Below are 132,447 nucleotides of genomic sequence, written 5' to 3' on the forward strand. Positions count from 1 at the left end.
ATCCTAAAATAGGGAATGTCACTGGAGGAAGTGATGCTATTTAGACTTATGTTTTGGGAAGATCTCTGGCCCCTCTCTGGAGACGGGTGAGGGAGCCAGAAGGGGCATGAGTAGACCATTTGGGGGCTATGGCACAGTGTGATGGCCAAAGGGCAGCAAGTGTCCCCCTTGAGGTAACAAAACCTGCAGCCAGTTTGCCTGGGATCAACCGTGGCTCCACAAGCTAGGTGTGAGACGCGGACCAAAGTACGTGACCTTGTCTCTCTGCTTTCTCTTCTGGTATATGTCTCTTAGGGTTGATGTGAGGATTAAATTAGTGAATGTCAGTGAAGCACTTAGAACAGAACATAGAACACAGTAAATGTGACTAGAAGAGATGGTGATAACTTAGAGCAGGCAAGTGGGCTGCAGGGGAGAGCTATGGCTAGAGGGATACTAAGGAGGTGAAAACCAACCCCACTGAGTGACAGACTGGAATATGGAGGGTGGGTAGAGTGGGGTGTCAGGTATGCACCAAGTGTCTGACTTCCACATGTGGGTACATGCTGGTGACATTCAGTGATGTAGGGAACACTGATAGCCGATCAGGTTAGAGGAGCTGGTTGGTTTAGCTTTGTTCTCTCGGTGTATACTGTTTTTAAGGAAAGATATTTTATTCAGAGTCTTACTGGGGGCATGACCTGGGAGAGTTTGGGTAAACTGCTTCACAGCTTTGTCTGGAAACAGCTTCTATGCCTTTTTATAACAGGATACACACAGGAAAGAGGTTACATTGATCAGTACCTCAGAGCAGTGTGTCAAGGGTACACCCAGTTAGTGTCTTAAAAGAACAGCTGCTGCTGCTCTCTGTGTGAGGGAGCCAAGCGCGCTTCCAGTGCCAGCAGGGGGAAAGTGCCTTTCTTCCTCTGAACTGGGAGTGAAGGAATGAGCTTGCGTTGGAGGGATCCTCCCTCGCTTCTGTGTACCCTGCACAAAACCAGTACCACACATGCACGAGTAGGTGTCATCAGCGACCAAGAAGGGATGAATTGTCTTTTCCTTAGATCTAGTTTGATACATTTTCTTAGCCCTCTCCCTATTCTTGTATATGAGAACATAAAACAAAGATTGGAACTTTATTTTGAATAACGTATCAAAAGAACAGAAGTTATTTTACATAAAAATAATAGAAGTTAGTTTATGTAATATGTGCCAAATTTCCAATTGAGAGTTCCAGAACATATTTAATAGTTACACAAACGCTGATACTGTTTACTTGAGTGTTCTTTAATAAATCTAAGACTAATTATAAATGAAAAAGTATTACTACTAAAACATCAAGAACCACATCATAGTTTTTTTCATATTCATCTTTTTTTTTGTTATTAATCTAAAATTACATGAACATGTTTACTAGGCTCCCCCCTTCACCAAGTCCCCCCCACAAACCCCATTACAGTCACTGTCCATCAGTGTAGTAAGATGCTGTAGAATCACTACTTGTCTTCTCTGTGTTGTACAGCCCTCTGACTGACCCCCCCATTATATATGCTAATCGTCACATCATACAGTTTTGTAACTTCTACTTCAACCATCAAGCATAATTTAGGAAACTCAAGAGAAAACCTATCGTATTGCCCTATTTTTACTCTTTTCATTGTTCTTCTTTCCTTCCTTCCTGATGTTCAAAGATTCCTTCTTTTATCATATCCTTTCTGTTTGCATAACTTCCTTTAGCCATTCTTTAAGGGTAGGCCTGCTGGCTACAGATTCTCTTAGTTTTTCTCCATCTGAGAATGTCTGCTTCCCCTTCATTCCTGAAGCATATTTTCCCTAGATAGAGAATTCTGGGTGGCTACTACTTTCTTTCAGCACTTGACAAAAACTGTGCCACTTCTTTCTGGCCTTTAGCGTTCTGATGAGAAATCTACTGTCATTGGGATTGATTTTCCCTGTCAGTAAATCTAGGTGTTATTCCTCCCTCACTGCTGTCAAGAGATTCATGTTTAGTTTTTAGAAGTTGATGCTGCCCTTTGGCATGAATTCACTGTGTGGGTGTGCTCAACTTCTTCAACGGTAGGTTTTTGTCTTTTGCCAACTTGGGTGGCATCTCCACCATTGTTTTCTTGAATACTTTCCCAGCTCCAAACTCTCCTCTGGGACTCTCATGGCATGAATGTGAAATCCTTCGTTAAAATCCCAAAAGTTCCTGGAGCTCTGTTCATTCTGTCTTATCTCTTTTATCTGTTATTCAGACTGTGAGGTTTCTGTTTTCCTATCTTCAAGTTCACTGGTTCTCACTCTCTTTTCTATTCTGCAATTGAGTCTATTCAGTGAGGGTGTGTGTGTGTGTATCTTGGTTAATGTATTTTTCTGTTTTAGAAATTCCAACAGGCTCTTTAAATCTTCCATGTCTTTGTTGAGATTCCTTTCTTGAAACATTGTATTTCTTTCTACATTTTAAATTTGCTTTAAGCATGTCCATGGTGCTTATTGAAGCATTTTTAGGAGTCTGGTTTAAAATGCTTGTCAGATAATTCCAACATCTGTCATCTCAGTATCGGTGTCTGTTGATTGTCTTTTCTCATTCAAAGTTGAGATTCTCCTGGTTCTTGGTGTGATGAGTGTTTTTTTATTGTATCCTGGATATTTTGGGTGTTATGGGTCTCTGGATCTTATTTAGCCTCTGTTTTAGCAGACGTCTGGCACGATGATGGCAGGGGAAGGTGAGTGTGGCCTCACTACCCCCGGTGGGAATGGAAGTCCAGGTTTCCCACCTGGCCTCTATTCACAGTCCTGGGGGAAGATATGCTTCCTGACTTTGGGGCCCGATGGAAGTTCAGGCTCCTCACGGGGCCTCCCTTGACGGCACTCACTGTGTCATTCCTCAGGGCCTATGATGGCGAGCCAGTCCATTTCCTCTCTCCATGCTGGAGGTTACATATAGAATAAAAGTAAAGTTTGTAAATTTCATTACATTAAATTTTACATCCAGAAGAACTGTAAGCGCGCAACTCTAGTTAATGACATGCATGCTAATGTATTTAGGGAGAAGTTTGCTAATGTCTGCAAACTGGCAATGCATCAAAAAATAAGGTGAGCTGATAGACAGATGATATATGTGTTAAAGAATGGGTAGTAAAATATTACTAGTAGAATCTAGGTGATCACTGTAAGTTTCTTTTAACCTGTCTGATATGTTTGGCACATTTCATAATTAACCACCATTGTATGTTTCACCCTTTTAAAAAGTAATTGAAAACTCATTAGGAAATGATATATCAACTAATAGCTAATAATAAGAGAAATAGAAGGCAAGCCATATCTCACATTTAGATGCTTTCTTGTCTTGGAACATTACAGTTTCCAACTTTTTTCCTTTTATACCTGTTTTATAGCCCAATCTGATTTTTATTGGAATTAGCAATGTTTTCAAAATTAAGAACTATTTCAAATATACAGAAACATGCAGGGAATAGCATAACAGATACCTATGGCTTTATCACCTAGTTCTATTGAACACTTCTAGTTTGTAATATGTACTTCTGACTTTTTCAAAAATAAAAAATAAGTACTTTCTGCCTAATTTTTCTATAAATCTAAACAATAATTTTAAAAGTTCATAAAAAAGTGTTCTCTTAAAAAATAAATCTATTAATTTAAAAATAAATGCTGCAAATATGATTGAAGCACTTCCTCATCCTATTCCTCTCCTTTTTCCCATATACGTAAATCACTATCCTAAATTTTGATTTATTAATTTTATATAGCCTATTTTTTAATATTCCCATGTTTTATAAAATAGTATAATATCCATGTATCTTTCTGCAATTATCTTTTTCTCCTGAGCATTCTGTTATTGAGATTTATCCAAGTTGATGGATTTTGCTCTTGGTCATTCTTTTTAACTGTTGAATGGTATTCCATTGTATGGATATGTCACAGTGTATTTACCCATTATTCAGTTGAGGAACATTTTTACATAGTCTTTCATTCAATATTCTTGCACATACTTATTTGTATATGTTTATTTATCATGAGACAAATGATCATCTGTGTGTGATCTGGTCTGGTCCCTCTGTTCTGGTCAGTTGGTGTATCTGTTTTTCCCTGGACCAATGCAGTCTAAATCACTATGACTTCATAATATGGAAGGTCCCCTCAGTTTGCTTTCTATATAAATTATTCTTAACTTATCTACATGTTTTTGCTCTTCTACCTGACTTTTAGTATCTGCTTGTTAAATTACATGAAAAACCTTTTGGAACTTTCAGTAGAATTGCATTGAATTTATAGGTTGATTTTACTAGACTCTTTACAGTATTAAGTCTTTATGGCCCTTTAACATATAGTATGATCTATCCATTTATTCTCATCTTCATTTTTATTTTATCATAAGCTTTCATAATTTTCTCCATAAAAGACTTTTGTTCAATTTAAACATACACACCTTGTTTTTTTAAATTAATTTAAAAATAAATGTGCACTCATATTTATTACAAATTGAACCAAACTGAAATGCAGTAGCCACCAGCTACTCTATAGGAGCTACTGTTATTTATAGCAGCTGTTAGTTACTTAAATTAAATTTAAAATAGTATTAAATTACTATTAATTTAAAACTTAATAATTAAGATTAAATAAAATTTAAAATTCAGTTCTTGGATGTCGTTAACTACATTTCAAGTGCTCAGTTGCCATATGTAGCTGACAGCTACCACATCAGACAGCACACAGAGCATCCCATCAGCATAGGAGGTTTTATGGGAGTCCTACTGGACAGCACTGGGTCACTACATCATATTATTAGGTGATGACTTTAAAAGGTAGTAAGACATGAATTCACATTGACAATAGATTAACATGATTATTTCTAGTCTTCCCTTGGCCTTTTTTTATTTCAGAATCAAATTTTGATCATGAAACTTTTCAAACATTCACAAAAGTAGAGAAAAAAAGTATAATTTTCAAGATTTTGCTGAACTGGCTAATATAGCCCCAATGTTTTTCTTTATTTTTCTATATAAGGGTTGTAATGAAAACTGACATTTCATTTCACTCTTCTATATATGCACTGACATTTATACTTTGTATAGAAGTATCGACATTTTCTTACATAGGGACCATTATCCCATCCTGCAGTATTAAGAATGGGTCCGTGTTTTCATCTCATACCCAGTCCATATTCAGCCTTCCCTGTTGCTTCAAGGATTTCTTTTTGTAGTTGTTGTGTTGAAGTCGGGATCCATACATGTTGCATTCGGTTGGCATGTGTCTTACATCTCTTTTAATCTAGAAGTCCCCCTTCTCCTGCCTTTTAATTTCTGTGCCCCTGACTTGTTGGAGAACCTGGGTCAGTTGTCGCATGGGATGTCTCACAGTCTAGAGTAGCACTGTCAGTAGAACTGTCTGGGATAATGGGAATATCCTACCTCTGTGCTGTCCACTATGGTAGCCACTCTCCCCACGTGGCTGTTGAGCACCTGAAGCATGGCTACTATGACTGAAGAACTAAAATTTTACTTAAGTGATTTAAAGTAAAATTTAGATAGCTGCATGTGTCCAGTGACTACTGTATTGGATACTGCAGTTCTGGGGGATATGTCTATTCAGATCTTCATATTATCATTTAATTTCTCTGTGTACTCTCCCCACACCACATTATTTCCTGAAATCAGTTAGCTTTGGTAGCTATAATGCATTGGAATCTTTTTCCTCTTTTATTTTCTAATTGGTAATGGTTGATAAATAGAAAGTTACTCTTTGGAAGTTGATCTTATATCCCAAAACTTTACTGAAATTGCTTATTATTTCTAATACTTCTTGAATGTAGTATTTTTTGTATCCAGACCTTTTATATAAAGCCTCTTAGACTTTTTTATGTATATAGTTGTATTGCCTGCAAAAAATAGTTTCATCTCTCCCATTTCTATACCACATGTCTTTTCCTTGTCTTACTGTTTTGGCAAGCACTGCCAGGAGGGACAGCCTTGTCTTCTTCCTCATTTAAATGTGATTGCTTCTAAAGATTCACCATTGAGATGATAGCTACAAGTTTTGATAGACACTTAGGTTTTCTTCTGCTCCAAATTTATTACAAGTGAATGTTGAATTTTAGCACATTCTTTTCTGTATCTATTGAGATGGTCCTAAGTTTTTTTCCCCTTTAATTTGTTGATGTGGTGTTCCATAATAATTTTCTGAGAGTGAAACAACCTTAATATTTCTGAAATAATCTCTTCTTGATCATATATTTTTATTTTGTTTAAAAGCAAAATATTGCTTAATTAGACTAATACCTATTTGGGATTTTTACATTTCTATTCATAAATGAAATAAGGCTTCACATTTTTTCATATTGTCCATATCTGGATTGAATAAATATTAGATAAGCCTCATTTATTATAATTACCATACATTTGGACTTATTTCCCCCATTTGTATGTGTGAGCATGTTTATTTTATCATTTTTTTTTTGCTGCTTTTGTTTCTCTCAGCTGTTTGTTGAAATACTGTTGTCTGCATTCCACTTTTTTCCTACCGTTGGTTTGGAATCTATAGATTATATTTCCATTATTTGTTACCTTAAAATTTTTAACATACCTTTTTAGGTATAAATTATTCTCATAAATCTAAAATCATTCTATCTTCCTCTTTAATACACCAAAGATGCCAATGTGCTTTAGCAACCAGCTGAATACCTGCTCCCATCTTATTGTTGTTGTCTAGAAGGCTTTATTTTTATGCAAATTAGTTTTTTTAAAAACAATATTTAATTTCATTACACATATTTTATTAATTTCTATGCTCAGGTTTGTTTCTTCTGTTATTAGGATTTGATTTCTTCTTCAATCTTTAAAGACACATTACATGTGGTTGATAGCATTACTCTCTTCCCCCTACTATCTAATAGTGTTGTGGCTGCTACCCAGTACCATCTCCCACCAAACATTGTCTAGAGCTAGACTTTACAGAGTTTAGAGGTTTGATCCAAGGTGATGTCAGGAATGTCACTGATTCACTACAAGGCCCATCTGTTTGTTGACTTGGCTCCGATCTGGTGTCATGGCTCCATCTTTGTCCTACCTGCTTCAGCTCACCACTTACAATGAGGAGGAAGGTTGGACACCATTATTTTTCACCCTCCTGTCTTCAAGCAGCAAGGCTGTTTCTGTTCCTCTAACATGTATTGGGTACCATTAGCCTCTAACATACAAATCCAACTCTGCCACCACATCCTACTACTAGATTCAGAGCTCAGGAGACACCTGGTTTTACTCTAATCCTCTTCTTTGCTTTCCTGTTCTATTTATAGTCCATTAAAATATTCATCTTACTTTTGAATCCTACTCTGTGTTTTTCACTAACCTGCTTTATGTTAGGAGCAGCAGCTTTGTTGAAATGTAAATCTAGTGTGCCATATTGAGCAGATGTCCTCATGCATTCTTAATGTGGTCTGGTAAGTGGAAAGATCTCTAAACTTTTCGAATCCTTGATTACTTTACCCCTTGTGTCCTGGTTATGTGCAGAAGACAGAATGATTCTGAGCCCGTCATTCATCTCCATAGGTGCAGTTTTCTCATATGTATAATGAGATGTTTAGATTAAATCCTTTTTAGCCCTCAGAGTCTATAAATCAAGAAAGATGTAAAATTATCAAGCAGAAGTTACTTGTCAAAGCCAAGATTCTCCAAGCTGAAAAGATAAAAGCAGAGATGAGATCTCAATTTTGATGATTGCCAAGAACTCCTGGGACATTAAGAGCAGTTACCACTTCTTGAAAAACCAAGAAGGACTTTCAAATAAATAAAAAGCAGTCTTAGACTAAATACCAGGTAATAATCAAAAGGAGTTTGTACCCCAAGAGTCCAGGCTGAGAGTATTATTATCTTAGAAAGAGTTTAAATAAATTCAAATGTACTAGTTGTTAAAGGGAATGAGGTTTTTCATGTGAAAAACAGCGCGGCTGCCCAGAAGGTACTCCTAGTTGCCTACCACTAGGGACCCAGAGGGCAGCGAAGGCAATTTGACCTAACATGACAGGTTTGGGTTAATTTCTACATATTCTCAAAGCTTAGTTCTAGAAGTGCTGTATGGACATATTTGTGTCTAAAGTAAAAATGGTTTCTTACCTCTTCCTTTGGATAATGCTGGTTTGGCCATAACTTCACAGAATCTGAACTCCTCGTCACAGTTCTGCTCCTTGTGTATTTCACTGCTTTACGTGTGTTGTGGGACTAGAGATCTTAAAGAAAACTGTAAGCGTGTGTCTGCGCTACTAATATTGTCTGCATGTCTGTCTTAGTGGCAGGGTACCGGACTACACACAAGCGCTCTTACGGGGCCCATTTCTTAAAAGGTCATTTGTGCCCGAAATTTCACTTACTTGTCTGGTAAACCTATCTCAGAAATGACGTATTTCATTTAAAATAATGTGCTACAAGCACCAAGGTCTGATTCTGAGTTCATTTTATCAGTGCTTTCATTGTTTTGTAGAACTTGTTTGTTAATCATTTTGAAATTATGTATGTACTTGATATAAAAAGAAAAAATGTTACAGAGCAGCACAGAGTAAGACGTGAAAGCTCCCCCTCTCCCTCTGCTCCTCACTTAACTGCTAACTTGCTGGGGCCTGGAAGTGCTGATGGCTCAGGGAGCTTTCCACAACATGATTTCAAATGGGAGAATCTCATTTCAGGTTCTGAGCAACGTTCATACAGTCAGAGCCACATGGCAACCTAAACAACCCAAAACATGGGCCTTTTCTCCCCAGGTAAGGAAGCTGCTGAATGAAGGAATGAAACATGAAGTTCTTTACCTGTCAAGTGTTACAAAATTAAGTTCTAAGGCGAGGCTGTCCAAGTGTATCTCTGAAATAATATATGTAGGTTTAGCACAGACTATATCGGGTCAGATTTGAATCTTTAGATTATTTAATGTTCTTGTAGGACTTATAAAAATTACTCATGTTTCTGACTCACCAAAGTTGTAATTCCTATGAATCATCTCAGTCAATGGATTTCAGCATTCAATTCTAGGAAATGCCCTCTGATGAAAAATGAAAACAAAAAGATTAATTTAGGAAGTGTTTTTCAAAAATGAAATCTCTAACTGTGCTAATAAGAGCTGTGCTTTCTTCAGATATAATGAAGGGTGACACCTAGGGAACGGGTACATTAATAGCCTGGTGCTGTCAAGATCAGAACAGAAAGACTGGCATGAGGTCCAGTGGTTTCAGACCCCTGAGTGATGTTACCTAGATGCCGGTGAAGAGGAAGATGGCTTTATGTTCTCTTCATGACTTTAATCGTCTATAGCTGATTCTACTTTACTTTTTCTCCACCTCCAGAATGACATGACTTTAGCACTTACTTGCCCCACAGCTGACTCCTGTGTCACTGCACCCTAGGGCCCTTCAGGAGCCATCCTCTTACTGCACCAAAAGACCTTCAAGCAAGATAGAGGGTCAGTGAGAGCACGTGGAGTGTGCAGTGGACCAGCCACCTCGTGTGTGTGCACGCCTCCACCCATGTCGAGAGCACAGTTCCCTCAGGTCCATTTTGGTGTCCTGAGCACTACTGCTTCTCTTGTGACACAACACTGAACAATTCTGACATTGCATCTAGGTGCATGGGAAGTGTTTAGGGTAGAATTTGCTAATGTCTCCCCAGATATAAAGATGAACTGCTTGGAAGGATGAATAATAAGAAAATATCATCTTGTTGGGTGAAATTAAGCCTCTGTGTCAGGTGTGAGGCGTTCTTCCTAGGTATTGTGGGAACTACAGGTTAGTAGAGAAGAAACATATACATGTATAGCCATAGCCTCTCTTTATGGAGCTCTAACCGTGCACCGGACTATGGTGTGGGCCCTTGTGCGTGACCTCTTCTGTCCTTGGTGGCCCAGTCGATTGTGTACTGTTGATTACTGTCACCAAGGTAGGATGTAATGTGTATGGGGCCCTAAGTGCTATAGAAGCACAGAGCAAGGTGAAGTTAATCCTTGTCTTTAGGCTCAGGGAAGGTTTTACAGAAGAGAAAATAGACCTTGAAGGATGGGTAGGATTTTACAGGCAAAAATGAGGGATATGGATGTCAGGGAGAGGGAAGGGGAAATTTAGCAGGCAAGCTTCAGGAAAGCCAAGCCAATGTGCGCATGAAGTCTTTCATCTTAGTTCTGTTTACAAAGAGCAATGGTTAATATAAATATGTTACTGTATATGCAAACTGTTTTTGTTACACCTCTGGGACCAGGTACAGTGCTTTCTCACATTAGCCTCTACTCTAAGCAAAGCGTAACTGAGGGGAAAGGTTATTTCTCTGTCACACAAAAGTTGAAGTGTTATATTCAGAATTATTGGTATAGACGAGTCCAACCCATCTTATGTTCCTTTAAAAGACCTTACTTATGATGCAAAGGCATAAACCATTTACAGATGAAGAGAGCTGAAACTTCCCTCCCGTTTTTTACTTTTCTTAGTAACTTTAGTTCTTTTTTATTGTTTCAGGTTACTGGCATCTTGCCATGCTTGCTTGATGGTGATTGTTTTATCAGGTCTAATTCTTAATCTCCAGATCTTGGAATATTATTTGAACTTGGAATTTCTTACATTCACAATGTATGTCAAACGAAAGATAAAACTTTCTAATGTTTCAGTTCAAAGGGAAGTTGTTTTTGTAAAAGTCTGTACTTGAGTAAAATGATTGAGGTTTTTCTTTGTAATGAATTTTAATCTCTTGAATGAGAATGGCAGTGATTCTAAATTTATATACACTGCTGCTTTTTTAGTAGCATTAAAAATAAAAGTGTATTGGTTTATATTCAAAGGCTTGATTGAACTCCAGTGCTTTGAAAGAATGAGGATTTGAAAGGAGTCACAAAATAGGGTTGTTTAGATAAGAAATGGAGGCTTAAGAATATTTATAGCACCCTAGTAGTCCATGGGAGAATTTAAAGTAACAATGTAAAAATCAAAAATGATGAAGGAAAAAAATTGAAAAGGGAGATGGATTGGGGTGTTGTGTAAGTAAACTGAACTCTCACAGCAGAGGTGTAGAAATTTCTAGAGTTGTAAATCAGGAGAGTTATAACACACAAATATTCCACTAACCATCATTTTGTTTCATTTCCTAGAGCTTATAAAGGGTTTGTAGAGACAAACTTAAATGGCCCAGTTCACTTTTTAAATTTATCTAAGGAAGTGTGAATATTTTTTTGGCTTATTAAATTTCACTGTAGGAAGTAAAAGTACTGAAAAATCATTCCATTGGACTGAGCTCAAAGTTGTACAAACTCAGTAAATGTTCATTACAAACAGCCCTTTCCCTGTAAAAGGACATTCAATGTAAAGACCAGACAGCCGGTCTCCCCTCTCACTTTCTGCTCCCAGCACACAGGTGCCCAGGACCACAGTAACACAAAGCTATCGGGCAAGGTGGCAGGGCCACTAAAAAGTATATCAGATCCCAGGTCACAAAGGAGAAGGAAGCCTGGATTCTGGCCCAGCTACTAACCATTTGGCATCTGCCAAAGCCCATTTTGGGTGGATTCTCCACATTTTCAAATGCAGACAAAAAATTTTTTTACGTTTTTGGTTTGGTTTGGTTTATCAAAGCAAACACAACTGTGTGCCAACATGGTCCAGGAATGCCAGTGAGCAGGATCTATGTCTGACTCCAACCTCTGGCTTGAGGATTACAAAAGCTATTCCAGGGTATGTAATGGCAGGATCCCCATGCCTGACTGCCACAGCATGAGGCCCAGAAAAGTCTGGGCATGCTGTTACATCTCTCTGTGTCTCAGTTTTCTTATCTGGAAAATGGGAATCATGACAGCACCCAGCTCCCAGGGCTGCCATGATGACTAAATGAGCAACTACGCACAAAATGCTCAAAACATATCCCTCCTACAGAGAAGCACTCAGTACATATGAGCTGTTATATGGCTGTGACGTAAAGGATGGATTCATCTGCAAAGACAAAGGAATGCAGTAATGAAAGGTGGAAAGGGGGAAAGGTGAGGAAAGGGGGAAAATGTGCTTATAGCACATTACAAGCATCTGTGGTACACGGACCATCAAGTTTCTGGTAGACACGCTCCTAAGGACAGCAAGCCAGCCATCAGCCATCCATGTCTGACCTCCAGGGAGCACAGATGATGCTCCCTGGAGGTGTGGGGACATGAAGCTCCTCATGGCCGCAGCCCATGTCCTAAGTAAGCAGGCTGTCAGAGCTGAGGAAGGCAAGCTGCCCAAGCAGGACCCAGAACCAGAGCAACCTGGAGGCTGTCTAGACTGGCAACATCATCACTGCTTCCCTCACAGCTGCCACAGCCATAACTCAGGGTTTGAGGAGACTGGGGTTTCCTACAGGGCTTGTTCAGCCTCTGATGGCTTAGTTGAAGGAAGCTCTATTCCTTGAAACATCGTCACAGTCACAAACATCTAATATTCCTGTTATGTTATGCCACATCACATGGGGAGGGATGCCCGAACTTTCCTCTCTTACAGCACAGAAAACCTCCACACAACCCCATGTGCTCCCAGGCAGCCTCTGGATACATTGCTCAGTGGGGAGAAGCTGGATGCCAGCTCCCAGATCTTTGTGCCAGGGAGACCCAGGGGCCTCACTTAGAAATGTTTCCATAACAGATTTGCGTTTGAACTCTGATCTCTGTTCTGGGGTCTCTTCCAACCACAAAAATCTTAGGACTCTCTCTTTTTAAGTGTTATTCTCACTACAATCCCACCACCACCTTCTCCCTCGTGCCAGAGAAACCCCTGGAGGCTTCCTCACAGTGGAGCCCCTCACAGTGCTGTAGAATCTCAGATACCTGGACATACCAGGCACCCCTGGTGGGCACACCTCTGTTCCAGAGCATCTCTGCTCACTGCCCCAGTGCCTCGTTTAAGGAAAGCATACAACATGTATTCAAGGAATTGAAGTGAATTCAAACTGGCAATTCTTTCAAATATCCATTTTAAATATTCATGTCCTGTGCTGTTTATCTACGGTTGTATCAGATGTCCAGCTCTTTTGGTCTTCGGAGAATACGGCAGCAGATGTATCTTTTTAAAAAGTAAGTGTTTGAATTTCAACTGTTAAAAATGGAAACACCACAAAAAATTCTTTAAATCATTTTCCACCCATATGAAATGCTGCAAACTTATTTTTAAGACATTTGTGAGTCAAATTATATCCTTTTAGAGTCATCAAGATAATTCCACACCCTTTTTACAGTGTTGGTCCTGAGCCAGACAATTACTCATTTTGTGCAACCCCATTCTCCTTATATTGACCACTTTGCAGAAATCAACACTTACAGCCAATGAGAACTGAGAACAAAATCCCAGCCAAGTCTTACATGCAAAAGTCAATAAATGTAAAGGAAAGATCATCTGCAAGCCATCACTGGTATTTGCTACCCTCTGGTGGTCAACCTCAGGAAGTTTCTAGACCATAAAATGAAACAGTACACATGTCACAGACGGCCCCTCTGAGGATCACCTAGGCCAAAGCCTTCATTCATCCCATGGGACTTGCCAGACATCCAACTTGCCACTCTACCCCCAACATCTGGGGATATGTGTGGGGACACTAATAAAGAATAATGTTCGCATCAGTAGGACAAGAGCAGCAGCGTTAACCTGCCTCCTCAAAGCACACACAATGCATCTATACAGACATACAACCGACCCAGGGGGAGCTGTTGATTTCAACTCCCCAACTCTCTGTGAGAACAGATGACTGGCCACATTACACAAGTGTCAACAGAATCAGTATCAGTCAACACTGCCTGGTCAGTTTCAATTAGACACACCCTTGTAAGTGCCATACATTTTCAAGGCATTACTCTAGGGAACCCTTATCCTCCCCTCACTCCACTCTCCATTATGTGACACCGTTTGAGGACGCAGAGGTCTCACCATGCTCCTTATCAGCATATTTTCCATTTCTGTCCAATCCCATTCAGCTTAGTCCCCAGACCAAGTCCTCACATGTGCAAGGGTATAGAGATGCTCCTTACTCAAGAGGACCAGGCTCTGGAGGATTTTCTAGAACATTCCACAGATCACCATTAACTACTAAATAATACATAACCTGATCATCCTTGTGTTCAGAGTCTTCATTGTGGGATGGGTGGGTGGGTAGATGGATGGGTGAGATGAGTGGATAGATTGATGGACAAACTGATGAATGGATAGGTGGGTGTATGAGTGTGTAGGTGGAGAGGTAGATGGATGAGTATGTGGATGGAAGGGAGGGAGGAGGGAAGAGAGGGAGGGGGGGAAGGATGGGGGAGGAAAAGCCTTCCCTGACATTTACTGCTCTACTAGGCCCTATATTGAGACTGAATAACAAGCCATGATCTCTCCCCACTAAATGTTCTGTTAATAATAAAAATGAGATCAATCTCGATGACAAGAAGAGATGAACATAAAATGACTCCAGAAGAAAATAAAAAGTAGGTAAGCACCTAGTAAGAATTAAAAAGACAAAATAGATGTATAGTGGTAGGCATAGAAATTGAGGTTATTAATTTGAGGGGACTGAGTAAGCTTCAACTCAGGGAAAAGTGTCATAGTGTCTGGCTCTGGGTCCTCAGAGAAGGGAGAAGATCTCATTCTGACGCTGGCTGACCAGCCCCAGCCCCAGCCAGTGACCGAAGCGCACGGGCTCAGCCCTGCAAAGCCAGGCCCCCGAGGGAGCATCGGGGACATCTGTGGGGATGTGCCAGAGCTGGGAAGAGTGACACTGCAAAGCCAGCCAGCACAGGCGGCTCCTGACACTGCCCCACTACGCCCCCGTGGTTTAAAGAGCCACCCGTGACTCAGGACACCCAGGTACCCCACCTCATCTTCTTTGTTGTTCTAATTTTCCACAAACCTTACAGTCAGAAGGTCTTGGGAAGGTCATTCAAGGACACACTATCCCCAAACCCGTCAACAGCGGGAGAGAGCCTCTTGAGACACTGACAGAGACACGAAAACCACCTACCACATCATTATTTGGTCATAACTGGAACCAGTGCCACAAGGGGGACTGCAGTCCCTCGGGAATGTGATAGAGGGACCGCAGGCAGGCTGTGACCCTGCTGAAGAAGGGACACCTGCCTGAGCTCTAAACTGGACATGAAAACTAACATGCGGAAGGTGGGATTAGGAGAAGGCGTGGCTGAGAGGCCAGTTGTGCCCTGGAGCTGGAAGGGAACTTGAGCCGTGACCCTGGAGGCACCAGGGGCTGTGGAGGGTGCTGAGGTGGCTGGGATGGGCTAGGAATTCACAACCATATCCATCTGTTCTGGGCAGAGGCTCTTGGTGAACCATGCCAACCAGTCCCACCAGGATCACCTGGGAATTCAGAAATGCAGATTCGCCAGCCCCACCCCAGAGCTGCTGAATCAGGAATTCTGCAGGTGGGACCCAGTGGCTGTAGACCAGGGAGACTGCTTTGAGAGCAGGGACCAGCTTGTCTTACACTAAAATATTTACTTCCATGCAAAATCAACTCAACACATGGCCTAGCAGTCTTTACGTGCCACACTCCCTCTGCTCCAAACCAACTCTTGGTCACTTTCCGTTTCCTTCCTCCCAAAAAGGCCTCCCAGCCTCCAGGCTTCAGCTCCTGCCGAGTTCTCAAGCCCCCACCTCCCACCCTCTGCCAGACATCTTAGTTTCCTTTCCTTTTGCTCCTGTTAATCATTTAGCCTGGTGTGGCATTTTGGACACAAATCAGAGGATGGCTATGACGGTAAGGCTTTAAGAGAAAATCTGTAAGTACAGAAAAACACTATGGAAATGAGAGATAGCCATGAAAAATAAGACATCTGAGCAAAGTTTAAAAGGACTGGGCATGCTCAGCCTTGAACAAATGTCACCATGGGGACCCGTGGTGACAGCTCATGATTCATAAGGAATGCACGCAGGAGGGTCTGTCTCTGTGCTCACCAGCAAGAGAAGAAGCAGGGCCCATCTTAGGGTTCAGCCAAGAAAACATCTGTCATGTGACTGAACTCTGGGAGAGAAGGAGCTGCCAGGAGGGTGAAGAGATCACCTTCACGATGAGAATGCAGTGGCCAGGGGCACTGCCCACCAGGGCCCACCACGCTGGCGGAAGCCAGACCACGCAGAGCCCGAGGCCCATCGGCTCCAGGAGCGGTCCCCCACCCCCTGGCAAATCTGCCTCCTGGGCTGAGCAGGTGCCAGCTCACAGTCACAACGTTTAGTTTCGGGTACCTAGGAATCCAAAGAACGCTGTGGACCTGTGCAGAGCGTCTCTGACCACCCTCTTACCGGGAGGCCAGGAGGCCAGGTGTGTGCTTCACGGGAAAGCCTTTTCGTTCCTCTCCCACAGCCAGCTCCTGCCTCCCCAGTCACAGCAGTGGCGGCAGCTACCATCTCAGCAACGGCTCCGAGCCAGGGAGCATCTGCTCTGTGCCAGCGCGGCCCATGCACTCCCCCTCTCAGGCTCACCATTATCATGAGGCCCATCTCACAGGTAGAGAAACTGAGGGTCCTGACTTGCCCACAGCCCCCCTGCTGGTCATGTTTGGCTTGAGGTTTGGGTCCAGGGTTCTCTGACTTCAGAGCCCACGATGATGATGTCACTCCACTGCCAGGAACCAAGTATTCAGTTCAGATGATGGGCAAGGAAGGAATGGACCTAAATTGACCCCCAAGGCCCTCTGGAGTTGGTGGGGATGGAGAACAGGCATGTTTTAACACGCATGCACTCTGCCTCCTCTCCCTGACCCCTCACTACTGCAGGTCTGGTGACACTTAAAATCAATTCTCTCCCTAAAGACCCCCATGGCCTTGTCTACACTGCTGTACACCTGCCACGCAGACCTGGAGGCTAATGGGGCTGCTGGCAGCATGGCCGTCCTTCACACACCCTCATCCACTCTAAAACCTAGCAGTGTAGCTTGTCTACACTGCCTTTATAGCCAGACGCCAGCCAGTGTACAACCACCCAGCACTCTCATCAAAGGAACCCTGGGGCCACTGGGACCAAAGGGGCAATTGTGCAGATGCTGCTATGAAGGATCCAGAGAAGCCTGGGCCCAGTTTCTGCCCCATCTTCTCTGTGGTGCAGTTCTAGGCTCTTCTGACTTACCCCCTCTTCCCTCTTTCCAGAGCCCTGCAAATGGCTGAAGTGGTTTCTCTTACAGACTTGAAGAAGGTGTCCTCAGCACCGTGACCCCGGCCTAGCGCCTTGGCCTCTCCCCTGAGCCTTCATCACTAGGCCTCATTCGTTTGTTGCACAGTCCAGCTCAGGGGACCAGCTGAGCCCCCCGAGGTGGGACTTCACAACTGAGCACCCTCCCCGGCCCTCTAAAGAACCACCGAGTTACAGGCACAGGAAGCAGCTCCCGTGGCAGGTGCAGGGACACTGACTCCGCTCAGAGCATGGGTGTGTGCAGCGTCACAGCTGTGCCAACGGTGCGAAGGGCACCACTCGGGGAAGCTCATGTCAGGCAGGCTTCCTGTGAGGCGGGACAGACCCAGCAGAAGTGAGTAAAGGATTTTCCTGCTATTCAGACAACTGTGTGTTGATGTCAGGCCAGGAGTCAGGTGAATGAAATTTATTCCTCCTTGATGGAAAAGCTGGATTCTGGCCACAAATATATACTTATGGGTATCTTAATTTTTCTTCCAGCTTCACCAAGCTCAGTGGAGCTTAAAGCAGGCCTTTCTCCCAGGCAGAGACAGAGAGGGTCCAGAGGGCAGACAGAGCTAGGTTCTGAAGAGGAGGAGGGGGGCCTTCCAGAATTTTCTTTTCTGGCTTCTCTTTGCAAACCAACATTTGGGAGGAGGAAGAGGGAAGGGACGTGCAGAGCTGGCCTCTGGAGATCCGGCCTCCTGGACTCCAACCTGTGATGCTGAATGCCTCACCCCACACAGCCACGTGAGCATCAGCGTTCCCCAGTGAACTCCACCGAGGCAGGCCGATCTGCACCCACATGAGGCAGCTCTTAGCTGCTCTCCCAGCAGATGTATTTGTTCTGAATGACCCATTCTCCCAGGGTCACCTTTTGTGGGGCTTCTGCCACAATCCCTATGTTCCACTCACCATCATCCACAGCACACTGGGGATGCAGATGGATGAGATCCTGCAGTAGGAAGGGTGCAGAAATGTTCCCTGGGTATGGCCAAGTGGCCACCTTTATCTCAACAGTACGCCCAGCCACACTACACCAATTGTGGCTCAGGAAGCTCAGCTCCTGAAATTGTTACCCACGCCTGGAAGAGAATAAACAGTGAGGTAAATTAAAATCAGAGTCAAGTACCTTTATGGGATCCATAGCTTGGAAAGTCACAGCTAATCTTGAAGGGGTGAGCGCTGCCAGCATTGCATTGAACCATACACTCTTGTTCTTAATAGGGGAGTGGTACTGGCCATCTGGAGCCATAGAACCAAACCTGAGTGTCAGGGGAGGTGGAGGAAAAGAGAGGTGGGGTTAGCAAAACAAAAGAACATGGCACCACTTGAAATAAAGCCAGGGAGCTCCCGGCGGCACACACAGGGAGGTCTCATGGGTCTCCATATCCTGGAACCATCCTCAGGAGACATCAGAGTGGGGATGTGGGGAAAGGGCCTCCCCAGGAGATGCTGACAAAGGCATAACTCATGGAAAGTAAAAGCAGGTTTTTCACCACTACCAACCTGCAACTTGGCAATGGCCCTTGACAAAGGAAGACATGAGGACCACCAGCCTTAAGCCAACACTAGAGCTTGAGGGTGAAGAGCACACATCAATCCACTTTTTTGTTGAGATGTAATTCACATACCATGAAATCCCCCATTTAAAAGTATACAGTTCAATGGTTTTCTGTACATTCACAAAGTTTTACAACCATTACAAATATCCAATTCCAAAACATGTCATCAGCCCTAAAATAAACCCACGACATTAGCAGTCACTCCCATATGCCCCACCTTCCAGGCTCCCTGGAACCATTAATCTACTTTCTATTTCTGTGGATTGTCTATTCTGGACATTTCATAAAAATGGAGCCATATAATATGCTGCTTTTGTGTCTGGCTTCTTTAACTTAGCACATTGTTTTCAAGGTTCATGCAAGTTGTAGCATGTGTCAGTATTTCATTCCTTTCCACAGCCAACTGACATTCCATTGAATGGATATACCACTTGTGTTTATCCATTCATCAGTTGATGGGTAGTTGAGTTGTTTCCCTTTCAGCTATTATGAATAATAATGCTATGAACATTTGTGTACAAGTTTTGTGTGGACATGTGTCCAATTCTCATGTGGACCATGTTTTCATACATACCTAGAAGTTGAATTGCTGGGTCATAGGAAAAGTCTAAATTTTGGAGGAAGTACCAAACTCTTTTCCAAGTCAACCACACCATTTTCCATCCCCACCAGCAATGTATGAGGGTTCCAGTTCCTCCACATCCTCATCAACACTTGATATTGTCTGTATTTTTTATTATAACCACCCAAATGAGTGCAAAATGGCATTTCATTATGGTTTTGATTGGCATTTCCCTAACAATGATGTTGAGCATCTTTTCATATGTTTATTAGCCATTTTTATATCTTCTTTGAGAAATGTCTATTCAGATTTTTGCCTATTTTTTTAAATTGGGCCATTTTGGCTTTTTATTGTTGAGCTATAATTGTTCCTTTTATATTCTGGATACTGGACCCTTATGACATTTATGATTTGCAAATAACTTCTCCCAATCTGTGGACTGTCTTTTTCACTTTCTTTAATGTGTTCCTTCAAGCACAAAAGTTTATTTTGATAATTTATCTTTTTCTTTGGTTGCCTGTGCTTTGGTGTTACATCTAATAATAAATCATTAGTTAAACCAAGGTCACCAAGATTTATACTTGTTCTCTTCTAAGAGTTTTATAGGTATAGCCCTTACATTTAGATCTTTGATCCATTTTGAGTTAATTTTTATATATGAGATGAGCCAACTTAGTGCATTTGCATATGGATATCTAGTTTTTCCAGCACCATTTGTTGAAAAAACTATTCTTTCCCCACTAAATTGTTTTGTCACCCTTGTTAAATATCAACTGACCATAAATGTAAGGATTTATTTCTAGACTCTCCATTCTAACCCACTGTCCACACATTTATTCTTAGGCCAATACCACACTGTATTTGGGTTGTTGTATTTTCTTTTGTTTTGCTTCCTACCTGCTGTCAAAGAGATCCAGTGTAATACCATTGTCTTGATTACTGTACATTTGTAGTCAATTTTCAAATCAGTACAGATCAATCTTAGTGATAATATTTCAGTGAAGAAAGTAAATCACAAGTAATATATTATTTTTATAAAAATAAAACAAAAATAAATGATTGATAGAAATGAACTAAAACAAAACAAAAAAGAAAAACAAAGAGAAAACAAATACAGAATTGAATATAATGGTCAAAGAGGCGGTCAGGGGGGTGGGTTGTAAGGTGTACCATTTTACAAACATCTATCCCAGTAAAGAGACTGACGGCTGCAGAGTTATTTTTACGCCTTTACATTCAAAGCTAAGCATCCGTTTCTGAAGGGCAGGGGGTCCCAGAGCATCTCACCTGGACTCCTGTGGCCATGTCCACTGTGGAGAGGACTTTTCCCACAACAAGACTTCAGCTGACAAAATTCTTTGTTTTCTCTGCCTGAAAACACAACAGACCCAATGTCAAGGTTTCCCTATGGTTTTCTGACCTTTCAGATTAATGTTTTTTCATAATAAGTGTATATTAGTTTTAAAATTAAAAATCAGAACAATAAAAGCAATTTTTAAATTAAAAACAATCCCAACACCCTACTGACACAGCCTAAATGTTTTCATCCTTGTTGAATCTGACCACAAGTGAAGCCTTCACAGACTATTCTGACACAGTAAAGTCGGCTACACCAGCTTGGAGGCCAGGCCCCAGGCAGACTCCCGCCTGGCCTCACGTGGCCCTAACCAAGTTTATTCCTCCCTCCCTGGAACACGATGCTCCCACGAGTCTGGGTTCTGCTGTGCGACAGCAGCGCACACCTGGCCCCAGAACAGGTGACCACCTTAATGTGAAGACGGGATTCGGAAAGTGTGGGAACACTTTGGATATAGGAAAAGCAATATTCTTTCCTTTCCTTTCTAACCACAGGCCATCTCAGTGCCATGATCATTTAAAAAACATGACGTCCGGCTGCCCTTCGTTGCCCTCTTCTCTCACCGTCCGCAGCAGCCACAAATCCCAAAGCTCCGTGAGCATACTCTTCTCCACCAGAGAAATGAGACGGGGCAAAACACTGTCACTGCTCTATTTTAAAAATTCAGAGGCAGGTGGCATTTCCTTAAGAGGTGGTGGGCCCTAGGTACACAAATTGTAATTATCCATTTGTTGGAATCAATGCTTATCTTTCTTGTTCACCATTCTCTTCTGAGACCCAGCCAACAAAGCCGGTGCCTGCTGCCTGTGTGCATGTGTGCAAGTGTGCATGTAAACTGACCCACCAGTGGTGGGATGATAACCACCCTTCCTGGATGACTCTGTTTCCACCCTGGCTTAAGCTCTCTCCTAGAACACACTGTTTTCCCCTCCCGTAGGCTTCTGAAGTGTTTCTCTCAAGCATTAATTTTATCAAACAGTGGACTGTCAAGATTTATGACTGTTACTGTGGCTCCAACCCAATGCATCTTGTATTGATTATTTCCTAAAATATCTCCAGGCCTGAGCATAAGCCATTGCATGGCTCCAGCTTTGTTTTACACTGAAGAGTTAGTTACCAGCAAATAATAAAAAACAACTGTAGCAGATATTTGTGGACTTTTTTGGAGGGCCCCGTGTCCTCTGTACTGCAGATCCTCTCAACAACCCTCCACGAGAGGCTAAATAGGACGGGTTATAACACAGGGAAAAGTCTAGGTTCAGGGAGGTCCAATCAGGGCCATCTTTAAGTGTAGAGCAAAGGCAGAAATCACATATTCAGATTCCGCATATAGAGGTCTCACCCCCACCCCTTGCTGCCCTTCATTGTAATTCTAGAGGAAGCCCCAGGACTCTGGACAGCCCAGCCTTTATCACTGGGTCCACCCCTATTTTGTAACATAAGCCTCATCCCCAGAGAGCACCTGACATCAATATGTCCTGGTACCCAAGTGACGTTCCTGAGAATAACCCCACCCCACATCATCACAACAACCCTTCCTCACTGTCAGTCATCGGCTCTGCCGCAGGCACACCTAAACCACCAGAAGTCAGTCCCTCAGAATCTCCAACTGCTCTTAGTTTTTGTCATAGTTCATTTTCTCCATTTACACTCTTGAGGTAGGAGTATGACTTTATAATTAGTGATATCCAACTGTGGTCATTTTTACTCACCAGTTTGAAGTAAATCACAATCATGTTTGCTAAAGACTCAACCCCAAATCTGGCAGTCTTGGAGCATTATAAATTGTCCATGATTATTTTCCCTCCCCAGTGTCTGCACAAGACATTGATCTTGGCTACTGGATCCAACAGGCAATGCCAACAGGAGTGAGCCATTAACCCTCTGATGATGATTTAAGCATTTATTCGGACTGGTCCATGTCGAGGAGTCAAGCAAATGTTCCAGAACTAAGACTAGGCTTAGTTTAATTGACTGCCTTACTATCATGTATTTTTAACATCTTCTCCACACATTAATTCTCTTTTTTCTTCCATTCTTTCACTTCTGATTCGTTTGTTGTTCTTAATCTAATAATTTGTAATATTGACAAGGTTCCCTCTCATTCCATTGGCAACATAATGAATTGTCTATATGATAATGATCAGTCAGTAATCGATGTGTTTTTTGGCATACATTTTTACAGTATTTCTAGGGTATCGATAGCTGCCATCTTTTAGACTTGGTATATTTAAACCAAACTCAATTCCCATATCAGAAGGTTGGTTTGTAGTCGCTTTACATGATAATGCTCCCATAAATGTGTGGAGAATATACCCAGCCTTGCATTTGGTCCTAAACTATACGCCCTGCTATTCATATCTCTGCTTGATAAATTCAATCTTAAACAGAAGGAAGGTAGTTTTCCCTAAAATAGCCCCCATTTCTTTGTGGAGCACTTAATACATCAGACCTTTGTGATGCAGCATTCTGTTACAGAGTCAAATTCTATTTGATTTTTGGTTTCATAAGCCCAGAGAGTCTCTAAAAAGTCTATCTTGTTCAACTAAACTCAACTTGATTCAGCACTGCTGAAGTGTCTATAATCTGAGCTGCCTTCCCTCTAATATTAAAAGACCACTCCCCTGGCATCCCTTTGGCAGCCCCCATTAGGTGCCCAGCCAAGGGAACTGGGCAGAAAGAGGTCCCCAATCATACTTTCCTAGTATCAGTCCTCAAACTGCTTCTTCTATCTTCTGGTTTCAATTTTCTATTTTAGTTATGTCTTCTCAGTCTTACTGAATACATGCCCTCTGTTATAATAGCCTCAAATTATTTCAGAAAGAGGAATCGGAGTGAAATGTACAAATAAAATTAACAAACGGGCTTTGAGGATTCAGCCATCTGAGGCCTGCTCTCAATGAGACTCTTGCCAGTGGGCCAACCAGTCCTGACCCTCCCTCCAAAAGAGAACCCAAGTCTGACCACTTCTTACATCTCCCACCACCATCGTGTACCTGGACTAGCGCAACAGCCTCTCAGCTGGCCTCCCTGCTTCCACTCTGTCCCAACATCAGACATTGTCTTTATTATTATTATTATTAAACCTGACATACAGTGAAATGCACAGAGCTTAAATGCATGAGCTCTGGTCAATTATCTATCTGTGAAAATATCATGCCAATTAAGGTTATAGAATGTTCCCATTCCCCACAGAAAATGCCCTCCTGCCCCCTTTCAGAGAATCCTCCCCCCTCCAGAAGAAACCACATTCTTTTCCTCACCACCCATTAGCTTCGCTTTGCCTCTTCGTGAACTTGCATAAATGGAATCGTACAGTACGTTCTCTTGTGTCCACCTTCTTTCATGCAAATAAGGCATCCATGTCATTTTATATACGAGTGCTTCATTATTTTTTATGACTGACTAGTTTTCCACCTACAAATATTCCACAATTTGTCCAGTCTCTTGCTGATGAACATTTGGGTTGTTTCCAGTTTGGGTTAATTATGAATATACCTGATCCAAGCATTCACATACAAGTCTTCTTGGGGATGTGTTTCCATTTTTCTTTTGTAATCCCCAGGAATGCAATTGCTGGCTTGAAGGTAGGTTTATGTTTAATATTATAAGGAACTGACAATTTGTCAAAATGGATGGGCCCCTCCTGCCAACAATATATGAGAGTTCCAGTTTCTCCACATCCTTGTCAGTATTCTCAGTCTTTTCCATTGTTAGCTATTTTGGGATGTAATGTCATCTCATTATGGTTTTAATATAAATTTCTCAGATGACTGAAGATGCTGAGCATATTTTTATATGCTAATTTGCCATTTATATACTTTTAAAGTGTCTAAGTTTTTTGCCTATTTTTTAAATTGGGTTGTCTTTTTACCATTGAGCTCTAGGAATTCTGAATATATTCTGGGTACAAATCCTTTGTACCCAGACATACATTTTTCCAGATATATGCACTGCAGATATTTTTCCTAGTTTGTGGATTTTCCTCTTATTCTCTCAATTACATCTTTCAATGAAAAACAGTGTTTAATTTTGATAAAGACCAATTTGTCAATATTTTGTTTTACAAATTTATTGTTTGAGGGGGAGCCTTAAGAAAACTCTACCTATCCTAAAGTCAAAAGGACATTTTCCTGTAACTTTAGAATTTGTAACTAAACTTTGTAACTTTAGAATTTGTTTAAATGTATATCTAAAATTATGCCTGTGTGAATGCATATAGAAAAAGGGTTAACTTTTTTCTAAACCAAGTTTAACTAGTTGTTCTAGCTCCATTTACTGAAAAAACTTTCCTTTCCCATTGAATTGCCTTGCAGCATTGTCAAAAACCAACTGATCATACAAGATTTGATTTCAGGACTCCATCGTGTCGAATTAACCTGTTTGTCCTTACGCCAGACCCACCTGAGGGTAGGCCACAGCTGCAGTCCTAGCACTGTTCAGAGTACACGTCCCACCTGCTTCCTCTCTCGTCAGGAAATACAGGGTGTCGGTGACTTCCCCTGCCCAGGATCCAGCCCCGCAGGAATCCGCGCGGTGCCAGCAGCTGGCTGACGCACAAACGTGATGTCAGTGGAAACAGGTGGAGGAGTAGACCAGGTGCGCTGATGGTGCTCACACTGTGTGCACATGTGTGTGTGCACACTCTGTAGTCAACTCAGATACTCTTGTTTCCTTTTGAAATTATTAGAACATTTTAAATCTAATGCAGATGGCAGAAGGGAAACATAGAGTGGAAATACTTTAATGGCTTATTCTTGGCCTGTGGACTGTCCATAGAGACCTGGAACGAATGGGGCTCATTCCTCACTTGTCCTCGAGAACATCATCATTACTCCATACACACTGCGTTCTGCCTCGGAGCTCAGCAGATCACCCACAGAAGTTAAGAGCAACACGAAACGGGGCAGGGAAAGCTGGAGGGACCTGGAACACTCTGAACAGGCAGTGTAGCCATGACTCCATGTTTCACTAAGAGGCACAATGAATCATGTAATACTTCATTCCTGGACATGGGTGCTCCCCCAGTGTTTGCAGGGTGGAATCTGAGAGCCTTCAAACACTCTCAGTGCTGCTGAGTTTCAGGACATCCGCCCGACACGGTGAGCCTGCCACACTGATGACCGGGCAGCTGGCCGGCCTTCTGGCTCCGTAGCTTTTTTGAATTCACACAGAGAAGTGCCAACAGGCATTTAATTAAGTGCCAAAACTAACAGAAATGAACTGGAGGGGCCATCTAGGGCCAATCCTGTGCCTCCTGGAGGAATTATATCTAATCATCCAGGACAGAGTCCCTAGATGTCTAAGACCATGAAGGGAACCAGGAGAACAGGAAGATAATTGGATCCAGGGCTCAACACGCTTCATCAAGAACATGATTACACAGGCTAATCCTCCAGACTCAGTGGGTCACGCAGCCATTAGTAAACCTCATTAAAGGATCGACCCTCACATCCGGGTCTTGAGCATGGATGCAAAGTTAAGCCACAGACACGTTGGGCTGATTAAGGGAGGAGTCTGGCCATATGTCAGGATTGCATCTTCCAACCAGCCCCATGCCACATGCATTTGGAGGACAGACTGATGGAGAAAGTGACTGAAAGCAAAGAGGGTTTGGGTTTTTTTCTTTTCTTCTTCCTTTATTGGTTGTTTCCTCAGCTCTAAATCCATGTTGAGAGGCAGCCTCCTAGCTTGCAAATCTACCTTGCCAGACTGCTTGGTGTGAAATGATTTTTTAGGCTTTGCAGCATGCATCACTCTAGTTTTCCATCCACACACTCTCCATCTGAGTGTGACAATACCACACCTCCTTGTCACCTTGGAGGCGGCTACAGTCTCTCAACAGGAGGTGAAAGCTCTGCCTGTAATTCCTTGCTAACAAACAGACGCCAAGTCCTGTCCTTGCCTCCTTGGGACAGCCAGCCAAAGGGGGTCATAGGGTGTTAGCTATTCTCAAACAGGGACCTTAGGCCCCCCACTGGCTCTGATCTACACTGCACAGAGGAACCAGCCCCTAGTGGCCTCCTGAATGGGGAAGAACCCCAGCCCCACGATCCTCAGATCCCTCCATAGACCACGCTGGCCATGAAGGGGCCAAGCCCCCTGCAGGAGAGGCCTGGCGCCTCCTCTAAAACTGAAGCTCATCACCAGTTCAGGCCCCTCCCCATGGTGTCTCACCAGGAGGGGTTTCATTTTCCCTTACTTAAGTGTTAGGATTAAGAAGGCCATGAAGCTGAATGGAGTGGACCAAGATTTAAACTTGGCTAATATATGGCTGCTAATGCTAGCACCACACAGGAATCCTCACACCCATCTTTCTTTACTTTTTTCTTTTTAATGAGGTTACACTGACTAAAATAATTTAATTAAATTTAGTAGGGCACTTTTCAGAGAAACAACTCATACATTTTGGACAAGTCTAACATGCTTTAAAAGCCTATAAGATGAGGTAATTACAATTCTCAGATATTTGAATTTTTTTGCCCAAGATAATATTTGTTTTGTGAACAAATATTTCATTACTTCTCCTGTTTCCCCTGTTCCCTAGCCTCTGAGCTTAGGAGGAGTGAATGTGTGGGCCAAGGTAAGGGGTCTATTAGGGTAACGGGCGGTGGGGCAGAAAAGGGGCAGAAGAGGGCATCCACCATACTGAGGATACTGTCAGTTTGCCCCAGGACAAAATAAATATCCTTCCACAGGTCACAGAAGCAAACAAAACCAAAACCTTTCTCTCTGTCTCCCTTTCTTTTTCTCTCACAGACACACATTACAATACAGTGACAATGACACTTACCTGTTCTGAATTGCATGTTTTAACAGAGGTAGACCCACGATAAACTTCACTCTCTGAACTGTTAAAGCTCTCATTTCATCAAGATTTAGATCATAACTGTCAATGACAGATACAAAATGGGCATTAAGACTCCGAATTGCTGGTGACTCTGAGAAGAGCCTCCAGACCTAGGGACCTGCTAGAAGGAGCATCTTTGTTTCATCTCTTTGTATCTCTTGTTAGATACTGTGTGTCAAAGAAGGCTCCCTGTGTATGTAACAGGCTGTGTGTTCAAAATGGTGGGGAGCAAAATGGGAGGCAGGAAGGATTTCCTGACAAGACGATCTTGAAATAAGATTCCAACATCTCTGCAGGAGTAAAGGATGTTTTCATGGTCTGAGATGGCTCAAGAGCAGCACTTGGGGAGATGGGGGAGAACGGACTGACCTGTGCAGTACAAGGGGTGGACTATGGTGGCCGTAAGGAGGGTTGCTTAGGGTTTCCTTTAAGAGAACCTGCAGCAGGCAGCATCTTCCCCAAAGCCTCCAGCGGCCATACCTTGGAACTTACTGTGGTGTTCACACCAAGGCTACTTTTCTCTCCCACTGTTTCAGCTGGTGATGGAGCACAGCCAGGCTCTAGAGTCAGGCAATTCCTGCCCAACAGACAACTCTGGCCCAGGGAGCCCCTACCGACCCACTGAGACTCCCCCACCGCTGCCCTGCACCCTCCTCCTCTCACCGCCAGGTGTCAGCCTGCCCACACACATGCTGAAGGCTCGGCCCACCTCCTCCCGCTCCCTCCCCGTGACCCTTCACAGATGTTGCCCCCTAAGTTGCTTGCATATCTAGTCCCACCTTGTGGTCTGCTCCTCAACAAACCTGACTTTCCTTTGACAAATTAATTACTAAAACTTAATTTATACAAAGTTACACTTTAAATAAATCATATTTTTAAATAAAGGTAATAAATACTCAAAGCTCATCACTCCCTAGTTATTTTATAAGCTCTTCAGGCAGAAGTACTGTAAGGATAATGAAGGACTTCCAATTCTGCCAAGATGTAATATCCCCATTCCTACCAGATGCTCCTTCTACAAACTAACAAACCCTGGACATCACATAATAAGCAGGCACAGGAAGACTCTGAAAGGTGCAAAAAAGAATTCAAGACTATCCAAGGGAACTCAGGACCTGAGGAATGACATGGCAGCAAATTCTCTGGGTTTCCTTATTGCCTCCCATCTATGCCAGACAAGACACTGTAGAATCTTCCAACCCAGAATCTCCAGCAAGCACAGATAAAAAATATTCCAAGAAAAGTTCTCCCTAGTTGAAGAGTGCCAAAAAGGCCTGGGGTTGCTGGGCAAAAGATATATTATCTTTGGGAGTGTAGGTGGGGAGCTGACCACCACACAAGTGGCAGCAAGGGCATGCAGTGTGATTCCAGGCATCAGTGGGGCCTCAGGAGGCTTTCCCCACGAGTGGGTGACTGGGCAGCTTGCAAAGATGTGGGCTCCACTGCAGGTTTGCTTCAGCCTGATTCAATGGGAAGCCCTGGCGTATAAACACACCTCGGAGTCGTGCACTCTATCAGTCCATCATTCCCAAGGAGCAAGCAGAACCTCCCATGTTTCCCAGAAAGGGAACTTCCATGGGTCTAGGATGATTCCAAGGAGGTTCAGCTGTGAGCTGGTACCAGTCAACATGACAGCAGCCGAGAAGAGGGCCAGGCCTGGTCAAGTGATGGGGAGGGGTATTAACATCAACAGCTATAGCAGCTGACCAGATAAGTTAGAAACCCACAACAGCAACAAATTAAATAAGGAAAAGATAACAAAGAAAAGAAAAGCAGAAAAGCAATCAGAGAACAGAAAAAGTGTAACCAATAAATCCAAATGCTGGCTCTTTGAAAACAACCATCACAAGAGATTATTGCTAAACATTATTCTGGAGGAGTTAACCAATGCGAATAGGCTAGAGAAAGAAATTAGAGAAACCAAAATTGGAAGGAAATATGTAGAACTATCACTATGTACAGATTGTACTGATGACCCCCATGCTTGACCTCTCCTTGATCCCTGCCCTTTGACACTGCAGTTCACATAAAGAGGCAAAGTCTATTTCCCTACCTCTTGAATCTGGGCTTGGCCATATGACTTGCCTGGGCCATTAAGACATTGGTAGACTTGAGGGAAAAAATAAAGGCTTGAAAAGGTCCCTGTGCATTCTCCTTCCTCTTGCTCCTCTACAGCCCCATGGGAACATGATAGAGCTGATTTAAGAACATGCCCAGTCTAGTCTACTGGGGTAGTAAAAAGTAAAGGACACGAGAACAGCACAGCTCCTCTCAGCCAATGCCATCCTAAGCCAGCCTACCTCCAGGCAGCCCCAAACTATGGACAAGAGCCCAGTCAAGACCAGAAGAACGGACAAACTCATGATCAATACTAAACGTTCAGGGCTCTGAACTACTAAATGTGGCATAGAGCTAACAGATACAACATGACTGTATCCCTGGACGACCCCAAAACAACCAACTAGAAGTACTACACAATAAGAGTTGGAGGCTACACAATTGAGAAAAGTCAACAGATTTCATATAGATACATAGACAATCAGAAAACTCATGAGAGTAAAGATCTTCCTTGCAAAAGTATTAAAATAAAAGAAAAACATATGGAAGAATAAACTTTTAAAATTCACAGAAAGTATACAAAGAAAACGTTAAATCACTCCTGAAGAGAAGACAAGTAATGACTCTATAGCATCTTATTACACTGATGGATCGGTATTGACGTGGGGTGGGGGAGGACTTGATAATATGGGTGAATGTTGAAACCACAATATTACTCATGTGAAACCTTCATAAGATTGTATATCAATGCACAATGAGATATCACCTCACACCAGTAAGGATCGCCACCATCCAAAAGACAAACAACAACAAATGTTGGCGAAGTTGTGGAGAAAGGAGAACCCTCCTACACTGCTGGTGAGAATGTAAATTAGTTCAACCATTGGGGAAAGCAGTATGGAGGTTCCTCAAAAAGCTCAAAATAGAAATACCATTTGACCCAGGAATTGCACTCATAGGAATTTACCCTAAGAATGCAGCAGATAAATTTGAAAAAGACATATGTACTCCTATGTTTATCACAGCACTATTCACAATAGCCAAGAAATGGAAGCAACCTAAGTGTCCATAACAGATGAATGGATAAAGAAGATGTGGTACATATACACATGGAGTATTATTCAGCCATAAGAAGAAAACAAATCCTACCATTTGCAACAACATGGATGGAGCTAGAGGGTATTATGCTCAGTGAAATAAGCCAGGTGGACAAAGACAAGTATCAAATGATTTCACTCATCTGTGGAGTATAACAACAAAGAAAAAACTGAAGGAACAAGACAACAACAGACTCACAGAACCCAAGGATGGACTAACATTTACCAAAGGGAAAGGGACCGGGGAGGATGGGTGTTAAGGGAGGGATAAGGGGGAAAAAAAGAAGGCATTACTATTAGCCGACATAATGTAGGGGGGGCGGGCACGGGGAGAGCTGTACAACACAGAGAAGACAAGTAGTCCCTCTATAGCATCTTAGTATGGTGATGGACAGTGACTGTAATGGGGTATGTGGGGGGAACTTGATGATGGTGGGAGTCTAGTAAACATAATGTTCCTCATGTAATTGCAGATTAATGATACCAAAATTAAAAAGAAATAAATAATAAATAACAGGGCATAAAAGTATGAATAATTGTCAGGAAAAGACAGTTCTCTAACAAGTAAGAGACACTCAACCCCACTTATAAGAGAAATGCAAATTAAAACAATACTCTAATCTAATCTTTTGTAAAGACAAAGATCAAAAACTGTAATAGTGTGGATACGGGAGTGGGGACACAGGACTTCTCTTAAATCTTTCCTCCACAGAGAAATTTACAAAAATCTATCCGTTTTTTGGATTTAGATTCCTTTTGCCCAGCAATTTTACTTTTAAGAATTTATCTTATAAATTCACATATATGCAAAATGCTATTTGTTCACAGATAGTCTTTAAGGATAATAAAGTATTAGAGGACAAAAAATGTCTATCGATCTGGGTCCTGGCAAATAAGTTGTGGTGTGTACATGTGACAGAATACCAAGAAGCCATTTAAAATGATGGGCTGTTCTGTATGTACTTACATGTAAAAACTGGCAAAATATAAAGCAAAATACTAAAAAGTCAATGTGGTATGCTATCACTTGTACTTTAAAATAATTATATTCACACACACACACACACACACACAAACACTTGCCTACACACCCACGGGATGGGTGAGGAGAAACCACTAAGTGTGAAGCTGCAGTGAGCGCTCTCCCCTACCAGCCTCTTCAGTAGTAGCTGGACAGTCTGTATTAAAAGTCCTAAAAATCTTGCTTCAGCCCAGGTAATTCCACTTCTAGTAATCCATCCTGAAGTACTGAAAAAGGTTTTTGTTCACATGTGTCCAAAGAATTATCTATACTCAAGAAAAGTTGGAACCAAGTACCATGTGTGTTGGCTGTGCCATTTAATAATCCTCAGTTCTGGGCAGAGAACCACAGAGAAGAGAGCTGCTCAGAAAGAAAGCCCAGGAGATCTTTAGAGGCTCTGGAATATTCAGCTGAGTAATGACCAATGCATGTATGTCAGGCAACTACCAAGAAAATGCCAACAGAAAATATTAGAAGGAATAATATCTATAGTTCATACAGGTCTAAGAATCATGCCTGTTATCAACAACTAGAAAGATAAATCTCATGATTTGGGGCCCTCAATAGAAAAATCAGAAGAGTTTTGCTTCAGTAGTATGAGGGAAGAAAAACAACCTTGGACTGGTCCCACTTAACAGGGCTTAATAGCAAGAATGATAGAATAAAACTGTCTCCAAGTGATTTAACCATATCCTAAAAATAGTTCAAAAAATGTTATAGGTATGCATTACATCTAGCACTCAATAAGATAAAATTCATAATGTCTATCAGCCAATCAAAAATTACCAGCCATGCAAAAAATAGAAAAATAAGACACATAATAAGAAAAAGCAATGAATCAGAACTGAACTGGAAATGACACAAGTGACAAATTTAGTATACAGGAGATTTAAATGATCATTATATGTTTATTCCATATGTTCAGGAAGCTACAGGAATGGTCGAATAGAAGTATAGATGTGGAATATACAAACAAACTTCTCATACCAAATTTCTATTGATTGAAAAGATTCCATTTCTGACATGAATAATACACTGGATGGGATTAACAGTGGACTTGAACTTACACAAAATTAATAAACTTGAATGCATAGCAACAGTAACTGTCTAAAATGAAACACAGACTGAAAAGAGACTAAAAAATAGAAAAGAAACAGAGCACCAGTGAACTCTGGTACAGCCCCATTTTATTTGAGTCTCTATAGGAGTGGAGAAAGAGGGAATTAAAGAAAAAAAATGGCCAAAATCTTCCAAATTTGATGAAACTATAAACCCACAGACCCAAGAAGCTCAATGAATCCCAAGTACAAGAAACAAAGAAACCACATGAAGGCACTTTATAATTAAACTGCTTAAAACAAATAGTAAAGAGAAAACCTCAAAAACAACCAAAGAAAAAAGATACTGTATGTGAAGGAACAAAGATAGTGATGGCAGAACATTTCTCATCAGACAGAATTATAAACAGGGAACAGCAGAGGAACACCTTTAAAGTGATGAAAGAAAAAATCCTCACCCTGTCAGTCTTTACCCATCAAAAATATCTTTCAAATAATGAATATGAGAGCGTTAGTGTTTCTGGAAATTTGAATTGTATGGAGATGAATAATGAATAAGCAGAATTTGGTGGAGAAAAAAAGTAGTGTGAAAGGAAAACTTCTGAAACATACAAAAGCTAAAACAATTAACCAGTAGACTTGCACTACAAAAAATGCTGAAGTCCTTCAAGTAAAACAAAAGTGAGGCCACATGAAAATTTCTATCTAAACAAAGGAATGATGAGCATAAGAACTATATAAACATTAAATCTCACTATTAAATCTCCTTAAAATAAAATCAGGCGTTTACAACAACAACAAATAATAACAATCCTCAGTTCTGCTCTACAGAACAAAAAAACTGGATGAATGAAACTTAGGACAGAGAGTAAACAAACTTGGAGCTTGTAAGACATGTTAGTTACAAATGAAGTAGAACACATATGATCTAAACATAGATAGGAAGGGATCGAAAAACCAAGTGGTCACCTAGTACTAATGAGCACCCAAAACTGGCCACCCACTGCTGGTATCCATTCTGGATCAAAGGGTCTGCCTGACATAGGGGGAGACAAGCTCTTGATACCCAAGAGGGGCTTTGACAAAAGACCTATGGCCAGGCATGCTTGCCCCTGCACTTCTCCAACAGAGCGTGTGTGTATGGGCTCTGGGCCCCTTCCATCTCCTGAGTCCCTATGCCCATTCCCAGATCTGGTCCTCATAACCACATCGTCAGCAGGGAATGGTGTGGAGGCAGAGAGAAAGAGACAGGCTATGTGAATGCTGCCCAAGCCAGGATCCAAATACTATAGTCTAATGCATTCACCTACTGTGTCTTCTTTCCCTTGCTTCTTACAGTGTTTGAATCATTTATTAAGTCAATTTAAAGAGATTAATCTGGTCTGTGGGTCTATTTATATCTTCTAGGACACTATCTTTGGAGGCCACAATAGCATCAAGATAATTTCCCACCAACACAATTACAAGAAATGATTAGGTAAATTCTCCTCTATCCACATAACAAATTATCTGCTTCAACTACATTTACACAGTTTAAAATAACATAAGCATTATTATTGAAAAACAAAATATAAATATGAACAGAATATAATTAAAAATATCCAAATTTTATTGAAGGAAAAGGTTTCTTTATAGATTTATGTATATACTTAAGGAAATGTACTAAACTATTACGAAGTTATCTCCAAGGTATATATATACACATGATCTTTAAATTTCTCTATATTTTTCATGTGTTATTTACGTAATCTGGAAGAATTATAAACTCTTAAATATGCACAAAGTTGTTCAAGATTCAAGATGGCGGCGTGAGAGGTGAGACAGAGAACTCCTCCCAAAACCACAAATAACATGAAAATGTAGTTAATTCATCCAACTAACCCTAAAACAGCAACAGGAAAGAAGGCTGCACCAGACTGCATGCAGACCTCAGGAACAGAGCGGACCTCACCCAACAGGCAAATGAATGAAGGCCTTGATCCGGCGGGACTCGAGCCCTTCCCCCGCCCCAGCTCAGCCAGTGGGAGGAAGAGAATCGGGGAGGGGGAGGGGGTGGAGGCCTGGGACAGCTGAACACCCAGCCCGGGGCTCTGCTTTGAGAGCAGAAACCTACCTTGCGTGGTGCTCTGGAGGATGGGCAGCTTGGACAGGCAGAGTCCTTGAGAGGATGAGATTACCGCCTATTTTGGAGGACGGGATCCACACCCGGCCGCTCTGGCTCCAGGGAAAGGCAGGCGGTCCGACAGGCTTCCTTGCAGCCACAGGGCTGCTGAAGGGGCGGGGTTCGCGCAGAGCTTGCTGCGCAAGGGAAGGGAGAGCTGGACGAGCTTGTCAGGGCGTGCTCTGCCCAGCAGGTTGGAAACTTTGGGGAGCTTCAGGTGATCCATCCCCCTGGCTGCCTGCTCAGCTCTGAGGCCCCCCCACGTGACATGCAGCCTGCTGCGCCTCCCTCCCAGCCTGCCGGCACCTGTTCGCAAACCGGCAGTCACTGTGCTGGCGGCAGGCCAGCCGGAGGGAGGCCCCGCCCACCACAGCTAGAGCCGCCCAGCGCAGAGGCTTATGCCAGCACAGGAGACAGGCAGCACAGACGGGAGTCAGGAAACAGATCTCCCCTTCCCTGGGGCAACAGCTCCACTCCCCTACGGCCCCCAAACTCACTCTACGGGCTGAGCAGTTGCAGAGGCTGGAGCTTCTGAACACTAGTGGGCACATCACAGAAATATTAAATGTCAAAAGAACATGGTTCAGAACGAAATGTCACAAACCCCAGAAAAAGGCCCAAATGAAACTAAACTCACCAATCTACCTGAGAGTTCAAAATAAAAAAGCCAGATGCACCCTTATGTTGATTGCAGCACTATATGCAATAGCCAAGAAATGGAAACAACCTAAGTGTCCATCAGTAGACAAATGGATAAAGAAGATGTGGTACATATACACAATGGAATATTATTCAGCCATAAGAAGAAAACAAATCCTACCATTTGCATCAACATGGATGGAGCTAGAGAGTATTATGCTCAGTGAAATAAGCCAGGTGGAGAAAGACAAGTATCAAATGATTTCACTCATCTGTGGAGTATAACAACAAAGAAAAAAACTGAAGGAACAAAACAACAGCAGACTCACAGAACCCAAGAATGGACTAAGAGTCACCAAAAGGAAAGGGACTGGGGATGATGGGTGGGAAAGGAGGGATAAGGGGGAAAATGGGACATTATGATTAGCACACAATGTAGGAGGGTGGGGGCACGGGGAAGGCAGTATATACAGAGAAGTAGTGTTTCTATAGCATCTTACTATGCTGATGGACAGTGATTGTAATGGAGTATGTGGTGGGGACTTGATAATAGGGGTAATCTAGTAACCATAATGTTCAAGTAATTGCACATTAACGATATCAAAATAAAAACAAATAAATATAATTTTTAAAAAACGTTCATCATCTTTAAATTGGCTTCTATCTCTTTAAGAAAAGAGAATTCTTAAGTCCCTGAGTCCCATTCTCGAGGAGAGAGCCTCGAGCCAGTTCAGTTGAAGTTCAGTTGCGGAAACTGGACGCTGCAGGAACTCCTCTCTGAGAATACTCTGTAAATGTGAAGCTTTCAAAGCTGTCTAATTGATTACTTAAGGATCAAGAACGATAGATGGTGGAGGTTTGTTTCCCTTGCATTGGTTTGTTACTTTGTATTGGCAATTTTCAGTTAACCCAGGTTAGTTACTTTGTATGGACACTTTTCAGTTAACTCAGCAACACTAATTATGGTATTTTAATGATGAAAGATTTTGTGAAACGGTTGAATGAAATTTAAGTAAGTTCTGAAACAACATGCCTTCAACTCTCAAATTTGACAACTCCATTCAAACTGGACAGCAGTCAGATGCCATCTGTCAGTTTCTTCCCTCTTCTTTCATTAAGCTTCCCTCTTCTTTCAAAAAGTATTGACACTTTTCAGAGACTGCTGGTCACTTCTAATTACTAAGGAGGAATATCATGCCTCACCAAGAAGCCTGTAAAGTCATACTAGCATACACGTTTCATTTGTACTGGATAATATTTTAATGTATTCGATTACAATTTTTTTGAAGCATTGTTGATACACAGCCTTACATTAATTTCAAATGTGTTACCACATTAAATCCTCACCCAGCACTAGTGCAGTTACTATCTGTCAACATAGGAAGATGTTACACAATCATTGCCTATATTCTCCATGTTGTACTACCATCCCTGTGACCAACTTACAATTTTGATTGAAACTTTTTATAGAGTTAATTGCTTTCATAGTCTTTGTGCCAAAGAAAATTAGTTCCTTTATGTCTGTACTTTAAGGTTCTGTAGGAACAGTAGATTTTTATGTCTTTCTTTGACTCTAAGGTAATTTCATTCATTTCTAGGCATAAGAGGTCTTAAATATTATATGCCTAATGTATGTAACTGCTCTAGAAAAGGAAAATTCATTTATTATTAATCATTAATAGCCATTATGATATATATGCTGCTCTGTACTCTCATTTAATTCTTAAAGCACTTTTATGGGTAGATACTACTGTTATCCCAATTTCATAGATGAGAAACAGTCTTAAGGAGTTTTAAGTATTAAGTAACTTGCCCAGGGTTATACAACTAGTCAAGGGTAGACTTTAAGACAAAGCCGAGATCTTTTTAGTACAAATGAATGACACTTAATTTTGCTTGGCTATTTACTCCTTTTTGTCAGCAATCCACTTACAAGTGGAAAATCACCTTTCCTGTTTATCACTCAGTATCCTTGAATGTTTCATTTTCCATAATGTTTTCCCACAGGTGTTAGATTTGCTCTAGTTTTTCTGGCTGTCACTGTAATTTTCTCTCACTTCCTGGAGTATTTTGAAACATTTAAAAAGATTTCTTAGTCTTGAAATCTTCCTCTTGGTGTTTGGTCCTATAAGCCCCTGTAACTGAAAACTGGGCTATGGTAGATATTTGTGAAGTCTTAGATATTATTATTATTATATAATTTTTATGTTACTGTTACTCTCTTTCCTATCTTAGTGATTGACATCACAGTATTCTTAGTCACCCAAGCCATAAATACAGCAGTCATTTTTTACTTTTACTGATTAAAGCAGTGTAAAAAAAGTACTTCAGTGCCAATCAACAGTTTTAGTTGCTGGAGGTCAGGCAGTGAATATGGCAGACAAGGTTACTGGTTTTCTGGAACTTGAATTCTAGTGAAGGGACTTGTACAATATACAGTAAATAGGCTAATGAAATAATTTCACTCACTGGGAAGTCAAGTACCTGCCAAAAATATGTGATCTGAGAGATGGCAAAAACTTGGTCCTTTAAATGGAGTGTGTGTTAGTCCAGGTCCTCTGAGAAACATGCCACAACAGTATTAAACGTGCCAAGGTGTTTTTTTTCATTTGTTGGTAAAATACACATAATTTAAAATACACTATTTTAACCATTTTTAAGTGCTGGGTTTGTCATTAAGTACATTCACCTTGTTGTGAAACCATACCATACCATACAACCCTGCCTTTCTAAGTGTACAATTCAGAACAACCATCACTGCATTCAGTTTTAAAACACCATCAGTTCACCAAAAATGAACTCTACACATTTTGGCTAACACAGCTCAATCCTCCTATTTGCCCCAGACCAAGGCAGCCACTCATCTGACATTGGCTTTAAAGGGACTCTTACAAATATGTGATTTTTGTGACTGATTTTGTTTACTTAGCATACTAGTTTGTTTTTGAGGTTGGTATCACGTTGTAGTTTGAATCAGTACTTCATTTCTTTTAATAAACAAGTAATATCCTATTGGATTTTATTTATTCATCAGTTGACAGATAGCTATTTACACTTTTTGACTATTATGACTAGAGGTTTTATGAGTGTTTGTGGCTACACCATTCTACATTCTCACCAGCAGTCTGTGAGGGTTCAAGTTTCTTTACAGCCTTGCTAACACTTGTTATTATCTGTACTTTTTATTATAGGCATCCTAGTGGGTCTCTCTTGAGTCTTAAGTCCCATGTACCTGTGCCTTATCATTGTGACTTGTTTTCTTGTATTTAACTGTAGTGATTCTTGTCTGCCTGGCTGGCTGCCTCTTGTCATTTGCTCATGGCAGTGCCCACATGTTCACCCAGCTTTGTGGTCCTCCTTTACTGCCGACCTTACTGAACGCCAGGCAGGCTGCAATGGCCGATCTTAGATACAGCACTAGATTCATACTATTTCATTATTTATAGTAATCCATCTAACATAGGAATCATCTAGATGTACAGAAAATATTTAATATAATTACCACTTTAAAATGTGATACCAGGAGAAAAAAGAGTTGATGAAAAAAAGTCTTTCAAATTCTAATCCTTTTATCTATTTTCACCATAGTAGGTTTTGAAGAAATTATTTGATTTTGATCAAATATGTTGCTGAAGGTAGGAAGATAATACAGTAAGATCAGTTATTGGTTTATAGAAGTTTTTGAGTAGGCTTTTGCTCTGTGATCTTTACAGTGTTTGTAAAAATCTGGTATATGGGTAGAGAAAAATGTTTTATAAGAATAGTAAAATGACTCATTACCCAATATTATATCCTGATGAGGAAAAGGCCATTTTGCCTATTATAGGGATGTTGTCAGTGCAATCTGAGAACTCTTCACTGAAGTAGTGAGATAAAATACACTGACATTCTTGTAAATATCCAATTATGCCTCCTAGGCCTTTGTTAAAGCTTCCCAATAAAAAATCCTATACCTTATCAGCGGATGTGAAGAGGGAGATTCCTCCTGATGCCCAAAGACACAGGAGAGCCTGAAAGGGACCCTTGTGCACCCAGGCCCACCGGGGCAGCCAGAAGGGTTCCTGCAGGAGCTGAGATGATTACTAGTAAAGTAGGGAGAGCATGTTCATTGAGTGCTGAGCACTGTGTTGGTCATAATTTTGAACTGTTCACATTATTTCCATGGAGATACCTTGCATGAAGGACTTTACAGTGTATTTTGTTAGAAAGGCTTATGATTTCTTGGGTAACTAAAATTTTTGTTGTTTTTTATATTTACCAAGTTAATATTGATGTCATTTAAGGTTTCCATCAACCCTTGGACACTCCAGATACCCCTGGAGCCAAAGTCCAAGCCCCCATACTCATCGGCCACAGGAGCCAAGCACCCGCAGCAGGGCTTCCACTGTGATGCAGTGTTTCAGGCCAAATCCAGCAGAGGTTGTGGACCTCACTGCCGATGATGATGAGGATGGTAAGCTGGAGTAGCAGCAGTGCACAACTATGAGGAGAATTTGATAAAAATGAAATACCTTAATATGCTAGAAACTCTTACTCTTGCTTACTGGTAGTATATTATTAGACTACAAGGATGTTATCAAATATCCTAATCTTCTTTTTTAATTGATACCATAAATTGATACATACACTGAGGTTTGCCAATTGTGCCTACAATGCTTTCTGGTTATTGTTTCATTACTTGGCCGTTATCTTCTTGGACAAAAAATATTTTGACAAATGATAGCTTAATCAATCCTCATACTTTTCTGTTAACTTAGTTTGTAATATTATTGTCATACTTTAACTTTGCTATGAAGAACTGAAAAGGCATCTTTTAAGTATTGACAACAGAAATCCAGTATGACTAACTTAAATGGTTAATACCGTTTATTTGAAATAACTAATTTTTTTCTTTTAAAGTTATCATTGATATACACTCTTATGAAGGTTTCACAAGAAAAGCAATGTGGTTATTACATTCACCCGTATTATCGAGTCCCCCCCGATATCCCATTGCAGTCACTGTCCATCAGTGTAGTAAGATGCCACAGAGTCCCTATTTGTCTTCTCTGAGCTGCACTGTCTTCCCCGTGACCCCATACACACACCATGTGCACTAATCATGATTCCCTAAAATCCCCTTCTCCCTCCCTCCCCACCTGCCCTCTCACACTCCTCCCCTTTGGTAACCACTAGTCCCTTCTTGGAGTCTCTGAGTCTGCTGCTACTTTGTTCCTTCAGTTTTGCTTCATTGTTATTCTCCAGAAATGAGGGAAATCATTTGCTTTGTCTTTCTCTGGCTGACTTATTTCACCGAGCATAATACCCTCTAGCTCCATCCATGTTGTTGCAAATGGTAGGATTGATTTGTTTCTTATGGCTGAGTAGTATTTCACTGTGTGTATGTACCACATCTTCTGTATCCATTCATCTACTGATGGACACTTAGGTTGTTTCCATATCTTGGCTATTGTAAATAGAGCTGCAATAAACATAGGGGTGTATATGTCTGAGAAGTTGTTTTCTTTGGGTAAATTCCACTGTGAGTATATACCATATTTTTAAAAATCATTTAACCATTGAAAGGCATTTGGGTTGCTTTGGTATCTTGGCCAAGAGCATGGGTGTAGAAATATCTCTTTAAGACAAGAAAAATGTGAATTTTAAAGTAGAAAGTTATACTTCAGAAAACCTATGTTAAAAAAAAGAATCACCCTGACACATTCTGTATCAAAGGAGATGAATAGATGGCTTCAAAATGTAATCTAAGACATGTTAGAATATTTAAGGGAGGTACCAAAACCTAATGAGGGAAAAGAAAGGGTTTTTCGGTAAGTGGTTTGGTGATAGTCAGTTAGCCATGGACGGACAAGACTGGATTCTATTTATAATCTTATCTGATAGCATAAAACAAAAATTAGTTCTAGATGAAGTAAATAATTAAGGAAACATACTGAACCAAAAATAATATATATCCAACATCCAAATAAGGAAGCACTTTCCAAACTTACAATAATTTGGAAAAGAACACACGCCCCCAGATATTACAGATTTCATAGCATAAAACTGAAAAGCTGTTGTGTATTTCTTAGAAGAATTGCGTATCATTTTGTTAAAAATAACTTTGGAAAAAACACAACAAATGTACTATATTTTAGAACTAACGGGTTAATATCTTAAAGAATATGAATATATAAGTTCTTAACACCTTTAGAAATTGCAGGATGGATATCACTATATAGGATCATACAAACTCTTATGGAAACTATTGAATTCATAAACAAAAATCATACAAGAGGAAATATATGAAGATGTACAGATTAAGAGAGTAAGTATTGCTTTCACTATGCGTTGAGCTCTGCTTTTTTGGAAATTTTCATTTAGACAGATAGGATTTTTATGTTTGTAACGAATTTCATAGTCTACAAAGTAAAACATTTTGTCTATCAATTAGTTGACAAGCAGACGCCCTTTACAAGTTTTTCCTTTTGTTTCTAGCACATATCGATGAAATCAAGGAAGCATCCTCCACTCCCCAGGTCACTGACTATGCAGAAATTGTTGTTACCTTGACGGACAGTGACTATGCAGAGACTGATGTCACTTTGAGTGACAGTGAAGTGGAGACTGTGACAGATGGAGAAAGCCATCAGTAAGACTGAAAGAATTTAACATTTGAAGTTTTAAATGTAAACTTAAACATTTGTATGCTGCAGAAATTTCCTTTACTTTATTGAGATCTAGTTTGTGTATGTATATACCAGATAAGCAATTTTAGTGGTTTTCAAACCAGGATATTGTTGACTCCCCTGGAAAGATCATAAAATAAAGATACATTGTTGCCTGGATTGTATCCCCCACCAGTTGTTCCAGAACCTTAGGGGTGACTATTTTTAAAAATAGTGTACACTCAGAATTAAGATTCCTTGCTCTAGGTAGATGGTAATTTTACTTAGTGTTTTACAAAATTCAGTTTGCTTTCTGATTAAGGGAATTCATGAGCTCCTTTGAAGTTTAGATGTTCATACTGCATGAATATTGGGTATGGGCTAAAATTAAAAGTGAAGAAAACTTTAAAGGAGTATTGATGCTGAAGTATTACTTTTTGTTCTAATTTGTTTCATCCCAAGATCGCAGTGCTACCAGGGAAGTCTGTGCTATTATGTTAGGGCAGCAGAGCATGAAACATTTTTTTGCCCCTCACTCAGTAATTTCATCTAACCCCTGTGCCAAAAAATGAATGAAAACCCTCATTTGCTTTGATAAATAACTGGAAATGACATTGTCCTTTGGGAATCATTTTGAAACCCCCTTCAAGAAACTAAACTAAACTAAACTGTAACACTGCATTCATCTTGTGCTTTAGATGATTACAGATATTGATAAGAGTCCCTCTTTCCATTTCATTCATCATACTAAGCTCTGGATTAATCTAAATTTTTGTGTTGGAATGAATTTAGAAATGCACTTGCTGATGATGTTTTAATGTGTGTTGTTATAGATTGTAAAAACAGACCTTATTTTGGAATATGTCAAAACACACCTAGAGTGTGTGTGCTTCTCCACTTGCCACTGTCCCACTGAAGTGCTGCTTCTCATGGCCTGGAAGAGAGCGCTCTAGAATATATCCCCAGTTTAAGTTTTAAAGGATTTTCCCAGACTGAGAAAAACTGATACTCCCCAGTGTGTGCCCCATTATCCTGTTACTTTGCACAGTGCTTGGTAAAACAGTGACTCCGTTTTTATGAGCTACAGGAACTGCTGAAATTAAGGACCTCCTTTTCTTTGTGGAACTGGATACCTTTCTTGCCACGGAGCTGCTTACTATTTAAGCAGATACATTTACCATAGTAAATAGATAGTGCTCCTGACCCAGGTTTTTCCTTATTGTTACTGGGGGTACTAACTTTGTCACTGTTTAGCTGGCCCCTAGACAGACTGCATCTGCATTTCAGATTCTTTGATGTCAGGACTTGACAGATGTCACTAAATTGGAGTTAGGGCATCCTATGAAGCTTTCACAAAAGTACTACAAAATGGACCTGGAACTTTTGGCAGCTATTAACAGCTTTTCATGAATGACAGACTTCTCATCACAGACTCTTGGTTTCTCAAGGATTTTACACGGTGACCTCTGTCCTCCTTCAAAGCCATTGTGATCCTGAGACATTGTTTACTCTCATGCCTCAGCCTGTACTGTCCTTGCCGGGATGGGCTGTCCTTTCTTTACTGTCTCAGGAATCAATCTTTTTTACTCCTGATACTCGAGAATTTCATTTTAGAGTTTGAACTTCTTTATAAACTCTTAGGCTTTATTTACACTTACTGAGGCCATCTACAGCCCAGTTTGAACGCTGGGGTTCTTTCCTGAGGGGTCGAGCTTGTGCCCCTCATGACCGCATGTTAACCGGTCTGGCTCACCCTTTCCACACAAGCTGACGATAAACTCACAGTCAGTTTCACATTCAGTTTGGATAAGAGAGAAAAAGACACTTTCATAAGCCCCACCTTTCTAAAACATTCATTTTTCCCTGGGAGCTTTAGGACTCACTGTGTATTCCTCTGCACCTTTAGTCTAGATCATTACGGACAATCCCTTACAATTAAAAAAAAATGAAACATACACTAAGTAACAATACAATACAACACCATACACATCATAAAAAGATGATAAAAATGTTCAGCGCAAACAAGTGATGTTTTGTCATGGCTTCCAAACCGGTCAACGAGCTGCAGCTCTCCTCGCCTCTGCTGACCCCAGGAAATGTCTCTGCGCCTTCAATCTCTTTTAGGGCAGCACCAGAAACATAGCTTGGCTTAGAACTCCCAAAGCTGTGCTTCACAAATTCAATCTGGACTAAATATACAAGATCATGCAGATGTTATTAAATGTTTAGGGTGTTGATAGTTTTGTTACTTCATGGGTGGTGCATAATTTCAGGTACTAACATGAAATGTGAACATTTGATTATAACCCAGATGTATACTCAAAATAACCATTGAAAAGAGAGCAGCATTCTTGAACCAGAATCCTGTATTTTACACCAGTGATTGGTCTGGCATATCACTTCTCATATCCTGAGGTCAGTTGATTGGAGAACATTTGCTGAACATTTCATTCAGCATGTTTATTGAGTGCTGGGCATTGTGCTAGTCGTAATTTTGAATTCTGCTACATTATTTCTATGGAGATACCTTGCATGAAGGACTTTGCAGTGTATTTTGAAAGAAAGGCTTATGATTTCTTGGGTGACTAAAATTTTTCTTCTTTTTTATATTTACTAATTTAATATTGATGTCATTTAAGGTCTCCTTCAATGCTTGGACACTCCAGATACCCCTGGAGCCAAAGTCCAAGCCCCAGACTAGTTGGTCACAGGAGCCAAGCACCCACAGCAGGGCTTCCACTGCGAAGCAGTGCTTCAGGCCGAATCCGGCAGAGGTTGTGGACCTCACTGCCGATGATGAGGATGGTAAGCTGGAGTAGCAGCAGTGCACAACTATGAGGAGAATTTGAAAAAATGAAATATCTTAATATGTTAGAAATTCCTACTCTTGCTTACTGGTAATATATTATCAGACTACAGGGAAGTTGTCAAATATCCTAATCATATTTTTTAATTGATACCATAAATTGATACATAAACTGAGGTTTGCAAATTGTGCCTACAATGCTTTCTGGTTATTGTTTCATTACTTGGAAGTTATCTTCTTGGACAAAAAATATTTGACAAGTGGTAGTTTAATCGATCCTCATACTTTCCTGTTAATTTTATTTCTAATATTATTGTTGTACTTTGACTTTGCTGTGAAGAACTGAAATGGCACTTTTAGGTACAGACAACAGAAAGCCAGTATGGCTGACTTAAATGGTTAATACTGTTTATTTGAAGTAACTTATTTATTTTTTCTTTTAAAGTTATCATTGATATACACTCTTATGAAGGTTTCACAAGAAAAGCAATGTAGTTATTGCATTTACCCTTATTATCAAGTCTCCCCCCATACCCCATTGCAGTCACTGTTGTCAGTGTGGTAAGATGCCACAGAGTCCCTATTTGTCTTCTCTGAGCTGCACTGTCTTCCCCGTGACGCCATACACACCATGTGCACCAGTCATGATACCCCTCAATCCCCTTCTCCCTCCCTCTCCACTTGCCCCCCCAACCCCTCCCTTTTGGTTACCGCTAGTCCCTTCTTGGAGTAAGGAAGCAGAACTGAAGGAACAGAATAGCAGCAAATTAATTTACTTTTAAAAGTTGCTACCCTTTAATGTAATATTGCTCTTACCTTCTGTGCTGCTCAGCTTTAGCGTTTTGTTTTGGCTGAGAACTGCACTCCAGTAACTGAGGACACAAACTAGAATTGGAAACAGGGGAGGGAACGCGGTAACATGTGTGACTACATGAATACATCTGTAAGTTTCCCCACATATTGAGAATTATCTTCAGGAATTATCAGTTACATCTTAGGAGGAAATGGTCAGTCATAATTTTCTTAAAGGCTGAAGGCAAGTCCTATATGAATTTGTTAGCTTTGGGAGTTAGCTATAAATTGGGGAAAGGATCCATTAGGGAGGGAGGAAGCGTCAGAGGCCATGTGCACTCGGCTCCCGCGGACGCTCTGCAGTCTGGATGATCATGACTCTCAGAGCACCAGGGCTCTGGGATTATGCATATGAAAACATCGTTTATTTCCACCATCTGCATTTCATTCAACAGTGTCTTGCTTTTTATTCTGAAGCACCACAAATTATCTGTAAGAGAGTGGCTAATATAATAGGGACTAATTTAAGATTGCTCAGTTAATTAAATATATGACAACTGTTTTGGAAACTTTTTGTGTGTTTTCCCATGTGACACCTACGAGCCAGTAAGTAGGGAAGGTGACAGAATAGCCTTGTAACCCACTGGAATTAGTTCAGACAGAATACTTTTACAAGGTTAAAAGAATGCCAGGGATAAGTAGATGCCCCCTTCTCCCCACTGATTTCTCTCAGTGGAAAGCTTCTAACCTATTAAAAATAAATCCAAAGCTTAAGTGTCTGGGTCCCCTGCTTCCTCACTGGCAGCCATTTAGTCTCCTGGAGGCATCTGCAATGTCTGCAGACATTTTCAGATCTCACTTTTGGGGTAGAGGGCTGCCATCACCTAAGAGGTAGAGGCCAGGGATGCTATGAATCACCCCACAATCCACAGGACAGCCCACCCTGTATCCCCACTTCCTTCCCCTACACAGAATTATACAGCCAAAAGTGTCAATACTGCCAAGGTTGAGAAACTGAGATAAGCCATTTGCAAATAAACAGAGGTTCCTCCCTGACCTTTTTACATGTAGCAAATATGTTTAAGCATCCAGAGTAGTTTCCTGTCTAGGACAACAGGTACTGTTTGCATTTCAGAAATCAGCCTACCACTCTGCACTGTATAGAAAAGATTGTATTATCGATCTGTAACACATTAAGATAATCCCTTCTTTTTGAACCAAATCGTTGTGACTATGCTTTGGACAGATTTATTTCTATTATTCTCAATTTTTAAACAGCCATTTTATAATCAGAGTCTAAAATACAGCTCATTCGTATGTTAATGTCTGCCTCAAATTTACTTCCTACTACAGAACTTTTTCACTTTTATTATAAAACACTGATGGAATTAATATTTGCATTTTTTTAAAATAAACAAAAAGCTGTGTAAAAAAGTGAGAGAGTGCTTAGGTAACTTATCCATGACCATACAGTCAGTGGTGAAATTAAAACTGCTTTTCAAGCAGTCTGACTCTAGAATCCACACTGGACCAAAGAAAGGACAGTTTCTAACCCTGTTACAGCCTGTGACAATGTATGTGAACATAGCGGAGGCACTTTTTCTTTACTTTTCCTCTTTTCTGCTTGGTAGTAGATCACAAAACTTCCAGTGGTTACTCAAAAAACTATTTTAATAACCTGAATTATTGGAATATGCACATGTGTTGGATTTTTAAAACGCAGTAATCACATTTTAGTAACGTCATTTTAATGTTGCAGTTTAGCTTTATGAAAGCTTTTTGTAAAACTATATATTGTACTTATTAGAGTTAATAGTTTTAAAGTTGGTTTTAATTACCATAAAAATGTTAACTTTGATTAAAATATAGTCCATTACCTAATTTGTTTTAAAATGCTAAATAACTGTTTTACATTCTGCAGAACCTACTGTAGTATGGCTCACTAGCTCAAGAATGGAATCTCCGACCACAAGCCCTTGGATTCACAACTACTCAGAGTCCTCTGCCTCTGAGCAGGCCTCTGATAGTGATGCAACTGTCCATAGCAGCGAAACCCCCACGGCGTCAGAGATGTCAGCTCCTCGTACAGGCAATAGAATGACTGGGACTTATATAGGAGGTACGTTTAAAAAACAGGCTGGGGAGAAGGAATTTTTCATTACTTTTGTTAGAAAAAGTATTGTTTTAAGGATTTTAGCTATGTTAGCAAACGTGTAATCTTAGAGTGAACATTGTATGTGAGCAAAGTCATCTCTATTAGACTAAGATTTCATATTGGAGGTGCTGTATGTTATTGAAGTACCATAGCACAACTGAAAGAGATCGGGGGCTGTCACCAAAAATATGAGCAGCAACAAAAGAAAACATAGGTAAATTGGACTTCACCAAAATCTAAAACTTCTGTACATCAAAAGACATTATTGAGAAAGTGAAAAGACGGCCTACAGAATGGGAGAAAATCATGTGAAAATCATTTATTTGATAAGGGTTGAGTATCCAGAATATGTAAAGAACTTGCACAACTTGGCAGTAAAAAGAGAACCCAGTTTAAAAATGGGCAAAGGACTTGCATAGATATTTTCCAAAGAAGATATGCAAATAATGGGAAGCACATGAAAACAATCTCATTAATTACGAGGGAAATACAAATGAAAACCACTTTACACCCATCATAATTAGAAACAAAACCAAAGCAAAACACTGGAAATAGAAAATGACCAATGTTGACAAGAATGTGGAGAACCTGGAACCCTTATGAATATCTGGTGGGAATGTAGATCGGTGCAGCTGCTGTGGAAACCACTTTGGAGGCTCCTCAAAAAGTTAAACCTGAAATTATGTGACCCACAATTCCAGGCCTGGACATATATCCAAAAGAATTGAAAACCGTGATGAAAGTTTTAAAAGGCTTGATGTCCCATTGTCTTAATTTTTGTTGCTGTTTGATCTTTTGGTGTCATATGTAATAAACCATTGTCTAACCCCGGGTCACAAAGATTTACTCCTGTGTTTTCCTTTAAAGAGCTTTATAGTTTTAACTCTTACTTCAGAATTAATCTTGTGTTTCTATCACCAATGATATCCCTGGTTCTTTCTCTTTCTCAGTTTAACAGAGCCTTAAACTAGCCTCCTTTCTCTTCTCGACAATGGCACCAAGATAGGAACTTGCTGTTTATTAACAGGGATACCATAGACCTTTGGCTTGTAGACTGACCAGTAGTACTGTTAATAATGAAATCATCTTATATTTTCTCTCGTTTTTTTTGCATTTAATAGTATCTCATTTAATTCTTATAGCACCCTTCAAACCTAACATTGAACAGATTGGAAAACTGTGGCTGGATTGGTCTCTGTTCCTTAGAGAATTGATGGTAGAACCTAGAATCCAAGGAAATTTCACAGAGGTGTCTTCTAAATACTACATTCTTTGAAAAAATGTAGGCAGAAATGGAGTGGGCCTTTATTTCATTTATTTGAGTGTACACTCTTTCACCAGTACTGAGTATCTTGTATGTTATTTTATATATTCTTATTTAATCCTTAAACATTTTCTTGATGCTGAATCATTCTCTTCCCATTTGAGGAAAGAAGAAATCTGGAAGTTAAATACTTTGAAGGTCAATAGTAATCTCTGAGGCCAACACCTGAACACTTCTCATTCACTCCTCGCCCCTGGCAGCCTGATGTCCTCTCTCGGCTGGATTTCATGTGACACTGTCCCAACTTCATTTCAAGGCAGTCTCAAAGCTTTTATTAACTTATTTATTTGTTGATACTCTAATCAGTCAGGATTCACATTTAATCTCTTAGGTAGCAACTTTACTACTTGAATGGCCTTCTCATGGTGTTACTGTAACTATATTGATGACAACCTTTTGGACTGACAGATTTGCTTATGTTGTATTTCCCTAGATTAGGAGAAGAACACTGTTCTAGGCCAGATTGTTCCTGTATATAATAAACCTGAGAGAACCACTTATAGATATTCAGGCTGCATTAGGAACACTCAGTTCTTCTGGCTTCATTTCTTGTAAATGCTTTGTAGAACATCCTTCACCTATTTTGTTCACATCCTGTCCTTACTTAGCACATTGCATACTTCCAACCTTGAAGCACTCAAGCTTCAACCAGGTTCCTAAATGGGGCTGGACAGGGCTGGTAAGAATCATAGAAGCAAGCAGATGGATGCCTCATGAATTTAGGGCACCTAACGTGGGTTTTGGTAGTAAGATGCCAAACCGTAATGTATCTCAGTCAGTTCCCTTTCCTTCCTTTCAGTGATGGTTCCTATTCACTCACTCTTAGTTTTGTATTTGAAATATTTGAAGATAGTGAGGGCAAGTTCTTTCTGAACAGATAAGGGTCATCTCTCTCACTTCCGTCATGGCTGCAGCAGTCCGCAGCACTCTTGCTGTGCTTACAAATTCATCTCCTGAGTCATAGGGTTGCTCTCAGAATCCTCAAATAACTGGATCTGTAAAATTAAAGCATCCAAGTTGGAAGCAACCATGAAGGTTGTTTAGTCCACCTTTGACTGGATTTTATCCCAAAAGTTTTCAATCTTTTCTCTGAAGTCATTTCACCCTAAATGACATAAACTTGTACAACATGTTGACATGGGGGTTGAGATAAAGTCCTGAAAATGTTGCAGGAAATAAAGCTACTGTAGTAATGAATTATTGTACATATATCACAGCATATAGAAAATAGTTCCTTACAGGCTGTTGGTGATGGTCATTTCCTCATATGCTAGTTGTAACTTTGCTCAAGTTATTCAAAAAATTTGGAATGCAAGTGAATGAAAATGATATAATTATATACTGAGTTATAGAATTATAACTGACTTTGAATCTGCTATAATTTATGTTTTAAAAGTAAACAACTTATTTTCCTTGTTTTTTGATACAAATCACTTGTAATATTTAACCTCTCAACTGATGCTAACAAGGTGGTATGAATGCCAGGAGGTAATTAGAGATGAGAAAAAATTGGTAATTTTTTTAATCCAAGTCCACAGACTCCTAAATCTAGTTCTCGGGTTACCATAATTTGGGTTCATGAGATTAGCCCAAATAGGCCAGACCCAGAAGCTTGGAGAAAACCAATATACAGAGATTTAGAATAGAGACACTCTGTAGCAGAATTTAGATCACAGACCTTCCCCAGGAGAGAATCAGCAAAGACAAGAGAGGTCGTGTATGGGAAGGCAGCCCAGGAGAAGGACAGGGAGGTTTGCCGCCTGCCATCAGACCTCCCAACCAGAGCCCAAAGTACCTCCACCTAGATTATTTTATGTGACCCCATTAATTCCCTTCACTGTTTTGGCCAATTTTGATTGGATTTTTCTATTATTCGTAAGTAACCATGAGATTCCTGATTGGTACCTTGGCCCAGAAGAGATTAGGTGGGTCCTACGAGCCAAACAGGAGCAGGTTAACTCTGGTATTGGCTAGTCTAGAGATCAGACTGGAGCGGTGGTGCTCCAGAACCCTGAGGGCTCTGCAGGGAGGTCTCAGGGGGCACACGGGGTGGGGAGGAGAGGCCTGTGGGCGCTCCACTCTTCCTATGTTTATTTTTTAAGTAAAAAATTTCATCTACATTTTTACCTGGTTCCCACATAATAGTTTGAGGAAAGGATGCTGTCTTTTAGATGAGTTTGAAGCACTGTGCTAGGCCTTCTGGGGGCACTTTTGCATGTCTCCTGGCAGGGAAGGGCATACCTCCAAAATAACTATGGGCATGGGGCAGAGAGCATAATCAGGACTCATGTATTTCATACCTAGCAGATTATCATCTTCTCTAACAATAGCTATGCAGGGCAGTGACTGCTCCACTTAATAGGTGAGAAAGGTTAAATGACTTCCCTAAGGTCACACTGCTCGGGATTAGACAGGCTCATGATTCACACTCAGGCCCATTTGACTCCATGCTTTTCTCCCACTGCTCAGCACTAATTCACTAGTTCAGATATATTATATGTAATTAATAAGTTATTTATCTTACTGCCCTTGCAACGATGGTCTAATTTAGTGGCCTGTGATTTTTTTTTTAAATTAAGTCTCTAGGACTGTCTGAAAGTTCTAAATTATTACTGATTGAGGGGATTTGGGAAATCAGAAATCAGGTTATTATGACACCATTAATTCTACACACATTAGAATTTTATTTCTTACATTCTGTTGGGTCTGAGTTTAGAGACCATAGGAAGGGAAGAGACATTGGAGGTTAGCACCGCAGCCAGACAGGCTCTGGTTTGGTGGTTATGTCTTCAGAAGATAAGATTTTTAACACATAGTCTGCACTATGTAGGAACGATTTGTGGTATTAGGGATTCCTGGAGTTTAGGAGAATTTTGCTTTATTGCATATAATAGAAGGACTCATTTGATATTAAAAAAAATTTTAATGCAATTAAAAACAAATCATTTGTTATGGCCCAGGAGAAGATGATCTATTGCCATATTTAAATATCATGGTATATGTGAGCCTCCTAAAGAATTCAGGCTTTCAGGAAAATCTCAATGAAGACTGTTGTCTGAAATTATATGATACATATGTTAAGAATGTGGCACTATCACGTTCTTATTTACAGAGATTTGAATTTACTAAACATGTCTTAATTCTTTATGGAAAACTATTTTTACACAGTAATATTTTGCTCATTATACCTCAATAAAGCTGAAAAAAGTGAAATGATTGTTGAAGAGTTAAATAAATTGATTCATCCTGAAACAAAACTTTAAAATTATACACTTGTGAATATTACTTCTTGCATAATGATTATAGAAATAGAAAATTTTTAAGTGAAACTGGGAAAAATGTTGTGAATTTGAGGAAGGATAGTTAACTGTGGTAAAACAGAGACACTTCCTTTTTTGTGATCATTTTTACTACCAAGAAATACTGAGCTTTGTGATATCTTGGAGTAAAGCATTCATGTGAAAACATAACTTTTAGAAAATAAGTTTAAAACTTTTCTCACAACTTATTGAGTTTAGTGAAAGTTTCTTTAAGATACTTGATAGCAAGGTTTCCTTTGAAAATATGGCCGAATGTTTTCATGGTTACCTACCTTTTACCCCAGCTGAATGAATCAAAGAATTACAAATTGAAGGAAATGCTTCTATAATGAAACTAGAGACTGCCCATAGCCTACACCAGACTACCAAGAAATTCTTCCAAATAGAATGAAATTTGGACTGAAATCTATAAACATATTTTTTACCTCAAATAGATGCATGTTTTGTAGAGTAAGAGGGATGCGTATTCAGCAGAGGATCTTCCAACAGTTACTTTGAAACATAAAGATTTAGAATGAAGAAATCGGGGGAAGGCATCTGTGTGAAGGGCTGATGTCCGCGGCCGGTTCCTGGCAGACATGCTCCTGTCATCGTATTAATGACGTGTGGGGAAAACGGCCTGGGGAGGGGGGAGAGGACCAGCAAGAAAAGGACGTCTCCACAGTCTTGCCCAGAAGGACCGCAAGTTCCTTTCTTCTCTATACTGCTCTTAACTGGGAAATTATAAAGGAAAGCAAAGTTTATGTTTATAAATGTGTCATTAATACAGCTGACTACACAGAAGCCAACAAACCTGTGTATGGCAAAATAAAATTAACAGAAGACAGTTTGGAAATATGCTTACACTTACTATGACAAAAGCTTCCATTGTATATGAACTGCTTATAAATCAGCAAGAAAAAGGTGAATAGACTATGAAGGTGAATAGGTAATTCTGGGAAAAATTGTAAGTGGCTAATAAATACAAGATTTTTCTCAGATTGGCATGTGAGGACTGAGTGATAGTGGGGGTCCTCAGGGACTCCTGTGTTCTGGTGACAGGTGTATTAATTATGGTAACCTTTTGGGCAGGGTCTTTTGTCAATGGTATCTGAGTTTAAATTATTTTTTGAGACTCAGAACTACTTACAGGAAATTTATGCTACAAACACACAAAAATGATGTGTGTGTGTGTATGTGTGTGCACTCATGTACGTGCATGTACAAAAGACTAGCATGAGAGAGATCATACAGATCGATATTTATTGGAGAATTCAGGTTGTTTCCAATTTTTATCAATGGAAATTTCTTTGATAAATGTTGGTACATTCCTATAGTAGAATGCTGTGAAGCTGAGAATGAAGTAAAACTGTACATTGACATGGGAAGATATCTAAGATTATTCAAAGAAGAAAATAGGTTGCAAATAGAACAGAGAAGACTCAAGCATTGCTAAAGTATACATAAAAAATTAAACATATGCTAATATGTTTCTAAAATACAGTAGGAATCTATACGATTTTATTTCCATTCAAATTCCTATTATTTTACTTAAAATATCTGCTGTAAAGAAGGTATATAACAAAACAATCAAATTGTCTTTTTCCTTGGATAAATTTGAATTGGAGGTATTGTAAGAAATGAGCAGTGAGAATTTGTGGGGTCATGATTTCTTGATTTATTCATTAAATCTATGTTACATTTTTATAATTTGTTATTAGATAATGAATTTCATGACTAATCTATGGACATCTGAATATTAATACTAGGCTATTTTTTCTACACTGAGAAATAACCAATTACTCAGTTATTTCCAGTGGTCTTTCTGTGTTCTGTTTCCAGGCTGGCCCCTGAGCGCCCTGGACCTCACCCACATAGGATGCACCCCTACAGTGGACATAGGCATCCTGTGCCTGGGACTATGTCCTCACATCCTCGGTAGGCTCCAGAGACATCTGCACCATCAGTATCTTGTCTGTTTCAGCGATATGCTCAGTAGCTTGTGGTCAAACGGGCCAGAATCAATGCTTTATAGTGGAATGCCATCCAGGGTGGTGCTGTGGAGAAACTGAATTCAGCTTAGCTGTGAGGCACTGCCTCTGGGCAAGTTAGAGACCTGGGGAAGCAACAGGAGGAACTTGAGTCCTGGGGCAGGGGGCCATGTCACACAGGAGTTAAGCTGTTCTGTTGTCCTTCAGGGGTGTCTACCATTAAAGCCAGCTCCCTAAATACATCCTGCTTTTCACAACTTCTTTATACACCCTCCCCGTTCTTAGTACTCACATCTACTTGACTGCCTCTAACCCTGGCTACTGACAAGAGAACACCAGCTTGTGCCTTCCTAGTCTACGGTGTTCACTAGAGACTAGAGAAGTGGAAGTAGATGTGCATTAACTTTCTATGAAATTCATTTTCTTTAGGAAGTCATTGAGATCTTGGTCTACAGTAGCTTTTGAGGCACAACATAAAGTGAGAATAAATAAATGGAGATTTGGCATTTACCAGTTTTACTCTTTATAAAACTTTGTTTACCCTTGTATTGTAAGGTACAGATGTGTTTGTCGTAATTATCTTTGAAGCCAGCAACCCAGAGACACTATTCAACAAACAAAAGTCTTGGGAGCATCTGTAACATTCACATAAACAAACAAACAGAAACACCTAATTTGTGTGCTCCTCAAGTAGAATCAGACTTTTAGATTGGAAGGAACCTATGCATTTTGTTTACTTTGTAGGATGTGAATGAAACTCAGTACAGTGCTTTGCTCCTTGTAATTACAAAATGGAATTTTTGAGTTTTACTTTCTGAATTGAATTTGAGATTTTTTTTAGTTATATCTTAGGGGCTAAATTTGTCTCAGCTGTGTAAGTTAAGAAGCTTTAGGTAACTTTTAAAAATGTAAACATATTCCCCCATTCCTACTGATTATCCTAAGACACCGCAGAGATGGTTAAAAGCTAAAGCGCTCTCATCCTTTGTCAGGGGCCTGGGAACGGAAGCTGGAGGGGCTGCAGCTGCTGAGGCACCTGGAGCATCGCGTCCCCTCTTGGACCATCACCATATATCACTTTGGCTTCACTTCGTATTTGGACGACTTCTTCCTTTACTGGTAAAATAAAAACTTTTCAAAATGCTGAAATATTCTTCTTCTTAAGAGTATTTTTTTCTAAATTATTTTATTGTAAATATTCTCAATGTATTATAGGTGTTTTAATAGAATTGGAGAATTACTAATTGGAAATTGTGCTATAAAAAGGTATTCAATATATTAAAATCGTATTTGTATTTGCACTGTAAAATGTACTGTATTTTTCTCTTTATAAAAGTTTTTTCTTTTGTATGAAGACACCAGTCTTGATCCACTGTCAGTGGGACACGAGCTTGATTTTCTCACAAGTGGTAATTGGTCTGTTCCTATGCATTTCTGCTCTACTCATCTGCCAAAGGACTCTACTCATTCTCTGTATCTGACTTGAACAGATTCACATTTTGTAGATACCAATTTAAGGTGTAAATTTATTGAGTTTGCAATTCATAATACATACTAGTTATAAAAGTAGGACAGAGAAGGGAGTGGCTTCATCTTGGGGAGGTAGACGTAGTGTAGGAAAGGCTTCCAAGATGCTTTACTATGCATGTGACTTCTCAGCAGGTTTTGGAAGTGAGAATGATGCTCTTGCAGTGATTACAGCATGTTAAGAGATCTCAAATAACATAAACACAAGCAACTGCTAATAGGTTGGTATTTCTGGATCTTAGGAATGGGGATCACTTAGTGACGCGGTCCAGCCACGCCTAGTCGAGCAGGTCCTGAAGTGTGGAAGGGGGCCGAAGAAAATTAAAAAAGACAGAAAGAACTGGGAGGGCTGATGCTCCCGTGCGTCGCCAGCAAAGCTTTATTGGGTACCACGGTATTTATACAGCAAAGACATACACGATTTCAGAAAATAGCCTTATCCAATAAACAGTCAAGCATAGTATTGACGTCAGCAGTATCCGGTCAAAGGTAGGCACAGCAGGGCTCCTTCAGTTGCTCCTGGAATGCGTGAACAGGATGTTCTTTGTTCTCCATTCCTGCCACATCAGCAAGTGGGGGAAGGGCATAGCCCGCTCCCCACAACTTAGCAATAAGAAATAAAGCTGCCCTGCCAAGAAACTGGGACTCAGGAACCACTGAAAGCGAAATGACTTGGTCTTATTTATGCTCTTGGAGTGATTTACTTAGATGGTAGTTAGAAAGACCACCTCCTCACTTGTTTGGAAAAATAGATCTGAAGGTGAGAGGATGGAATCTAGTTAAGACATAGTAGAAGAGGTAAAAGTTGATCAACACCTGAACAAGGACAATAGCAGTTGCGTAATAATGATGAGACACATTTGAATGACATTTAGGATGACTCCTAGATGCTAGCTTGGTGCCTTTCACTGAGTTGCGGAGTATGAGATTATGGTTTAGACAAGAGGTTAGGTGAGTTAGGTTTTAGACATACTGAATCTGTGATAAGTGGGTATCAAGGTGAAATGTCCAGTAGCGATTTAAGTTTATAGTCTGCACCTCGAAGCCATACAGTGATACCTGAGTTAAAGATAGGTTGTGATTTGTCAATATATATGAGCCACATACTATCATAAAATACAAATCTATGGAAGAGGATTAGATTGCCAGAAAAAAATGTATAGACTGACAAATTGAAAAAACCTTGGAGAGTGATAATACTATATATAAAAGGTAATCCTGTTCTTCAAAGAAAGGATTCTGTGCAGTGGGTAGAGAAGTTGAGAAGAAACAAAATGAGAATAAAGTCAATATGGTCATTAGTGTCTCACCACAAAAATACAAAGTTGGGAAAATGTTCAATGCATTATAGAGTGCTTACTGGTGAGGATGGGGATGGTGTCCTTCTTAGATTACAGGGAGGAAGGTAAAAATGTGGGAACAATGAATGTAAACTGCTTGCCTTATAATCCTGGCTGTGAAGGGAAAGCAGGAAATGGCTGCAGTTACACCAGGATTAGGGAGATAACACTTTGGGATAAACCTGAAGCTATGTGTAGGCTTAAGACAGAACATGAGAAGAGGACACAGAAGCAAGAGGTGGGCAGCAAGAGTCACTGAAGAATGTAAGGGTGACTTTGTCACACCATTTCAGTGGGCTGAGAAAAGAAGTACAGACAACCATTTGCCTAAACATATTGCAAACACTGTACTTATATTGCAAGTTTATAAATATGGAGCTTTATTGCTTTTACAGTATTGACAGTGCTATTCAAGGAATAGTCATTCTGGCTTTTAATACTAGTTATTCTTCACCTTCAGATACTGGAACCTTTACAAGAAAGAGAAAATGTTAACAGTAGAGTATCTCAGGAGACGATCGAGAGATGCACATACCCACATAAATAGAAAAAAGTAAGAATTTATTCTGTGTGATGTCTACATTATTGAAATGCATAAGATTTAGTATTATGTACTTTTGAATTCAACTACACTATTACTAAAGCAACACATGCATATGATTTAAAAAATTTTGAAAGTTTAAAAATATATATTCTGAAGTTTCTTACCCTGATGACCCAAGTTTTTCTTCCCAGAAGAAAAATCATAGTTAAGGGTTTCTTATGTAATCTAGGTATTTTTAGGCATTAATAATGTACATATGTACATATTTTCCCTTCCACTTTTAAAAATATCACAGAGGATTATAAGCGCACCATTTTTGTGCATTATGTTTTCATTCTGGAGCAGCACCCACATGCCACCCATATTCTTTTTAATAACTTAGTACTGTAATTTAACTGGCCACTTATTTTAACATTGTTAACCTACATTTCTTACATTGTACCCTCAATTTATAGTATTATTTATAGAAGTTGTGCAATATATATGTTATATAGATTTCTTTCAACAAACAACTATGTTATGCAGACTAATAAAAGAAATGAAAAAAATCACTGTATTTTTCATCTGTTTTCTAAGAGTATTAAAGAGGTATTACCACTAAATTTAAGTCCTTTCAGTTGTCTAAGCTAAAGACTGTGTCATCAGATAAAATTTATTTGGAGATTATTTGAAAATTCCTTAGTAAAGGCTATGTGTTATGATGGGACAAAAATAGTTTATAATCATCTGAACAGTGTATTAAAAATAGTAGTTTTCCAAGTAATTAATTAGTTACATTTAATTTTCCTTTTGATGCTGCTTATTTAAGTCTTAAAATAACTTAGTTGAAAAGAGTCACTTAACTCATACATTAACTCATCACAGTTATACCTGGGAGATAAGTTGTGGCTGAATGTGTAGTTTTGTTTTGCATTGTCTGTCAAATAAACACAGACTTTACTCAGTTGTTCAATAATGTCATCCTACTAACACGGTGACACATGATCGGCTCTCACAGAGGGACCTGCCCCGCCAACAAGCCGGTGAAGCACCGACTCAGGAAGCCACCGAGGAGCAGTGCACCATCTACCTGTGTACTTTAGAGGAAGGGGAAGATGTGAGGTAACTAGACATGAATTATCTAAAATCCGTTGTCAAAACTGTACACGAGACTTTATGCGAAAGTAGGCTAGAAGCCACAAAAAGATCACTCCTGGCATATCCTGTTACCAATCTCTGATGTGTAGAGAATTGCCTTCCCATAGTAAGTGAAAGAAAAAGATTTAAGTCTCTGTATTGCTACCAGTGGGTTGGGGTGGGAAATATACTTGGGCAGGGAAATTTTGTGGTCAAATTTTCTTCTCTAAATCTTGCAGAAAGCAGAACTTGACAGGCTTTGGAGGCAAAGACTGTTAAATCAATGTATTCTCCAAAGCTTAAAGAAGGGGATCTCGAACTCCACTGCAGTGTTTGACAGCATCTTTTCATAAACTGATTTTGTTCTAAAATGTCCTCTTACTTCTTGGGACTATTCAGTTCTTACAACTTTGCAATTTAGAAAATGTTGTGCTAACCCAATATTAATTGTAGGTATTTTCTTTTTATAATCACTTCATTATTTTGCACCTGTTCTGTTTTAATCCAAAGTAACATAATCCCATGTGAAAAAGGTTCTATAACATACATAACAGAACTATATGCTAACTCTGTTGCCCTAATTGATAAGGGTAACTTTATCATACATCTTCACTTGGCTGACAGAGAAAAAAATTATAAACATTTGTCCGTCATACCACATACAGGTTATTTGAACACTGTATTGCCAGTGAAATTTATAAATATGGAAGCTAACTTTTCTTACAGTAGTGGTAATAGTGTTCAAAGAGTAATTGGAGCATCTCTTCTAGCAAGAACTAGGAAGTCTAAAAATGTGTGACAGCTCTTAGCAGTGGATTAGAAATGGGTACTTCTATCACACTCTTCACTTAGATTTACCCTGTATTGCCTCGATGCTTTCTTTATTTCTCAATTGCTAAGTGATGATTTAGTGTAGGATACCAAAGTAAATATCTCCTTTCAAGCTACTTTCTTTCCCATTAATTACTTTTCATTGAAATATAATTGACACATATTAGTTTCAAGTGTACATGATTTGATATTGCAAATATATTACAAAATGGATTAAGCTGTTTTTAAAAAAGAGTGCCATAGTATTCAGTGGCTATAACAATTACCCATAAAAGCCTTATTAACCTTCAATCAATCTGTACTTTATAAAGATCCTCTACATAGAAAATATTACATATAAGATTTCTTAATTTGTGTGACTAGAACTCATGCTAGAATGAGTTCTGATATTTTTGAGAGATACATTTCTTAAAATGTTTCACAAATGCATTTGATAGTGAAAAAATATATTTTTGCAATTTTAGGTAACAGGGACATACTGCCAACTCAGCAGATTGGCAGCTCATGTATAGACACAAAACTGGAATAACTGCCAGTGTAGGTTTTAAAATCCTGGAGGTTTTACATGATTTAGTTCCATAGCTGAAACAGTTAATCATCTTGGGTATTTATGCCTTATTTTGCCCAGTGTTGATTTAATGTAGGTGTAACTATCATTAGAGAGGCCTCGAGGTTGTTTAATGCTTTTACAGATAAAAGAGATGTCTGGTAACTTTGAAACACTCCTGAATTATTACAGGCATACCACGTTCAGTTGTCGTAAGATTAATTTTGTGCTTTTTGTTGTTTTTGCCTATAATAGACGTCTTCCCTGTATGCACATTTTCCATCGAGTGTGCATTGACCAGTGGCTGGCTACAACTACGAGGTGCCCCTTATGCAGAGGGGACATTGAAGCCCAGCTGCCACGTGAAAATTAACACCACGGTTTGGAACTGTTGCCCTCCCTCTCCTTCCCACCCTCCTGGTACACAATCCTATCAAGAACAAAAAAACAACAATAGGAAAGATCCAAGTAATACCAGAGCTCACTAGAGAGGAGTTAGGCACTCTTTGAAGACTCCACAATGACTATTAGGAGTTTAAGGCTTCAAAAACATGACAAGACCACAGCACTTCAATCTGTAGAGCTGAATAAGACATTTGACTACTGGGACAGCACATTAAAATTTCAGTATTTATTTCTTAGAGCTACATTTACACATGTAAGACCTGATTATAGTCAAACAAATGCTACATGACAGTGTGCATGTACCTGCCTGTGTCTGAATGCATGCGTGGGAGAACACACGTGTGAAACTCTGCTTGTTCCTTCAGAGGTCCGGTGATGAAACTGTGATACCTCTTATCCCTCCACAACCCTCAAAGGAATGTGGAATCAACCCAAGCATATACATCAGGTTCATTTGGGGTGGGGAGGTAGGTTGTTCTTTGCTAATACAGAATCAAGACCTCCGAAAGGGAAGGTGGAGGTCTCTGCACTGTTACAAAGTCCACAGGTAGGGATGAGAACTCCTGCTCTGGAGGCCTGGGGTCTCCACTTGCCTCACTGGCAGGTGATGCCTCCTGGGCATCTCAACACATCCGGTTCAACGCCTAAAGGTCGATTCCTCCAACACAGCCTCCTTGATCCTGGCTCCCCTAAGCTGGGCACTCTCTCTCCTGTTCTAGAATTCGACACTGAGCAGTCCCTTGGCAAATCCATGGCCATGATTCATGGTAATTATCATTTTGTTAAAGCATAAGCTGCGGTTCTTTGGAGTTCCTCACTAGGGCCAAGCGATTCTCCATACACATGCTGCACAAACCCACATACACACAATAACAGGCAAGGCTGCACAACCCCATTTCCCTGTGCCGAGACCCAACACCACTATGTGCACCCCCATCAGCAGCTCCCTCTATTTCTACTCCTTCTGCCCCACCTAAAGCATACTGGAAGACAGACAAGGAAAAAGCGATCTCATAGGAATCACCTCACCTCCTCTTTTCTCGTAGGTCATCGACAAAGATTAGGACCTTAACCAGAAATTACTAGCAAATTACTTCAACAGTCCTTACAACTGGTTGTGACACACTGAGTCACAAAACTGATATTAAGAACTATTGACTTAACTAGTTACTGAATGCATAAAGATGGTGTTGGAAAAGGAGAAAGCAAAGACTAACAAACGATCGTCCTTTGGAAAGCACAAATAAACTGTTTCATAATCTTTAAAGTCTACACTACGTGTATTTTATGGCAAAAATTACATATTAATAGGACTATTAGAAATTTAGGGATTCACAAAAGCTTTAAGACAAAGGCCTAACTAAAAATAGATTATTATACATCATCCACTACATCAACAAAAAGGACAAAAACCACATGATCACCTCCACAGATCAGTTGATGTTCCCCAGACGGGGAAGAGTGGCACATGTTCAGTGACGCTAATCATTTGTAGCCATGTGTAAGATTCACTTTAACATACTAAAATGCCCAGGCCTATGTGCTGTCTTTCCTCCTTCAGATCTGACGAGGTGATTTTGCCAACTGACCAACTAACTTAGAATGCAGACCCAGCTGTATACGACATGGTAAAAGGCAGGAAGAACTCCATCTTAAAGATAAGATTGCATTTTAACACCCAGAAAGTTCAAGAGGCAGGATTCTTTAACAAACAGACAATACCTCAGCCCACCTTGGGGGCTGGGCACACAGCCTTTTGATGTTATCCCAGACCAAGGCGCCAGTGTCCCAGAGAGAAATCGAGGCAGAAAATTCATTACATTAAGTTAATCTTTAATATTCAGAGCCCACTTAACAAGTCCACACCTCAAAGTTTTCTTCATGTTGTACAAAAATCCTCAACTGCCTATAAAACCCCCAGATAAAGCACCATCACGGACTCTCTTGTCCCCTCCAGACCTGAGCTGGGAGCTCTGTCCTTTCACTTTATCTCTAAATAAAAGCCTGTACCTTGCTCTCCTGTCTTGACTGTTTGTGGAGCTCATTCTTCGTCTTCGTGAACAAGAACCCCGGCATCACTAAGAGGGACCCTCTATCCTGTCCTTACGACTAGACAAAAAGAGCAAACCTTAAGTAAAGTGATGGGAGCAGGGCTGTCTCCCAGGAGCCATTCGGAACACCACCTCCCTTTCCACTCCTTTCAAGAATGTCTTACAAGTTCACAACTGTGGGACAAGAAACAAAATAACCAAAATTAGTATGACAAAAGCAGAGGATTGAACCCAAACAGCTGCTACTACAGCAAGGGGAAAACCAACCAACCACCATCACAAAATCTGTCCACACTTTTAAATACATTTTATGAGTCCAACACAGAGGCAGATCAGCCATGTGAAGATGGGTTGTCTACTATCTGAAACATTATAATACAGCTCCACTGTCTGGCTTTATCTTAAAGGGGAAGTCCCCAGCAACAATCTATTTCAATAAAGCCACATGGTTTGCAGCAACTGCTTCTCTTTGTCTGCCAACCGGTCAGGAGAGAGCCCCTTTCAGAGGTGGAAGAGAGCAGGGAGCTGAAGTCAGTGCCTCCCTCCCTCCCCACACTGTCAGCCAGGCCGACCACCCACACCCCATGTCAGAGGAGCTGCAGAAATGGCTGTCCCCTCATCAAGTTTCCACTCTTCCAGAAGGTTCCAGCCCCACCTAATGTCCTGCCTGAATGTCTGGCTTACTGTTTCACAGAACCAGCCCAACATAGAAAGGAAACAAAATCCAAACACCTGGGATGCACACAGATAGCTAATTCCTCCCCAGGTGCTCCTACAAAGGACATGGAAAGAACTGACAGGATCGGTCTAGGTCATCAGCTTTGAGTTGATATTCTGGGTGTCATTCAACTATTATTTATTGCGTGCCCAGTCAGAACAATGCACTGTCAATACATACCCAGTTAAGTCGGTACCAGGGTTCTGAGATGATTACGTTTCACAGGTGCACAGACAGCAATATGGAGTTAAGGCCTCTGTCCACGAACAGGGAACAACTGCTCCTTATTGATTTACATGAGCACAAAAAGGATATGCCAATTTGCAAAAGATTTGTAGCCTCTGCTATGCCTGGAACGTTGCCAGAAAACTCACGGAAGAATACATCTGCTCATACACACAGAGAGCAGCAAGACGTACTATGCAAACGTAAGGTCACCAAGAGGCTGCCTCTCTACAAACATTTCCCACCCTTTTAGCCAACCTTTTCCCCACCATCTCCCTCTTTCCTCTTCCACTGAAGACTGCGAACTTTTGTTTTCCACGACTTTAAATCACTGTTGTAACAAGCAATTTACAGAAGGAAGAGCAAAGAAATGCACTGTTCTTCACTCCCAATTTTCCTCCACACTTCAGTCAATAGAAGAAAAACAGTAACATACACAGGAAGCTGCTCCCTGAGGTCATCCCCGAATCCCCGCTGAGCCAGCACCGCTCCAGGGCTGTGAGTGGAAGGGCTGCAGGGCCACTATAGATAAGCCACAAAGAAAACCAGAATAAAGCTAATTTGTCATGACACCATTTTCTTACTTCCATTATGCCTCATTGTGGACATACCACACTGATTTTTTGGTAACTCTATTCAAACTTGCTTTTGAAAGACTTTTTCCCCAAAAAGAGTAAATGCTCAGAGGGTAGGAGAGAAGAGAAAGTGTGTGATGGCATAGTGGCAGATAAGGTAGGAACAGGTGCTCCAGGAAATGAGAAGTGTTTCAAAGCAGATCAGAACCTAGAATCTTTGCAAAGGTATGGAGTTTATGTGTCTCCTTTTCAAGAACAGAGGACCATTCCTGTCCACACTGTACAGGTTTTTCTTCCAGGCATCTGTGGTGACAGCTGTCCTAGAAATACATGATAAACCTGTTGTCTTCCTTCCTGGTCATCATCACTTATAATATTGTGGAAAGACCCGTGAGAAGATGGCTGAGGATACAGATGCCCCAGGGGAAGCTGAGACCAGAGGGCTGGGAGTCTAGAGGAAGGGGCGCCATGAGCTAGTTAAAGGAGGGAGGGGGGATAAGGGAAGAGGCACTGGGTGGGGCTCGGACCACCCCAAGTACACCTGTGACAGGGAAGAACCATCCGCAATATTTAAAACGTCTGGACAAGTAGTGACTCTCTCTCTACCATCTTACTACACTGATGGATAGTGATTGCAATGGAGTGTGTGGGGGGGACTTGATTATATGGGTGAATGTTGGAATCACAATGTTCATTTGCTCATGCAAAACCTTCATAAGATTGTACATCAATATACCTGAATAAAAAATTTTAAATAACCACTTAAAAAACAAAAGTTCTGGAGAAACAAGGAACATTATTTTGTGAACTTTCAAGTAGTGTTGTTAACTAGAATCACCGTGCTATACACTACATCTCCAAAACTTATTCATCTTGTAACTGAAAGTTTGTACCCTTTGCCCAACATCTCCCCATTCCTTCCACCTTCCAGCCCCTAGAAATGACCATTCTGTTTCTATGAGTTTGTTTTCTTTGGAGTTCACATGGTATTTGCATTTCTCTGAGTTATTTCCCTCTGCATAATGCCCTTCAGGTCCATCCATGTTGTCACAAATGGCAGGATTTGCTTCCTTCTCATGACTGAAGAATATTCCATTACACACACACACACACACACATACATACACACACACACCTTTATCCATTGAAAGGACATTATTTTTAAGGCATATTGAAATCTGGACTTTTTAACATAAAGAACCTGTTCAAGTAGGAAATCACCAAGTGTAAAAACATGAATGAACCCCTTCCAGGGCTCCAGAGGTGTGTGTCCCGCCCGCCCAGCTCTCTGACAGAGGAGGAGCATAAGGGGCTTGAAGCGTCCATCACTAACTCTGGAAACACCCCAGCTGGAAGGACATCAATGTCCCTCAGGGCGAGAAGGGGCCTCGGAGCCCGCTGTGCCCCTCACACCCGCCCCAGGCCCCGGGTGTGGGCGTCCCCAGGGCCCATCCTGGCTCCTCTCCCAGTCCTCACACTCCTCCCTGGGGGTGCTCCGTGCATCCCCACTGGAACACTGGGCAGAACTTAAAATGATATACTAGTTAATGATAACAGATAAAAATGGAGACTGTTTGATTCATTAACTATTTGCTAAGGGCCAGGCATATGTGAGAGGCTCCATATTACATATTTTTCACCATTTAATTAATGCTTCTTTGTCCCAACAGTCAATAGCCCTGTAGGGGCAGCAGCCATGTGTACATTGCATGTTTATAAACCCAACCCCTGACATAGATCTAGACATAATAGGCACTTAATAAAATGGGATGAATTCATATTGTTCAACCCCCTTACTTCAGAGTGGAGCATACTGTGCCTCTAAACAATTAGATGCTATGGGCAAAGTCATACCCCAGACGATGACATGCCCCAGAGTAAGACCAGTGCTTCCTGAGGAACAACACTGATGGTAAAGGCTCATCAGACACTGCTTGGGGGAAAGCAACTTTAAGAGAGGTATCATCTGGATTAAAGTACCCTTGAATTGGACAAAGAGCACCACATTCAAGCCCCAGGTCTGTGTCTCTGCAGTGGACACCTATGAATAGCCTCCCAGAGCTCCTTTCCTCCTAACAAAGAGCCTCACTGGCATTGCACTTGTGAAGAAGCTAACCTCACTCTGCAGCATCAGTACACACCCCAGGGTCACACCCAGCAGGGGAGTCCACAATGAGCCTACAATGACCAGTGCAGAGCCAACCAACAGACTCACCCAGGTCCGCCTTAGTGAATGTCAAGACCTCTGCTTCTGATGCTGTTTGATGGCCCTTCCACAGTCGATGTAGCACTCATTCATGAGATTTAGAACTCCCTAACACCAGCATGAATCTCTGGATCAAACCATACCTGAAGCCCATCCCATGGCTGGATTTCTCAGTTACAAGAACCACTAAATTCCTTTTATTATTTAAGCCTGTCTGGGGGTTTTCTTTTGCTTGCAGCCAAAACAAAATCCTAGTATGTACTAGATGTCTAACACTGGAAAAGTAAACATGGAGATAACTTTCACTTCAAAAGGACATCTTGTACATCAATGAAGGACAAGAAAGGACCTAAAACAATGTCTGGCACTTAACCAACCCTAAATATTCTTTACTTCTATGGAAGGCTCCACCACCAAGTTCCTTTAAATAGCCTTTTCACCCAATACACTAAAGAAATGATTTACAAATGATCTTCCACTTAGCAAAGCAGCAAGAGCAGCCAAAAATAAAGGCATAAAAAGGTTAAATGTCATTGATAACTGAAGCTCAATGCAAAATGGAAACAAACATCCCTTAAGTTATAATAAACATCTACATAATGTCTACAAGCACACAGAGTCACAGTCTGTATTATACATATACCCACGTATAAGCAAAAATGTGATGCAATGAAAATCTAATTCTTACAAAACAAGAAGACATCCGCTGAACGAAGGGGGCCGTCATCAGCTGTGCTGCGTTTGGCCCCCTCCCTGCCCACCTCCACTCCCTCCCCATCCCACCTCCCAGCACGCACAGTACACATGGAGGGACCAGGGCAAATAAGGTTCCGGACAAGTGGGCTGACCCCAAGACTGCAGTGCTCTGTAGAGGGGGTTCCCTAGGCGAGCAGGACAAGCCAGAAAAAGGAGGTAAAGATGCGTCCTTGCAAGAACCATCCAGAGGCAAAGCCAGACAAGCCAGGTTGCCTCAATTTCACAGGGCACAGTCGAGGCCGGACACGGGAGAAAGGGCCAAGGAAGTCAGAGGTCAGAAAGTGGGGAAGGAAGAGTGAAACTCAGCCAAGACAGTAGTAGCCAATATCAGCAATAGTCACTACTTACTACGCACAACACCATTAAGACCTTTACTTGTGTTACAGATCTCACTTAATTCTCACAAAAACCCTTGAAGCTATTATTCTCCCTATTTTTTAACTTACGGAAAAATTTTATCATACACAGTAGTAAAGAGAGCAGTTCATGAAACGTTATCGGTAATGGCTAACTATAAAAGTAATCTCTCTATGGCAGCTCTTGATTTATCGGTACTTCCTCTACCTGCTTCCCACCACTGTTCTCACCCTCAGCACCAAGAAATCACCGGCAAGACATGTCAGCAAGTTCAGGCAAAAATTTGAGTCAACTTCATAGTTTTGACTTCGTAAGCTTATGGACTGGTTTCTAAAGCACGTGAATCTCCCTTCCCCTGGTAGGAATAGGCTCCATCTCTGCTCTGGCATCAGCAGTGACCCCAGAAAACACCAGTGAGACAGCACAGTTGTGCTGCCATGTCGGTCCCTCCCTGCCTCTGACCCGCAGACAAGGGAGGAGACGCGATGAGGTAGCAGAGACCTGAAAGGACCAGCCAGGGGACTCGAGGCGTAACAGCGCAAGAGTGGTTGGTGCTAAGAGGGCTCCTCTCATATTTATTGATCAAATGGTTGTTAACAATAAAATTCTGTACAGGGGACTCAATACACAATCATTAATCAACCCCGAGCCCAACTCTCAATAGCCTTCAGTCTTCTGGAACAAGTTCTTACATGGTGAACAAGCAAGGGCAGTCATATCACAGAAACTGTTTCAGTTTTGATCACGTATCATGAACTATAAACAGTCAAGTCAGATATGATTATTCATTTGATTAATTTATATATGAATCCCACATTTCCCCCTTATTTTTTTAATAAAATGCTGAAGTAGTAGGTTGATGCAAGAGAAAGATAGGAAGCACAATTTTGTGCTGTAAAAAGGCAAGTGTGGATGATCAGGTCTGTGCTATAGACTAGGTATTAATCCAAGTTAGACAAGGGCAACAAAACAGCCATGCGTGCAGAGGATTTCTCTCAAAACTGGGGGGTGAGGTTCTAAGCCTCACCTCTGTTGGCCCCCAATTTCTCACCTGATGGCCCCCCCGCAACTGTGCCTGTCTTAGGTTGTTCCTCCCTTGAGGAATCTTACCCGTCTCTGGCTAACCAGCCATCTTCGGGGTAGCTGGTAAGTGAGAGAGAAGCAATGTTCATTGAAAAGGTTAGCTTTTTACTTCTTTGCAGATTTATGCCCTGTGGCTTCTATGCCCAGCACTTGGAAGAATTATGATACAAGGTAATTTCAAATATGAGGCACGAATTCTAGTAAAGGGCTGTAATTAGGAAGGAAGAAGAAAAGCTATAAGCTATAGAAGTAGCAGATAGAAGAAAACAGGAGAAGACTGATTATTTCTATGACATAACTTCTTGTAGAGTAATGTGAGCATGTACAGGTTTTAACAAACCACTAATTAAATTGCATACACACATTAACAGAGTAGGAATACAGATACATAACAAAAGCAGACCTACAATTTCTGGCCATATCCAATGAAACCAAGAAAACCAGTTAGGTAACCCAGGCATTTGTGAAAACTTATCAATAATATGATGGATATTGTCTAATTGATTTTGAATAGTTTGAGAAAAATCAGATAAATTAAAATAACACACTCCTGGAAACTGTTCACATCCCCTATGTTCTTCTAACAGCAGATAATCTATAGTAGCACGATTCTGAAGCACCTCAGATCAATTACATCAGAACCTCCAGTGGGACTGAGCCATCAATGGTTTTAAAAGCCCCACAGGTGATTCCCGTGGGCAGCAACAACAACTTCCAACCCCCTGCAGAACTGTAGGAAGGATACAGACAAAAGTGATCTTCACACTTCTCCATGGAAATACGGCTCCAAACGAGTGCCGTTATATCTACATCTACCTTCTACTTACCCAGGGGGTTCACAAAAATCTGCCCCTTTCCAAGTTATCTTTTTCTTCTCCTGTGAACTTGCATTTGGTTTCAAGACACTGTCATGATCCACAAGCTCAACAAAAGAGGTGCCCTGCTGCCCACTAACAGCATGCAAAGTTGCCTCACACCCTGTTGGCAAGTTTCCAGTCATTGCAGGGCTTCTGAAACCTCAGGCTGGGCACTACACAGACTGCGGGCCCCACCCTGGAGGTTCTGATTCAGGACGCCTAGGGTGCGGCCCCAGAATCTGCATTCCTGACAAGGTCCTGGAGAAATTCTGAACTAAATACAAAAGAAAGCTAATGGTTAAGTTGAATTACACTGTCATTGGGTCAAGACAGCCAGTGCCCTGAGACTACTGGTCAGTTTCAATGAACAAGGTGATGATTAGAAACTGTCCTTGAGAAGGACATTACAAAGATTTCTATACATCACAGATTATCTAGAGACTTGCTATTCCAAGTGTGATGCACAAGCCAACCATCAGCATCACCAAAAACCTGGTTACAAATACAGAACCTCAGGCCTTACTCCAAACCTGCCAGGTCAGAGACTGTCCTAGTAGGACCCCTGGGGGATTCAAATGCACATTACATTAGTTTCGCCAATTTCTTCAATCAGATAACAGATACTTACTGAGCACCTACTCTGCCCTCTACATAACAGTGAACATGGCAGACAAGCCTCTGCCCTTGTGGAGTTTATACAGAGCAAAGGATGAATCCAAAGCCCAGAGCTATGGGCCTTTTCATGGCCTCAGAGCCAGTTAGGGGTGGAAACAGCTCTAGAACTGATGTTTTCCAATTCCCTGTAGAGCAGTAGAAACATGACAGGCAACTGCTTCTATCAGAGTCACAAACATAATTCTCAAGAAAGAGGATATTGAAAAATAAATTAGAAACCCAGTTTCTACATATCAAAGTGGGAAATATAGCACCAGAAATCATCTCATAAATCCCTAGTCTGACCAACCCAGCATTGCTAGATTATGTTGGCCAACACAGAATGTTTATTTAGGGAAATTTTTCTTAGACGTCTCAGAACAGGATGAACAATGAACACATGTTAGGAGGAAAAATATCTTGTCCACAGGCATTACCTAAATACTCAAACCCTTTCCTTTGGTACTTTAAAAAAATCTATTCAAACAGTAAGTCTCCTGATTTGTCCAAAATGTACACTTTGGTAATGGTACATTTAGATAACGATCTGCTTGTTGGTGTTTTTTACTTCTTCCTAATCTTATTATCTAGGCAGAGCAGTGCCAACATTTGTTCACCGAGGTGCTGTACATGAGCCCCTCCATTGCACTGTCCTTATCATAAGAAGAAAAGAACCGCGCTTGGGCCAGGTAATTCAGGGAAACAGGCACACAGGTAGCACAGATGAAATGGCAGAGCCAGACAAAATCTATATCTATTTGCTGCCTCTGAATTCCTTCTACTACAAGTAACGGTCCCTGGACCTCCCACTTGGGAGCATGTCAGAAATGCCCGAAGTCCCAGCATGGATCTGCTGAGTCAGCACCTGCATTTTAATCCCTGAAGATTGATATCCACACTGATATCTGGAAAGCACCGCACACTGTATCCTAAAGCCAATCGCCAAACATCTTGGGTTCACACCATAAGCAGACAGCAGCCAATCACCCAAGCCTTGAAGCCAGCAGAAAGGGCTGCTTGTCAGCAATTTAGAGGGCTTCCTGCATGGAGTCTTTCTAAACAGCTGCCTAGAGGATGCTGGACAGAAAGAACAACTTCTCTCCCTGAGCACAATGCCAGGGAAGTCTATAGTTCTGATGCTAACATCTGAACACACCCACGAAGACACAAATATTGTCATGATTCAAATCCTCCTGGCATTAACCATGGTGGCAGACTTAATGAGATGAGGAGGAAAAACACTATTGTTCTTAGAATAATAATTAGCTATGCATCCTAGTGTCTCTCTAAATGTAAATGGTCCTTAGATTCTGAAAACCTGATTGAGGGCTCTTACACCTAAATATAAATTGGATCCAAATGGATCACTATTAGGAGGAAGAGAGGGCTTGGGGATAGAGCCAAAGGAATAGTCACCCACCAGCTTTTCCTGAGTCATCTAATCCAAAATTGAGTTGTTTTGAGTCTCTCAAAATGTGGATCACAGGTCATCCACTTCAGAATCACTTGAATATTACAAATGCACATTCCTTATAACAAGAATCCACATTGTTAACACCACCTTCCCCATGGATTCCTGCACACACAACATGAAGCAAATTTTCTGTGGAAAGACTCATCAGAAAAGTTGAGTGTCTTGCCTAATTTCATTCACCAGGAAAACGACCATGGCTAAAACACCACATTCTGGCCCTTTTAACTCAATCAAGATGTCAAATTTAAAAAAAACAAGGGACAGGGAAGCACTGTCCTATTGCCAAATCGTTATTTCCCATGGGAGGCAAGAGCAATCCTTTCCCAAAAAAACAAAGGAAAGATCTAGTCTCTTTTGTAGCTGTATTTCAGGGGCTTTTCTGGGCCCCAATCCCCAGGATGGAACCAAGCCTGCCAAGAGAGTCAATGGGAAGCATGCTATATGTGCCGTGTTAAGCAGCTGGCTGGTGGCTGGGTATGAACACCAAATATAATCCCAATGGCCTGATGAGAGTTCATTACACTTACATTCAAAGTCTCAGTGAATACTACTCAAAGTAGTTGAGACTCTTCTTTCCATTATGTAAGCCTGGGCCACTCATTACCTGGGCATACCCACACTTACTCTAAGGCAGTGATTCCCAAATGGACTGGCTATAGGAGAGTCACCTGAGGCTCTCTCTAAAATACAGACTCCTGAAGCCCCTCAGAATTGGAGATAATAATTCAGAGATGAAAAGCAAATCCGTAACAGTACAAGGGGGAAAAGACTCCCATGTTGTCAAGTTGAATGGGAATGGCCTCTGTATGACATACTAACTAGGAGCCATACAAGAGAAGATGGAACCATGTAACTGAATCTAACTTTTAAAAAGTAAAATGGCAATACATAAGTCCAAAGACATTGTAAACAGAAAAATTACTTGCAACTCAAAGGACTTCCTTAATACATTAAGAGCTTCAACAAATGGGTAAAACAGACGAACAACATAAAAACACGGCACAAAAGTATGAATAATTGTCAGAAAAAAAAGGCTTTTTAAATAAGAGAACACTCAACCCCACTTAAAGGAGAAATGCAAATTAAAAAAATAATCTAATCTTTTGTAAGGACAAAGATCAAAAAGGGTAACGGTGTGGAAACGGAACGGGGGAGGGGGTGGAGGCCTGGGACAGCTGAACACCCGGCCCTGGGGCTCTGCTTTCCGAGCAGAAACCTACCTTGTGTGGTGCTCTGGAGGATGGCAGCTCGGACCGGCGGAGTCCTTGAGAGACTTGACATTTCCGGCTGTTTGTGGAGGACGGGATACACACTCGGCCGCTCTGGCTTCAGGGAAAGGGAGGCGGTCCGAGAGGCTTCCTTGCGGCAGGAGGGAAGCTGAAGGGGCGGGGTTTGCGCGGAGCTTGCTGCGCGGGGGAGGGGAGAGCCGGATGAGCTTGTCAGCGAGTGCTCTGCCCAGTAGGTTGGAAACTTTGGGGAGCTTCAGGCGTTCCATCCCCCTGGCTGCCTGCTCAGCTCCGAGGCCCGCCACTGTGACACGCAGCCTGCTCAGCTCCGAGGCCCCTCACTGTGACAGGCAGACTATTGTGCCTCCCTCCTAGCCTGCCCGCAGTAGTTCACAAACCCGCAGTCACTGTGCTGGCGTAAAGCCAGCCAGAGGGAGGCCCCGCCCACCACAGCTAGAGACGCCCAGCACAGAGGCTTACACCTGTGTGCTCCGCCCACTGGCTCTGACACCAGAGACAGGCAGCGCCGCCAGGAATCAGCAAACAGATCTCTCCTACCCCCAGGCACCAGCGACACTCCCCTATGGCCCCCAACCTCACTCTATGGGCTGAGCAGCTCCAGAGACTGGAGCTTCTGGGCACTAGTGGGCACCTCACAGAAATATGACATGTCAGAAGAACATGGTTCAGACCAAATCTCACAAACCCAAGAAAAAGGCCCAAATGAAACCAAACTCACCAATCTGCCTGAAAGAGAGTTCAAAATAAAAAAGACATATGCACCCTTGTGTTTATTGCAGCACTATCTACAATAGCCAAGAAATTGAAGCCACCTAAGTGTCCATCAGTAGACAAATGGATGAAGAGGTGGTGCATATATACAGTGGACTATTATTCAGCCATAAGAAGAAAACAAATCCTAACATTTGCAACAACATGGATGGAGCTCAAGGGTATTTTGCTCAGGTAAATAAGCCAGGCGGAGAAAGACAAGTATCAAATTATTTCACTCATCTGTGGAGTATAACAACAAAGAAAAAACTGAAGGAACAAAACAGTAGAAGACTCATAGAACCCAAGAATGGACTAACAGTTACCAAAGGGAAAGGGACTGGGGAGGATGGGTGTTAAGGGAGGGATAAGGGGGGAAAAAAAGGAGGCATTGCTATTAGCAGACATAATGTAGCGGGGTCGGGCATGGGGAGGGCTGTACAACACAGAGAAGACAAGTAGTCACTCTATAGCATCTTACTACGCTGATGGACAGTGACTGTAATGGGATATGTGGGGGGACTTGGTGATGGGGGAGTCTAGTAAACATAATGTTCCTCATGTAATTGTAAATTAATGATACCAAAAAAAAAATGCAAAATGTATGAACATTATTTTACCATCCTTGATAGTCAATGAGCCATTTGCCTTCAGTTCTTTCCAAAAATGTACCCAAATTAGTGCCAAAGAAGAAAAGAGCAAGTATCAGAAGCATCTGTGGCTGAGTAAAGGGATATGGGCAATGACATGAGCCATGATCTCTGACCCACACATACTTTATGGGCGAATCAGAGAGAGGCGATTTCCTGACTTGGCTGCCTTTCAGTAACACCTGGGCAGCTTAAGAAGACCAAGGTCTGGGCCCTGCACTAGAGGTTCTGGTTTAACTGGTGTGGTGTGTGTCCTGGGCTTCTGCATTTAGATACACCAACACTGCAAACCTGACTCAGAGGGTCTCCGAATGGTGTAGCAATAGTTGAGAAAACAATTTTGAAATTTATTTCAGCAATAACAGCAATAACAATACAGAACAGTATTAATAGTAAATACTAAGTGTTGAACAGTCTTAATAGTGAATACCAAGTGGAGGCCATGTATTTCAGTTTGACATTTTTAAGGAGAAAGAAGTACAAAAGTGCACTATGAAAACCAAATGCTAGGCATCGTGAGTGTGGAGATGATTTCATGGCCTTATGCATTTGTCAAAACCCACGTATACACACTAACAATTGTATGGAAATTCAAAATAAATTTAAAGCATGCAGAAAAATAGTCAAATGATATATTCATTTAACCCAGTAATTAACAATTGTATGGAAATTCAAAATAAATTTAAAGCATGCAGAAAAATAGTCAAATGATATATTCATTTAACCCAGTAATCCTCAATCTTTATATATACGAGTATCCCCATGAGGTCTTTTGATGATGCATGAGATCACAACACTTACACAGAAGGAGCTATTTTGAATGGAAGTCAATTATTGGTTCCGTACTATTTTCCAGAGATTCCAGATTTGTTTACTGTAAGTACTCCTTAGCCATCAGGTATGTGACGCTGTAGAAAAGGGCTCTTCCACTTGCAAATGATCTCCGGAATTTGTTGGATTGGGTTTGGTGGCAGGAGGTTCATCTTCAGTATGTTCATCAGATCTGGCTGGTAACAGGGGAAACTAAATGGCAGATCTGCAGCTTCCCCGTTGCTTTCCACTCAGAACTTTGTCAAGGACAGTGAGAAGTGAACAATACACAGTGTAAAGTTGGGGCTGGAAATGTCCAAGAGGAGCCTGGGATGTCTTCTTGAGTCAGACAGAAAATCACAGCTGGAAGAGACAAAACAAATGGGTCATGGCAACAGAATACAGGAGGCAACTCGAAAAGTCTTCCACTGGAATAAAAAAGAATAATGATGACAGTTATTTAAAAAACTCAACATGCATTTATCATACTCACCAACTGCAGTCCTAGTCATTTATCCCAGAGAAATCAAAACATAAATTCCCCCAAAAACCTATATATGCCATTGTTCACAGCTGCTTTGTACTAGCCACAAACTAAAGCAACCCAAATGTCCCTCTGTGTAGGAATGGCTAAACAAACTGCTGTATACATACCAGGGGATATTACAGAGCAAAAAAGACAAAAAAACAACTTAGGGGAATCTTAAGCCCATTTTATGAGTGAAAAAAGCCAGCGTCGAAAGCTCACATTATATGATTTTATTTCTATAACATGCTCAAAATGACAAGATTATAGGGCTGGAAACAGGTTAGTGGTTACTGAGGGCTCGTGATGGTGTGGGGGTGTGTGCAACTGTAACTGGAGAGCTCCACAGCTATCTTAGGGGTGTTGGAATTGTTTTCATCTTAATTATGGTGCTGGTGAGACAATCTCCACATGATACAATGTCACAGGACTACACACACACACACACACATATAACCAAGGTCAAGTTCCTGCTTTCAGTATTATACCATAATTAGGTAAGATGCAAATACTGGGGGAAAGTGGGTAAAGGGTCCCAGGGCTCTCTGAGTTCATGATGACTAAAAACAAAAAAAAACAAGCAAATCCCCATTAGTTATCCCGGGAATTTGTTAGGGAATTTATTCTGAAATTTGATTTTTAAGCAAAAGTAATTCAAGTATTTATCCTTCAATTACATTTCAAAGAATGAGTAACATTTCAAGGCAACCAAATTGTTGTTGAGGGAAAGTTTTGCTTCTGGACAAATTCCAGCTAACTAGAAAGAATTATAAAATTAGAAAAAATAAGATAATTTTGCAACCTCTAATGAAGCAATCAATATAGGGAACAATAATCAATATGTAAATATACTAAATGAGATATTGATGTGGAATCTTATAATGGACGAATCAGCCTGGCAATATCTGAGCCCACTGATCAAGCTTAATTATCAATTTCATCAAAAGTGGGACGAGCAACTGTCTTAATTTGGTGGGCTGTGATAACAACATACCATAGACCTGATTGTTTAAATAACAGACATTTATTTCTTACATCTCATTTCTGGAGGCTGGGAAGTCTAAGATCAAGGTGCTGGCAGATTTGGTGTCTGGTGAGGCTCTCTCCTTGGCTTGTAGACTTGACTGCCTCCTAGCTGTAGCATGGGCACTAATCCCATCATAGAGTCCCACCTCATGACATCTAATCCTAATTACTGCCCAAAGGCCACACCTCCCTCTGCCAGCACACTGGGCCCTTAGGGCTTCAGCATATGGATTTGGGGGAACACAGACGCCCATTACAGTGACACTGGGTATTTCCTGATGTGGTGTAGTAGAATGTGGTAGGAAGTTCATAGCACTATGAAGTACTTTTACCTCCACATCTCCAAATTCCAACCTGAATCTGCCTAAGCCTGTGGACTTAACTTCTAGTTTATAGAAGTGTGGAATATAATGGAACAAATTATATGACTCAGAATATGGAAGACTCCATAGTACAGGTAACCCAGTTTTTTCAACAAATAAATGGCATGAAAAATTAGGGTTGTATGATTATAGATTTAGGAGACAAGGACAAAATGCAATGTATGGACCAACTGTTAAAAACCATTACTGAGGTAAGCAGAGAAACTTGAATATGGGCTAAGTATTAGATGATATAAAAGAATGTTTTCATTTTTCTTAGGTGTGATTAGAGAGTTTTGGTTAGGCAAAAAATTTTGTTAGAGACACACTGAAGCATTATTTACTGCTATAATATTTGCAAATCATGTGTCTGACAAGGGACTTGTATCCAGAATAGCCAAAGAACATTTACAACTCAATAACAAGGAAATAAATAACCCAGTTAAAAAATGGGCAAAGGATTTGAATAGACATCTCTCCAGAGAAGATATGCAAATGAAAAATAAGCATATGAAAAGGTGCTCAACATCATTAGTCATTAGAAAAATGCAAATCAAAACCACAATGAAATACCACTTAAGACTCCCTAAGATGCTTATGGAAAGGCAAGTGATAAATATTGGTGAAAATGTGGAGTCTTCAAGCATTTCTGATGAGAATATAAAACGGTGCAGCCACTTTGGACACCAGTTTGGAAGTTCTTGAAAAAGGTCAAACATCGTTACGATATGAACTAGCAATTTCCCTCCTGGGTATATATGCCCAAGAGAAATGAAAACATGTCTGTGTGAAAACTTGTACATAAATGTTTATAGAGGCATAATTCAAGGGGAAATGGCATTATTCATGTTTTCCATTAAGTGAAAACCACCTAGCTGTCCATCAAGTGATCCATGGATAAATAAAATGTGCTATATCCAAACAATAGAATATCATTCGTTAATAAAAGGAGTGGTTGCTAGGGGCAGGGCGAAAGGGAGAAGAGTGACAGCTCCCCCTCCGACCCCCCACCTCCCAGACAGGGACACTCAACAGCTTTCCTGGTCATCTCCTGGGGGGGAGGAGGCAGGCAACATTTCCTTCTGCCTCACCCTTCCTTCCCTGGAGTGTGCAGCCTGTGGGTGCTCAAGTGTATGAGGCTTGCTGTTAGGCTCCCCATCCTGGGGAGCTTCCCTTCCTGCGCAGTTCATCCTCAGAGGTCATCAAACCTGAATTTGAAGGTTGTGTGGATTTGAAAAAGTAGCCTTAGTGCTTAGCTTATCTCACTATATCCCACTGTCACTCCAGGGGGAAAATACACTCCCAGCCTGGGGCAAGTTACCTTTGAAGCCGAAATCAGACACAGGGAGAAATAAAATGGGAGAACCCATTTATTGCTTACAAACTGTTGTCCACTTCTGCTTGCTGTGTCTCTCACAACCCGGCTGTAAAAAGGGACCCCACCCAACCTCTACTCCCTCCCCCATGTAATTATCTGTTGCTATGGAGATAGACTACATCTCTCCGCCCTTTGGAAACACTTATTGATATGGAGATTTACTAAAGCCAGGTGAGATTCTGCAAATATTGCAATTTTACCCACACCCACTTTCTCTTAGATTTTGACCTGGAGATTTTTTTCTTTTCTTTCTTGTCAGTTTTTTGTTGCTTTTAAGATGCGTTATATTTTTCCCAACACATATAATTCTTTTCACCTGATGCGTTGGTTCAAGCAAACTAGCTTGCATTGTGGGTAAAATTGTAATATTCCAAGAATATCTTGCCTGGCTTTAGTATATCTGCATGTCAATAGGCGTTTGGGGGTGGAAAGAAGTGTGGCTTTAGTGCATTTGCATCATTTCTCAGGGGTGGAGAGAAGTTCATCTCTGTATCAGTGGATATGGCAAGGAGGGCTTATCTGTACCTGAGAGGTGAGGGAGAGGGCCGGTTTTGCTTCTGCTGGAGCAGGAGAGAGAAACCGCCCAGGACTACTGTTTGTAAGCAATAAATGAATTTTTCTCCCTTTGACTGATTTCGGTTTTTAGACGTATTTTGCCCTGGGATTTCCTCTCCCCGGACTTACACCATGTTCCTGGAAGCCACATGATCTTAAATCCCTTAATCATTTGAAAATTGTAGCCACTAACTTCCAGGGGGCATTGAGGCTGCCTGGTGGTGCTCTGCCATTTCTCTGGGTCATCTCCATCCTTAAAGACCCTCACACCTTTCTCTTTCCTGCTTTCTTCGGATCTCTTTTTACAGTGCACCTCATGAGGGAGTACTTGCTTGAGAACTCTATAAGAAGCAACACTTGCATCCCCATTACTATCTTCCTTATATGTCTTAGTAATAATCTTACAATACTAATCACCAGCTAAGATACTAGACTTTTATTTGTTGATTATCTCAGGGTTGGTCTACTGGGAATATTAAACTCCCTAAGAGCTGGGATTTGCATGGTCTGCTCATGATCTTCACTGCTCATATCTGCTATGAGAGAAAATGCATGACAAGTACCTAGTTTTGGAACAGATTGTTGTACATTTTCGATCAAATATTTGTTTTTGGAAAACCTGTCTGTTGTGAAAATTTATGTTCCAAGATCTGTGTGGGTGAAGCAATCTTTACCGAGAAGAGAAGTTTGATGTGCTTCTCTTACTGTAAGCACCACATTAACATAGTGATGTGCCAGGGAGATTTCTGTTTGTTTCTCATTATTATTCTTATCTCAAATTAGTGTTTCAGAAAATACTGTTTCCTCTGTGCTTAATGCAGGATCAGATGTTTATAGTTTGTGTCTAGCTGGGTTGCATGGATGGCCAGTGCTGCAATAATGTCACAGTGCATGATGTTCTGGGGCTGACGGTGGGATCTGTACTGATGATGGCCACGGTCTCACTGCTGCCTGATAACTTTGAGCAGGGAAGACTGTCTGCCTCATCGAATATTTAGGATAACGATTTAGGTGTTATAATGAGCTGGACTTCATAAGATAGATCAAAGATGATGATGCCAGTTGTTTGACATCTCCCTGTGTCTACACACTTTACAAGTATCCTCTCTTCTTTCTTTGGCTGATGGGACAGGAACATGATGATGCAAACAAAAGCATGAAAATGGGCTTATGTGTTTCCACTTCTGCTCTCTTGTGCCCTGCCTCTTGCCATGAGAACATGCACGGGCTAGCCCGCTAGAGGGATGTGGTTTCTGCACAGAAAAGAGATGAATCATCCCAGGAGAGGCAATCCTAGAGCAGTCAGCTTCCAGTGAGTCAGTCAGAGATGGCAACTGGCTGAGTGAGCCCACCTGAGGTTCTCCAAGTCCAGCCCTGGAGATCTGCAGAACTTTCCAAGCAACCTGTGGACTGGTGAGGAATAATAATGTGGCTGCTGTTGGCCATTAAGGGTTAGTTTTTTATGCCGCAGTAGTCAACTGATAGATGGTGCAGGCAGAAGACAATCTGTGCCGCTTTTGTGGATTATTTCTGTTTTTGAGGGAGGTGCTAGTTCCTGTTGACATTCATGTTCACTTTCAAACAATAGAAGACCGCCACCTACTGTCCAACATGAGAACTGCTGTGTATTGGTTTATTGTGATTTCAGATCCACTTGTTTGTGGCTTCCATGAATTTATGGAAGAATTTGTTTACTTTGGGGAGGCAGGGTCAGAACGATATCATCAAAATTGTGCTACCACTTGTTTATTAGCACGAACAAATGGCAGAGGGACTGTGATGTAATGGACATTTAAACCTTAAATAACAAGAATTCGTGAGGACTTACGGAGAGTGCTTGGTCTCTGCAAGGTTACTTTTTGCTGATCTAAATAGCTCACTGAAGACCTTGGAACTGATTAGGAAAAATTCTGAGATGCCCTAAAATTAAGTGACATAAGGACTGGGTTATGGGACAGGGATAAGACAGAGACAAGGGAAATAAATCAGTCAACAGCCACAGGCTGTAGCTAACCAGAGACCCCACGTTCCTGGATGAAATCATTTGAACAATTACCTAGAAGGCCCAGAACACTGCATCCCTCTTACACATGAACACTGCCCGACCATCACCAACAACCGATCCACGAGCCTTCTTTCCGGACTAACCCACTGTCTACAGACTTTCCTGCTTTGGGTTAACCCACCTTCCTTATCTGTAGCCAGTGTGAATTTAAGAACTTTCTTTCCTGGAGATCCCTTATAAATGTGCCCTATTTCTTGCGTCTGGTGCACAGGATGTTTCTGTTAACTGGTCTTGCTGGCTGGAGAAGCAGAAGCTTCCTGTCCCAGGACTCAGCCCTTATCTGGCTGTATCTGTAAAGGTTCCGTCAACCCTTTTGTTTCAGAAATCTCTCTGGCTCTAGAGTTTCTGATTCGTCAGGGCCTTAGCTCCTGCTGTGGCAAGGCGACTCCTTGCAGGCAGTGGTGAAATGCACAGTGGCCTCAGGAAGGAGATCATCTTGCCTGCCAACACCAGCTCCTTCCTTCTACCGACACCGTGTAGCAACAAGGACTTCTGATCTGTGCTGGCCGCTGGACGTCAGCTCTGGGTTGGCTAAGCCAGCCTGTCTGAATCACCTTGCAGGCAGGTTCGCCTGAGCTGGATTTGGACTTGTTCTCTTTCATCTCCCCTTTGCCTGGAACAATCGTGTAATTAATCTACCACTGGTTCAGAGCATGTTATTTCTTTATTGACTCATTAGGAGTCATTCTCCTGTATGCCATGGGCTTGAGAAATATTATTGTAAAGTATAATTCACACAGTGAACCTGTGTTAAATGAATTACCAAAAAAGACAATCTCATTCTCCGAGCACAATTCGCCACAAACAAAACATGAACCGTCTCTGTTCAGTAAAGTGTCTAGAACAGTGTAATAATCAAAATGTCAACTCCTTTAAAGATCAAAGTTCCTCCTCTCTCCTGCCTGAGAACTGTGTTGGGCCCTGAGGCCTGTGCTGGGAGAGGGGCATGCGGTTGGCTCCTCTGAACCTGCCCAGCTCCTGCCTCAGCTCCTCAGGGCGGTGGGTGGGAGGGAGAAACCAGAGGTGTGTGGCGGGTGCAGATCCACTCCCACACCCTTGCCCAGTCGGCCCTGGCAGCACTTCCAGTCTGGCTCCCTTTCTTGTGGAAGCCTTCTGTGCACTTCTGGGCCCTTCTCCCACCAGGAGCCTCCAGTACAATCCCCGTAATGGGTACAATGCCTATTTTTAAAAATACATTTTCATGCATGTATAGAGAAGCAAATTAGATCGCAACCCTTGTGACACGTTTTCACAAGGTGAGCACATTGTATGGCCACCCCTAGACGGGGAGCTGGAACAGGATGAGGAGCATACGGACCCTGCCTTTCCTCTTTGTTGCTACTCACCCTTGCCCCCATTTTAACTGCTAACCCCACAGATAAGCAACTGAACCGCTTTTCTCTGATAAACCTGGTTGGCTTTTCAAGGACAGGAAGTCCTCTGCTAGCTCTCAGCTGATCAGTTTACCCCAACATATGCAAACAAAATTCACTGTTTCCAGGCTGATAAATTTTCTGGTTTCCTTTGTTCCCTGACTCAGTCTACCACTTGTGCACTTACATGTGAACAAACAAATAATAGGCAATGTCACTGAGTGGTGATCAAAGGAATATCTCTGAGTTATTTTTTTTGACAAATAACTACTCCTAGATGGCTTGAGAAATGACGTAACATAGTAAAGGCAGCGGTAAAGGGCTGTAAAATATGATAACTTTTTTGACTGTAAAGATTAGTTATTCTTAATCTAGTCACATATGGTTCTTACTTTTCTTTCAAATTTCCAAGCACTTAGGGAAATGTTATTTATTTCTTAGGTAATATGAGATTAATAAAACATTCTCTATTATTTCCACTTCTACCAGAAATCATGTTAAGCATGAATTGTTAAATTCCTTTTAAATATTTTAATCAGTGACATAAAAATGGATCAGCTTTAACCATGATCCATCCTTAGTTTCAACATTTTTTAGGATTTTGCAACAAAGAGGGGAATAAAAATGATTCAAAGCAGGACATCTCATTTGTTGCAAACACTGCTGGGTTCGAGATTCCAAAACACTTTTAGAAGGTTGGGATGGTTTAATGGACCAATGAACAAGTCTAACAATGGTATCAAATTGCATTTTTTTTCTGTTCCTCACTGCTTGAGGGGATCTTTTTACAAATTCTGTATCTATTGACGCACTACCAAGGGGAAGAACAATATCACCACTGGCCTTATTTATTGATACACAAGCTTATACCAGTTTGTTATCATCCAACTGTATCTTTCTCTGGAGATCATCCATTGCTTTATTCCCAAAAAGATTTCTCAGATTTCTAAGTCTCCAAATAGAAATACTTGGAAAGTTCCAAAGAAAAACAACATAGACAAAAACTATTCTCCATGTCAGTTTATATGATTCATTAAAATCACCTCCTTGAAATACATAGAAATATAATATAGACAATGCTACATCTAGTATTTAGATGTAGCATTTAATATATCTAGCATTTAATATATCTAGTATTTAATATATCTTTAAGCAGGAGAATCTGTTTTCCTATGTCCTAGTCAAATAAATAATCTTACATATTAGCATTGCTTTCCCTGAAATAAATATTTTCAGAGCTTTGGGGTACATCTGATATGTGAATCACAAATTTCTGTCCATCACTTAGGGTGATGAGGGCTTCTTGTCCGACAGGAAGGATGAGCTTGGCGGTGCTTCCTGTGGCCTCGTCTTCCAACAATACCTGGATGAGCTGCAAAGGGGAAATGTTTTAAAAAGAAAAGAGAAAGAGAAAGTTATACTTATTCCCTCTTGCAGGACCTACCATGTCCTTGCCCTTGGCCCTTGGCCTTGGCCTTAGACCTAAACAGGTAGCTTGTGCATTTAATCCTACTACATGAGGTCCTAATTTCTCAGGGGAATGCTTAGGGTTTGGTGAGGACTTCATGGATGGGATCTCAACCTCAGCATCGTGCAAGAGAGAGGGGTCGTGTTGGGGAGGGGAGCAGGTGTGCTCTCTTTTGGAAAAGGAATGGGGGATGTGCAGTTGTTTGCGACTGAGATCAAACCAACATCCCCCCCCAAAGACCTGGGAGAGCGAGCATCAGCTGGGAAGATCAAGGGAGGGCCTGTGAGGGGTCCGAGGGTCTCTGTGTGGCTGGGATGCTCATCCCTTCAGCTGCCTTCAAGGATGGACACCTGTTCTGCAGTCCTGGCAGTTCTGAGCTGACTTAGTTGCTGAAATTCCCACAGAGACCCTCTCTCTACCCTCCTTCAAATGTACCTGTCCATAAGTAGATAAGGGGAAAAACTTGTGAAAACAGTCATTGATCCGTAATAGATTTGAGGGATTGGCAGTTTCTGGTGTCAGCTTAAGTGCCAGCTCTCAGAGAGGTCATCTGACCTGCCTGAGCAAGTCTCCCGTCAGAGAAAGGCTAGTAGGCCGTCCTCCCTTAGCTCCCAGAGTCCTCGGGGGATCGGCAAATCCTCGGGAAGGATCACTTTCAAACAGAAAGACGTGTATTTTCTTGGTTTGATTTCATCAATCACCACCCCTACCCCCATAAGCTAGTCTATTTTGACAAAGATGTGCACAAGATAACTTCAGGCACAAGGTTAATGAAAATATACTTCTCACCTTTTCTCAATTTGATATTTACCATCACCACTCAATGAAGAGATGATTTTCCTCTCTCAAAAATAGTGATCTGTACCACTCTCTCTGTAGCTGAAGAGTTGCTTATTTAGAAATAGATTTTGCCATGCTTTAATCCTTGAGTCTATCACCTGAAGCGAAAACTGTGTAGTATGTTTTTAAAAAGAATATTCCTTATTTTGTATCAGTATGATGTTTTACTTTCTTCTTAAACACGCCTTGGCATCTTACTATTCTGAAGGTTGCTGGGGTGTAGAAGAGCGACAGATGGGTATGGCGATGGGGAACGCAGACCTCAGTTGGTCCCACAGGTGTGGGCAGCGCTCAGTTGTTCAAGGGATGAGGCTGCCACAGATCCCTGGCTGAGTGGGGTGTTAACTCATGGTAGGTGAGTGCAGCTGGGACACGGGGCATGTGTTTTTAGTTGATGATGAGTGCAAGCACTGAAGAATGAGTGCAATGACAATTGAGCGGAACTTCTTGGTGTTGGATTGTGTAAGCATTAGCACTGATTCAGCAGGCAGGCACAAACAGAGGCAGGTCTAATTAACCTCTGATGCACAGTACTTCAGATTATCTGACATTCATCTGCTTGTATTGCTTTATTGTATAGTTTAATGAAGTATTTAATATCTCCTCTGTTATTTCCACCAATTAAATATGGATCAAACCCCAGTGCTGAACTTTGGAGCTGCGAGGAGATTGGGTATAGAGAGTGTGATGGAAGGTGCTCAGACTAGGAGGTTTTATTGGGGAAATAATGGGCACTTATGGTTATGGGCACTAACTAGGTCCTAAGAATTTTTACAATGATTACCTTATTTAAACCTCATCCCATTCCTATGGAAGTAGATGTTACTATTATTATTAAATATTATTCTTCCCATTTTGTAGATAAGGAAACTGAGGAACAAGTAAATCAGGCAACTTGCCCAAGGTTCTCAGCAAAGAAGGTGGAAGACAGGGAATTGGAGCCCAGGAAGTTATGTAGAACTGCCCTCATACTATGTCATCAGACTTGAAGATACTTTAATTATTTCCAATTCCCCGCTTTTGGAGTGAAAGCACTTTTTAGTACCCTCTGGGGGAGAAAGGGTGCTAGGGAAGGACAGTTTTGGAAGGCATCTGTGGAGTCTGAATCCCTGTCCTGCCAGTTATACTCGAGGTGACCTTGGGAACATTGCTTGACCCCTCAAGAGCCTCAGTCGTGCTCTCTGTGAAGTGGGGGCAATGGTGGCCCATCTCACCGGTGGCTGGAAGGCTGTACTTACATGCCCAGCACAGGGAGGGCATTAGTGTCTGCTTTCCACTTGTTTCCAGCTGTGGTTGAAGAGGAAAAGTTGACTGCCAGTAACCATGGTGACCAAGGGGCATATCCAATGGCCCACTGTCCTAGCTCTCACCCAGCCAGGAGTGGAGAGCTTATGGGGACTCACTATGTTCTAAGAATCTTGCACACTTGGAGCTGAGCATCCAGCACAAATGCTTATCCTGTTAGGGCCCCACAGTGTACTTAGGGAAGCTTCCCACAGGCCTGCCCTTGCAGGGCCCTGTTACCAGGGGGGGTACACTCTCCAGAGGTCACGGAGCAGCAGAGACATCGCCTTGGGCACAGCCTGGCCAACTGGTCCCTTCTGCAGATGTAACTGGGCCTTCTCTCTGCCAACAGCCCTGGCGCACCAGCCCTAACTGTCCCCCCCTGTTCCTCTTCTAAGGAGGCCCAGACCCCCAAGCCCCCACCACTGGGGCCCCGACTGGGGGCCAGCATTTCCCTGTTTCACAGCTCATCGGTCACATGTGCTTCACGTTCACATTCACAGAGGAAGTGAGTTTCTCATTTATAGACCCAGGTCTAAATCTACTGCACCAAGAGCCTGGAGGCAGCTGGATGTAAGAATTTACTACTGCGAGGCAAGAAAACAAAGATGAAATACTGACAGAATTTGTGAGCCTGAGAGATACATGTCCTCTGTTTCTGCTCATCTTAGTTTTGTAACTAGCCCGATGTCTCCTCTGAGTAATGCTCGGTAATAGTTTGTATGGGTTGTCTACGCTCTGGAGAACTCGGAATGAGGGTTTGTTCCAAAAGAAGGTCCCTGGAAGGTTCTGTATTCTGAGGACTGTAGGGCATGAACACTTTCAGGCTGTGACTCATTTCCATGGTGGTGACCACTAACCCAGGCTGTGGACAACATCCCTGCCATCATCCTCTCTTACTAAGCATAACCCCTCATGTGAAAAAGGAGGGCTTGCGGGTACAAAGGAAATACTATGTGATGTGGCTAAACTTCCAAAAACGTATACACAAGTTTTAGAATTATTTCTAAGACAATAGTTGTAAAGATTTTATTGTAAACTAGCAGCCCACTCTACACTCCTGGCCCCTGCCCCTGCCCCCTGCTTCAGTGGAGGAATTTCAGTTGCTTCCTGCATCAGTCTGGCAGTTTTTCCTGGTGTTCAGGCCCCATCTCTGACCTCTCCAGCCTGGGGGCATGGACCACCTTCCTCTGACCTGGTGTTGCAGGAGAAGAATGGACTCGAGATCATGCCAGCCAGCGCTCCAATTTCTATTGCACTAACTACTTGCTGTGTGACTTTGTGCAAGTCACGTAGCTTCTCTGGGTCTCAGTTTCCTCATCCATACATGAAAACGATAAGAGAGATACTATGCAGGATTGTATGGCTCCAAGGTAAATTATATGGAGAGTGTGTAGTAGGTGCTAGACAGCTAGCAATTCTTATTTTTTAAATCTTTCCAGATGTACCCCATTTCCATCTTTTCAAAGTCCTTTCTATTCAGACTATTCAGTGTTTGCCAGAGACATTTTCTGTGCATACCACTCAGTTTATCAGCTCGTGGTGATCTTTTGCTCAATTAGTCTAATCATGCCAGATAAGCTCTGGGAAAGCATGAACCAGGCCATCCAAATATTCCACACCTGTAACCATGCCGGGCACAAACCAATGCTTGATGCATCAGAGCTGACCAGCTATCAATGGATGAACTGTTATCATCACCTCGGGCAAAAGCACCTAAAGCAAAGATGGCTCTAGGGTCCTGCAGTCATCTGGACAAGATCATCTTTATGGGTTTCCTAGCCACTTGGTCATTCTTATTTCCTGTGAAAAAAACTGTGCAGAAGTTGGGGTCCTGGGGTCTGTACCTTATTGCCCGTGGCAGTGTCCACGAGGAAGCCCAGGACGCTGAGGACCACACTGTCCACACCCACAGGGCTTCAGCTCTGGCCCGTGGGTTTCAGTGTCCCCTGGTGCAGATCCACACCCGGGCTTTCATGTCCCTGAGCTGGTGAAGCATCTGGAGGTTGGGGAAGTGCCTAGTCTGGTTGGACAAGAGACTGGTCATCCAGTAGCATCTCCTTGTGACTTCCCGTGTCATCTTCCTCCTCCTCCTCTATGCATGACTGAAGTGTATGAATCACGTATTCCAAAAGCAGCAAATGAAACAGATGCCAGGAGCCTAGATTTACAGAATAACCAAAAATGAACAATTACATAGACAGATGGAGAAATAAACAGATCTAACTGTGAACTAACAATGTTTCTAGGACTGTTAATGCCTGTGTGCCAAATCCTCACTCCTCTAGCTGACCCAGATGGGCTCTGGGCAGGGCCCATCACCCATGCAGTATTCCATGCCCAGAGGACCCCAGCAAGATGGCTTTTGGATAGAAAGTGCAGAGAGCTAAATAATCTGAGCCATGACAGGGAACTTAAAACCCATACAGTGTGAGATGGGATAGAAACAAATCCTGCAGAGAAATGGGTGCTACTCCCAGAGCTGGAGAATGTGTCCCTTGGCCCCCCATGGTTGGCACACAGCATAGTAAGGGTTGAGGAGGGAGGAGATGTGGAAGCAGAGTGCAGAAGGGACCTGACTGCTGATTGGCGATGCTGGGAATGCAGTGCCGCTCCCCTCCTGCAGTCTGTGTAGCCGCATTTCCTGGTGAGGGATGTGGGTAAGGGAAGTGGCTGGTGCTCAGCACCAAGAGGCCTTCTCTCACGTGGGTCCCCAAGGGCTGTCACCGGAGAGACTGTGTAGGGGAGACAGGAGGGCATGTGACAGCTGAACAGTCCGTGTCCTTGATCCTCCAGAAAAGAAAAGGACAGGCAGAGGGAGAGATCTGGCCTATTATAATTGCTAAAAGATAATTTTTTAATGAGGATGAAACCACAATTCTTATACAGATATATAATGGACACATGCCAAACATTCCATGTAACTCATTAACTAATGAGGGAACTAGTAAGATGTTGCACATGGTTCAAAGGAGAATTCAAAGGACTAAACATATAGACACTAAAGAATGCTGACAATACGAGTAGATGCAAAATGGATCTCTCATCGCTGTAGTCCATTGCATCCACCTGACACAGCCAGTTTGCATATCTGTGGAGAATCATTTGTATTAAAATTAGTTTGATACAATTTATAGAGTTATAAAATAATTCAGACAGTAAAAGGTGGAGATAACTTATAAAGGTATATTTTGCCTTTTCAAAGCTGTTTGTGGGTTTCAAGTAATCTTGTTGTCAATTTCAAAGCCTTACACGATGTTCATTATTCCTTGACAATGCAGTGAGAGATACTGGCTCTGTGGGATGGTCTGACCTACTCTGGCATAAGTCCGACCACCAACTCCTGGCTTATTTAACCTTATGAAACCATGGTTTCATGTGAAGAGGAAAAACTACTGGTGTTAATACTTTGACTTCAGATAGAGGTCCAAAGAGGGTGGATGGGGAAAAGCAACAATTACAGGGCCTAATTTCTTCCCATGGTTGCTCATGAACGCTGCTGTATCACTTTGCTGCGGAAAATCATTAGCATAAAACAGAGTCATTTTGGACTTTATTAAAGGGGAGAGCCTCACTGCAAATGGGTGTCACCTACACGGCAGCTTATAGCAGCAACCCTCAAAAGAGCTCCAAAGTGTTTGCAAAGCGGATCTAGAATGGGGTTTGTCTTCTAGGCCTTGTTCTGCCCACCTGCTGTGCACCTGGCAGCTCTCTGGAGCAGAGGTTCCTCACTCTGTTAGTGTGGAAGTTCATAGAGAAGAGAAACGTCTGTCCACAGCTGTGTGCTCAGCATCCAGGAAAGGTTCCTGGGACATTGTAGGGACACACTCAAGATCTGTTGAAATGAATGATCCTTTCTACGGGGCTAAAGGGCTCCCTGGTGAATTTCCCTTCCTGCAACTCTTCTGTGCCGTGTCTGCCTCACAGATATGTCAGACAGGACCTTCCCTGACAGAGAAAGACCATCTGTTTGACCAGAAAGTTTGCAAAATGGATATTGCTTCACTCTTTCCACCATCTGCATACAATGGTTATTTCTGGAACTTAAATATGAGTGCCCCCAAGAACCCATTTTTTTTCTCCATCTGTTCCCTTGGTGCTTTCCTCAAAATATCCCAAAGCATACAATTTGAAGACAACAATGCATCCAGCAGTGACAGACTTGACCAGAGAAGCACGGTCCACCTGTTTGATGGGCTACCTGTTGCCATTAAAAAAAAGATTAGCAAGGTTTTGTATGGTTTTCTGTGACCGTGTTGTAATATTTTATGTAAGAAGGTTAAAAGTAGGTGACTGGATTCTACATGGCAATGTGGAATATACTTATGCTATAAAAACATTTTTTAAAGGCAGACTGCGAAATGGCTGGTATTCTCTGACTCACCAAAACTGTCTCTGTGGCACAGGGTCAGGGCTCTGCTCACTGCGGTGAGAAGGAAATTCCATCTCAGCTGGAAGCTGGCAGCCAGTTTGATAAACTCCTCTTTGCTTCTGCTTGGCTATTACATTTTTGTGAGAAAAAATGCTGGAGTTTATGATAAAATCAAGAAGAGCATGTTTTCAAATGCATACATTTGTCATGCATAGACATTTTCAAGAGGCACAATGAAAAGGAAAAATAAGGTGAGGACAGAGACAGGGGCACCCTGTCCTATTCCTGGTCTTGCTCCATCACCTGTGGACTTGTCGAGCCTGGCAGAACACTTTGAAGGCAGTGGAAGGAGGTAGGAAATTGGTTTACATTTTTTTTTAATCCCACACAATTTTTACAAAGAGGGTCACTTGGGAAGCATGACAAACAGGGCAGGGCAACCTCACTGAAATCCATGTGGCAGCTGCCATGGAGGGGTGGCAGGCCATTTGACATCGGCTGAGTCCAATGTTGTGAAAAAGTGGCCCCGAATCCCATAGTAATGTGAAAAAAATTGGTGGTAATTTTGGAAAGCACAGAGCTGGCCACGGTGCTGTGTCAATCATCGGAGGACCGAAAGGTCCCACCTGTGTGTCCAGTGGAGCCAAGGCCATTCACCTGACAGCATGAGTGGCACTAAACTGGGTACCACGAGGTACCTCTACAAGCAGACTAAAAAACTCCTCATCTAGACTGAGCCTTGGGCCACACTTCAAATGAATTACAGACCAGTGGAGTCATTCGCATTTCACATGCTTGTGCTGGAATGAATGCCCCCCAAGCCTCTCCTGAGTCTCATCGCCTGCGTGTGGACCATCCACTAACTCAGCCACAAGTCTCTGAAGAAGAGATGCTGAGACTAGCTAGAAAGGAGGAATGGCCTTCCTCATCTTTGCTTCTCTGCCCTTCTGCTCCACCGACAGCCCTGACATACGGAAGGGCTGTCCTGCACTGTGGGTGGCAAGGTGTCCTTCCCAGGGCTTCTGGTCTACTGGGCTGGTGTTTCTGACCCTGAAATGGAGCTCTGGGCAGGAAGCCTGGCATTCAACAAACACAAGAGCATTTCCTAACAGTCCGGAGAGAAGTAGCTCAGGCCATCAGAAGTAGCTCCCTACATGATTAGACGTGGACCATAAACATCACTGGGCCTGCCCTTCATTCACCACCAGTGTGTTTCAGGTTCTACACTGAGAAATTACTCCGGGGCTCAAACTGCACGAGAACCAGGCAAAAGAAACCCATGCACAGGTAAATGTTTCCTCTGCGAGCACGTGCCAGATGCTAACCACCAAAGCGATTAGTAATCCCCGACAAGCCCAAGGGTTTGCATTTTAACAGTCTGAGTATTTTATTGACAATAGTCTGTTTTTTATCAGCCAAGCTGTTTTACAGAAACAAGCCCTTCAAAGGCATGCAGTTAGAAAAACACCATTTTTCTAACATGCCTCGTTTGTGAAGGCTGCAGATCCGATGATGCAGATGAGGGCACACAGCGTGCTGCAGGGTCCAAAATGCAGGGCGAGCCCAGTGGGTATTAATGGCCTCAGTGGGCTCATCCTGGTTAGGTTTGAAGCTGAGTGAGCATGCAAACCAAACAACTGAGGATCGACAGCTTCTATCAGCGACCACCTGGCAAATGAATACATCTCTGCAGCAGTGCGATTCTAGACATGTTACCACTGTTACCACGAGGGTTTGCCAAAGACCAACGAGGAAGAATAAAAACCATATAGATCTAGAATGATTGTTTTCCAGAAGCAAAGAAGGGAAATAGACATTTGTCAAGGTTGGAGGGAGCTTTCAGGCTCCTTCCTGAGTTCTCTGGTCCATGTCCAGGAGGTTTGTGGCCCCTGATCCCCTGCGGTCTAGTGGACTCAGTCATTGTTTCTGCCCTTTCTCTTCACTGGGAAGACAGGGAAGGTCAGGGCCAGGCGGGGTGGGAACAGGGAGGAAAGAAAGGTGGCCGGAGCTTATGGAGAAGCTCAAAGTCCTGCAACCAGTTCTAGGCTCTCCAAGTCCTCCTCTCTGCTCCGGAGATGTCTGCTTCTCTCTCGTGAGCATTGTCGTCTCCCTTTCTCTGCTTATTTTAATCCTACCCACCCTTCATGTCCCAGTTTAAACCCCGCCTCCCCCATGGAAGCCTTTCCTAACTGCCTTGGTCTTCAGAGGATGATGTCTCAAGGGGCAGGAGGCCCCCAGCTGCCTTGTTTGGGTCTAAGTTTTCAGGCATAGCCCCAGCTCCCCAGCCACCGGCCCTGACACCCACTGTGGGCCCCCTGGGGCAAGGGCGCTGTGGCTTTCTCTGATGGCATTCCCAGCTCGATGTGACTGCTGGTGCAGATGGAGGTGACAGTCCAGCCAAGGACCCTACTGAAGTAACTCCCAAGTGGCATGTTGACCAGAAGGGCCAAGGTACTCCAAACCAACTCATCTTTGATTTTGTGAAATCAAGCCTGACACTTCACTGGGAGGCTCCTGCAAAATACCTACACAGGCACTCTTCTTCCCAAACCGACAAACTCCTTCTCCTCTTTCTACACCCTCTCACTTAGGGCAAACACATACTCACCCATGCTCACCTGCAAGCATGTGCTCACCCACCCTTGCTCACCTGAGCACACCCATGCTTGCCCATGCACACACATGTCCACCCTCACACACGCATCTGCGTGGTATGCTAGCCTCTGATTCCTGTCTTGCTACGGAAGTGAAACACACTTCCCTGTCCTTAAGCACCCTCCCCAGCCTTGACACATTTCTGGCCAAAGAAGACTCTTTGTCATTCCACCAGGTCATGGGCAGTTGGTGCTATAATGTAGCTGGAATGACCAACACCTACTTCTCTCTAACAAAAAAATTGTGGCTTGGTACCTGGAAGACATGTGCTTGGAGATTGGGAGACAGACAATTCAGGAATACATCGAGGTCTTTTGATGTTCCCAGCAAAGCAATTAAACTGCTTAAGCCTATAAAAAAAACAAAACAAACAAAAATGTCGTGAACAATGTAGAATTTTTCTGTAGGTATTTGTATATTAGGACACCTAGGAGCCAACGTTCTGAGGCTGGATATGTCACCTCTGTGGTCATCTAGTTCAGAGTTACATGGTCTTGCCTCTCAGGAACACCTCTGCCACTTGTTGAAATGGAGAGAAATATTTTGAAATAATAACAACACCTTATAATTATCCAGAACCCAGATTCAGATGAGCTCACTGCACAGTACAGACATGATCTCATCTATCTTTGCCATGTTCACAAAAGGGGTAGTTTGTTAATTTCCTTTAACTGATGGTGGACATCAAAGATGCTGAGGGACATGCCTTGCCTGGGGTTACACACTCAGCACAAACCTGAAGGGTGGAGCCGGAACACGTGTGACGTGGGGACTTGGGTCTCCACCTTTGTGATGCTGGCATATACTAAGCAGAGTTTGGAAAACACCGTAGGTTGTCGTGGCCTGGGCTGGGGCTTGGCCAGGATTCATCGGGAAGATCTTCCAGGCACACCTAATGTTTGCCTGCCAGGGATCTGCAGTGGCCCCTGGCATGCAGTCTCCCTGCTGCGGCCCTCTTGGAAAGACACACAAGATGCCCGCAGGAGCACAGGAGCCCTGGGTGGCCAGTGAACAGCACCCGGGGAAGAGGCCTCACTCTCTCCTGGGGCTCCCTGGGCTCAGGCTGGGGGCAAGGGCAGGGTTTGGGTGACCACCTGGGATTTCTTGGGGAGCCAGTGGCCTTCTGGGCTCCTATTCTAATGAGCACTACTTGTCCATAGCTGCACAGTTTGCTGGGTTTAGCTGTTCACCCTCAGTTGCTGGTTTGGTTAGAAGGGGTGTGTTCCACAGGAGGACCTGGGTTTGGGGACATCCGGGCAACAGGGGCAGGGGAGATAATCAAGGGACAGGCGGGCAGAGGCAGAGGCTACTCACCAGCAAGCATGGCCCTATTTCAGTATTTTAATAACTGGTACAATCCTACCAAAGTCGGCCGTACTTCAAGATCAAAAAAAGAGAACCAGATACTTTGTGGTGCTTTTATACATTGCTGAATCCACGTACCCATCTGATCATGATGCGCTGCAGGGTCACCATGTGCCAGCATGATGGTGGGTGACCAAGATGGATAAAGCCACAGAGGACCACTGAAAGTGCTCACATGCCCCGGGGAGGCAGGCAGCTTTATGCAGAGCTGAGTGTATGGGGTCAGGCCCACAGAGGAGGAAGCTGCCAGGCTTTCCTGGGGCATCCTGGTGGGGTGTCCAGAAAGGGCACAAACTGGAGCTCGGCCCCCATGTTGCCCTGCCAGCGACTCTCATGCAGAGGCCCAGAGATTAGCCCATAGTCTGGGGGATGGGGTCGTGAACCTTTAGCAGCTCCCCTCCTGCAACAGCTCCCAGGTTCTCCCCCAAGGGGGGCAAACTCCTGTTACTAATCTGACTTCCCAGGCAGCCAAGCTAACAATGCTGTCAGCCTGCTTGCGAGCTCTTTGTAGAAGGGAATTTTTTGTCTTGGAAAATAATTACAGTGATCAGGTAGTAAAGGGCAAGAATATCCACATGCTTAATACCATTTGTTTGTAATGTAGTGAAACACAATAAAAGCACCATGGTTAAACTTCACGTGAAAAATAATACTTGATGCTGACAGTAGTGATGGCAGCATCTGGCAAGGCGGACCACTGAATCAGTCCGCTTCAGACAGTCGCCATGAATCTGTGCAGGCACAAGATCAATGCACAAGTTTTCTTTTTCTAAAGCAGACACTCCAGGCTGGTTTCCAGAAAGAAATATTCTCAAGCAGCATCCATTCATCTCTTCATTCATTCACTCAACAAACATGCATGAGCACTGCAGCCTGGTGGACACCTGCGTAGGTCTGGGAGAGCGTTCTGGGGGTCTTCCTCACCCCCAGCAGGAAGACAGGAGAGCAGACAGAATGTAATATCAAAGAGTAAATTGTGTTCTACCTCTACTAAGAAATTCATAAATTAATGATGGCCATGCCAACCCCAAATATAGACCAAACGCCCCGATACTGCAGGCTGCAGAAGGAATATTACATTGCTTCTCCAGGTCCGTCTCCAGGTCATCTGCACCCCTCGGATCCCTTGCCAGGGCTTTCTCAGAACCATCCAAAGTGCCTTGACTGATGATGGCACATAGATCTGACTTCAAAATGTGGACCCGCCGGTCATTCTCCAACACCTCTCATAGTCTACAGATAATGGGGAAGCATATCACTTAATAGAGTCTGTCCTTGTACTTTCACCCAATCCCCCCTGTCCAAATCACCAAGACTACTCTGTTGTTGAGAAAAAAGAAAAGTGGGTTTGGGTATTACCTGTTAAAACTGAAGCCTAAATAATAATGAAGATGTTGGAATTCCACACATTCCAGAACCACCATTTTGAAAATCGGCATTTAGGCATGTGTGCTCTGGGACCCCGCCCATACCAGCTCTTCCCCGCCCGTTCTTCATCCTCTGCCCCCGACCCAAAAAGCCTCTGTTCCTCCGGAGTGGGAACAGTGGGTGACTGAGGGTCTGCAAGGAGCATGTGTTTCTGAAGAAGCAATCATGTTGACTGATTGTGGAAGGCGTCACCCCTCGGGCTGTTAAGTGACTCTCCCAGTGACAGTAAGGGTACAGGCGGGGTGCAGAGCAGGCTCGCTCTAGAGTCTGCACCTGGCACTCCAGGTGGGCTGGGATGCAGGCCTGCTGCTGGACCATCACCCACCAGGAAAGTAAACAGGAGAATGGGCTGGGATGTGAACACAGAATGGGAAACAGGCCCCGGAGCTCAGGGTCTAGCGAGAGTTTTGTGTGGGAAGCAAAGAGTTGCTTAAACGGACAGGCCAGCTGAGCTGCTCCTGAGCTGGGACCGATTTGGAACAGAGCCACAGTCCCAAGCTCTGCCCTGATCTGGTGCCCCCAGGAGTTCAGGGCAGATTCCTGAGTGGCTGCTTGCTGGCATTACTGTACACAGGATTTTTTAAAGCCCTTCTCTACCTTCCTCTACCATGGAAGCTATGGAATCAGGAGACAAAGGGGCAGAGATGAGGAACCTGGAAATTTGGACACACCGAGTCCTCAGGGCCACCCACAGGACTCTGTCTGTCCTGGGCTCCGCTACAACGTCCTTTCACCCCGACACTGGCTGGCCCTGGGCCGCACCCTGAGGGGTCTCCAGCTGGGGCTCCAGAATGTTGGCTGGCTCATATTGCTGTCTCTCCCGCACGGACAGAGCGTGCTGATCACAGCCTTTCTCAGGAGGGGAGCAAGGGGTGGCGTCCAACTGAAAGTCTTGTGCGCACCGGGCCCCCCCAGCCAGCGGCCCCTGTGCCCTCTGCCTGCTAGGTGGCTGGAATCGGCCTCCCTGCACATGGAGCTGCCCCCTGCCCGAGGGCATGCTTCCAGCTTTCGCTCGTCCCTTCAGCAAACTGCTCGGTTCCCTCCCATCCGGATGGCCGAGACCTACCTTTGCGATGTTGCAAAAGGTACGTCTTCCTTCTTATTCTTTTGACAAACACAGTAACTTCTTTCGAGAACAATACACATGGCCATTATTGGTGCTGCAGTTTCAAGTTCTGGGGACAATCATGGGGGAGGGGCGGCAGGTCCAGGAGGCCAGGGCATGCTGCCTAAACCCCCTTCCCCACACTGAGGCCTCTGCATATCCTGGTCCTCCCACTACCCGATAGGAGGCTCTGGCAGGGACGGGCAGACGGAAACAGCCTCTGTGCCAGAAAAATTATGCAACCCCAGCATCTGGCATGCCTGAGCGAAGGAGTTGAGGAATTCTGCCCAGGAACACGGAGTTACCCCAACATTCTCATCTCCCCAGTGCTCTCCTCAGAAAGTGACCCAAGGACAGGACAGGACAGGATGAAGGGAGAAACCAGAGAGAGGGGGTGGTGCCTCCTCTTGAATGAATCCACTGATTCACAGGCCAAATGTTTAGGCTGCAGTGTGTTTCCCAAAATGTTTGGCTCCTTGGATCCTGGGCAAACCCACCTTCAGGGCTCACCCTGTGAGGATGGGTCACCCGATATGCAAAGGATTTCCCAGCAGGGGGCCTGAGCTCTGGGCAAAGTGAGGGTGCAGGTTGGGGGCGGGGAGGGCAGTGAGGGCGTGGGGAAGGGACAGGCCTTTGGGGGGAGGGCAGTGAGGGTGCAGAGAAGGGACAGGCCTTTGAGGAGGAGGGCAGGGAGTGCGCAGAGAAGGGAGAGGCATTTGGGGTGCAGGGAGGGCAATGAGGGCTCAGGGAATGGAGAGGCCTTTGCGGGGAGGGCAGGGAGGGCGCAGGAAGGGAGAGGCCTTTGGGGTGGGGGGAGGGCAGGGAGCTTGCGGGGAAGGGAGAGGCCTTTGGGGGGAGGGCAGGGAATGCGCAGGGAAGGGAGAGGCCTTTAGGGTGCAGGGAAGGTGGGAAGGGAGAGGCCTTTGGGGTGCAGGGAGGGCCATGAGCGCATGGAAGGGAAAGGCCTTTGGGGAGAAAGTGTGCTCAGTGACTGGTGCCACTTAGAAGGCGACCTTCAGTCCGTGCTTCAATGTGTAAGTCAGGAGTGGCAGGGAGTGGGGGTGAGCTGGGGTTGGAGGTAGGCCGTGCACAGAGAGCAGTAGGAAGGGGGGCCTTTTTGGGGACCACCAGGGCTGCTGGGGGCACCCATGGGAGGCCCTCAGGGGGCGGGGACAGCGATCTGGGCCCGAAGGCAAGCAGGGCGCCCCTCCGCAGAGCTGGTGAAGTAGTGTATCGTCCGTTCCCCCGGGGCCAAGGAAAGCTTCTAATTGAGGAGACCAGTTTTAGAAGGATCCCTGTGTGCGCAGAGGGGAACGTTAGACACGGCCCGGTTCTGTGGGCGCTCGGACAGCAAATGGTGTGCAAGGAAAGCAGGGCTTGTAGAAGTGTGGGGCAGTAAGTGGGGTGGGGGGCGCTGGTGAAGGGAGAGGCCCTGAGCCAGCCCTGGAAGAGTAGGACCAGCGTGGGGAGGAGGCGCTGCCTGTCAGGAGGCCCTGCCCAGGTGGAGCAGGCACTGGAGGGAAAGCCTCCCAAAGGTAGGGGAGAGGAAAGGGGTAATTCCAGGACCATAAGCACGGACCGCACAGCAGGCATGTGCTGGCCTTTCAGGGAAGCCACCTGAGCCGTGAGCAAACAGCTCCGTGGAGGGAAGACTCAGAGACTACAGCCTGGCAGCCGATGGAAGCAATGTGTCCTGGGAAGTCAACAGGGAGACCGAGACCACACAGGTGTGGCCCCACAGGTATGGGGCAGTTAAGGAAATGGGAGCAATCTCCTTGGAGCCTCTCTGGGCGTCACCAAGAGCCCAGCATCGGTGGGAAGACCCGGCGCCATTGCCCCAGTCAGCCTTGCTTCAGGGGGTGAGCAGCCCAGGAGCCTGTGGGGAGCTGGCTCAGGAGGGGGAAGGGGAGGGTCCCAGGGTCCGCCCCACCCCCGGGAGGGTCCCCCTCCCCCCCCGGGAGGGCCCCCCCCCCCCCCCGTCTCCCCACCTCACGACAGTCCCCAGCACCGTTTCTACACTGTGAACCCCTTGGATCTGCCGAAAGTCCATATTATTATTCACAAGGGGGAATTGGTAAAAGGCTGAGGATAGATCCATCACTGGCACTAAAGAAAAAGCCAGAAGGTCTGAGCAGGTCAGGTCTTGAGGACTGTAACTCAGCACATGACGGGGGAGAAGCGTGACTTGGCCGCTGAGCTGTCCTGCCCCATTGGGAAAGTTAGATGCTTCATCTGCTTTCACAGAGTTGTTGGTGTTTTGTTTTGTTTTGTTTTGTTTTGTTCATTGAAACCTACCTTTGAGTTTGGAGATCTGTAAGAGGGCCAGAAAACCTTCCAAAGCATTAAGCAGCCACAGCTTCAATTTCTTACTAAATAACCGGACAGATTTCAGGTACTGAATAGAAACATCTTCCAAAAAGTCATGAAGGAGGACGTCCTCGATTCCCTACAGTAAAAGTGTTAAGATACTGTGACTGTGTGCCAGGGCAGGTGTCTTTGAGTTACATGTGGCCAAAGGCCACAGGTCATGTGTGCCACTGGCTTAGAGAGAAGACCCCCGCCTGGTCTGAGGGGGCAGCTGCCGTGCAGCCTGACCCACAGCTCACTTGTGGGACATGTGGCCAGAAGGTGCATTTGTTCAGAGATTTAAAAATATCGGTAGCTGAAGTTATTTCAAATAAAATTTTCAAATTTCAAATTTTTAAAAAACACTATGCCATCCAATACTAGCTGGGTCAGACCCAAATACTAATGGGCCGAACCCAGCCTCCAATTTTTCAACCTAAGTTAAAAACTTAGAAGCATTACATTGTTTCCTAAAAAATAATAAAATAAAAGGCAAAGATTTATGACTATCTTTGTGTTTTCACCACAGAAGTTATATGTTACAGACCCCAAACTACAATAATCACTCTACAGATAGAACCTTAAAAAAACCAGGAAACTCTGGCCATTATGTATGCCCCAGAGCAATCATTCCCATTGCTCATTTTAAAAAGGTGTCTTCTATTAAAATTACCAGAGAAAGACTATTGACTTAGCTCAGGGTTCACAGGTCACTGGAACCGTAAGTCACCGTGGTATCAGCTTTTCCTTTAAATGAGGTAACTCAAACTCTCACTGAATTCAAAAGGGAAAGCTGAGTTTTAGGGAAAGATCAGGAGGCTCATGGACAATCAGCTCCACTATTTACCCCTCAGAGGGCCTGAACGCCAGAGACTGGGGAGAGGGAGGGCTGCAGTTCTCACCCAGCATTTGGTATCAATTTCTGGAAAGGACACAAAGCAGCCACTCAGACAAGCGTTTTCCTACCTTGTACAGTTGTACATCGTAGCACTTGAAGAGCTAGCCCACATCAGGCAATGACATGAGCATGACTGTGTCTTGCTACAGAGACTTCCAGAAGGAAGTAAGCAAATCCTCTTACCTGATGTGAGGAATAGAAGGTATCTCTGACAACAAATTTTGTGCCTGATGAGACTAACCCCCCATTGTATACTTAGTCAGCCCCAACTGCTAATGGCATTAATTTTATTACAATTAATGTATAGCTTTGCCTATCAGCTTTTACAAGCTGTATTTTAGAATTATATTCTCTCCAGCAATCCAGCCGGGCACCTGGAATGGAATTTTCATGAAGTTTTCTGGAAGCAAGGCTGTCTTTGACCACTAGGGGGCTCCTGTTGATTATGATAGGATGAGGATCTGGCTGCAGGGGCCTAGACCAGAGTTTAAAGTAAATGTTCCTTGACTGACTTCAATTATTTTTCAGCTCAGAAGAGGTGTAACAGTATGTCATCAAAGAAGCCTCCTCCTTGACATCAAGTGTAATTCCCCTGGGAACTGTCTAAACAAAGGGGACGGGTGTGATTCTGCATAGGAGCCGTCCTTAACGACAAGGACAATTTTTGCTGAGGAACATATGGCAGCTTCCTTACTTTATTTTCACCCATGTTGACTTTCCAAACTGTCACTGAGCCAATGTGAGATACCAGCTCATAAAGACTCTTGCCTTTCTGGGATCTTTGCAGGCTCGGCTATTTTGAGGCGCCACAGCCCCTGCCCATGACTCTGGGTGGGGAGCCCTTCCCATATGCAGGCTGTCAAGGCAGTGAGGGTTGGCTCCAGAGTAACCTGCCAGTGAGTCGCACTTAAAATCCTGCTTCAGGGGCATTAGTTTTAAAGAAGATGTTTCCAAAGAGACTCATAAATATTGAACAAACACCACAGTAGTGGGTGAGCAGGAGCCGTTAGTGCTTCTACCCTCAGGCTGGTGACCCCGGAGCACAGCCCTGTGGGGCCGGTGGGGCCGGATGAGAATGAAAGAGCCACCACGGGCCCGCTCAGCCAACTCCCTCAGCCCCCATGTCCAAGGCCATGAAGTGCTGTCGCATCTGCTTCAGGATTATTCCTCCAATTTGTCCTCTTTCTCTCCGGTGTTATGGTCACCACTCCATATCTGACCCTCATCACGTCTCAATGTGACTTTGACAAAACCCTGTCACCCTCTCGGCTCCAACATGCAACCTTGTGTCACTGCCCACCCCACCTTCTCAATAATCAGAATTCTTCAGGGGCACATGAGGCCCTTTTTAGCACCAGCCTACTTTCCCACCTAGTCTCTGGTTCTCATCTTAAGAGATAAGAAAATCTAGCCAGAAGACCTGTGAACATCCACCTGCCTTTGCCTACACCACTGGTTCTACCTGGAAGCTCTTTTCTGCTCATTTTGTCTGTTGAAATGTTGCTTTCCAGTCTGGCTTCCTCTGGGGAGAGCCTCCAGCTCTCTCTCTTGCTTTTCCCCTGGACACCCAGAACAGTCTAATCAAACTGCTATTCTAGAACTTGCCACATTGTATCATATTTATTGGCTTATTGTGCTCCTTTTGGTACCAGACTCTAAGCTTCTCAGGTCTATGGAGAATACCTTCCTAGTTCCAGAATTGGTGCTAGTCACAGGCCAGGAATTAAGTTAATATTTGATGAGCAAATGAAGGAAAGAAGGAATATGTTATATATCCTATGTGGATGGTTATTTGTACCATTGCATTAGTAGGAAGGGACCATCCTGAAGACATCCTGGGTCTCTCCTTAACTATAATGCTTTACACTGTCTACATACTAAATGTACTTAAGCAAAAGGAATATTATCACCTAGACTTGAAGTACCTAGAACACTAAAGCATCAGAAAAGCTTTCATTTGAGTGTATGCTTGTTTGCCTGGATTTTCATTTTCTACTGCAAAAAATAAAATTCAGAATGGTTAAAAGATGTGTTCACGTTTTCCACAGCCAATTCTAGAATAAAATCCAATCATTACAATCCAATCTCCCTCCTTCAAAGTCTTGCCTCTTTCTCAGTTAGCATGTGTATCATATAAAGCCTCTTTGGCATTATTGAAAATTCTGGGGTGAATAATATTATCAATACTTTATTCAAAATAAGCTGGAATTAGGGTCTAAAAAAGTTATATGAATTATACAAGTGTAAAGTTATTCACATTAGCACCTTGGAAAATTTCCAAATGATTAAATTGAATAAAAATGTCACCTTCAAAAACTCACTACCTGTGATATAGCTGCATTCTAAGCACTTTGGCCCAATTAATTACCACTAGATATCCCTTGAGGGGTCTTTTTAAAGAAAATGGTTAATAATTAGTCATAAATGCTTGTATTTTATAGATTAAAACCCTACCCTCTCAAGTTCTTGATTCTTCACATTTTGTAAAATGTCTTGGCAATAGTTGCATTATCCATCGGCAAGAAGGGCCATCTAGGAAGGACAGGGAAAATCATTTCAGTTGGCAGGCCATTGCAAGAATGAATGATCCTCAGAGGCCTCTCTGAAGCCTCAGGCTGCTCGTGTTGCAGTTCCAATACAACAGTAGCTGAGCTCTTCTGTGGGGCTGCAGTGTTTCTTATTGATGTGGGGTAATAAATGCGTTATTGGCCTAACATTGATGTAGCTCCGATCTCAGTGTCATCACTCTAGGGTCTGTACCAGCCACTGTAATGGCCACCAATCCTAGATAAATCGCAATTGACCCTACCACCCCATATTCCCCAGTCCCAGTTTCTAAAAATCCACATCTCTCTGCTCTGCTCTGTCACGGGGAGGCCCTCACTCTAGAAGATGACAAAGTGATCCCAGGTAGAGCCTTTCTATAGGACTTGAGGGGAACACCTAAATTTCTTGACTTCCACCAAGCCCAAGAGGGAGCATTTATGCTCATGGGTCTGGAGAAGGCAGATGTTATTCCGTCTGGTACAAACGATCACAGACAAAAATAAGAAGAAATTTACTGCCCTAGGCATTCTAAGTATGACAAGTCAGTCCCCCTGCCACGTGCAAACCTCCCTTTTTGCAGGAGTACTTCTTTGCCAGTTCTTGCTCCCAGAATGGACATCTCCTGAATTCAGACAAAGGGGATCCAACTGGGTCTGTCTTTACTGGTGAATGATTTTCCACTAGAAAATTTACATACGAATTATTTCTTTAAAATAAAATGCATTTCCTCACATATAAACTATATGGTAATCACATTATAGCCATAAGTCAATGTTCTATTTAATCTTTTATCTGCATCTCTGGATACATTACTGATCCCAGCAATGTTCCTCATTTCATTGCAAATGATACGAACCTTCCTCGATGACTCTACGGACTGTGGTCACCGGGAAGCAGTTAGGATCAAATGTACCACCCAAATGTATCACTCTTGTGGTCATGTGTCACACAGACAGCAAAAATATTACCTAGGAATAATTTAATGACACAAATACACTTCTACAGCCCTTGTTCTCTTATTTATGAGTCTATTTCTGCTTTGCTTTGGTTTTTAGATTCCACAGATAAGGGAAATCATCTATGCTTTTACTCTGTCTCATTTTACTTAGAGTAATATCCTCTAGCTCCATCCATATTGTTACTAGATTTGCTAGATTTCATTCTTTTTTATGGCCAAGTAATATTTCATTGTGTATATGTACCATATCTTCTTATCTATTCATCTATTGATGGAACTTAGATTGTTTTCATATCTTGACTATTGTAAATAGTGCTGCAGTGAACATAGGGGTGCATGTATCTCTTTGAATTGGTGTTTTCATTTTCTTTGGATAAATGCCCAAAAGTGAGTGAAATTGCTGGATCTTATGGTGCTATTTTTAATTTTTTGAATCTCCATACTGTTTTCCATAGGGGCTGCACCAATTTCTATTCCCACCACCAGTGTACAAGGGTTCTCAATTCTTCACATCCTCACCAACACTTGTTATTTTTTTTTTTTGATGATAGCCAATCTGACAGGTGTGAGGTAGTATCTCACTGTGGTTTTGATTTGCACTTCCCTGATGATTAGTAATGCTGAGCATCTTTTCGTGTGTGTCGGCCATCTGCATATCTTCTTTGTAAAAATATCTATCCTGCCTACTACTTACAAAGATTGGCTTCATCTGGAGACACCTGATGGATGGCCCTTGTAGTTAGGTGGGTGTGGGTGGTGCTCAGCCTGGTCATCCAGGATGGAGCGATGTCTTGGAGTTCACTGGCCTGACTGCCAATGCTTCTGTTAGAGAAGAACTGAGGAATGTCTGGTTCCACCTCCGGGCTAGTCTCCCTTCCCTCCCGCATCCTCCCTGAGCTACATCTATTTTCCCCACAGCACACCCGGAGCTCTGTATTCATCAATGTTGCCTGATGTTGCTATCAATAAAGGCAGGGTTTCACAAGTGTTTCCTGAAGTCACCCACATCAGAATCCCTCGGGGAACTAGAGTTGCATATCCCCAGGGCCCTAGTAAATCAGATGAGGCCAGAAATCTATCATTTTAATCAGCTTCCTACGCACGTTCAGGTTAACGCCAGTTCCAGGAAGACTGCTCTTTGTCTAACTTTGCGGAAATCTGTACATTTCAACTGGGAAGCACATCATAATTTCATCTGTTCAGAAGTCATCTGAAAATGTAGTACCATGGAAATTTAATAAATTATTATAAAGACTATGTAAAAGTAAGCTATTCCAAAAATTAATAATAAAAAGCAAATTCACCCACTCCTGAAGTCAATTCGCTCAGGGCTTTTCCTGTGAAAGGAATTGATCTTTCAGGGAAAAGGCATTTTAAAAATTATGAATTAAAATATTTTCTTCACAATATAATCAATCTAAAATGAAAGTATGATGCAGAACTACTAAAGTCTGACTCTGTGGGAGAAGCATTGAGAAAAGACTCAGAGGGGTTCCTGCTCTGGAGAAATAATTTAGCAAAAAGACAAAGAAAAAATTAAGAAATTCTACTTAGATTTTCTACATGTATAAAATGCAGTTTGGGATTTTCAACAGATCCAAGTAATGTCACTGGAATTATTATCATTCTACCAACCTTTAGTGAGCACATACTGCATGTCAGCCTCTGGAGATACAATAGGGACCCTTTCTGTCATCATCTGCCTCTCCTCTCACCATCTGCCTCCCCTGAGTTACTCTTTCAGTTCTTCCAGATGCTTTTTGTCTTTCCTGCATCCTTGAAAACACTGCTCCCAGGATTACTGCCCCAGAGCAAACATAGCTTGCCCTTCTCCTGAAGATGCCTCAATGGTCAAGCCTCTTGGGTGAAATCCAAGTTCCTGAGCATGGCATTGATCAGCTGTCCACTAACTGGACTTCATCCGGAGTCCCCTGCTCCGCAACATCCTCACCTCCAGCTCCTCACTGCCCACACACCTGCCAGCATGAATGTAAGCTGAATGCCTCCTAAAAGAGGCCTGGGTGACCCCTCCAGGACCAGCTTGAGGGCTGTGTGGCAGGTAGAATAATAGTCCCTAAAGATGTCTATATCCTAATCCCTGGAACCTTACATGGCAAAAGGGACTATACAGCTGGGGTTGGGTTTAAGGACCTTGAGATGGGGATCATCCTCAAGGTTGACCCTGGATCATCCAGGCGGCCCCAGTGTAATCACAAGGGTCCTTCAAAGCAGAGAACCTTTCCTAGCTGAGAGAACCAGAGAGATGGAAACATGAGAAGGACTCAGCCTGCTTTTGCTGGCTCTGAAGACTGTGGAAGGGGCCATGAGCCAAGGAACACGGGCAGCCTTGGCAGCTGGAAAAGGCAAGGAGTGGATTCTCCCTCAAATCCCACAGAAGGAATGAAGCCCTCTCAGCACTTTGATCTTAGCCTGGTGAGACACGGGTCAGGCACATGGCCTCCAGAACTGCAAGATAGTAAGTCTGTGTTGTTTTAAGCCACTGAATTTGTGCTAATTTGTTACAGCAGCTATAGGAAACAAACACAGGCTACCTCTTCCATGAAGCCCTCCCTGAATCCTCAGGCACACAAAAACCTTTATCCCTTCCTCCCACTTTGGAGTTCCCAGACCACCTACAGCCCTCCCTGCCCATTCAACAGTACACTTTTTGTTCCATGTCTCTCTTAGCTCCCCAAATATGCAACTGAATTCTAAGTACAGGGAGCACATTTGTTTGTTTTTACTTTTCCTTCATACCCCATTCAGCCTTCAACAGTGCTGGTCACAAAACAGGTTTTTTAAAAAGGTTGTCCATTCAATGGCACTTGTCAACAAGATGGTATCAATGTGCTATCATGTCATCTTGGCCAACTTAAGTAAAATTGAACCTATGGCATCATCAATGAGTCATTAATAGTTCTGGTGTCCTAATTCAAAGAGCTGTAACTGAAATATAGAGATGCATTCCCATAAATGTATTTCCAATAACCTACCACCCTCTTTAATTACAGCAAAAGAAGCACAGTTAAGCAGCTGATATGCAGCAAAACAGCATGCTCCTTGAGGATAAGGACCGCATCTGTCCCAGCCCAAGTGTGTGGCTGGGGTACAGGGGACACCCAGCAATCCTGGTCCAGTGGGTGAGTGGTGAAGCACTAAGCATAATAAAAACATTAGGTACAGGAAAATAATTGCATCAAATTAAGCAACTACTATCATAGTGAGTCTATTTTATTCAATACTCACTGTTTTTTTTTTCTTGGCTAATGTTGCTTGGCTAAGCAACGATGTCTCCACTGTGACAGAACAGATAACAGAAAAATAATTTTAGTAAGCCACCTGTTTCTGAGTGCAGGAATGAAGTTTCTTTCACAGCAGGGTTATTTGCATGGGGTATAACTTTTATTTCAAAGCCTCCTCCAAATTTCTATCCATAGCTGGTGATTATCACCTGCTTGAAATTTAAAAAAAATCAATTTCTGTAACTGGGACAGCCAAGTATTTATTTTTAAAGATTTATTCCCTTTAGAAGTAAGGATATGGTGCTGTCATGGGTAGATATTGCTCCTGTGAAAAGAGAAAAATCAATCATGGAAATAAAGTCTTCTGCTTCCTGATCTGGGTCTTTTAAAATTATTGATTCAGAAATGATTATATGCTCTGAGTTAATGGATGTCGCAGAGCATCTTCACAGAACAGGAGAGCTGAGAATGCACAGAAAGATGTAAGCTCTGCTTCACCACACCTCTTGGATTCATATGCTACATCGGAGACATTCGTCTGTCACGGGGAACAGATTCAGTCCTATCTGTGCAGTGCGGCATGTTCCCCTTTAACTGTGGGCCTTTGAGGACCTGGGAGCCTGAGACCCTCACCCTGCACAGGGCATGTGTGCTGATGGAGGCAGCATCTCCTTCCTGGTCTCCCCACTGTCCTCAGAGCTGGGGCTGTTCTGTCTGCTCCAAGTCAACACAGTCCTATCTGATTGTTTCAAATCTACATAAACTTACAAAGAGAAGAGGAAGGCAGCAGACTAACGCTCTGCTTCCGGAGGAGAGCCAACAGTCTACAAGGCAGGGAAGGCCTGGGAGGTGAGGGTTGGAGGGAAAATGGAGGAAAATGCCTTCATCTCCCACAGGGAGGCCCTGCGTTCCCTCCCAGACTCTCCAAAGCTCCAGGAGCTCTCTTCTCAAGGCTCGTGTCTCCCATTGTCCAACCCAAGTCATGGAAAACTGGGCAGAATCCCTGACACCCATCTGATCGATGTTTCCACATAATACTCAATTTCAACACAGGGCAGAAAGAATCAGAGTCTGGATACAAAACCACTGGAAAGCCACCCTTTTGGTCTTTCAACAAGAGCTGTTATCACCACAAGAAAGGCCCTTTACACTACTCAGTGGCAAGAGGGTTTCAGGATGTGGGATGTGTTCAGCCTGGAGGGAGAGATGTATATCCCCCTCGTAGCATGATGGACTGGGGGGTGATGCAAGGCCAAAGGTGAGAACACCGAAACGGCTGGAATTCTATTTGTCATATTTCAGCGATGTCTTGGGTAGGTATGGTCAACCACAGAGTTTCTCCCCAGCCCATTGCCACACAGATTTTGGGACATTTTTTCAACAAAAACAACAAACAGTAAATCAAACAATGAATAAAACCTAGATTGAAGGGAGATAGAAGAAAATTCAGGAATGTCAGTTCACTGAATTAAGGGGTGATAGAAAAATAATTTAAACTCATGTGGTCATCAGCCTTTAAGAGATGTCTTAAAGGTCATTTGTAAGGCTTTCTTCAACTAAACTGGGGGGAGCACAATCTCTCTACAATTCTCCATTGTGTGTTAGCATGTTATGCCTCACATATTTTCTTTGGAAAATGAAAGCAAGACCATGATGTGAATGTATTTGGTTCCATCCATCCATCCATCCATTCATCCATCATTGATGTCTCATTCATTCATCAAATATTGTTGCATGGCTCCGAGTTCCTGGTTGATGTAACTGTGATTGTGGCAGGCAAGGTCTGTTCTCTGAGGTTATAGCCAATGGAGGAGAAAGAATGTTTCACAAACAATTGCAGAGACATTGAGTGAGGATTATGACGGCTGAAGGATAGGGTGTCAAGGGAACATACGACAGGGGCCCACCCCCTGCCTCTTGTTAGTTCAACAGTTTACAAGCCTATGACTTGGCAGCTTGATGAGCTGAGGTGTTGAGTCACGTGTGGTTAGTTCTTCCCCTTTGGTCGGTACTTACCACGACTGCGTACTTGGACAGCACTTATGAAACTCCACGGTGACAGCAATTTACATGGGACATTCCTTTGGACACTCAGAAGCAGGAATCTGGAGGCTAAAGGTCTGGTTTCTGAGACAAAGGAATGCCCAGTGAAGCCCCCACCTTACTGCTCCCTCCTCTCCCCCAGCCCGGACTGTAGTTGCTTGGAAGCCAATCAGTAGAGAGCAATACTCTCAATTACTTTGAATTTGTAAGTGAAACTCCCAAGTTTTTCCATGTGTTCCGTGTGGAATATAAGTTTAATTCAACTAGCTATGAACAGGAGAGTGAGTGCCCTCAATCACACGGCGCATCGGCAGGGAACTCCTTGCCACATGGTGGACTGTGTGTGGCGGACAAGGGGACAGAATCCCATGGGATTGTGCGCTGTGTTATTTTCGAGTCATATAATTAGGGGATTTTGTGCACTGAAACAACAATGCCAGAAAAGAGAAAACCTGTCAGCTCTGTGGAGTGCTGGGGCATCTATCGTGAAAGCGCCCGTCTCCGCCCAGCCAACAGCAGCTCGTTTGTTCACAGGGCCGGCGCGGGGTCCTCCCCCTCCTTTGGAATGCCCCGATTCACGTCCATCCTTCACGGCATAGGGCAGCATGTAGGATCCTATTTGTTTATTTAAATATTATCTAGTCCGAGAGGCCTCAAGCAAGCAGAGATGCTTACAGGTACGCATGTTTTCAAGGAGAGCAGGAGGCAGTGTCAGAGCCAGACCGCAGTGTGGGGGAGCAGAGAACTGCTGCCAGCGGACAGCCTTCCGGCAGGAGGGGATCCACAGAGGCCCATGTCAGGGGCCTCAGCATCCAGAGGATCTGCCGACTCCGCTGAATGGACCTGCAGGACCTGGCTGAGTTTTAATTTGCCGGCAAGGCTGGGCTGGGCTAGAAATGAGATGTGGTAGATGGGTGCCCCGCTGACACATCCCTTCCCCACCCAGGTCCACCCACAGGAGGAGGGACAGTGGGGGTGAGGAGGCCAAAGCAGCATTGGGGGTGACAGTTCCAGCTCTCAGGGTGCCAGGCAGGATGGCCTTGTGTTCTGGGGGTCACTGCCCCTGCGTCATTTCCCGCAAATGGTTCTGATTCAATCATTTGGGACATTTTTTAGTTCTGATCAAAAGCACAGTCATTGCTAAAATATGGCATTAAGAAAACCACACCAAACATCTAGGGCTGGCCTGTGAAGGAAGGGCTTCCAGTCCAAAAGGAGGTCTTCTCCCACCATCCTCTGAGGCCTGACATGCTTTAATGGAGCCGCATGGTGATGACAGAGAAAGAGGCTGAAGCCCGTGGTGCTGGAGGGGCTCTGAGGCGAGTTGGCAGAGTGAGGTCACTTGTGTCCCTTGTAAGCTGTCTCTTCAGCTCCTGCTGCACGTAGCCCAGCCCAGGCCTGGCCCAGGATGTTAGGATGTTAGGGTGAAGGGAATGGAGTTAGGAGGTGCCAGAAAGGATCAGCTGTGACTGGAGCAAGATAGAGAAGGTCCAGGGAAGGAAGAAGGCTGTGAATTCCCACAGCACAGTCCTTGTCTAGCTCTGCCCCTAGCTTGCTACGTGGCTTTAAACACATTGCTTGAGCTTTGAGTGCCTCAACTTTCCACTCCATAAAGGGAGAGGTTGGGAATTGGTGACCCCTAAGACTTTCCAGTTTCCTGAGCCTACAGCCTTAGTTAACACACTGGCTGCTGCGATGCTTAGAAGCCTCTCCCTGGCCTCACCAGAGAGCATGGAGGGAGGCCTCCTGGGGCCCTGCGCACTGTCCCCTTTGCTCAGTGCAGGGTAGACACAGCGTGAGAACCACAGTTCACCTCTATTAGTTTTTATGATTGACTTGGGTAAAGTGAGGTCCAACTTCAGGAGGACTGAGACATGATGTTAGGCCACACAGTTCATCTTTTTTTCCCCCATAAAATCTTTCAAATGCAGTGTTAGCTTCATATGCTTTTGGCATTTGACTTTCTTTTAGTCCAGCTACAGTTTGCATTCATGTCCTCAGATTTTGACATCACTTGTCATTAATCTAGACATTCATTTACATCATTTGGCATCATGATTAGCAATCTAACAGCAGTGCAACTTGGAGCAATTACAAAGGTAAGAGGTTAAAAATGTAATAAAACCTACTTCATGTGCCACACGTGCTTAGTGTCAGATTACAGAGCAAAGGTACTTCATCTTCCAATCAAGGGCTCCAATTTCAATTCTTACTCAAGGCCGATGAATCAATTATTTTGGTCTGATTAGAAGACACCCTTAGCTTGAGGAATATTTTTGTATCTGAAGTTATAATAGTAAATATATGTATTCACGTAAGGGCATGTGTTGTGATTGCAAAAAGCTTTATTTAATATAGTTTTGCTCATGCTACTAATACTAATCACTAAAATATACTGAGCACTTCCTTACTGCTAAGTGCTTGACTTGATTTCCCTTAATTCTCACAATCCGTTAGGTATATAGATAATAATTCATTCTTATCTCCATTTTACATTATGGGAAAAGAGGATCTGTAGAGCTCAGGACCTCATCTCTAGTGCCTGTTCCACTCTTCTGTCTTGTAAGCTATATATAAAAAATAATGCACACAAGAAGGGCAACTCAGATGGAAAAGAACCACCTTATGTTTAAAACTGTTTTGCTGAGTGTTGAGGATTCATCATTTTCTTTGTTGGGGTTGCTTTTATCCTGCTGAACTATATCCTGGCCCATTAGATTTTATGAACAATTTAACTGCAAAATGATGACCTGTGGGGCACCTTTGGGAGGGTTGAACTCATTCATCCACATTCACCTTCTTGAGGCAAAACAGAGCAGGTGGAAGTCCAGCTTCCCCGCAAACGCTGCACTGTGGGGGCATCTCTCTGGACACAGTGAATGAGGGATGCGCGGACCACTGAGTCTTTAGGAGCCTAGAAGCGACCTGCTTTTCAAGCCTTTTCCAAGCAAAGGGTGTAGTCTAGGGCGTAATTCTCCACATATATGTTTTTTGAGTTGCTAGAAAACAACCAGGTCATGCAATTTTTTTGACATTAGCAAGTTCTAACCAGCCTTGAAAACCATAGGGTGGACAGGGCCAAAAGGCGGGTCACATCTTGGACATCTTATTAGTGGCTGGCAGCTAGGCCCTCTGGGCTCATCAGAGCCGGGCAGGCTCAGCTCCTGCAGGTGCCCAGGCTGCACAAACACAGGGAAAGCAGCTCTCTGGGTGCTGGAGCCTCTGAAGGCCCACACGGCCTTCCCTGACATCACTGGTCTGTGGTGGCCACAGTGGCCAGGCCCGCAGCTCCTGTGAACTTGCACTCCTCAAGGGTGCTGCCTTTCTGTTTTGTCAGCACAACTAGCCAGCTGTGGCCCCAGAGCCCTGGATTCTGCAGGCTCAGGGCCCACGGAGGCAGCCCCCTGAGCTCACGAGCTGGCAGGAGAACAAAGGACTGGAAGAACAAAGGCACAGAGCATGGAAGGCACAATTACAGAAGCTGCTTAAAGGCCTTTAATATGCTAAATTGGAAAAGCTGTGCGTGTATGCGTGCGTGTGTGTAAGAATGAGGGCAAGGGTTAGTTTCCATATATCCTGAGAGAAATGTGACACTCAGTACAATAGATTTCAGAATTTACATGCAGTAGAACACGGATTCATCTATTGAAAAATGATGTAAAAGTTTTCCTTGAAACACATTAACCAGGGACTTTTTCCTTAAGAGGTAGAGAATAAAACTGAGTTAGCAGAGCTGTTTCTCTAGATTCGACAATGTTGCGTGTGTGTACACACACACACACACACACACTCTCTCTCTCTCTCTCTCTCTCTCTCTCTCTCTCTTTCTTTCTCTCTCTCTCTCTCTCCCCACTCCCCCACTTAACCCCCAGACAATAATAAAGCATTTTAAACTTTGGCCTCAATTCTTCTGTGAGTTTCCAGGTCAGCGATTATACCCAGGGCTAAGTCTCCGTCTGGTTGCCAGCTAAACAAGAATGGATTCTGGGGAGGCCCGTTCCCTGTAAAATGATGTTGCCCTGGTGAGGGGAGCTGGGAGGGAAAGCGCTCTGGATTTCGTGAAGGGGCCCTTTTCACATGGAGCACACTCCATATTTATAGTCGTTTCCGTTTTGGGGGTAAAAATAGCCTCAAGCTTTTCATTTGTTTTAAAAGTCAAACGTCGATCTTTCTTTGTTCAGGGCAGATGCTGCCTCAGCAATTTGTGGTGAGATTCACCCCGAACCTCCAGCTCACCAAGTACAAAGGAGTGCCCTTGGCAGGTGGGACGCACACTGCTCCTGGGCCACCTATTCAGGTTCACAGTAAGGATCCCGTCTGGCTGCCTCTGTGGGTGGTGGGGGAGGGCGGGGTGGCTGGAGGCAGAGGCCTGGGCATCAGAATTTCCACACTGATGGGGCTTCAGAGGGCAACAGGCAGGAGACGGGCTGATTCTGAGACTAAATTTATTTCAGTTAGATTATATGCTCCTTTGCAGTGTCTGGTGATGGTGGTGGTGGTGAAGAAATCCCCCGAAGCCACCCCTTTGCTGCCAACCCTGGCTCCTGGCCAGATCTCTCTATGCTGGTGCTCTTATTGGCGCTTCCATTTCTTTCTTTAACATGAGGTCCAGAAAAAAAAAGACAAACAAGATGCCCTTAAATGGCCTGTGCACAGCCCAGTGACTCAAAGTTGCCCTTGGGGAGTGTGTGTGCCCCTCTAAGAGGCTTCTCGCCAGGGACACTCTTTATCTATCTATCTATCTATCTATCTATCTATCTATCTATCTATCTATCTATTTATTTATATTTTGGTATCATTAATCTACAATTACATGAAGAACATTATGCTTACTAGGCTCCCCCCTTCACCAAGTGCCCCCACATGCCCCATTACAGTCACTGTCCATCAGCGTAGTAAGATGCTGTAGAATCACTACTTGTCTTCTCTGTGTTGCACAGCCCTCCCCATGCCCCCCTCCCACATTATACATGCTAATCGTAATGTCCCCTATCTTTTTTCCCTGCCCTTATCCCTCCCTTCCCACCCATCCTCCCCAGTCCCTTTCCCTTTGGTAACTGTTGGTCCATTCTTGGATTCTGTGATTCTGCTGCTGTTTTGTTCCTTCAGTTTTTTCTTTGTTCTTATACTCCACATATGAGTGAAATCATTTGGTGCTTGTTTTTTCTGCCTGGCTTATTTCACTGAGCATAATACCCTCTAGCTCCATCCATGTTGTTGCAAATGGTAGGATTTGTTTTCTTCTTAATGGCTGAATAATATTCCATTGGGTATATGTACCACATTTTCTTTACCCATTCATCTACTGATGGACACTTAGGTTGCTTCCATTTCTTGGCTATTGTAAATAGTGCTGTGGTAAACATAGGGGTACATATATCCTATAAGTGAAATTCCTGGGTGAAATGGTATTTCAATTTTTAGTTTTTTGAGGAACTTCCATACTGCTTTCTACAATGGTTAAACTAGTTTACATTCCGACCAGCAGTGTAGGAGGGTAGCCCTTTCTCCACATCCTCACCAGCATTTGTTGTTCCTAGTCTTTTCTATGTTGGCCTGCACAGGGCCCTCTGACCAACAATCCCTGAGGGTAGTGGGCAGGTGCAAAGAGCAAAGGCCCTGGAGCATCTTGTGCCCTATTTTCCTTGTTTCTGGGCTGACGGCATGTCAGTGGAGTCGGGGTGCAGGTCTGAACAAAGTCACCCCACATGTCCAGTTTGCCCTGAAAAGCAGATGTGGCTGTAACAAAAGCCCCTTTGTTTCAGGGAAGTCATAGCAGTTGCTGAAACAGGCTCTCAAGGTGCTAATTCAGTGACAGAGACCCTTGGTCAGGCTCTGGTGGGAGCATGAGAAGGGTGTCCTCTGGGTGACACTGTAGTTCCACATCCTCTGGGGGGATCCACCCTGCCCCTCTGTCTGCCCCTCTGTCACCCTCTTCTGCCAGCTCCCTGCCCAAGCAGTGATAGGTAGACTGATGATGAAATATCTCTAGGCTGCAGGAGGTCTCCCATCAGGCTCTGACACCATCACAACTAAACGTGACCTACCTTGTCTGTTTTTGGTGGCAGCTTCTGGAAGACAAAAAGATGAAGAGATAAACAGACTGGAAGGGGTGTGGAGGGCTCTGGCTCAGCCATGCACATGAGAGGGGACCCTGCTTTGCAACAGAGGGACAGAACAGGGCTTTGGGTGTCCATCTGAGTGCTTGCTTCATGTGGGTCTGTGGCCAGCCAGCCCCACTTGCCTGAGCTGAGTTCACACCTCCCTGTCAGCCCCTGGGGAGACATTGAGGCTAGGGTGTCTGGTCCTGGCACAGGTGTCCCATGGGGTGGTTTTCAACAGCATTCTTTACATCTTATGAAGACAAGAGATCATCCCCTTCCCTTCCTTCTCTTCTCTCCCCTCCACTCTCCACACCCTGAAGCACCCCCAGTGCACAGCCTTCAGGGAAGTCTACCCAGCACCCTGGCTTCCTGTCCCCAGCACCCCTACTTTGAAGACCTGGGATCTGCAGGCTTCTTGCTGGTGCTGCCCTCTCACACCTCTGGGGGTCCTTCCTCCTGCAGCACTCCCGCATGTGTCCTTGGGAGCCCAGCTAGCCAAGCCTCAGTGCCCACCCTCCCCTGGGCCAGCCTCTGGCCTTTGTTACTGCTCTGCTTAGGCAGGGCACTTCCCACATGCCATGAAGGTGACATTTTACCCTCAGCACTCTGAGACCAAGGTCAGTCGAGACAACAGACCTGGAGCTGCTGTGGCAGGAATGCAGCCGCTTCATTTCTGTCGCCCATGCCTAGCATGGGGCCCTGCACAACCTGGCCCTGCATAGTGACTGGGGAGGAATGACAAGGCTCTAGTGATGGGCAGAGACCACGTTGGTTTTACAGGGACAGTTGCCCCTGAGGAGAGAAATCCTGGGGCACCTGACTGTACTTTGGGGCCATTTTTGCCCCTTCAGGGTCTCTCTTTCCCTTCACAGTAGAGGTCTCTCCTCAGACTTTGTCCACCTGAGTCCCTCAGAACACTGGCTCCTGGGAGGCAGTCCCTACTCAGAGCCTGGGTCACTTCTCCTCAGTGGCCAGGGCATCTCACAGGCCACGTCCTTGAGGCATGCCTGAGGTACAGAGCTCCTCAGCAGCCAGGCTGTGTGGGCCCTGGGATGGGAGGGCAGCACCTGTACCTAAGCATTTGGTCAGGTGACCTTAGAGCAGGATCCTGGGGCAGGCAGGTGTCAGGGTGCCTGAGGGGGTGCTGGAGAACTTGGGCACAGGGCTGTGTGGTTAGGGCTCCCTCACCTTCTTGCAGCACCAGATACACAAGAGCAGCAATGGTAACATGAAGAGAGCTGGGACAAGGAATGGGAACAGGAAAAGGCTGTAGGGTGTCTGGGTCTGTGGGACAGCCTCAGGCACTGTTGTCTGTTTGTGAGGGACCATCCTGGGCTCTGTGGGCTCCGTGGGCTGCTCCTGTGGGATGGTCATGGGCTCTGTTCCTTCCTGTGGGATAGTCGTGGGCTGTGGTCTCTTCCTGTTGAACAGTCTTGGGCTCTGTGGTCTTCTCCTTTGGGATACTGTGGCCTCTGGAGGCTTATCCTGCAGAAGCATTTTAGGCAGAGACCTGAGGAAGTTTGGGTGGCCTCTTCCCAGGCACCCACCAGTGGCCATTAATTACCGCCAGATGTAAGTCCAGGGAGATGAAATCCTGGGACAAAATACCTCTAAGACTGAAATCAGTTAAAGGGAGAAATAAAGTTTAAAATCCATTTATTGCTTACAAACTGCAGTCCGTGGCCATCTCTCTCTTCTGGCAAAAGCAAGCAAGCAAGGACCTCTCCCTAAACTTTCAGGTTCAGATAAGCCCTTAGTTGCCCAGGTAATTAATTACCCATTGGTATGGAGATGAACTTCTCTCCAACACTGAGGATATGCAAATACAGTAAAGCTGGTGAGCTATGATGGAAATATTATAATTTTACCCACACAGAGGTCAAGAGGATTTCCGGAATCAGGTCTGATTATTAGTGGTGCCACTGTATTTGTTGATAGTATTAAATGTCTTTAGATCTTCACCTCATATTTTTTCACAGGCATTTAAAAAAATGTCTCAGCTGTATCTGAGCACAGATATAGGCACTGATGAAAGTGTGTTACTAATGTTCAAAGTATCTTTTTCCTGGTCTTTACCCCAAGCTGCTATGGTACTGTGTTCTGTTGCTGAAACAGAATAACCTGTAAAAGAATCTTTCATTCCAAAGTATTTTTTAATCACAGCATTTCCTGCCACTGCGTCTGTGCCTTTGAGGTTAACCAAGTGAGCAGGCTCTTCTCTGACCACAGCGTCTTGAGAAGAAAGTCCTCTGTAGCCCAAACCATGTAACTTGTATTCTAGACCATCTAGGTTACCAGATGTGTCTAACAAATATTTGGCCAAAATTTCCTTCTGCTCTCTGGAATGTGTGGCCCCTGTGACTGGATACCAGGACTGCACAAGAATAGTCTCAATCCAATTTGGAGGCCAGTAACACTCTGGAGCTGTATTTTCCACTACAAAGAACATTTATTTGATTGGGCAATAACAGAGCCCTTGGGAATAGCTTTTATTTCTATTGTAATATGCACATCATATTTCTCAAGAATGTAGTTGCATCCCTTGTCTTTTAAGACATTACTTATCTTGGAAATGCTCTCTGCCCCTGCTTGGCATCCTAGAATTTCTCTTTGGTCACTACGTTGCCTTTAAAGTACTTATTAAGAATGTACTGCAGCCCATAAAACACTGTTTCATTGAATTACACCTTCCTCATTGTGGAGTTTTCTGTCTTCTTTTCACGGCATTCAAAGTAGGAATAAACGTTGCTTGTGCTGGATGGGTATTGTTTATAGTGAGCACCATTGTAGTAGTTGGTAGCCAGGAGGATGTTGAACTGGGCCTTTGCCACAGCATTCATCTCGGGCTGGAGCCAGGGGAGCTGAGCATCATGGGCCGCCCAGAGTGGAAGTGAAGGACAGAAAGGGGCCTCACCACACTCCTTGCTGGAGTCCTGGCTCCAGAGGAGTGAGAGCAGGAGAGGCAGGAGGTGCCGGAGGAGGGCAGGCCCTGCAGCTCTGCCACGGGCAACAGTGGCAGTGGCTCGCAGCATTTACTGTCTTTGACTCTTTAAAATGAAATTTCATGTGTGTCAGTGTGGCACTTTATGGCTTCAACTTATCTGGGTCAATTGGGCCTCATATATCTGGATGTCCATTTCTGAATTCTCCATGTTTGGGAAGGCTTAGCTACTATTGCTTTAAATTTACTTTATATCCCTTTCTCTTTCCTGTCTTCCATGTTTCCCATGGTGCATATATTGTTTCTTTTGTTGATTTCACCTAAGTCTTGTAGGCTTTCCTCACACTTTTTTATTCCTTTTTCTTTTTGCTCCTATGACCAGTTAATTTCAATTCACTATTTTCTAGTTTACTTCTTGGTCAACTTTGTTGTTGAAGCTCTCTATTGAATTCTTCAGTGCAGCCCCAGTGTTCTTCAGCTCCAAGATTTATGCACAGTTTTTCTTTTTTCTATTTCATTGTTGAATGAGTCCCATTGTTTTAAATTTTAAGACTTGTTTTGTGTCCTTTCATGTAATTTATCTTGAAGAAATTTCACTTCCCCTGGAGGAAAATGTGCATTTGGCTATTGTCATGTGTAGTGTCTCCACATATCAATTCCATACAATTGGTTTATTGTTGGGAGCCACACAAAGACAACAAGATGGCCACAGTTCATGAGGTTCCTGCTTCACTTCTTGGAGATTAGCTACGAGCCCGCGCGCGCCAACAAGGAAGCCCGCGCGCGCCAAGAGATACTCTTCTCCCCCTCCTTCCCCATTGTCATATACCAATCAGAATGTAACTCGCTGCGCCACCCCTGCTATGCAGCCAATCCCCTGCTTACAAGTATCCTATGGCCCACTCTGCCCCTGAACACTGGTGTATATCTACCTCCGTCTTACAATAAAATTTGAAGGCTTGATCAGAATACTGTCTTGCCTTCGCTCTTCTCTCGCCCCCATTTTCTTTCAGGTCGGATCCCCCTCGTCCCCACGAATAACTAAGTCCCGCTGGACGGGACAAGTGGCGCCCAACGTGGGGCCAGAGGCACGGATCCTTCGCAGGCGGACCCCCGAGTAAGATATCGTCTGGCCAGACCCCTTCTTGATGAAACAATAGGAGACGCCTTTCGCCGCTCACGGAGGTCGTCGTCCCTGGTGAGTACCGGCCGCCTTATAAGAAAATGGGAACTAGATTAAGTAAAGAAGCGGTCTTCATAAGAGACCTAAAAAGTTCGCTTAGGGAGAGAGGAGTTCGAGTTAAAAAGAAAGACTTGGTAAAGTTTTTTATTTTTGTTGATGAAGTCTGTCCGTGGTTTATTGTTAATGGCCCCGAAATTCATCCTAAAAAATGGCAGAAAGTAGGTAGAGATTTAAATGATTATCTTATCAAAAACGGCCCTGACTCTGTTCCTGTTTCAGTATTTTCCTATTGGAGTCTTATCAGAGATATTGTTGAAAATACTGACCCTGATAAACGTCAACTCTTGTCAGTGGCAGAATATTGCCTCCGCCCCCTATCTCGGGCGGCCTCAAAATCGTCTCTTTCGAGTGATCCCCCTGCTCCAAAATCAGCTAAATCCCCCTCCCCTAGCCTGACACCATCTTTGCTCGGTGCCCTCCATGATACCCCTCCCAAATGTTGCATTTATCCGCCTCTCCCTCGAGATTCGGACTTTGTCGATACACAAAAGGTTTTTCCGGTCGTGACTAAGAGCCAAAATAGCGAACCTTTAGATCCGGGAGACGCGGCCGAACTAGAAGACGAGGCGGCCAGGTATCACAACCCAGATTGGCCCCTTGCCGCCCCGTCGCTTAACCCCCCTTCTTACACTCCCCCTATTCGGCCTCCCAATGTTTGCGCCCCGGCCTTTTTGCCCCCGTCGGCCCCTCAGCTACCCCCTCCGGCTCCCGGTCCTGTTAGCCCCCCTACCAGCACTGAAGACCTAATAGCACAGATAGTAGAACAAAGAATAACTTGCCATCTCCAAAAATTGGTTGTCTCCCAACCAGTTCGTCCCTCATTATCTTCGCAAAGGAGCCTCTCTAAGAAACCGCTTACAGCCACAAAACCTAAAAAACTGCTCTTTCCTGTTCTTACCCGGGCCTCCGCCCGCCCTGGCCCCACCTCCACAACACGTAGCCCAGAAGAAGGCGATCTTGAAAGCGATGGTGAAGACGCCCCTGCTACTCAGGAATTAGAAAGTGAGGGGGAAGAGCAGGCTGAGCCAGAGCCGGCCGAGCCTGCCGATGGCCCTAGAGAATTTCACAAAATCCATTTCAAAAGCTTAAAAGAGCTGAACGCGGCCGTTAAAGCTTATGGCCCCAATGCCCCTTTTACCCTTTCTGTTCTTGATTCGCTGTCTCGAGGAGGACATTTACTCCCAGGTGAATGGCTGCGTATAGTCCAGGCTGTGCTTACCCGTGGTCAGTTTCTAACTTGGAAGGCAGATTTTGCTGACCGCTGTCAGACCATCGCTGCTGCCAATGTAAAAGACCCTCATTCCCCAACAGCGTCCTGGACGTTTGATAAGCTTACGGGACAGGGCAGATATATCTCTGAAACCAGGCAGCAGCGCCTTCCCCTTGGTCTTTTATCTCAAGTGAAAGATGCCGCTTTGGGCGCTTGGATATCACTCCCTGCTTCCGGGACTGCTAACACTCCTCTAACTAAGATCACTCAAAGCTCGCAAGAAGACTATAGCGAATTTGTTAGCAGACTGTTAGAGGCCGCCGAAAGGACCCTTGGTTCCGCGGCTGCCAATGATAAGATTGTAAAACAGCTAGCCTATGAAAACGCCAATTCGGCATGTCGAGCCGTCCTCCGCGGTAAGACTCGAGACAAAACTCTTGATGAAATGCTGAGAATGTGTAGAGATGTCGATCCTTTTACATCCAAAGTCCAAGCCCTTTTAGCTGTAGGTGCCGCTGTTCAGACTCCCCCGGCTTCTTATCCTCCTTCCTTCCCCAGGGGCGCACCGCCTATGCGTAACTGCTTTAAATGTGGACAGCCAGGCCATTTCGCTCGCCAATGCCCTACCACAGCTCCTCCTCCTAGAGTTGGGTCAGTCCCCGGTATTTGCCCTCGCTGCCATAAGGGGCGGCACTGGGCCAAAGAGTGCCGTAACAATCCAACAAATCCTTTTTATAGTACCACAAATCCTTTCACCCCCCCTTTTCAGGGAAACGGGCTGAGGGGCCAGCCCCGGGCCCCCCAGCCAATTCCATTTCAGCCGGCCTCGGGGAACAGCCTAGCTGTAGCACTCCCGCCCTCTATCGGGCCACACCCGGGAGTGCAGGACTTGACCTCTGTGCCTCCTCCTCAACAATATTAACGCCTGAAGAGGGAGTTACAATTATTTCCACAGGAATTTATGGCCCACCTCCCAAAGATACTTATTTTCTAATTTTAGGGCGAGCTTCCACCACAATAAACGGCCTTATTGTCCACCCTTCCTTAGTTGACAATGACTATACTGGAGAAATAAAAATTCTTGCTAGTGCTCCCCAGTGCCCTGTCAGCATTATGAAAGGTCAGCGCCTTGCGCAGGCACTCCCCCTCCCTTTAAGTACATCTCACCCTGCTATTCTTAAGAAGCGAGGCTCCTCTACCCCAGGTTCTTCAGACTTATATTGGATCCAAGCTATTACTAAAGAACGCCCCACTCTTAAGCTTAAGATCCAAGGAAAAGTATTTGAAGGAATTTTAGATTCGGGGGCCGACTCTACGGTCATATCTCAGGCTTCATGGCCCTCCAGCTGGCCCTTACACGCTTCCTTGACCCATCTACAAGGAATTGGGCAGTCAAGAAACACCTTACAGAGCTCACAGTTACTAAACTGGGAAGATGAAGAAGGAAATACCGGATTCATTCAACCCTTCGTAGTTCCTGGGTTGCCAGTAAATCTTTGGGGAAGAGATATCCTTTCTCAAATGAAAGTCATCATGTGTAGCCCTAATGAAGTTGTAACACAGCAGATGCTCTCACAGGGTTACCTCCCTGGTCAGGGGTTGGGCAAACTAAAACAGGGAGATCCCAACCCGATACTGGCCACGCCTAAGGTAGACCGCTCAGGTTTAGGGTTTGAAAAACATTTTTCGTAAGGGCCGTTGCTCCTCCTGCACTCCAGGCAGATAAGATTACTTGGAAAAGTGATGTTCCTGTCTGGATCGATCAATGGCCCCTTACCACTACAAAATTAAATGCAGCCATAGAGTTAGTGCAGGAACAGCTGGCTGCTGGACATATTGAACCTTCTACATCCCCTTGGAACACCCCAATCTTTGTAATTCAAAAGAAATCAGGCAAGTGGAGGCTCCTACAAGACCTCAGGGCGGTCAATAAGACCATGGTCCCTATGGGCGCATTACAACCGGGAATTCCCTCTCCAATAGCCATTCCTAAAGGGTATGTCAAATTAGTAATTGATCTAAAAGATTGCTTTTTCTCCATACCTTTGCATCCTGATGATTGCAAACGTTTTGCCTTTAGTATACCCATTACCAATTGTGTAGGGCCTTCTCCCCGGTTTCAGTGGAGAGTTCTCCCACAAGGAATGGCCAACAGCCCTACTCTTTGCCAAAAGTTTGTAGCCCAGACTATAGACCCCTTTAGGTTGCTCTTCCCCACTTTGTATATTATCCATTATATGGACGATATTCTTCTTGCCGGTCCTGATCAGCAACAGCTCTATGCGGCCAGTCAACAGCTAGTCACTGCCCTCCGAGATCGAGGACTACAAATTTCCCCAGAAAAGGTCCAGGTCCACCCCCCCCAACTATTTTTAGGCTTTGAATTATTTTCTAATAAAATCCTCACTCAAAAAATTCAGTTAAAGAGAAGCTCCTTAAACACTCTTAATGATTTTCAGCGTCTGCTAGGAGACATCAACTGGCTCAGGCCTTATTTAAAGCTGACCACCGGAGAGTTAAAGCCTTTGTTTGATGTCCTACGTGGAGACCCTGATCCTTCCTCCCCCCGCTCGCTCTCATCAGAAGCACAAAGGGCATTAACCATTGTAGAGCGGGCTATTTCTGAACAGACCATTAGCTACTTCTCTCCACATCTAAGTTTGTGGCTGCTCATTTTCCCTACCCCCTTCTCCCCTACAGGAGTCCTTTGGCAGAACCATCCACTATTTTGGGTTCATTTGCCAGCCTCCCCCCCTAGAGTCTTAGCTACCTATCCTCAATTAGTTGCTGCCCTCTTACGTTTAGGCCGAGAGGCAGCTCTCAAGTTGTTTGGGAGAGACCCTGAAGTTATAACCCTCCCATACAATACATCTCAATTACAATGGCTTATTCAACATGATGATGATTGGGCAATTAGCTGCACCTCCTTCCAGGGGACGATAGACAATCATTACCCTGCAGACAGATTAGTCCAGTTCCTTCAAAAGACCCCGGTTGTCTTTCCCAAAAGGACTAAAACCACGCCAATTGCTGGGGCCGTAATGGTGTTCTCTGATGGGTCCTCCTCCGGCATAGCCGCTTTCAGTATTAATGGGCAAGTTACTCGAATACAGACAGACCTCTCTTCTGCACAGCTTGTTGAACTAACTGCAATAATCAAGGTTTTTGAGCTTTTAATAGATGCCCCTTTTAACCTTTACACTGATAGTGCCTATGTAGCAACCTCTGTTCCCCTATTAGAGACAGTGCCTTACATACGTCCCTCTACAAATGCTTCCCCCCTATTCGCAAAATTGCAAAAATTAATTTTAAGCCGCGATGCCCCTTTTTTCATCGGGCACATACGCGCTCACACTGGCCTTCCAGGGCCGCTTGCCAAAGGCAATGACAGGGTTGATCTGGCGACTCAATTAGTAGCCTCTGTCACGCCAGACTCACCCTTGGCTGCAGCCCAACGGGCTCATGAACTACATCATCTCAATGCTCACACTCTTAGACTCAAATTTTCAATCACCCGAGAATAGGCCCGCCAAATAGTTCGACAATGTCAAGGATGTCTAACTCTCCTCCCAGAGCCTCATAACGGAATCAACCCCCGGGGGCTAGTCCCAGGAGAGATATGGCAAATGGATGTCACTCATTACCCTCCCTTTGGTAAATTAAAATATATCCATGTGTCTATTGACACATGTAGTGGTTTCCTATGTGCATCCTTGCAAACGGGAGAGGCAACTAAAAATGTTATTACCCATGTTCTCTCATGCCTGGCATATCTACCACAACCTAAAATCTTAAAAACTGACAATGGGCCTGGATACGCCAGCTCTAGCTTTAAACAGTTCTGTGCGCAGTTAGATATTAAGCACGTAACAGGAATTCCCTATAATCCCCAAGGCCAAGGCATTGTTGAAAGAGCCCACTTAACCCTTAAAAACATGTTATTCAAACTTCAGTCGGGGGGAGAAGTACTCTATCCGAGAACAGGTAATGCAAAGACACTCCTAAATCATGCACTGTTTGTTCTCAATTTCCTTACTTATGACTCCGCGGGTAAAACCGCTGCTGATCGCCTTTGGCATCCCTCCACGGCAGATAATTATGCACAGGCTATGTGGAGAGATCCGATGACCAACACATGGCACGGGCCTGACCCTGTGCTCATATGGGGGAAAGGACATGCTTGTATATATGATGCTAAGGCACAAAATGCCCGATGGCTCCCAGATAGGCTCATTAAACTCCTAGACACAAATAGAGGCAAAAACAATAATAATTCCAGTCCAGGGCATATTAACCCCTGAGAAGCCTTCCCTTTCTGTTTATTTTCAGGAGGCAAAAATGAAGATATGTACATTATTGACCCTCGTCATGACCTTTCGCCCCGTTTGGACCCATCAGATTTCCAACTTCACCTGGACAGTCACCAATGAAGCAGGAGACGTCGTTTTCAGTTCTTCCACCTTAGCAAGTACCCCCCCATGGCCTGTTCTTGCCCTTGATCTCTGTGACTTGGCCGCTGGAGCTTCTGCGGCCTGGGGGACCCCAGACATTTACTTTCCTTTTTCCACCTCCCCTGAGACCTACCCTGAGGGACAATCTACCACTTCTCCTGGGTGTAACAACACCCCTAGGAGAACCTACCTCAGAGAAACAGAATTTTATGTCTGCCCGGGAGCTCATAGAGATCGAGCCCTTAACTATAAATGTGGATACAGAGACTCCTATTTCTGTGACTCCTGGGGGTGTGAGACTACGGGAGATGCTAGTTGGAAGCCTAGCTCCACCTGGGATTATATAACTGTAAGTAGGGCTTGGAATCCCAAGCCTAACTCAACTGTTACCCCAGAATGTCAAAGCACCCAATCCACAAGAGGGCGATGTACACCGCTCTCCATTACCTTTACTGACAAGGGAAAAAGGGCCCCTATTGATGGATGGCTCAGGGGACATGAATGGGGGCTAAGGCTTTATGTTTCAGGAAAAGACCCTGGGCTCACTTTTAAAATCAAATTAATTCGATCCATTCCAAACGCCAACAAGCACGTTGTCCTTGGCCCTATTGCCCCTAAGGCAAGAGACCCAAGACCTTCTAACCCTTCTCCCCTGTCTACTAGTACTGTTTTCCAGGCCTTGCTCCCCCCGGTTTTACCCTCCACAGGCGAAATCCTTAAAGGCCTGGCTAATATGACTGCAAAATCCCTTAACTCCACTGGATATAGCGAGTGCTGGTTATGTTTCTCCCCCGTTCCCCCGTTTTACGAAGGGATAGCAGTTTTAGTAAACACCTCAGCAGACCTCATACTTACCAATGACTCCAGCAAGACTCGCTGGTCAGACCCCTCCCGTTTTTCAGAGACCTCTCCGGGTCTCACATTGACGCAGCTTTCGGGAATAGGCCTCTGTATACATAGCCCCCTCTTGCGTCTACCCCCTCAGCTAGTACCCATTTGTAACAGCTCCTTCTCACCCCCGCTGTCCTATGAATTCCTTGTCGCGCCCAACGGTACTTATTTTGCTTGCTCCTTTGGCATAACGCCCTCTGTTAACCCGCGCTTATTAATATCTAACAATGAATATTGTGTTTTAGTCATGCTCATGCCCAAGATTTTCATACATCCCACCGAAGACCTCCTTCCATATTACTCGGGCTCTACTCGCACTAAGCGTGAGCCAGTAACCGCCATTACCTTATCTGTATTATTAGGACTAGGAGCAGCTGGGGCTGGAACAGGCATTGCCTCCATAATTACTTCTAAACAACAATATTATGCTCTTAGTCAAGCTATTGATAAAGACATACAAAATCTGCAAGAGGGTTTAGACAGCCTGAAAGAATCTGTTGTCTCTCTCTCTGAGGTAGTGCTCCAAAATCGCCGAGGGTTAGACCTCCTTTTCCTGAAAGAAGGAGGCCTCTGCGCTGCTCTTAAAGAAGAATGTTGCTTCTATAAAGACAAAACAGGGTTAGTGCAAGATAGCATTGATAAAGTTAAGAAAAACCTAGAAGCCAGGCAAAAACAAAGAGAAAAGGATGAGGCCTGGTATAAAAACTGGACCTCTGCCACCCCTTGGTTAACTACTCTGATCCCCACCATCCTTGGACCCTTGGCAGGATTCTTCCTTTTAGTGTCTCTTGGCCCTTGGGCCTTAAGAAAACTGACAGTTTTTATTCGAGAGCAAGTTGACCAGCTCGTCAAGCCAGCGGTTGCTGTTCATTATCACAGACTTACGGCCTGTGATGAAGAGTCTTACACCGAGCCAACCAATGCTCCCGGTCTCCGGTTTTCAACTTTACAGGCGTCTCAACCATGGTACCATCGATTCTGGCACCGTACTTAATGTGGCCCATATGCTGGTCAGCCAGAGCCAGACATACCCCTAACTATGAGGGTATGGGCATCGAGATGAGTGCGAGACAAAGTACCGCAAGGGAGGGTTCTTCCTAGAACCTCTCTGGTCCTCCCTGAGAATACGCCTGGCTTGCATAGAGGTTGGTATCCATATGTACATAAAGCCTTGATATATTAAGGTCAATTTGGCTTTCAGCTCTGCCTCTCCTCCCTAAAAGATACCGAGAGCATTTGCAGGATGTTACCCTGCTGGAGGAGCCAGGCCTCTATTCCCTCACTCGATTAAGGCCCACCTTTCTAAAATAAATAGAAAGAGAGGAGATGTTGGGAGCCACACAAAGACAACAAGATGGCCACAGTTCATGAGGTTCCTGCTTCACTTCTTGGAGATTAGCTACGAGCCCGCGCGCGCCAACAAGGAAGCCCGCGCGCGCCAAGAGATACTCTTCTCCCCCTCCTTCCCCATTGTCATATACCAATCAGAATGTAACTCGCTGCGCCACCCCTGCTATGCAGCCAATCCCCTGCTTACAAGTATCCTATGGCCCACTCTGCCCCTGAACACTGGTGTATATCTACCTCCGTCTTACAATAAAATTTGAAGGCTTGATCAGAATACTGTCTTGCCTTCGCTCTTCTCTCGCCCCCATTTTCTTTCAGGTCGGATCCCCCTCGTCCCCACGAATAACTAAGTCCCGCTGGACGGGACAGTTTATTGTGTTGTTCACATCCTCTGTTCCTGTCTCTATTTCCTTATATTTTTGTCTAGCTGTTCTATCCATTATTGAAAGTAGGATATTTAAGTCTCCAGACTTTATTGTTGAACCTTCTGTTTCTCGCTAAATGCAATCATAGTTAGCCTCATAAATTTTGGAGTGCTGATGTTTGGGGAATGTGTTTGTAACTATTTTGTTTTCTCGATCAATCGACTCCATAATGAACATATAGTGTCTTGGTTTATTCTTTATAAAAGCTTTTACTTACTGTCATTTTGTCTAATATAGCTACCCCAGGTCACTCTGTGCTTCTGTTTGCATGGAATATCTTTCCATATATAACATTCAGCCTTCTTGAGTCCTTACCTCTAAAATCTCTTGTGGATAGCATATACCTACATCTTTATTTCCCATCAACTCTGCCAATATGTAAGGTGGCTTTCACAAGGTTGCCCAAAAGATGGGCCTGTAACCCATCCCAAGTGTCTGCAGAGCAGATGGTCCTGCAGAAAAAAATAATGAATGAGTGTCATGTAAAACCTACACAACAGAGGTGAGGGTGGAAGAGCTTTCCATTCTCTGAGGGTGGGCTGCTGGCAGATGCCAGGGTCTGTGCCCTTGCTGTCTAATATGGCATGAGGCAAGAGACTGTCTCCTGGAATGGGCACCTCAGAGTCACCAATCTCTGGCTGTGGGCCCATGCAATCTTCTCTCCCTTGCAGCTGAATAGCATTGCAGAAAGAACGAACCAAGTGTATGGTAGTCTGGAGGCTCCAGGAAAGATGTGTGGGCCCAGGGAAAGGCATTGAACTGGGCCAGGAGTCTGTTGCCCAAGTGCCTCTGACCCCATGCCCTGAACCTGGGTCTTCAGATGGCTGCAGAAGTGCTGCAGGTGAGGTCTGGAGCTGGGCCAGGCCTGCACGGACCTGTGAGAATCTTGCACAGTGGGTGTGCCTGCTGCTGCCTTTGCTCATCTGGAAGGTGATGCTTAGTCCAGTGAAATTGCTGGAGCTGCCTTTCAGGGCAAATGTTGTACCATCTGGTAGATGTGACAGTTGTGTAGGAAGAACCCTGAGCTGGGTTCAGTCTCCTCATTTGCAAAGTGGGTCCTGGGTTAGAGCCCCTTCTTGCCCCAGGAATAAGCTACACAGCCATTCAGGGGTGTGGAGCAGGCAGATGTTTGGGTATGGGCATCCACTCCTCAGGAGGGTGAGTGTGGGAGCAGTGCCAGGACCCTGGCAGCCTGTGGTGGCTCACCCCTGGCCCTTCAACAAGCATGGTCGTTCTTGCCTCTCCTGCAGATTACAACATTATCGGCCTGATGATCGCTTTATCTGCTGGGAAGCTACACTCATATTTCTTAATTTAAACCAACCTGATGCAAATAGTTGACCCATCACTTTCTCCTTATTGCCTTTCTGGATCCCAAGTTTTTGCATCTAATGGTCAGATAAAGTTAGTGGCCTGTAACCCCCAGATCAGTGTTTCACAGCAACTCTTTGGAACCCTCCAAAAAGCCGAGGTGATTCCATCTAGGCTGTAAATGGCAGAGCAAAGTTTGGGAGGTTCTGTTTTCTTTTTTAGCTAAAGATTTAAAATAACAAATGCTTGATCAAAAAATTGGGGATTAGGAGTCAAGATGGTGGCGTGAGTAGAGCAGTGGAAATCTCCTCCCAAAACCACATATATTTTTGAAGATACAACAAATATAACTATCACTAAAAGAGAAACCAGAAGACACAGGACAACAGCCAGACTACATCCACACCTGCGAGAACCCAGCGCCTTGAGAAGGGGGTAAGATAAAAGCCGTGGCCCAGCGGGACCTGAGTGGCCCTCACCCCAGCTCCCAGCAGGAGGAGAGGAGTCGGAGTGGGGAGGGAGAGGGAGCCCAGGACTGCTAAACACCCAGCCCTAGCCATCTGCACCAGAGCGCAGACACAGTGCATGCATGGGGTGCTGGAAACAAGGGAAACAGGACAGTAAGACCTGTGAGCGGGTCCCTGCAGCCAGTGCCCTGGGGACAAAGAAAAGCGAGTGCTTTTTGAAAGTCTTAAAGGGACAGGGACCCCACAGCTGGATGGAAGTGTCTGGGGACACTTAGCCCAGCAGCTGGGAATCCTGGAGAACTCTGGGCGTCCTAACCCCCTGTGCAGCAGGGCAGTTCAGAGGCCCCTCACGGAGATAAAGAGCGTCCCAGCTGTTTCCCCTCCGAAGGGGCTCTGCATTATTGGAGCAGCAGCCTGAGGCAGGCCACACCCACAGCAACTGCAGAACTAAACTCCACAGTGGCAAGGCAAGATTCAGAGGCCCTGTCTGCACGCAGCTGCCCAGCAAAAGCCGCTAGAGGTCGCTGTTCTCCCAGGAGAGGAAGGCCACAAACCAACAAGAAGGGACGTTCTCGCAGCCGTCACTAGCCCCAGCTCTGCAATCTATCTCGATCACCATGAAAAGGCAGAATGTGAGACAGACAAAAATCACAGAGACAACATCTGAGAAGGAGATTGATCTAACCAGTCATCCTGAAAAAGAATTCAAAATAAAAATCATAAACATGCTAATGGAGATGAAGAGAAATATACAAGAGCTGAGGGATGACGTCCGGAGGGAGATTACAGAAGTGAAACAATCTCTGGAAGCATTTGTAAGCAGAATGGATAAGATGCAAGAGGCCATTGATGGACTAGGAACCAGAGAACAGGAACGCACAGAAGCTGATGCAGAGAGAGATAAAAGGATCTCCAGGAATAAAACAATATTAAGAAAACTGTGTGACCAATCCAAAAGGAAAAATATCCTCATTATAGGGGTACCAGAAGAAGAAGAAGAGAGAAAAAGGGATAGAAAGTGTATTTGAAGAAATAATTGCTGAGAACTTCCCCAAACCAGGGGAGGAAATAGTTGCTCAGATACAGAAGTACACAGAACTCCCAAAAGAAAGAACCTAAAGAGGACAACACCAAGACACATAATAATTAAAATGGCAAAGATCAAGGACAAGGACAGAGTATTAAAGGCAGCTAGAGAGAGGAAAAAGTTCACCTACAAAGGAAAATCCATCAGGCTATCATCAGACTTCTCAACAGAAACCTTACAGGCCAGAAGAGAATGGCATGATATATTTAATGCAATGAAACAGAAGGGCCTTGAAACAAGAATACTGTATCCAGCACGATTATCATTTAAATATGAAGGAGGGATTACACAATTCCCAGACAAGCAAAAGTTGAGGGAATTTGCCTCCCACAAACCACCTCTACAGGGTATCTTAGAGGGACTGCTCTAGATGGGAGCACTCCTAAAAAGAGCACAGAATAAAACACCCAACATATGAAGAATGGAAGAGGAGGAAAAAGAAGGGAAATAAATAATCATCAGACTGTATTTATAACAGCCCAATAAGTGAGTGAAGTCAGACAGTAAGGTAGTAAATAAGCTAACCTTGAACCTTTGGTTACCGCAAATCTAAAGCCTGCAATGGCAATAAGTACATACCTTTCAATAATCACCCTAAATGAAATGGACTGAATGCACCAATCAAAAGATACAAAGTAATAGAATGGATAAAAAAGCAAGACCCATCTATATGCTGCTTACAAAAGACTCACCTCAAACCCAAAGACATGCACAGATTAAAAGTCAAGGGATGGAAAAAGATATTTCATGCAAAGAATAGGGAGAAAAAAGCAGGCACTGCAATACTAGTATCAGACAAAATAAACATCAAAACAAAGAAAGTAACAAGAGATAAAGAAGGACACTATATAATGATAAACGGCTCAGTCCAACAAGAGGATATGACCATTATAAACGTATATGCACCCAATACAGGAGCACCAATATATGTGAAACAAATACTAACAGAATTAAAGGAGGAAATAGAATGCAATTCATTCATTTTGGGAGACTTTAACATACCACTCACTCCAAAGGACAGATCCACCAGACAGAAAATAAGAACACAGAGGCACTGAACAACACACTAGAACTGATGGACCTAATAGACATCTATAGAACTCTACACCCAAAAGCAACAGGATACACATTCTTCTCAAGTGCACATGGAGCATTCTCCAGAATAGACCACATACTAGGCCACAAAAAGAGCCTCAGTAAATTCCAAAAGATTGAAATCCTACCAACCAACTTTTCAGACCACAAAGGCATAAAACTAGAAATAAACTGTACAAAGAAAGCAAAAAGGCTCACAAACACATGGAGGCTTAACAACACACTCCTAAATAATCAATGGATCAATGACCAAATCAAAATGGAGATCCAGCAATATATGGAAACAAATGACAACAACAACACTAAGCCCCAACTACTGTGGGACACAGCAAAAGCAGTCTTAAGAGGAAAGTATATAGCAATCCAGGCATATTTAAAAAAGGAAGAATAATCCCAAATAAATGGTCTAATGTCACAATTATTGAAATTGGAAAAAGAAGAACAAATGAGGCCTAAGGTCAGCAGAAGGAGGGACATAATAAAGATCAGAGAAGAAATAAAAAAAATTGAGAAGAATAAAACAATAGCAAAAATCAATGAAACCAAGAGCTGGTTGTTCAAGAAAATAAACAAAATAGATAAGCCTCTAGCCAGACTTATTAAGAGGAAAAGAGAGTCAACACAAATCAACAGTATCAGAAACGAGAAAGGAAAAATCACGACGGACCCCACAGAAATACAAAGAATTATTAGAGAATTCTATGAAAATCTATATGCTAACAAGCTGGAAAACCTAGGAGAAATGGACAACTTCCTAGAAAAATACAACCTTCCAAGACTGACCCAGAAAAAAACAGAA

At 43.3% G+C, this 132,447-nt stretch overlaps 2 protein-coding genes and 1 pseudogene across 37 annotated transcripts; all 3 read right to left on the reverse strand.

Annotated features, from left to right (window-relative positions):
* Positions 1-1,096: 1,096 nt before the first annotated feature.
* LOC108385691 (uncharacterized) lies at positions 1,097-73,407 on the reverse strand. 36 transcript variants are annotated; one of them, XR_012132703.1, is made up of 9 exons: positions 73,004-73,407; positions 27,413-27,508; positions 20,550-20,633; positions 18,268-18,400; positions 8,961-9,027; positions 8,798-8,849; positions 8,112-8,224; positions 7,348-7,674; positions 1,097-2,909 (listed from the first exon to the last, which is right to left on the reverse strand). XR_012132703.1 is itself a non-coding variant. In XM_073239707.1 (6 exons), exons 1-5 carry the CDS (start codon positions 73,276-73,278, stop codon positions 9,001-9,003), a joined length of 615 nt encoding a protein of 204 aa, XP_073095808.1. In that variant the 5' UTR covers positions 73,279-73,407; the 3' UTR covers positions 1,097-2,909; positions 8,961-9,000. The 36 variants fall into 36 exon arrangements, 2 of the variants coding, with proteins under 2 accessions (XP_073095808.1, XP_073095822.1); XR_012132704.1 differs by having other exon boundaries at positions 8,112-8,235; XR_012132733.1 differs by lacking the exon at positions 18,268-18,400 and adding an exon at positions 18,051-18,220 and having other exon boundaries at positions 73,004-73,401.
* A 10,133-nt stretch (positions 73,408-83,540) lies between these two features.
* LOC108410177 (DNA-binding protein RFX8-like) lies at positions 83,541-103,774 on the reverse strand. Its single transcript, XM_073215074.1, is given in 11 exon segments — positions 83,541-83,897; positions 87,965-88,278; positions 90,502-90,616; positions 93,400-93,494; positions 95,588-95,734; positions 97,004-97,063; positions 99,338-99,488; positions 100,355-100,469; positions 102,736-102,818; positions 103,392-103,513; positions 103,690-103,774. Coding segments are annotated over 11 exon segments (1,464 nt in total). The 3' UTR covers positions 83,541-83,720.
* Positions 103,775-112,326: 8,552 nt separating this feature from the next.
* Positions 112,327-118,020, reverse strand: LOC108389412 (nicotinamide phosphoribosyltransferase-like; annotated as a pseudogene).
* Between the last annotated feature and the right edge of the window lie 14,427 nt (positions 118,021-132,447).

This window comes from Manis javanica, chromosome 1 (genome assembly GCF_040802235.1).
Source record: "Manis javanica isolate MJ-LG chromosome 1, MJ_LKY, whole genome shotgun sequence".
In the NCBI taxonomy this organism is placed as follows: domain Eukaryota; kingdom Metazoa; phylum Chordata; class Mammalia; order Pholidota; family Manidae; genus Manis; species Manis javanica.

What these genes read in the sequence shown, in the direction of transcription:
- LOC108385691 (XM_073239707.1), bottom strand. Translation starts at nt 73,278, where the DNA reads ATGGAACGCCTGAAGCTCCCCAAAGTTTCCAACCTACTGGGCAGAGCA. An exon ending in AAACATGCAATTCAGAACAG is followed by an intron (nt 20,634 to 27,412) that starts GTAAGTGTCATT and finishes TTGTGTTTTCAG; the next exon opens with GCAGAGAAAACAAAGAATTT. An exon ending in ACATGGCCACAGGAGTCCAG is followed by an intron (nt 18,401 to 20,549) that starts GTGAGATGCTCT and finishes CCTGACACTCAG; the next exon opens with GTTTGGTTCTATGGCTCCAG.